The following is a 125,000-nucleotide window of genomic DNA, read 5'->3' as shown; positions in this document are numbered from 1 at the left end:
CACACACACACACACACACACACACACACACACACACACACACACACACACACACACACACACAAAACAGTCCATGAATCACCTGCTAAGCCTGACCATTATCACAAGGTCATCTCCTGAGTGACTCTGTGTTATTATGGGATGCAGACTGAGGCAGCAGCAGGTCTCTAAATGAAATGCTTCTTCCTGAATGTTCATGTTATTGATCCAAACAAAGAAATCTATCTTTACTCCTCCCCTCCGTCCCCACCTCCCCTCCTCCTCCTCTCCTCCATCATGATCCTTCACAGGGAGGTCAGAGGTCAGGCTGAGCTACACAATAACATCCTTTAGATATTAGTGTGTCAGCATTTTGCTCAACTGAATTAACTAAATGCATGTTGTTTTTATTGTGTGCATCAAATTTTCCACTTTTTATGTATTAAATTATTTATGGAGCTTAAAAAAAAATAACATTCTGACCTGAAACATCTGATTATTATCAATTAACTGTCATCAAACTTACAGCTTTTACATAGGATTTCATATTTTTATGAATTTAAGTTTTTTAAATATTTGTAATATTATTTTATTTATTTTGGAATAATTATTTGTATTTATTTGATATTTTATCTGCTCAGTGTTATTGATATTTTTAGTGCTTTTTTATTAATCTCCAATTTTTAACCTTTTTATTTTTATTTATTTATTTATTTGTCATTCAACTTGTTATTGCATGTTTTCAGTATTTCTTTGTTCAATGTTCACCACAAGTTAACAAATAATATATAAGTTATAACAAACCAACAAAGAAAAAATAAAATAAATACAAAAATACAAAAAACAATATTAAATAAAGACATAATAATATTAAACTGTACAAACAATAAGGAAGATAAACATAAGAAAACAAGGTAAATAAATAAAGAGTGTAAATAAACAACAGAAATAAGAGAGAGTATTCTTATTCCCCTTGGTGATGTTTAGAGGTTAACATGTACAGTATTTCATTATTTTATTTATTTTTAATATTAATATTCTTATCATTATTTTGATGCTTTATTACATTTTTTATTCAAATAAATGTAACTAATTGAATTTAATCAATTAAATGCATTACTTTCTACTTCAAAATCCATTTTTGTTTTTTTATGTAGTATATTTTGCAAATATTTTATTCCAGCATCCTTCTTGTTTTCAGTCACTGTAAGGAGCTTTGTATTGCATTTCATTTGCATGAGAGGTGCTACACAAATAAGCTTCAGTGATTGCACCACCGTTCCACTGAACACACATGCATGAGGGGAACCTCTTCAAATGTTGCTGCAGGCCTGAAATACACTAAAAGAAGCACCTGTGAAGTGAGACAGTGTTGAGAGAATCCAGTATATCTAGTGTTTGTGCCTCTAACTCTGCTCTGACTTTGTTCTGCCTGTCAGTATTTGATCCCACTTCCTGACAGCAGCTGATCCGCTGCTGCACCGGCTCCATCCTGCATCTACCAGGCAGCAGCATATTCAGCACACACTGCTGTATTGGTGTAACGAGGCAGATGCATGTGGAGTACACAGAGCAGCGTAGGCAGAGATCTGGAGATGAGCCTGCTCTCACTCTCCCTTTCTTGCTCCCTCCCTCCCTGCCTCTCTCTGTCTTTCTCTCTCTCTCTCTGGAGGGCTGTATTTTTGGAATCAGCCCATTTCTTTCAGGCCTGATTCAAAATACACAGAGGATCTGCAAGGAATCTCATGTTTGCTGGGCTATTACAACACACTGCAAGGTATAATCTGCGGTTTCAGAGGCAGGGTACCAGTTTCTCTGCTCTGTTTAGACTCACTGTAAGGCTGATGTGTTCATGCATATATGGAAATAAGAAGACAGTGTTGATGATTCAGGAAGAATAAAGATGTGAGATTGTCAGGAGTCTCCTTATTGTTTGTTCTGCTGTGTGGAGAAGATCTGGAGTCTAGCAGCTGTTTCAGTTCCACAAATAAATAAAGTGATGTTTTGTGTTTGTAGTTTTCTGTATTGCTTCCTTTAGAACTGCTTCATTGGAGAAATATCTAACCTTATCAGAACTGAGCATGTGCAGGATGCAGGACCCTTCAAAAGACTGTCTACTTTAGAGAAACATGTTACTCAAATGAACGATATTGATTCCAAAGATGCTTCTGAATCCAAAAAGATTCATGCACAGACTGTTTTGTCGCTTCCACTCTTGCACACTGACGCCACACTTTTCAGCCCCGGCCTCAGCTACAAAGAGATTTTCTAAAAACCTCAAGCTTTAGAGTAAAATCATTTCCCCCTCTAATGTCAGCAGACAGAGCGAGGCCTCATTCATAAATAGAACGCTCTGCTCTGCTCTGCTCTTCTCTCCTGTTCAGTGAATCCGCCTGATCCGTCCTGCAGGCTCTGTCACCTATCACAGCAAAACATAAATACCACGAGCAGCACGCATTAAGAAGCTGTCCTGTTACTGTACAAGAACCGCCTGCACCAGTTCCAACTTGAGCCTTTTTCCAAATGCTTAAGGGTGATGAATGAAGCTGTTAGCACGTGTCAGGCTGCAGAGTTTAGCACATCTCCACAGCCTTGCCTCCTCTCTATACACACTGTGACTGAAATAGGGCGTCATTAACATCCCAACAAGGCACACAGTTTAAGTGGTGAGCTGGAATAGATGACTGTAAATCAGTGTTGTTGTAATTCTGACTGATGGACAACAGAGGGTGATAATAATTTATACACCTTCAATTGATTGCATGAGTGAGCCTCTAAGCCACCATGTTATACCTCTCTTATATCAGTCTGTGCATCGTCCAGGCCTGAGAGTCAGACTCATCCCATCATTGTTTCAGCCATATTGAAAATGTGAGTGCCATTTAAAGCTATAAGACCAGGCTGTGTGCACATATTTCCTGCAGAATCATTCAGTGTCTCCTGCAAACACAAAAAGCTCTTGATACAGTTCATTGAAATGTTTTTGTTCTGCATCTAGAAAGTGATGTCAACAGAAGCAGGATGAATAAAGAAAGGGTTAAAGGAGGAAAGATATGCATCTGAAAGCTTAGAGCATCCTTGTTTGTGCTGTTAATGCAAAAATAAAGCAGCTGTTTCCAAATGCATGTAGGTGACATCATTTTGGGACTCCTGCATACCTTTGTGATGCTACACTGATCCTCCCTCTCCATGTAGGACAACAGTGACCACCAGGAGCATCCTCTTGAGGTTATATTCATTGTCTTTCCAATACAAGCAAATCATTTCAGATGAAACACAAGGACTAAAAGAACATGTAAGTGATTTTAAACCACACACTGGAATGGAAAATCACTGTGGTGGATCCACTGGGAGTAGCAGGAGAGAATATTGCCTCAGGTAATCAATAATGAGTCCATAGTGGATATCTATAGCCTGCAATGTCTCTTCAGTTGCAGGTTTTAAATGAGGTTTTATTTTTCACACATGCATTGCTTTGATTCCTGTAATAAACAACAGTTGCATGTTAAAGACAATATTCATGCAGCGTTCAGGTGCAGCTCCAGTAAGCTCCCTTACCTGTCCCATAAGCCTTGGCCATCAACCAGGTGAGGCTGCAGCAGATCTTGGCTCTGGAGAAGTCATAGTGCTCAAAGGATTTGATCACAGGAGCCACGAAGGTCTTCCTCGCATCCCTGATGTCCTGAACTTCCCCCATGGTTCTGCAGCTCAGATGTAGTCTTGAACCCTGACCAGCCTCTCAGTGTGAAAGCATCCCCCTCATGGAGTGAACAGATAATAATCACAGGGTTTCTCAGTCACTAAAGGATGAACTGACTGGTTATTCTCGTGCACTTCAGTCAGGTTTACACAATGAGTGGATGGTCCTGGTGTTTTTCATCCAGACTGCTGTGGACCGCTTGGAATTGGCTTCGTTGGGACCAGGTTGGGATGTTTCCTTGGACTCTGGAGGTCTTCAGTCGGAATAAAAGCAGGAACCATTCATTTGGTTCCTGGGGGTCTAAAGGCTTCTCCCTGAAGTCCTCCTGTTATCGTGGAGACACCCTGAGTCTGAAGCCTCCCCTCTTCTGTCTCAGGGAGCCGTGGTGCGGTTTTCCTGCCGCACTGAGGCACTCCAAGCCCTGCACCTTTGGAGCGCAATACGCATGCGCGAGGGTTACCTTCAAATGCTGTCCGGAAATTTTTCACTCATCGAGGGGTTGTTGTTTTCTGACCTGTTTACAGCTTTATGCTGCTCTTTATATTTTATTATCATAGACTGGTTTGAATCTCTGTGACATCTGTTCAGTATGAGAATACATTATTTAGAACACAACCCTTTTAAAATACAGATTAAAGCACACCTTATGTTTGAGTGTTGAGTTTCCGAGGGGCCTTTAAGGGCTTAGAAAGACAACAGTCTGCATGCTTTTAGACAAATGTATAAATATATCAGTGTTTTTAACTTAATAACGACTTCCTAATTAATCTATTATTATTTTAATAATTGCTTTAACATTTATTTATCTTATTTATTTCTTGTGTTCATCTGATCTTCTGTGTATGTCTTTTTAAATAACCTGGTGCAATTTTATCCATGCAATAACTTACCTATCTATTTATCAGATACAAGTGTACATAGTGTGTATACATATGTAATAGTCGCCATATTTTATTTTATTTTATTTTATTTTATTTTATTTTATTTTATTTTATCCTATTTTACCTTTATCATTGCTATTATTATTGTTATTATATTTTTTAACTATGTTATTACATTGTTGTATTCCCCTGTCCTGTGTTGTAAGCTGCTGTAACAAAAGAATTTCCTCCAATGGGGGACCAATAAAGTATATCTTATCTTATCTTGTTTACTCTAGCTTTCCATTCTTACTTATTTCATTAATTTAATTTAATTTAATGTATTGATTTGATTTTATTTTGAAGTATTTTATTTATTATCATACCTTTTGTAATTTTACCATTGCTGTTGTTTTCTGTCTCTCTGTTATTCTGTAAAGCACTTTGGGCTGCATGTTTCTATGTATGAAAGGTGCTGTATAAATAAAGTTGAGTTGAGTTGAGTTACTATGGAAGAGGATAAGGGCCACTAAAAAAAAAAAATTAAGGTCCAATATATTTTTTTAATGTTTTTGATCTGAGAAAAAAGTCAGAATTCTGACTTTAATCTTAGAATTTTGACTTTTTTCTCAAAATTCTGACTTGAATCCAATGTAATACATACAATTACAGTGGATTAAAGTCAGAATATTATTTTAGTCTGTACATATTAGTCATGCCTATTTGTTGTTTTTTTGTATTTATAGCTGATGTTATTGTTATTATATTTTTATTTGTATGTCTTATTCTTATGCCTTGTACAAAGAGAGTACAGTTTTTAATTATCTTTGCCATATTATATTATGTTATATTACATTATTATTGTAACTACAACTCATGGTCATATTACATACCCATATTTATTTTTATTTATTGTTTAATTTGTCATTACCAACCATAATCTCACCATGTCAACCTGTCACTACTGAATCATTTTTAATACTGCCTGTAATTACTGCTATTTAATCTAAATTCCATTGTAACATTGTATATATCTAAATTGTATTCTATCTTTATTTATCAATTTTATTTTTACTTCTTTTATTTTATTTTATTTTATTTTACTTATTGAAACTCTTTTTGATTGTTCTTATGTCCTTGTTGCTGTAACAACTGAATTAAAGCTGCTGTGAGGAACTTTTGTTTTGTATAGATTCTGGCGACCCCCTTGTGGACAAAGTGATACCTCTTATCTCTTGTCCTATACATGCAAAAGTAGTGTTTTCAACAAAAACCTCGTCCTGTTGTCTTTTAACAGTCAACTTTATCAGGCAATGTGATTATTTTTCATGAAACATTAAAATAAAGTCTGTTTCTGAAGCGAGATGTCCATCATCTGGTCTGACACCTACCCCCTCAGGGCGGTTTCAGGCATTAAAAATGACAACAGAGAAGGTGTCAGTGTTGTTGCTGATGGTCTTGTTTGCTATTGAAGGTCATAAAGAGGCATCGGTATCATTTTCAGACTGTTTCTCAGCCAGTTCAAAACTCCTCACAGGGCCTTTAAATAAATCAATAAAGTAATATCTTATCTTATCTTATCCTCACCAAGTCAAATTCCTTGTGTGTTCAAGCATACCTGGCCAATAAAAGCTGATTCTGATTATATTTTATTATTAGTCTAAGAAAAGAGTCAGAATTCTGACTTTAATCTCAGAATTCAGACAAAAACATAAAAAAATATATTTGACTTTAATTTATTTTTCTTTCAGTGGCCCTTATCCTCTCAACTTTATAGCTGTTGCGACTTTATCCCTGTAGTTTTTGTTGTCCTGGAGCCCAGTTCAGTTCTCTAGTGTCACCTTAACTCCACAATTTAAAATAATGACTTCTTATAATTTAGTTTTAGCTGTGAAACGTGTCAACGTTTAGCTGTTACAGATAAATTCAGCCAAAAACAAGTAAAGATAGTCTCCAATAAAGACGACAAAGCATTGTGAACGATGAACGACAGTCATCGAACTACATTTCCCAGCATTCAAAGCAACTAGAGTGACATGACGTCATCAGTCAGCGACGGTTTATGTTTTGAACGCTCGGAGTACGATGCGTGGAGGTAAAGTGGATCCTTTCTGTCACATATTCAGCTGAATGACACCCCTGCTCGGGTCAGTCAGTTATAGTAAAGTTATTTTGTGATTATTTATTTAAAATAACACGAAAATGTAAAATATTTAAAGGAGAAATGTCTCTAAACTGACTAAATCAGTTGTTGTTTTGACCTGTGGAGTTTGATTTCAGCCTTTATATTGAATGTTTTTGTGCATACTCGCATTAACTCTGTGTTTAAATATGTGTTTCTTGCATCTGCAGATTAATAATCCATAAAAGATGTTTGTGCCCAGATCTCTGAAAGTGAAGAGACCAGTCCAGACCTCAAGCCATGTTCTGACTAAGAAAAGCAAAGTAGAAGAGGAGAGGAAGGATGGAGGTAACCCAGCTGCACCTGCTCAGGTGGAGGAGGAAGAGGAGGAGGCATGGGAAGACCCTAAATCACAAGATGTGACAACACCAGACTCTGCAGGTTTGTCAAAGAGCTCAGTGGGTGAAGATAAGGATGAGTCTGCCTCAAGTGACACAGAGGATGATGAAGAAGAGGAGGAAGAAGAGGAACCTGTGAAGTCTTTCAAGAAGTATCAGAGATGGCCTGAGCCTGGAGAGCCGGTCTGTGTGATGTGTGGTCGCTACGGGGAGTACATCTGTGACAGCACAGACAATGACGTCTGCAGTCTCGAGTGCAAAGCCAAACATCTGGTCCAGATGGGGATGGGGACCGGGGCGGATGCGTTCACCCGAAAGGAGAACAGTGCACCTGATGTGACTCAAGGTGACCCTGGTGGAGCAGGTCTCACTGAAGCGAGCTACTCCTACAAGGAGAATGTGTTCATATCAGGTCTGACGGAGGAGCAGGTGCAGAGGATCAAACAGGAGCTGGGTATCGACACAGAGGGGAGAGACGTCAGGAGACCGATAGTGGAGTTTGAACACTGTGGCTTCCCCCTGAAGCTGAACGGCAACCTGAAGAAAGCCGGCTACCAGGCGCCCACGCCGGTCCAGATGCAGATGGTTCCCGTGGGTCTCACAGGCAGGGATGTGATCGCCAGTGCGGATACAGGCTCAGGGAAGACTGTGGCCTTCCTCCTGCCTGTGGTGTTGAGAGCGTTAGAGGTACAGTAGAATGAACTCCTGATATTTGAACAGGCTTTAACTGAGTCTGAGTCTTTCTGAGCGTCTTTTCTCTCTCTTTCAGAAACCAGCTCAGACTGAGAGCGGCCCCGTGGCTCTCATCCTCACCCCCACCAGAGAACTGGCCATTCAGATAGAGAGGCAGGCCAAAGAGCTGGTGATCGGTCTCCCTAACATGAGAACGGCTCTGCTGGTGGGAGGCATGCCGCTCCCTCCTCAGCTCCATCGCCTCAAAAGCAGCATCAAAGTACCAGTCTCTGTTTTTACAGGAATTATGTCTCCACTGCAATAAGCTTGATTTAAGCTCTAAAACTTTATTTTCTTCTTCTGTTTATCAAATCCAGATCATCATCGCCACGCCTGGTCGACTGATTGAGATCTTAAAGCAGAAGGCGGTGCAGCTGGATAATGTGAAGGTTGCGGTGGTTGATGAGGTACGAGAACACCTTAAATCTGATTCACTTAAAGGTGCAGCAACAACCGCTCTCTCTTCTTCTACAGCAACAACCGCTCTCTCTTCTTCTACATCAACAACCGCTCTCTCTTCTTCTACATCAACAACCGCTCTCTCTTCTTCTACAGCAACAACCGCTCTCTCTTCTTCTACATCAACAACCGCTCTCTCTTCTTCTACAGCAACAACCCCTCTCTCTTCTCCTTCAAAAACCGCTCTCTCTTCTTCTACATCAACAACCCCTCTCTCTTCTTCTTCTTCTTCTTCTTCAACACACACCTCTCTCTCTTCTTCTCATTCAACAACCGCTCTCTCTTCTTCTCCTTCAACAACAACCACTCTCTCTTCTTCTACATCAACAACCCCTCTCTCTTCTTCTTCTTCTTCTTCTCCTTCAACATCAACTGCTCTCTCTTCTTCTTCTTCAACAACAACCGCTCTCTTTTCTTCTCCTTCAACAACAACCGCTCTCTTTTCTTCTCCTTCAACAACAACCGCTCTCTCTTCTTCTCCTTCAACAACAACCGCTCTCTCTTCTTCTTCAACAACAACCACTCTCTCTTCTTCTCCTTCAACAACAACCACTCTCTCTTCTTCTCCTTCAACAACAACCACTCTCTCTTCTTCTCCTTCAACAACAACCGCTCTCTCTTCTCCTCCTTCAACAACAACCGCTCTCTCTTCTTCTCCTTCAACACAAACCGCTCTCTCTTCTTCTCTTTCAACAACAACCGCTCTCTCTTCTTCTTCAACAACAACCACTCTCTTTTCTTCTCCTTCAACAACAACCACTCTCTCTTCTTCTCCTTCAACAACAACCACTCTCTCTTCTTCTCCTTCAACAACAACCGCTCTCTCTTCTTCTCCTTCAACACAAACCGCTCTCTCTTCTTCTCCTTCAACAACAACCGCTCTCTCTTCTTCTCCTTCAACATCAACCGCTCTCTCTTCTTCTTCTTCAACATCAACCGCTCTCTCTTCTTCTTTAACAACAACCGCTCTCTCTTCTTCTTCTTCTTCAACAACAACTGCTCTCTCTTCTTCTCCTTCAACAACAACTGCTGTGAAAACCTTGTATTTTGTTCATGAAACAGGGTTGAAGTTTTTATTCCTGAGCTTCTTATGAGAATGATTAAATTCTGACGTGTCTGTGGTTCCTCCTGCAGGTGGACACGATGCTGAAGATGGGCTTCCAGCAGCAGGTCCTTGAGGTTTTGGGGCATGTCACCGAAGTACATCAGACTTTGCTTGTGTCCGCCACCATCCCAAAGGGGACAGAGGAGCTGGCGTCTCGATTGGTTCACGACCCGGTCCGGATTGTCATCGGGGAGAAGAACCAACCATGTGCCAACGTGAGGCAGATCCTGCTCTGGGTGGAGGAACCCTCCAAGAAGAAGAAGCTCTTTGAGATCGTCAATGTAAGCGATAGACTTTTTAAAATCTCAACAAACGTTCTCCTCAGACTCTTTCCCAACAGAGCAGGTCTAGACCATACTCTATGTTCTACTATTAACAAAGACCCAACATCAAGACAGGATCAGATCCAGTCCAATCTTCCAGACAGGACTCAGTCTGATCTCATCTTAATCCACCATGAGCAGAGCACTTTGCAGCATTCAGCAAGTTACAGTGGCAAGGACAAACTTCCTTTAACAGGCAGAAACCTCCAGCAGGACCAGACTCATGTTAGACACACATCTGCTGAGACCTACCGTGTTGGAGAGAGGGATAGAGGGAGATGAAGAGAGAGAGAGATGATAGTGGGGAGACGGATAGTAGTAGTTGTAGCAGCTGGAGTCTGGACCACGTCCACAGCAGCAGAGATCCAGAGGAACCTACGAGACAAGGGAGCTCAGGGACTCCAGAAAGGTCTATGGTTAGTAACTTTAATGGGACAGGAAGAGTTAAAGTGAGAGACAGGCAGAGAGAGGAGAGAGAGGGAAAGACAGGATCCCAGTGTGGCAGTCTAAGCCTATAGCAGCATAACTAAGACCTGGTCCAAGCCTGATCCAGCTCTAACTATAAGCTTTATCAAAAAGGAAAGTTTGAAGCCTACTCTTAAAAGTAGAGAGGGTGTCTGCCTCCCAGACCCTGACTGGTAGATGATTCCAAAGGAGAGGGGCCTGATAACTGAAGGCTCTACCTCCCATACTACTTTTAGAGACTTTAGTTATGATGAGCAGGCCTGCATATTGGGAGTGTAGTGTTCTGGAGGGATAATAGGGCAATATGAGCTTTATAGGTCAGAAGAAGGATCTTATGGGGAGTCAGTTTAGAGAAGCTAACACGGGAGAGATGTGCTCTTTCTTGGTGTTGTTTAAAAGCATTGTCTCCTTCTACTCAGAAAGTCTGGTTTCCACTTTAAGCGTCTAAAAACAAAGACTTTGGGTGGAGCACCACTTTTACAGACTTCTTCTTTAAGGAGTCAGCAGTTTTCTTTCTTCTGTAAGACCAGGTTTATTGTACACCAGAGACCCAGAAGGTGTTTCTGCGAGCCTGACAAAGAAAGTGGGTCATTATCTTAATTTCAGTTTATGGTAGCTTTTCACTGGATACGCTCTGGTACCAGCTTGGTATTTTATTCACTGGCTGTTTAAAGGAGGTAATTCCTCACACTGTGCAAGGACAAGTCTCCCTGCTACACCATATTTAGACTGCCACTGCTGCTGGCCTGGAGGAAATGGGTGGGCCCCGAGCCATGGCCCCATTCCAGAGATCCCAGCAATGAGTTTTCTAGAGGTCTACAGTTAGACCATTGTGATACTACAAGGAGGGTGGAGTGTGATGTTTTGATTAAGTCAACTTATATTCATGACTGCTATTATTTAACTATCTTATAAGGGGGAAGTGATGGCGTCTGCAGGAGCACAGTAGCACAGGAGGGATGTTAGACCGGCAATTTGACGGGACAGCCCAAGATAACCCAAAACAGGAGTCAGAACCGAGCTAGAACATCTGTTTCTGATGATACAGCTCTTAGGGCACGGTATATTAAACATTGCTCGGACTTAAGGACAAAAATGTGGATTATTCAGGGCAAGAAGGATCAAACTGGACCTGAAAGGAGCTCCATTTGAGAATAACATCCTGGTTTAGGGGGACATGTTTCATGACTAAAACCCAGTCCAGGTATGAATTGCAAATATTGAATTGTGATGAAGTAAAAGGGAAGTTAGGGAAAGTTGCAGCACATCCAAATAATTTCCAAACAGGTGATTCTGTTGTCTCCACTTAGACTTTATATTTCCCACGTTTGTGTGACCGTCTCTGCTGTCTCTACCGCCCCCTGCTGGAGGAAACTCACTGATGCTTCATGACATAAACATGCAGGATAAACACTACATTCATTTCATAGTTGAACTTAAAAATAAAGGATGTTAAATTAAGAAAAACAATCTCACTCTGTCCCTGTCTGTCGTGTTTTTTCAGGACAGTAAGCTGTACCATCCCCCCGTGGTCGTCTTTGTGGACTGTAAACTGGGCGCTGATTTGCTGTGCGAGGCGGTCGCCAAGGTGACAGGCCTCAATACTGTGGCAATCCACTCGGACAAGACGCAGTGGGAACGCAACCGCATCCTCAGGGTGAGGGCAGCCGTTACCAGAACAGCAGTACAGTCCAGTCCAGAAATAGAAGTCTGACCATGTGTGTTTTCAAACTGTAAGGTTAATTGTGTGAAGCTTAAAGACTGAAGATAAGAGTTTTTAAAGGTTATTAAATACAGAAGGGTTCAGTCAAGTCACTTACTACTGTAACAAAGTAAAGAGAGGCAAAACACAGAAATCTGTAATAAGACAAGGCCCCAAATGATCCATTTAGCAACATTACACACATTTATTTATTTATTAGTTTACTTATTTTTTTCATTTATTTATATTTTATTTATTTATTTATTTATTTACTTACTTGCACACACAACATTGCATAAGATCTGATTATACAAGAGGAAGAAGGGTGTGTCAGGTGAGCTCAATACAAAGGGACCTCACCTTTCTTAAGAAGCACAACTGCAATCAGAAAACTGGATCTGAGCCAATCAGTGAAATAACTGATGATATCTTCAAATTATAAAAACTTGGGGGAAATGAAATAACTTAAAGGTTTATAAATAAATGTAATAATAATTAGTAATTATAATAAATGTATATATATTTACAATACTAATAATTATTATTATAATAATAAAATAGTATATTATTATTAAATAATAATACAAAAAATAATTTGTAGAGCACTTTTAAAAAACAGCAAAATAAAACAAGCGAGGCCTAACATCATGCAAGGAAAGATCAAGGAATGAAACATTTTAAAATACATGAAATTCCTTTAAAAGAACTTTAAAGGAATACAATTGTTTTGAAATATATTTTTTTAATCTTAAACTCAAGTCAAATAAAATAAAGTTCAAAGCCGCTCACATTCTTACTCTCACCCATATTTCCTGATTTCATACAGCAGACGTTGAGGACAGTTTAGGACTTCCTGTTCAACATATCCCACCCACTTACAAGAGCCATAGTAAACAGATAATGAATAATACTCTCTCCACCTGTCAGAGCTCATAATGTAATGTTATTATCAGTCTGTGTGTCAGTGCAGTGATTGTTTTTCCCCCTCAGGGTCTTCTGGATGGAGACTTTGAGGTGGTGATCAGTACAGGTGTGCTGGGCAGAGGTTTGGACCTGGCCAATGTCAGACTGGTGGTTAACTTTGACATGCCAAACTCAATGGACGAGTATGTGCATCAGGTGAGTGATACCCAGAGTGTGAGTGATTGTGTTTGTTGTACAACGTAATATGTTTAGAGAAGGCTGACACTCCCTTTTGATTTTATGCCTACATTTCTTCCCGTCTAGGTGGGACGAGCAGGGCGTCTGGGACACAGAGGAACAGCCATCACCTTCCTCAACAACAACAACAAGCGTTTATTCCTGGAGGTGGTAAACAGGGTCAAACCCACAGGCTCCATTCTTCCCCCTCAGCTCTTGAACTCACCACACCTCCATGAACAGCAGAGGAGGGAGAAACAGAAAGCCAAGCAGGAGTCTGATGACGTGCTGGTCACCAAGAGCAATCTATTAGACATCATAAGGAAACACGACCGCCGCAAGAAGTAGCACATTTCTATAATTGTTCCTGCAATGGTGCTGTGTGTTTACTGAGTAAATACTGAATGTATTATTTGTATGATCTTTTCTCATTTGTATGTGTTCTAAATAAATAAATCTTGTATTCTTATGAGACAATCTTACTAATCCAACCAAGACAAGACTTCAACGCCAGGTTCTCTCACTGAGAGACCCAGAATGATCTCCAGTTGTGGATTATCTTCTGGGTTCATGGTCTACATAATCCCTCAGAGTCAAGAGAAACTCAGATTTAGTGTAATAGTTTTTAAAAAATGTGTTCATACTTTCTTTTCAGGTGCTTTTTTTTTTTTTTCATGTTTTTATTAGACTCAGCCAACACAACACAAACAACAATGCACAAGTATTCCATTCAAAAAGAAAGTGTTTTGAAAACAGCTAGTTCATAGTCTGAAATCGAAAATTAAATAAATGAATTAAAATTAGTAAAAAATTAAAAGAACATAAATAAAACATAAAAATAATGACAATAAAATACAATAAAAAAACCTAAAGATAATAAAAATAAAAAACAATAATAATTAAGATAAAAAAATAAAAATGCAACAGTTGGATTAGGGACATGCTCTCCATGCTGCAACCAGAAAAACTGACATTAAATGGGGCTTACCCCACTGAAAATAAAATGCCATTTTGTCACCTTTCATCGAATATGTAGAGTCCACCATAAAACTCTCTTTTTTTTGTTAGTGTAAATAATCGTTTTTATTGTCATGCCTATGAATGTAAAGGAGAATGTGTTATTCTATTTTATTATGTTTTTTTCACAATGTTTAATATGTAAGTATTTGCTTCTGTCTGTGCTTTTATTATAATTATTTTATTTTTATGTTATTTGTTTGTTTTTGTTGCTTCTTTTTTCATTCTTGTCACTCTGTAAGATTAGGGTGGGTGGATGATATGGGTTGTTTTTTAAAATGAAAACTAGAAATAAAGCAATACAAAATATTAATAATAAAATAAAGATAAAACTGAATAAATACATGCATACCCCCCCCATTTTTTTTTTTAATAAAGAAGAAGAAGAAAGGTACTTTATTAATCCCCAGGGGGGAAATTCAATTTTTCCACTCATGTTATTTTTTGGACATGCTACACATACAGTTTTTTTGGTACATACATTCAATGCACACACATGCAGTGTGAGATGTCAGAGTGAGGATGCTGCCATCAACCAGCGCACCCTGAGCAGTTGGGGGTTTGATGCCTTGCTCAAGGGCACCTCGGCAGTGCCCAGGCAAGTGAACCAGCGCCTCTCCAGCCACCAGTCCACTTGCCAAACTTCATCCATGCTGGGACTCGAGCTGGTGACCCTTTGGTTCCCAACTTTATACAGTCTATGGTTCCCAAGCCAGGTCCCTATGGACTGAGCTACTGCCGCCCCCAAAACTTAAAACTTAAAACTTCAAAATAAACTTAAATTTATAAATCAAAATGATTTAAATTATTCTCAGATTCATTTCCAAAGTTCACTTCTTCACCAGATGGAGATGAAATCATGAGTAATGGAGTTTCCTCTGTTTGGACAGAGCTGTGTGATGTTGCCACCTTGCGTCAGCACGCATGAACTGCCTGTTGCGTGACGTCAGGACGTGCGGAAATCCAGCCAATCAGCTTCTTCTGCATGTGACGGTTTGAAATTCAGGCGGGCGAAGGCGGAAGAGAAGAGGAAACGATAACAACAACAAAAGTGTCTCTGTTAGCCTGAACACAGCAGATATTCTGCTCCAATGGATATATATTAGCTTTTAGTTTCATCTAATCTTCAAAACTTCTGTTTAAAGTTGTGAGTAAAGCAGCTGAAGCTAGCTAGCTAGCTAACTCGTAGTTTCATTGTGTTGTTTTGTTTTTAAGCTAGCAGCAGACATGTCGTTATTCAGTGTCCAGGCGAGGAAACACACAGCTTATTATGATCATTTAATGTCAACATCAGCAGCCAGGACCCCGGGGAGGGAGAGGAAAGCCTCAGACAAAAGTGAGCTGACATCCGGAGACTCCACATGTGAAGACAGCAGGTCCTCAGATAAAACCAGGACCCAGGTGAACCGGACTTATGTCATATCTGCTCTGTCAAAGAGTGGGACCCCTTACAGAGGCAGGCTCACCCTGCAGAGGAGGTCCAGGAGGAAAACCGGGGCTGAACCAGCTGAAACGATGCCTGAGAGCAGCCAGGACACCACACCAGCCCCTGAGAAGAGACTGACCCTCCAGCGCAGGACCAGGACTCCCTCTATGGATAAAAGCTCGCTGAGGCAGAGGGGGGTCAGCGGTGCAGGTCTGCAGCAGACCCAGAAGATCCTCAGTGAACCAAACGGTAGGACACCTGCTGTGTTCAGGTCTATAAGTTTAAGGGAATCTGCCTTGAAGAGCAGAGGAGGGGATACTACTCCTCACGTGGAGGCTCAGGGGAGACTTGGGAGCAGGAGGACGCCCACCTTTGTGTCCTTAGACCAGGCCCAGACCTGTAAAACCCCCACCAAGAAGACCCCGTTTGAGAGAATCGCAGCTAAGAGGGATGTGTTTGAGAGACTGGCAGGTAAAGAAACACCTAAACCAGTCACAGTGAAGCATTCAACTCTAGAGAGGCCTAAACCCAGACCTCAGCAGGCAGAGGACCTGAAGCCAGTCCCTGCTCCTATTCCTGCTCCTCGCTTCAGCAAAGCATCTGCAGGTGTGCTCAAACCCAGCATAGCTCAACAGGAGAGGAAGACCTCCGCCTGGAGCCAGAAGGAAGTCATGACACAGGCAAGGACCTCTAATCCTGGACCCACAGAGCAGCCAGTGTCCCGTCCCAGTGAGGCCCTGAAGAGGCTGGATCTGTCTAAGATGGAGAACAGTGCAGTGACTGTGGCTGTGCGTGTGCGCCCATTCAGTGTCAGGTGGGTGATGCAGTGTTTGGAGTCATATTTGGGAGTCTAACTAAACACTAGTTCCTGCTTGTAATGAAGTTTTTATGTCATCATGAGGGAGAGTTTTTATTTTATCTTGCTGTAAGTTGGGCTACAAAGCTTTTTCTGGAAGTACAAAGACATTTATTTTCACTTCAAGATTCTTAACAGTTTTTATTTCCACTTTTTAGCCATTTTTGATATTTAACTTCAAGCCTTGAGGTTTTGTGGTGTTGAAAAAACTACTATCAGATATCATTACCTTTGCAAACCGGGCCTTTTTTGACCAAATACTTGTGCAAATCCAAATTATCTGATAGAAAATGATACAATTTTATCTTATGGAATAACTCCCATTTATGTATCTGAAGTAATGTTTGTGATTGTCTCCACTCTTTCAAAGGGAGAGGACAGAGAAGGCACTACAGGTCATCTTCATGAACGGTCAGGAGACGGTCGTCCAGCACCCGGACTCCAAACAGAGCTACTCCTTCAACTACGACTTCTCCTTCTGCTCCGTGGACGAGTGTGACCCCGCCTTCGCCAGCCAGCAGACGGTGTACGAGACCCTCGCCAAGCCTCTGCTCCTGAGGGCCTTCGAAGGGTTCAACACTTGTCTGTTTGCGTACGGCCAAACGGGCTCTGGGAAGTCATATACGTGAGTATTCTGGGGTGGATTTACAACAGTAAGACAGAAATCACTGAACGTCTTTCCCTTAAATGAACATCTGGTGTAATTTGAGTTTGAGGGATGAGTGAACTGTGTTTGTTTAGGATGATGGGCTTTGGAGAAGAGGCAGGAGTCATCCCGCGATTCTGCCAGGAGCTTTTTACAAGATTGACATCCATGGAGGATGAAGAGGTAAAACGACCCCTAAAGAGTTCACTTGTCTGAGTTCATTTCTTTTATTTTGGTTAAATAATTAAGAGAAAATAAGCCTATGTTTTTTTTCCACAGAAAATATTTTTATATGGACATGAAGAAAAAAAATCTAAATATATTCTGGTATAATTCATCAACTGACCCTGCTTTGTTATTATATTTCAGGTGAAGTGCCATGTGGAGATGAGCTACTTTGAAGTGTACAACGAGAAGATCCATGACCTGCTAGTGACCAGAGATGAGCCAAACCAGAGGAGGATGCCTGTAAGTATGAAATACAAAAAGTAACTGCCATGAAAACATGAAAAACGCATCTGAATTTAACTGTAGTAAATAAAAATGTTGTTCTTGTGTTTCCAGCTGAGGGTGAGGGAACATCCAGTCCACGGCCCGTACGTTGCAGACCTCTCTGCGTGAGTAATCTTTAAATTTATTTTGCTGCATTACTTCTGAATAAAAGTTAAAAGAGCATGCCTTGCAGATTGTTTATTTGTTTATTTCTTTGCAGGAACATCGTGAGCTCTTACAATGACATTCAGGTATGTTGAAGCTGAACCTTTTTGGACCTTTAACCTTTAGCTGTTGCATTTACCAATTTTAAATGAGCAAGCAACAAAAAAATAAATAGACAGGTGAATAAATCTGTTTCCGAAAAAAACCCACTAACAATAATTGTTATATTTATTTAAAATAGAAACTAAATAGCTATAGAAGAGAAAAAAAGAAAATGAAAATAATGAAAGTACAAAAAAATAGGTTAATATTTAAAAGTAAATAATAATAATAATTATACATTTTATTTAAAAGCGCCTTTCTCAACACTCATGGTCATTTCACAGGGAGATTAAAACACAATAAATAATTATGAAAGGTAAAAATAAATAATAAACTACAACTACACCCAGAACAACTTGACATGTTCTTCCCTGAGTTCAGATACTGTGCCACACAAAGGGGTTTAAAACCTTAAAGTATGAAGATGAAGAGAAAATAGTCTAAGGAAAAGAAAAGAAGAAGAAGAAACTCAAAATCCAGATGGAAGAAAGGCTCAAAAAATCAGTTTGTGGATCAGAAATCAACGTTTTTCTGAATATCAAAGTTGTGAAAGTGTCACTGAGTATATTTGAAATACTCAGTTTGTTGTCGAGAGCAACAATGGTGCTGATGAACTCTCCATGAGGAGTCTCTGGTGTTTAAGTCATCATGTTTGTGTCCTTCTTTAGGGATGGCTGAAGCTGGGCAACAAGCAGAGAGCCACTGCAGCCACAGGAATGAACGACAAGAGCTCCAGATCTCACTCTGTCTTCACTTTGGTGATGACCCAGACTCAGGTATGACACCTTAACTTTCTGCCCCAAACAATCAGGGATCATGACGTATCCCTAACACTCTGAAATATATGTAATATGTCCGATAATCTAATCAACTTTCCTGTGTGTGCTTGTTCTCAGACTGAGTTCGTGGAGGGAGAGGAACACGACCACAGCATCACCAGCAGGATCAACCTGGTGGACCTGGCAGGAAGTGAACGCTGTAACTCTGCTCAGACCAGTGGAGACAGACTCAGGGTACACACACACACACACACACACACACACACACACACACAAATCATTAATCTCATGTCAGAGAAATCAATCCATTACCTTTTAAGTGTTATAAAAAATAACTTTTGAATGTATGATGAAAACCAGATTTTATTTCGGTTTCTCTGACATTTTAAAGACTAATTGATGAATTTGAAACTTCAGCTGCAGAAAGTTACCAAAATCAATATATTATTAAGTCTATCATTATTCATAAACTTATCTTGAGGAGTTTAAACTGATTATGAAACTAACTGAAATAAACACAGAAGCCTCTGTATGATCTACGAGGGCAAATGATGCCATCAGTAATAAAACTGAAGAATCATACCTACTGCTTCAACAAGGTAAACCAGATCAGACCTACTCCTTTGTTCCAAAGTTTTAAGAACTAGAGTTGGCGTGCTCACTCAGAATTAATCAAAAACACTCAGTCAGACAATATGCAAAACATTTCTTGAGTCTTCCTGCTGTTAATATGTCACATTTATTTGATTATTGATCGTCTTTCACATTTATTTTTGTCAATTTCTGGCATTAAAACTTCTGAACTTTATCTCACGTGCTGACTTTTTCACTGATATTGTTCCCAACATCAACAACAACAAAGTTCCTCACTGTATCTTTAATCTTAGATGTGGAATCTGATGCATTCGCTCATATCCTGCACAGCAAACTTATTCATAACAAGAAATCACATTTTTACTGTGTCCTTATAGGAGGGCGCCAGCATCAACAAATCCCTGCTCACCCTGGGTAAGGTCATCTCTGCCCTGTCAGAACAGGCGCTGAGCAGGAAGAAGGTCTTCATCCCGTACAGAGAGTCTGTCCTTACATGGTGAGACTTCAAATTACATTTTGCACATTGATAGATTTGTATAAACAAGATTTTAAAAAAAGACCCTCCACATGTCACAGTTCTTGTTCAGGTAATTTAGGATGCGTCTGAACATCTCCTTTATTTTCTCTCTGCAGGCTGTTGAAAGAGAGCCTTGGTGGTAACTCCAAGACGGCCATGATCGCCACTCTGAGCCCAGCAGGCAGCAACGTGGAGGAAAGCCTCAGCACTCTGCGGTACGCCCAGCAGGCCCGCACCATCATCAACGTGGCGAAAATCAACGAGGACACCAACGCCAAGCTGATCAGAGGTCAGACACTTGACATAGTCACATCTGACTATTTATTTTGGCATTAATTAAGCTCTGGTCTACTTTATCTCTTAACTTTACCTCTTTGTTTCCTTGTGTTTCCACTGATTTTATCACTCTAACTTTTTGTGCACTTTCTGTGGAAGTTGCAAGTTATGAGGTAAGTCGTGGTGCAAGGTCATACGATCTGTTGCATGTAAAATCAAAAAGGAGAAAGCATAAGATGAGGATCAAAACAATTCAACATAGAGGTTTTGTGCTCATGCATGTGCGTCCTTTGTGAACATGAACATCTGCCATCCTGCACTGGAATGATCACACATCCTCGATATCAGGGGTTCCCAAACATCTCAGCCTGCAACCCCCAAAATAAAGGTGCCAAAGACTCTTGACCCCCCCACTGTCCCTCAGAGTGATTTAATGTGGCTTCATTTAGCTGGTCTGCAGAAAATGAGCTTACCTATATGAGCATGTGTCTGTGTTTCCTGTGCTGTTATGAATGAACCTGCTGCTGCTGATGCTTTAGATCATTAACTGTTCACTAACCCTAAACTTAGGAGTCATCTGGGAACAAAGAAAGGCAGAAAACTCATTACACTTTATATTTTCAAGGTTTTAATTCAAGTTTAGCTACTATTTTTGTTGATATATTTTACTGTAGTGGGTAAAATGTACTATTTTTAGATATCTTTTGTCATTCAACTTTTTTTATTGCATTTTTTCAGTATTTCTTTGTTCACCACAAGTTAACAAATTATATATAAGTAATACAAAACCTAGAAAAGAGAATACAAATAAATAAATAAAAATAAAATAATAATAATAATAATAATAATAATAAAGAAATAATAATAAACAGTACAAACAAAAAAAGGAGATAAAAATAAGAAAAGAAGGTAAATAAATAATAATAAATATTTCTAGATAACTTAAAAAATAAATAAAAACATTCTGGAAGACATCTCACAACCCCACACTTTATTCTTTATTCTTATTCTTTATTCAGATTCCCATTAGCTGCCACTAACACAGAAGCTACTCTTCCTGGGGTCCACATAAAACAAACATAACATACAAAATATACATGAAATACAAAACTGAAAATGCTACAAACATAACAAAGAATTAACACTTTGGGAACCCCTGCTGTATATGCCCAAAATCAAACAGCTGTCTCCTCATTAATCTAAGTGTTGTTGTCATAATAGTGCCGTCCTCTCAGATGTAAACAGTCACGGTGAACTGGAACAACCTCACGGTCTGAAATGTTCCTTTTCTTCAATTAAACGCACGCACAGATTTGATACGGCCCGCCATCACTCCGTCTTCATCTTACTCTTTTTTTCGTGTCCGTCTCTCTCCCTGTCTGCTCTTTTTTTTTTTCAGTGTCTGTCTTTTTATTCAAGTCTTGCTCTTGATCTCTTTTGCTCTCCCTCTCGCCCACATATCCTCCTGTCTGCCCATCTATCCATCACCAGAATATTCACCACCCAGTTCAATTAAGGCCGGGCCCTAACCTTGCCTCCAGGCCATATTTATGCACTGTCAGCTGCACATGGCGGCTAACTGTCATGCAAGTATTATTTTTCATGAGATGATTGTGCTGCTGTTTGATGTTTCCAGCAGTAAGGGGAGCTCTTGCAGTGGATTTCTCACACATCACCTGTCAGAGTTTGATGCTCAAAGTAAATATGACTGAAACATTAAAAGTCGGGTCAATGTTTTTATAAATTATCTCCAGTAAAGGACACACACAGGGCAGGTTTGTACAAAAACCAGCCTCTGTTTTCATCCCTCCTTGAAGTTTCATCTGTCCTATATTTCATTTAAGTGCATTATACTGTAACTGCTTATTCTTAAGCTCAAGAAGCCATATGGACAAACTTTATGTGTTTGCAGAGTTGAAGGCTGAGGTGGAGAAGCTGAGAGCAGCCCAGATGAGCTCCCAGGGCATCGAACCAGAGCGGGTCCGGCTGTTTGAGCAGGAGATCACCGGCCTGAGGAACAAGCTCTGTCAGCAGGAGAGAGAGATGGTCGAGGCCAACAAGTCAGTGTTACAGCAGTTTGATGTTTATATGATGCAACAGGCCAGCAGACACGCAGGGTTTAGAGAGATCTATTTAAAGTGTTTGACTCCATGGATATGTTTCATTTTTTTTAACATACAAATCCAATAGTTGTGATTTAACATCTTGAGAGGGTTAACATCTTCCTCCTTGAACAACTGTATTTATGGGACACAACTTCATGACTTGTGGCAGAACTTTATCTTGAGAGATCTCATCTTTTGGTAATAAACATTGTATTTTCTGGCAGGGCGTGGAGAGAGAAGTTCGAGCAAGCTGAAATCCGCAAACGTGAAGAAACAAAAGAGTTGCAAGTAGGTATATTTTTATATTTTTAAAGCCTAATTCAATGTCCATCCTGTTTTTTACATTTCTGCACTGAGTATTTCTGATTTTACTGTCAGAGCTAAGCTAATGTCCAGCAGAATAACAGCTGAGACAAAAAACAACAAAGAAGGGTAAAATAATAAAACACATAATCATAAAAAGTACTCAAAAATAAAATGTATACAATAAACTAAATTTACAAAATAAATACAGTAAAATCAATAAAATAATGAAGGAAAGAAAGCAAAATTAAAAATCTGTCAAAGTTAAAAAATATCAGATAAATAAAATAAATAAATGTTGTAAAAACTTGATTTTAATAATGCAGTCCAGGACTGAAAATTAAAATCCAGAATAAAAAGGTAACTCTTTAGTTTACTTTTAAAAACTTCACCAGAGCAATGAGGTATGCGCAGGTATGTGGGCGTTAACCTGCAAGGAGGACTGAAGGCTGCTGGTGCTAGCTCTGCTAACTTTAGCCACGCTCAGCAAACCAATTTACATCAATTACCCGCAGACTCTGTGATCCCGTGTTGAGCCGTGTTAAAGATATTGTGCTCAATGTTGACTGTTCTCTGCATGTGTTCTCACCTTTAGACTGGTCGCTTACTCCAAATTAAAATCTCTGTTTATGGAAAAGTCAATAATAAATGTTTAACACACTGAAAAAAAAAAAAAAAAGGTAACTCTTTTTTACACTTTAAGTCCACATTAAAAACCTTTTTAAACAATGTGTTTCTTATTTTGTGTTTTTTTTATTTATTACATGCTCAAAGCAAATGTGTGAAACAAACTTTCTCTGTACTTTCAGAAAGCAGGCGTGTCTTTCAAAGTGGACAACCGTCTTCCTAACCTGGTGAACCTGAACGAGGACCCTCAGCTCTCTGAGATGCTCCTCTACATGATCAAAGAGGGGCGGACCACCGTGGGCAAGCTCAAGTCTGAGTCCAGGCATGACATCCAGCTGACGGGAGCCCTCATCGCTGACCAGCACTGGTAAAATAATTACAGGAGGGAACTTTAAAAATAAGTACAGAGTACAGATCTTACTCCATTTTGAACCTTTAACAGTTACAGTTATTTATTTTAATGGCACAGATGGAATAAAATGTTGTTTTTTCAGCATTGAAAAAAAGTCTTACTTTGTGTTTTTTGTTTAGTATTATAAAGAGCATCCAGGGAACAGTCAGCATCACTCCAATGGAAAACGCCAAAACCTTTGTCAATGGAAACCTTGTGTCTGAATCTACTGTGCTCCACCATGTAAGTAGATCCCAAAGGTCCCTAACACATCTGAGGTTTATACTAAGGAGTATGTTTGTTTTAAGGTTTAAGTAAGGTTTATTTTCTACATCTCTGATCTCCTGCAAGGCTACAATATCTGTATTATAAACATGACCAGCTCAGCTTTTCCAGTTTGTTGATGAGTTAACTCAGTCCATGTCTGTGGTTGTGTTTTTAAAGGGTGACAGGGTCATCCTCGGCGGAGACCACTACTTCCGCTTCAACCACCCAGCACAGGTGCAGTCTGGGAAGAGGGTGTCCTGCTGGACAGGCGCAGGCGACGGCCACAAGGACTTTGAATTTGCTAAAAATGAAATGCTCGCCGCTCAGAGAGCTCAGTGAGTACCGGAAATAAATTACACGACTGATTTGACTGATAAAAAAAAATCAGACCTCCATTGAGCCGTCTTTGTGTCTCCTAGGCTGGAGGCGGAAATTGAAGAGGCGCATTTGAAGGCGAAAGAGGAGATGATGCAGGGAATCCAGATGGCGAAAGAAGTGGCCCAGAAGGAGCTTCATGACCAGAAGGCTTTGTATGAGGACAGAATCAGAGGCCTGGAGAGAGAGCTGGTACATCAAATTTCCATTTTCTATTTCTCTCCTAAATAAGTGATATAAAGTGTTTTTATTATTTTATCCTATCGACTCAGTTTTACTCAGTTTTTTGGTGTAAATTCATCAGGATGGGGAGACTGAGCGGAAGCGTCGGCAGGAGTTGGACCAGCAGAAGGTGGCCAGTCAGATGGCCGAGCTGAAGATGGCGAAGCTGGGACTGGAGCAGGAAGTGGACACCCAGAAGAAACGCCTTCGCCTGCACATGGAGGCTCAGGTCAGGACCTGGGCAACACTTTGAAATATTGAATTTGTAACCCTAGATTAATAAGATGTACTACATGCTCTGGATTTCTTTTGTGTATAAATGACATCCACACATTTTGCTTGTATTTTTGATCCCTGCTAAGATCACCCTGCTTTTTACAGCATACAGTAAGTCCACCTGGTCTACAGTCAGGATTACAGAGTAGTGGATGATTCAGTTACTGTAACATTTCGAGATGATCTACCTCATTCAGCCTTTGGCGTTTTCCAGTCTTGATCCTCCAAAGCGAGTCCCCTGGAAACCTGGATTATTCCTGTAACTTGAAATGACATCACCTCCTCCATTCGCTCACTCTCACAGTTTCTGATTATCTAAAAACGAGCTTCAGGAAGCTTCGGGAAATATGCTGATGCTGGTTTTTATGTTTAACTGATGGGCCATTTGAGATGTGCTGTGAGTCGTGGTGAAGCTTGACTTCAGCATAATATTTTGGCTTAGTGGGTTTTAATGCTGTGTACATTACCATGATTCACTCCAGGCCATGGAGGATCACCGCGTGCGTCAGGCGAGGATCGTAGAGGCCCTGGAGGCGGAGAAGAGGAAGATCAGCAAAGAGGTGGAGGAGATGCAGAAGAAAAGAGCTCTGAGGGAATACAACACTGCCAGACATGGTGAGAGTTTTTCAGATACAATGGAGAACATATTGAAGTCAGGAACTTCAGTGATTATTCACACTGTGGAAGTGGATTTCCAGATGGGTGTGGTTTACACTTTGCTGCCAGAAACAGTGGAGAGAGCGCGCCAGGACTTCATATAAACACTGAGCTAAAGGAGAAGGAGAGAGACCTCACATATCTGAGATTAGTCTCTGTTATGAATCTCTTTCAGATTATTTTAACAGCAATATCTTGAATGGCACCAGACCCTGACATGTACCTGCACACACACGTGTCTATGATACCTCACATGGGTCATAGCAATCAGAAGAGTCGAGGATATCTGGGACTTCCTTTGTTGCAGAGCTTGACTTAATCTTTTTTCTTTTTCTCAAGATTTGTTTTCATTGGCAAAATGCAAATTTTACAATACAGGTTCATTATTCAAACATCTTTCATGTTTTAAACATAGTCATATGTGTATATATATAAAAAAGAAAATAATAATTAAATTAAATAAAAAAATAAATAAAAAAACAAACAAATAAAAATAAAGAAATATAAAAAAAATACTAATAATAATAACTATAATAATAATACTAAATATATACATACATGCATAAATTAAAATAATGAATATATATGTATATATACTGTATATACATACATATATACACGCATACACATAAAAAAATTACATTAAAAGATAATAATAATAAATAAAATAATTTTGTTGATGTACTTTTAATAAGTAAACAGGTAAAAAGCTGAATAAAACAATAAATATCACCATTATATTTAAATTAAGAGTAGCATGACTAAAACATATCTCCCATTTCTGTTCTATTATTGTTGTCCTTCAGGGAGCTAGCCATCATGTTACCTGGTTAGCATCATGTTAGCTGTAATAAAGTCAAAGTTAGTAATGTGATATGATATGCTTGTTTGTGAATTTGCCTCCAGACTCTTGTAAAGTCTTTAATGAAGTATTTTAAAAATGGCAGGCATACTTAAAAGTAGGTTTAGTGTCTTCCTTGAATACTTATCAAATGAAGATGAAGTCATGCAAAGCTGTTGGAGACTCAGCTGAAGTTCCTGTGTTCCATTCTGTATTGCAGTCTCTCCTCACTGGGATACCATGAAGTTGTCTCTGATGATTGAAGAAGCCAACAAGATCAGTTCCAAACTGAAGAAAAAGACAGTCTTCAGCAGGTACGAAGAGACAGCAAAAGAGGCGCTGTTCTCATTTGATATTGAGAATTCACAAACATGAAATAAAAAAAGTCTAATTGAGGTGAATTTCTGTCGTAGACATGAAAGCTCTGACGATGGAAACCAGGAGAACGCTGGTCTGCTGCAGGTCCGGGTTCAAAACACAAAACTGGGGATCTCGACTTTCTGGAGTCTGGACAAGTTCCAAAACAACATGGCCGCCATGAGGGAGATCGAGCAGGTGAGCCTTCAACCAATTCTACTTACTCTTTGTTATCTATTCTATTCTATACGTTTATTCTATTTTAATATTATTTTTTCTCATTTATTTATTATCATTATTTTTTTATTTATGTATTTACTATTATTGTTTGTAGTTACTGAGAGGCCTTGTATTGGGTGGTGGGTGGGAATGGGAGTTGACATTCAGATGTGACAACTGATGTTTATTCTATATTTGTATACCTAATGTTGCCTATCACATTGTCTGTTTAAAATGTTGAAAATCTTCTATAAATAAAGTTGGAAAAAAGAAAAAAGATATATATATAAAGTCTGGGAAACGAGCACAGTGCCCCCTAGTGAGTTAAAAATAAAGTTATAGAAAATCACATAAAAAGAAAAGTGAATTTAAATGAAGCTGAGAGTTTAACAAGACCACAGATATGACATAAATCATGCTGTGAAACGCAATTTTAATAAAATCAGTGTGTGTTATTTTGCAAAGACAATCCTGAAATACAAGCTCAAAGAAAACAACACTAGTCTCTGCTCTTTGCAGTAGATGTCATTGTTTTAGGGAATCAAAACGACCTCATAATGTATTGAAAAATGTTAAATATCCCCTCTTAAGATTGTCACAGTTTCCCCCTCACATAAACTGCAGACAGTGCAGTCAGACTCTCAGTGCAGTGCTGCTCAGGGTGTTTCCAGGGCTGGTTGCCAGTTTTCTTAGATCATCTGGAGCCTCATCTGATCCTTATGTAAAACACACAGAAGATAAATGCCTGTTTATGGATTTTATTTGATGCTATTATTGGATATTGTGTGTAGAATGAAAATGAATGCATGAATAAAATCACAGACAATACATTTATGTCTCATACATGCTTATTTGATTTGATCAGTGCTCTGATGATTGTTGAGTGAAGCAAATTAAAGCAGGCAGCATGTCTGTTTCTCATCCTGCATACTCAGAGCCTGACATCACCTCATGAGCAATTGCCAATTTCCCATCCATCTGACCTTATTTACAATCCAGGATGGGTTGTTTAATGCCTGACAAAGGGGCGCTGCCTCACTTTGCTGTGCCTTTCTCATTAAGTTGAGTAAATAAGACCGGGCATGTCAGCAGTTGTTTACTCTCTGCAGGGGGATCCCACCTCTAAAGATGACGATGTGTTTTACGACCCCGATGATGAGTGGGAGCAAGATATATCGGCCTCCTCTGCTTCCAGCTCCTCCTTCTCCCGTCGAAGGTAATTATCCCGCTCCTCTCCTCCCGTCCATCAGTCCCGCTTTCAAGTACCTCAGGAGCTTAATTGGTATTCTTTTCAAATTACCTGAAACATTTAAGCAGGCGAGGGTTCAAAAACACCCACAGAGTTTGTTTTAAAGCAGCAGCAGCAGCAGCACTCGTTTCCCTCTCTGTTGATGTGAACAATGTGTCTGGCAGCAGGATGTACAGTGTATGGAAAGTTGAAAGGTATGTGCATGGAACATGGAAAGTCAACAGTTTGGAAGATTTTGGTTATTTTCACAAAGCTCTCTGAGTTTCCACCGATGGGCTTTACAACCTGGCGCATGTTTCTGACACTCAACACATCCTCCTCTCCTCTCTCACTCTGCCCACAGAATATTTCCCTTTCTTCCGAGGCGTTTGAGTTCAGGAAATGAAAGGGCACGAAGGGTGTCTGTGTTTTTCACTCTCACACACACACACACACACAAACACGGTGGCTGTGTCGCATGCAGAACCCCCCACATTTTCCCCTCGCATTATTACTATTCTTGTCGAGCATGTTTATGGTGCTTCTGGCTCCCTGAACCACGAACAGAGCGAGCCAAATGAAACATGGCACAGGCTGTGGTTCCTTCACCCCTCCTCTCCCTGACTCCATTAAAGCCTCGTCCAGGAGTTCCAGCCAAATCCAAAGGTCTTGACTGACCTCGCCTCCTCCAGGTTGTTCATGATAGAAATAATGAAACTGAATTCTACATAACTGAGATATGCATAGTAGGAGAATGATTAACAAAGACCCAACATCAAGACCAGGATCAGATCCAGTCCCCTCTTCAAGACAGGACTCAGTCTGATCTCATCTTAATCCACCATGAGCAGAGCACTTTGCAGCATTTAGCAAGTTACAGTGGCAAGGACAAACTTCCTTTAACAGGCAGAAACCTCCAGCAGGACCAGACTCATGTTAGACACACATCTGCTGAGACCGTGTTGGAGAGAGGGATAGAGGGAGATGAAGAGAGAGAGAGAGATGATAGTGGGGAGACGGATGGTAGTAGTTGTAGCAGCTGGAGTCTGGCACGTCCACAGCAGCAGAGATCCAGAGGAACCTACGAGACAAGGGAGCTCAGGGACTCCAGAAAGGTCTAAGAAAAGAGAGAAGAGAGGGAGACCAGAAGAAAGAAAAAGAGGAGAAGAAATGGGGAAGGAAAGGGGGGGATAAGAAAAGGAGACATAAAGGATGAAGAGACATTGAAGAACGAAGAGAGAAAGAAAGAAAGAAATGAAGGGAAAAGGAATGAACGAAATTAAAAAAGAATGAAAGAAAGGATGAATAACAGATCCAAAAAAGGAAAGAAAGAAGGAATGAAAGGAAAAAGAGGGAAAGGAAGAAAGAAAGAAGAACAATTGAAAGAAAGAATGAAGGAATGAAAGGAGGAAGGAAGGAAGGAAACGAAAAAGGCTTGAAAAAATAAGGAAGTAATGAATGAAAGAAAAATAATAAATGAAAGGAAAAGACTAATAGAAAGAAAGAAGGAAAGAATTAAAGGAAAGGGGAGGAAGTGAAGAAAGCAAGAAAGGAAAGTAAGAAGGACGGGAGAACAGGATAGAAAGAAAGAAAGAAAGAAAGGATGAATAACAGACCCCCAAAAAAGGAATCTACAGCAGAGATCCAGAGGAACCTACGAGACAAGGGAGCTCAGGGACTCCAGAAAGGTCTATGGTTAGTAACTTTAATGGGACAGGAAGAGTTAAAGTGAGAGACAGGCAGAGAGAGGAGAGAGAGGGAAAGACAGGATCCCAGTGTGTCAGTCTAAGCCTATAGCAGCATAACTAAGACCTGGTCCAAGCCTGATCCAGGACTAACTATAAGCCTTATCAAAAAGGAAAGTTTGAGGCCTACTCTTAAAAGTAGAGAGGGTGTCTGCCTCCCAGACCCTGACTGGTAGATGATTCCAAAGGAGAGGGCCCTGATAACTGAAGGCTCTACCTCCCATACTACTTTTAGAGACTTTAGGTACGATGAGCAGGCCTGCATGTTGGGAGTGTAGAGTTCTAGAGGGGGAATAGGGCGCTATGAGCTCTTTAGGATACGAAGGTGTCTGAGCATTAAGATCTTTGTAGGTCAGATGAAGGATTTTAGAGAAGCTAACATGGGACAAGGGAGCAAGAATTTTAACTTGGAGGATTTTAAAACTAGAATAAAGGAACATCAGCTTGTGCTCATGTTTTATTACTTAACACTGCTAATTTATAAATTATTAATAGTTGTTATATTAGTAATAGTTACTTGTCACTTTGTGTTTTGTCCTGTTCTATTTGTGAAACTGTTTATGCTGCTGTCTTGGTCAGGACTCCCTTGTAAAAGAGACTTTGTATCTCAATGGGAATATTCCTGGTAAAATAAAGGGAAAAAAAGGAAAGGAGAGAAGTGAGGGAGATGAGAAAAAAAGAAAAAGAGTAGAATAAATGGTGAAGGAATGACAGAAGGAAAGGACGGGATAAGAAAAGGAGACAGAAAGAAAGAAAGAAAGAAAGAAGGAATGAATGAAAGGAAAAAGGAATAAATGAGAGAAAGAAAGGAATGAAAGAAAGTAAGAAGGAATAATAAAGAAAAAAGAGAAAGAAGTAAAAAAAGAAAAGAAAGGACAGAAAGTAAGAAGGACGGAATGAAAGGAAATAAAGAAGGAAAGAAGAACAGAAAAGAAAAAAGGAATAAAAGAGAAAGAAAGAAAGAAAGAAAGAAGGAAGGATTGAAAGGAAAAAGGAATGAAAGAGAGAAAGAAAGAAAAGTAAGAAGGAAAGAGGAACAGAAAAGAAGGAAAGAATGAATAACAGACCCCAAAAAAGGAATCTACAGCAGAGATCCAGAGGAACCTACGAGACAAGGGAGCTCAGGGACTCCAGAAAGGTCTATGGTTAGTAACTTTAATGGGACAGGAAGAGTTAAAGTGAGAGACAGGCAGAGAGAGGAGAGAGAGGGAAAGACAGGATCCCAGTGTGTCAGTCTAAGCCTATAGCAAGCTCTAACTGATCCAAGCCTGATCCAGCTCTAACTATAAGCTTTATCAAAAAGGAAAGTTTGAAGCCTACTCTTAAAAGTGGAGAGGGTGTCTGCCTCCTGGACCCTGACTGGTAGATGATTCCAAAGGAGAGGGCCCTGATAACTGAAGGCTCGACCTCCCATACTACTTTTAGAGACTTTAGGTATGATGAGCAGGCCTGCATGTAAGGAGCGTAGTGTTCTAGAGGGGTAATAAGGCACTATTAATCCATCTCTAACTGTGCTAAACTTAAAAAGTCATGAGACCGTACCCAGAGATCCACAAAGGAATCCCCCCACACATGAAAGATTCAACAGGTGGTTCACAGAGTCACAGCTTCTGGCAGTGGTTCTTAAAATAAACAACAACAAAGAAACACAGAAAACAGAAACATGGAAAGAATCTTGTTTACAGCAGCATCAGTGGTTTCAATCCTTCGTACACTTCAGAATCAGCTTGTTCTGATTGAATCTCTTTAACATGCCGGGTGAATATTAATAAACAAGTCAAGCGTTTGATCGATCAGATAAAGACTCAAAGACGTTTATTTTGTTTGACATCAGGAGCCGAAGCTTGCTGAAGAGCAGGAGAATCTCCGGGCGCCTGTACGAGATCCGGGTCCATCCAATCCAGAGCCTCCACAGCAGCTCCTCACAGTCTGCTGGTAAGGGACCCAGAACTGTTTCCAGAGTATTTACAGCTTAATGATTGAAACCAGATTTGAAGCGGCCATTGTTGTTTTTGATTTAATGCTTTCTATTCTTGTAAAATTGATAAAAGAGCTTTTGTGGCAAAGAAAATGCATTTTTTTGTCTCTTTTTCTGTCATTTAATCACATTATTTCTATAGTTTTGATGAAAAACTTAAGAAATAAACATTTGAGTTATTACTGATGACTTCATGATGTCATCCTGACCTCTTCCTTGTCTCTGCCTCAGGTTTGATGGGCCCCATTAAACCACCATCCAGCCACTCCGGCAGCACAGACTCCTCCATGCCCGGCATCTGCAAGGAGCTGATTGGCCAGTCGTTGGCTCGTCTGCGTAGCTGCAGCGTGACAGAGGAGAGCATGGCAGACAGGTTGGCCTCTGATCTGCACTTGATCTACACGGCGATCCAGACCATGTCTGACTTATACAACAGCCTGGATGATGACAGCCAGGAGAACGGTGAGAGTCAAAGTTAATCCTTTATTTAAGAAAGGAGGAGCATCATCTGGAATTCAGAATTTTACAAACAACTTTTAAAGCTCTACATGATCAGCCTCCTCATTATATCATTGACATTATTACTCCTTAAGCCTGGTTTATACACTACCAGTGAACAGTTTGGACACACCTTCTCCCTCAGTGGTTTGTATGTAGTTTAATTATTTCCAACATTGTAGATTAATACTGAAGACATCAGGACTATGAAATAATCTGGTTTTGCCATAATCTGGATTACAACAGGAGTCAAATAGGACTATCCATTGTGTGCTAACCCTACCTCTGAACAACACAACTGATGGTCTCAAACACATTAAGAAGGCAAGTCATTCTACAAATGAACTCCTGACAAGGCTCATGTTCATTAGAAACCATTCCAGGAGACCACTTCATGAAGCAGACTTAGAGAAACCATTCCAGGAGACCACTTCATGAAGCAGACTGAGAGAAACCATTCCAGGAGACCACTTCATGAAGTGGACTGAGAGACACCATTCCAGGAGACCACTTCATGAAGCGGACTGAGAGAATACCAAGAGTGTGCAAAGCTGTCATGAAGGAAAAAGGGGGCTACTTTACAGAATCTAAAATATAAAACATATTTTTGTTAATTAAATAATTCCATATATGTTCTTTCATAGTTTTGTTGTCTTCAGTTTTAATCTACAGTGTTTACAATAATTAAAATAAATACAATCCCTTGAATGAGAAGGTGTTTCCAAACTTTTGACTGGTAGTGTACTTCTGTGTGGAATCGACGCCGTAGCCAATGCACATAGGTCTGAAGCCTAATTATGTAGAGCTCACATCCGCGTCAACCACTGCTGCGCGGGGTCAACACAGAAGTATAAACCAGGCGGGAATTCAGGCTTTTGCAGTCGGGCTTCCAAAACTCTGGAATGACCTACCTGCTGAAATCTGGCGTCTAACATCCGTTTCTAATTTAAATCTCTTCTTAAAACAGTCTTTTCTTTAAAAGGCTTTTATAACTGTGTAAATCTGTTGTTCTGGTCTTGATGTGTCGTCATGTCTTTTCTTTATTCCTTGTCTGTTTATTAAAGTTCTATATAATTAAAGATTATTATTAATATCAGTAGTTATGAAACACCTCTGAACATTTTGACTCTTTAAAAAGCTTTCAGTTACTTTCCTTCTTCTTGAGTTTACTTCACCGCTGACCTTAAACGTTATGACTCCCCTCCTGCAGTGTTTGTGTGTAACTTGGCGGCCCAGACTCATCTGGTCAAGGCCACCACGGCCGCAGAGACTGCTGTGTTTGTGACCACGCAGTGGCTGGCCAGCATTAAACCCTCATCCGGTCCACTCTACACCATCGCCGAGGAACTCAAGAGCCAAGTGAAGAGGATGGGAGGTTTCTTCCAGCTGCTCGTTCAGGTAAACACAGACCGGGGGACGTTAAAGCTAACTGTGACATGTTATTGAACTTTATTTCTTTATATGAATGAGCTGGAAGACTAAGGTGAGTGTGTGTCAGTGTGTTGTGGACAGGGGCGTCTCATCAGAATGCGCAGCATTAATTGACGTGTCTTGGCTCTGAGCTGTTTGAGCTCCGTCTATGGAAATGACCGAGCAGAGGGAATTCTCAGCCTTGAGCCCCAAACAGAACATGAATATATGGAAAATAAATCTAGATTCCTTACCAGCCCCAGCACCTAAACACACAATTTTCCTCTCCCTCTCCACTTCCCTCACCTTCCCAACGCATTTTAATTTATTTACTAACCCTTCAGCCTATCTGGACCGTTTTGTTGGCGTGCTCGCATTGATTCACTGTTAAATCCATTTTAATTCAGCCTGTTTGTTTGCGCCGACTTGGTGTTGACAGAAAATGAAAACTTTCTCCCCGTGCAGGGTTGTGAATCTGAGATCACATCCATGGTGACAGAGGCACAAAGGAAGAGCAGTCGGTGTTTGGACGCGGCGCTGCTCGCACTCGGCCACCTGGCGGCGATGACGGGGATGCCGCTGAATGCTATGGAGCGGGCTGCCCAAGCCACAGGCAAGGTAACAGCAGCATTAATTCAGCAGCAGGTCTCTGTCAGAGCTCAGGGGTCTGCTGGGATCAAGCCCCCGCTCTACAACGGTGGAGAATATAAGCTGTGTGGATCTCAGAGCAAGAAACATATCTTAGTGGGTTTAATTAGGATATAGCATGTTGATGAGATAGTGCCCGGGTATCTTGTATCGTGCTGAATACACCAGACACAGATGTAGTTAAATCAAAGCCAACTGGCACATTTTCTGAATTATCAATCTTCAACAAAGACCCAACATCAAGACCGGATCAGATCCAGTCCCATCTTCCAGACAGGACTCAGTCTGATTTCATCTTAATCCACCATGAGCAGAGCACTTTGCAGCATTTAGCAAGTTACAGTGGCAAGGACAAACTTCCTTTAACAGGCAGAAACCTCCAGCAGGACCAGACTCATGTTAGACACACATCTGCTGAGACCGTGTTGGAGAGAGGGATAGAGGGAGGTGAAGAGAGAGAGAGAGATGATAGTGGGGAGACGGATAGTAGTAGTTGTAGCAGCTGGAGTCTGGACCACGTCCACAGCAGCAGAGATCCAGAGGAACCTACGAGACAAGGGAGCTCAGGGACTCCAGAAAGGTCTAAGAAAAGAGAGAAGAGAGGGAGACCAGAAGAAAGAAAAAGAGGAGAATAAATGGTGAAGGAATGACAGAAGGAAAGGACGGGATGAGAAAAGGAGACATAAAGGATGAAGAAACATGGAAAGAAAGAAAGAAAGAAAGAAATGAAGGGAAAAGGAATGAACAAAATTAAGAAAGAATGAAAGTAAGATGGAAACAAAGAAAGAAAAAGAAAGAACAAAAGCAGAAAGGAAGGAATGAAAGGAAAAAGGAATGAAAGAAATTAAAAAAGAAAGGATGAATAACAGACCCCAAAAAAGGAATGAATTAAAGGAAAAAGGAATAAAAAAGAAAAAGAAAGGAAGGAAGGAAAGAGAGAAAGTAAGAAGGAATAATAAAGAAAAAAGAGAAAGAAGTAAAGAAAGAAAATAAAGGACAGAAAGTAAGGACGGAATGAAAGGAAAGAAGACCAGAAAAGAAAGAAGGAATAAAAGAGAGAAAGAAAGAAAGAAGGAAGGAAGGAATGAAAGGAAAAGGAAATAAAAGAGACAAAGAAAGAAAAGTAAGAAGGAAAGAAGAACCAAAAAGAAAGAAAGAAAGAAAGGATGAATAACAGACCCCAAAAAGGAATCTCCAACAGAGATCCAGAGGAACCTACGAGACAAGGGAGCTCAGGGACTCCAGAAAGGTCTATGGTTAGTAACTTTAATGGGACAGGAAGAGTTAAAGTGAGAGACAGGCAGAGAGAGGAGAGAGAGGGAAAGACAGGATCCCAATGTGTCAGTCTTAGCCTATAGCAGCAGAACTAAGACCTGGTCCAAGCCTGATCCAGCTCTAACTATAAGCTTTATCAAAAAGGAAAGTTTGAAGCCTACTCTTAAAAGTAGAGAGGGTGTCTGCCTCCCGGACCCTGACTGGTAGATGATTCCAAAGGAGAGGGGCCTGATAACTGAAGGCTCCACCTCCCATACTACTTTTAGAGACGTTGAAAGTCAAGTCTTGAAAAATTCAGGAGTTTATGTAAACAAAACATAAAGACCTGCACACCAGGAAGCTCCTGTTGAAGGGTGTATTCAGCACAGAGTGATGTTTCTAGTTTATGCATGAAAAGGTTAAAAGGGTTTTCTCTCAAGTTTACATGGAGGTTGTTCAGGTTGTCATCAATTTTTTAGCTTTTGATAAAAAGAGCAATATCATCAAATAAAAAATTCTAATATGTGTCTCCATTTCTGCAGCAATCCATCATCACATATCTGCTGAAAGGGACCAGTAAGGGCATCTACTCTCTCCTGGAGGAGAGCCTCATCATCACCAGAGAGATGCTGAGGGACGCTCAGCTGGCTTACCCCAGGAACCAGGTAAGAGTTCACAACCTGGCCATTTAAATTTTGAATTATTTTGAATTTACAGAAACATGCATTCTTAATTTAACATAATTAAATGTATGTAACCGTGTGATATATCTCCTCCTACAGGTCTTGCAGGGCTTAAAATCCAAGACACTTGATTTAGCCCGTGCTCTGCAGAACTACATGCACTGCCATGTTACGGTGAGTTTCGGTAGCACAAACACAAACAGTGATTAGTTTGAAATAAACAATTCACAATGCATAGATACTTGTGCATGCACTGTGAACTATATTGCCTCAGCTCTTTAGAAATGTTTGATAAAGGTGGTTAGACTGCAGAGAGAACAGATGAATCTGGGGGAAACACTTCCTCCAGGACACTTTTAAAGGCTTGCTCTGCATTTAACTGTAAAACAACACTCAAACACAACACATATATATCTTTATTTTGCATTTATTATCATAATTTTTTGTTTTTAATCCAGTCTTTTTATCTAGAGGTTTAAAAAACACCTTAAATTGGCATTAAAGGTGGTAGAAGGTGGAGAAGCTATCGGCCGTCTGCAGCTTAATTACAGATCTGCGTATATTTGTCTGGGTAAACTGCAGCTGAAAGACAGAAGACACGCTCATCAAAGCGTCCCTGCATATGTAAAGGTTAAAAACAATCTTCCATCTTTACACAGGCTTAAATGTTACAGATTAATATCCACACCCACAGCAGCCCCGTTAAAGATGCCACTCAGCCTTTATTGCTGGTGTAAAGCTCAATGCTGTGTAGGCTTATCTCCCTGCAGTCGTCCCTGGACGATCGTTCTGGTAATGAATGTGTTGAATGAAGTGGCATCAGTCACAGCTAACGGGCTTGTTTGCCGTTATCTTAGCCACACAAACTAGCAGTTTTTTGTTGAAGCCAATCATTGACACATATTGGCGCTCACACATTTCGCTGCCCTCAGTGTTATTGTAGTCAAATAAACCTGAGTTATAGCCCGAGGCAGCTACTTCCATGTAACCAAAGACTGCACATGTGTAGGATCCGGGATGTAAATGTGTGCTGGAGCAGACGCCGTCAGTTATGGAAGCAGAATCAGAAATACTTTATTTATCCTGGGAGGAAATTCAGTCATTACACCTGCTCTATACACAATAAGTAAGAATATGAAATAATATTAATAGAAGAAGTAATTAATAAGATATAAATACAAATACAATGAAAATAATGATGATAAAAGTATGCACAGAAGACAGAATAAGCTCTGTAGAGAATAAAGAAATGATTGAAGTCCCAGGAGATCAGGAAGAGGCGCTCTGCTGGTCTGTCTGGAGTCTGGATATGGCAACGTTGAGAACATTGGACGCCGGCCCTAACCGACTTGATGCCCTAGGCAAGATTTTAACTTGTGCCCCTTGTATTGTAACCAACTCCACCAACAATCACATCACATACACACTTAAAGAAAACTTACATCCAGCTTTATGTTTTACAGGTTTAAAGAAAATAAAAATGACCTCTAAAAGAACATTAATACTCTGATATTAAGCAGGAAAAAAAATACAATTTCAAAATACATAATGTAATAGAAGTAGAATTTATTCAGTCATTTTATAACACAATCATTTTCACAGTGCAGACTCTTTCAACAAAGCAACAGTCATGTATTAAGTGATGACTGAAAAGACAGAAGCAAAATGCTTATTAAAGCCCAGCCTACATTTTCTATCTAATTAAGCTAACAGCTTCCAAAGTGTGAAGAAAACAACAACAACAACAACAAAACAAAAACAAGTAAATCATGAAAACTTATAAACTTCAAAAACTGCTCTGGAAACCATTTTTAAAAACCAAAAGTGAATCACAAGATTTTAAATGTTTACTGGCATCAGTCTGCAATTTAACCCCAAATTTGATTAGATAAACAATATTATTTTTCCTGTTATCTTCCTCTCTCATTTAGGGTGCAAGTGGCGCCCCCTATGGGCAGCCGGCGTCCCTAGCATTTGCCTTTACTGCCTATGCCACGGGCCGGCCCTGGACGCCGTAGTCGGGTTGGCAGAGGGGGGATGTAAACAGCTACCAGTATGACATGTGAGATCTCTCTGTGCAGATAACAAAACAAGTGTTGGACTACTCCAGGTTAGCTCTTCAGAAATGAGGAATAAGTCTTTCTGTTAGTTTTTATGAGGAGGCAGCATAATCAAGGAGTTATGGAATTTCTATCACAGTTATTTTAATTTAATTGCTTGTGTTTCTGTATGGAGAAATCTGCTAAAACATGACAAACACCAGGATTAATATTTGCATTTGAAAAGGAAAACAGCTCCAGTCCAGGACTAAGTGGCACAAATCAACATTTCCTGCAACTCTGTAGTAAACTGGGAGGTAGGCCATAACGTTTATGTCATAGAAAAGGACACATCAACTTGGAAGCTGCATTCATGCACTGACATCATTTGCAACCGTGTGTTTGCATGTGTGTGACTTCTGAATCGGTCTGCCTAAGAGCTGGAACTGGAAACTAAAGATCTGGTTAACATATTAAGACCAGCTGGGGAAATGTAGCCGGGGAGTATTAGGATAACTCGTTGAGTAACAGTCAGCTGGTGTGCCATTATTTTCATATGTTCGATGGTCATCTCTCTCGTGTGTGTGTGTGCTTGTGTTGGTGATGTCATTGTTGGCTGTGTTGCATTCAGAGCTGTTTATTTGTTGCCTCTCTGTATTCATTTTTTGGGTGTGTACATATTTTCAATCAGGAGAGCCAGACTGACCCGGAGGGAGAGGAGGGAGAGGAGGGAGAGGAGGAGGAGGAGGCCTCAGCTTCCCGTCTGCAGAGACTGACGACCACAGCGGCAAAGCTGTTCCAGCTGATACAGGCCATCAGACATCTGCATTCCTCTGTGTCGACGGCACTGCAAGGTACCGCTCTGATAAACACAAATAATATCTGTACCAAGAAAAACTGACTTAGAACAGCTGAATTCAACCCTTTCAATTATTCCCCATTTACATGTATACAGCGCCAAATCACAACAAACGTTCTCCTCAGACTCTTTCCAAACAGAGCAGGTCTAGACCGTCCTCTATGTTCTATTATTAACAAAGACCCAACATCAAGACCGGATCAGATCCAGTCCCATCTTCCAGACAGGACTCAGTCTGATCTCCTCTTAATCCACCATGAGCAGAGCACTTTGCAGCATTTAGCAAGTTACAGTGGCAAGGACAAACTTCCTTTAACAGGCAGAAACCTCCAGCAGGACCAGACTCATGTTAGACACACATCTGCTGAGACCGTGTTGGAGAGAGGGATAGAGGGAGATGAAGAGAGAGAGAGAGAGATGATAGTGGGGAGACGGATAGTAGTAGTTGTAGCAGCTGGAGTCTGGCACGTCCACAGCAGCAGAGATCCAGAGGAACCCACGAGACAAGGGAGCTCAGGGACTCCAGAAAGGTCTAAGAAAAGAGAGAAGAGAGGGAGACCAGAAGAAGGAAAAAGAGGAGACATAAAGGATGAAGAAACATGGAAAGAACAAAGGAAGGAAGAAAGAAAGAAAGAAAGAAAGAAAGAAAGAAAGAAAGAAAGAAAGAAAGAGGGACATCAGGAAAGAAGGGATGAAATAAGGAAAGAATGAAAGAAATAAGGAATGAAAGTAAGAGAGAAAGAATGAATGAAAGAGAGAAAGAATGAATGAAAGAAAGAAAGGACAGCAGGAAAGAAGGAATGAAAGTAAAAAGGTATGAAAGATAGAATGAATGAAAGAAAGAACAAATAAAAGAAAGAAAGAAAGAAAGAAAGAAAGAAAGAAAGACCCTAAAAAGGAATCTACAGCAGAGATCCAGAGGAACCTACGAGACAAGGGAGCTCAGGGACTCCAGAAAGGTCTAAGGATTTTAATTTGGAGGATTATAAAACCAGGATAAAGGATCATCAGCTTGTGCTCATGTTTTAGAACTTAACACTGCTAATTTATAAATTGATGTAATAGTTACTAAATGTTTCGTCCTGTTCTATTTGTGAAACTGTTTATGCTGCTGTCTTTGGACTCCCTTGTAAAAGAGACTTTGTGTCTCAATGGGAATATTCCTGGTAAAATAAAGGTAAAAAAAAGAAAAGGGAGAAGTGAGGGAGATGAGAAAAAAAGAAAAAGAGGAGAATAAATGGTGAAGGAATGACAAAAGGAAAGGACAGGATAAGAAAAGGAGACATAAAGGATGAAAGAAAGTAAGAAAGTAAGAAGGAATAATAAAAAAAAAGAGAAAGAAGTAAAGAAAGCAAGAAAGGACAGAAAGTAAGAAGGAAGGAATGAAAGGAAATAAAGAAGGAAATAACAAAAGAAAGAAGGAATAAACGGAAAAATTAATAAAAGAGAGAAAGAAAGAAGGAAGGAATATAATGAAAATGGCTTGAAAGAAAGAAAGAAAGAAGGAAGGATTAAAAGGAATAAAAGAGAGAAGGAAAGAAAAGTAAGAAGGAAAGAAGAACAGACCAACAAAAGGAACCTACGAGACAAGGGAGCTCAGGGACTCCAGAAAGGTCTATGGTTAGTAACTTTAATGGGACAGGAAGAGTTAAAGTGAGAGACAGGCAGAGAGAGGAGAGAGAGGGAAAGACAGGATCCCAGTGTGTCAGTCTAAGCCTATAGCAGCATAACTAAGACCTGGTCCAAGCCTGATCCAGCTCTAACTATAAGCTTTTTTGTCTCAGTCCATATTCTCTCTGGGTTCTTTCTCTCTGAAAGATGGAGATTAAATATCTGGGTAAAAACCCCACCAGAACCAAACCAGATCATCGTCCCGTCTCTGACCGTCTGTTATCCTCTCTCCAGGAAACGAGCGAGCCTCTGATCTCAGCAGCAGCAGCAGAGAGTCTCTCTCTTCCTCTGCGAAGGCTGTGGATGAGCTGCTCACTGATATATCCGAGGAGGGAGCGTTGGCGCTGGCCGTGCGGCTCCCCTGCTCCGAGAGCGTCATGGCCGCACGAGACGACCTCCACTCGGCCCTGCTGTGTCTGTCCTCCTCCTGGAACCAACATGAGACAGGAGAGAACAGGAACTCTGCCTCCTCTGAAAAGAGCACAGAGGATGAAATGTTAACCCAAAGTAACACTAGCTCTCACAGTGCTGTTAGAAACCGAGTCGTGAGTAAGGTCGTGTACTCTCTTCCTGCAGGGGCGTCGTTCAAAGGCAGCCCTCACTGGGTGTGATGAGTCTTTCTGTATGTGCTGATATCACACACCTTTCACTCCTGCTGATTACACACAGACTCTCTGAGTGTCACCTTACAAGTTTATAAGGAATGAGCTGCTTTCACTCCAGCACTGCTTTCTGAATATAAAACTATAACACATGTGGGTAAATTAAAGCAATGTCTAGTAATGATTGGCTTAGAGTGAAAAGAGAACTCATCATGTAGCAGGTCTCTCTGTTGTATTTATTTCAGGGGCCGTGAAATGTTCTTTATAATTTCATATGTCTAAGGTTTGAAGCAGCTCTGGTACCGTTTTTTAAAAAGATAACAGAAAGATTTCTTTCTGTATTTAACTGATGTGATTTTTGTTTTTTGTTCTCATGTTTGCATAAAGTTTTGCTCTATGTTGTGTAACACCTCCTGCTACAATTTGCACTTTGGAGAAACGTGTGTGTGCTCTGTTTCTTCTTAATACAAATACTTAAACAAAGCAGCGTGTCATCACCTTGAGTCCTTTTGTTTCCTCTTAAAACATCAATATGATATCACAACACTTATTCCTGCAGGAATTCATGTGCTAAGTATTCAGTCAACAACACACTACTGGTGATGACTGCACCTGCATATTTTAAATCATGTGTGCACGAGATATCCAGAGGAACCTACGGGACAAGGGAGCTCAGGGACTCCAGAAAGGTCTATGGTTAGTAACTTTAATGGGACAGGAAGAGTTAAAGTGAGAGACAGGCAGAGAGAGGAGAGAGAGACTGTGTCTCAATGGGACTATTACTGCTAAAGTAAAGGGAAAAAAAAGAAAAGAGAGAAGTGAGGGAGATGAGAAAAAAGAAAAAGAGTAGAATATATTGTGAAGGAATGACTGAAGGAAAGGACGGGATAGGAAAAGGAGACATAAAGGACAAAGAAAGAAAGAAAGAAGGAATTAAAGGAATAAAAGAGAAAAAGAAAGGAAAGAAATAAAAGTAAGAAGGAATAATAAAGAAAAAAGAGAAAGAAGTAAAGAAAGGACAGAAAGTAAGAAGGATGGAATGAAAGGAAATAAAAACGAAAGAACAGAAAAGAAAGAAGGAATAAAAGAAAGAAAGAAGGAATGAAAGGAAAAAAGAATAAAACAGAGAAAGAAGGAAGGAAGGAATGAAAGGAAAAGGGAATAAAAGAGAGAAAGAAAGAAAAGTAAGAAGGAAAGAAGAACCGAAAAGAAAGAAAGGATGAATGAATTAAAGGAAAAAGGAATAAAAGGGAAAAAGAAAGGAAGGAAGGAAAGAGAGAAAGTAAGAAGGAATAATAAAGAAAAAAGAGAAAGAAGTAAAGAAAGAAAATAAAGGACAGAAAGTAAGAAGGACGGAATGAAAGGAAAGAAAAAAAGGAAAGAAGAAAAGAAAGAAAGAAAGAAAGAAGGAAGGAATGAAAGGAAAAGGAAATAAAAGAGACAAAGAAAGAAAAGTAAGAAGGAAAGAAGAACTGAAAAGAAAGAAAGGATGAATAACAGACCCCAAAAAAGGAATCTACAGCAGAGATCCAGAGGAACCTACGAGACAAGGGAGCTCAGGGACTCCAGAAAGGTCTATGGTTAGTAACTTTAATGGGACAGGAAGAGTTAAAGTGAGAGACAGACAGAGAGAGGAGAGAGAGGGAAAGACAGGATCCCAGTGTGTCAGTCTAAGCCTATAGCAGCAGAACTAAGACCTGGTCCAAGCCTGATCCAGCTCTAACTATAAGCTTTATCAAAAAGGAAAGTTTGAAGCCTACTCTTAAAAGTAGAGAGGGTGTCTGCCTCCCGGACCCTGACTGGTAGATGATTCCAAAGGAGAGGGGCCTGATAGCTAAAGGCTCTACCTCCCATACTATTTTTGAGATACTTTAGGTACGACCTTGAGCAGAACCAGACTCATGTTAGTGTCAGAATGCAGGGGAGTGGGACACAGGAACAACCATTAATATTGCAAGTTATTAAAAGGGAACGAGGAAAAAGACAATAATAATGAGCAGGAAACAAACTGGGGCAAGGAAAACTAAACCACCAATCAGAAAGCAAACTCTCAGGGGGGCTCTGGAAAAACTCCTTTAGGAAACACAAAGACAGTCCACGGAGCTTTAAAGGAGGAACACAAAATGCTTGGGTGAAAAATAAGCCCAGTGAAAACCAACTTCTGTATGAAACAAGAAACTGCTTTCAACCCTGCAGAAAAGGATCAACTGCGGTTTGTTCATACACACAGAGGGAAGCTCTCACTGCCTCTGAAGGTGAGACACTGAGTCAGCACAGAGCTCTGACACTCACAGGTATATATAAACTACACACACCTGGTCTCAATCAGGACCAATCAACCACACACACACCTGACTCTGCTCTGGGATGATTCCCCCTGAGTGAGCACCCTTCACAGTTAGACACACATCTGCTGAGACCTGCTGTGTTGGAGCGGGGGATGATAGATGGAGACGAAGAGAGAGAGAGATGATAGTGGGGAACGTGGTACGTCCACAGCAGCAGGCCGTCTACAGCAGAGATCCAATATTTCGGAGAGAGGGAAAGACAGGATCCCAGTGTGTCAGTCTAAGCCTATAGCAGCATAACTAAGACCTGGTCCAAGCCTGATCCAGCTCTAACTATAAGCTTTATCAAAAAGGAAAGTTTGAAGCCTACTCTTAAAAGTAGAGAGGGTGTCTGCCTTCCGGACCCTGACTGGTAGATGACTCCAAAGGAGAGGGGCCTGATAACTGAAGGCTCTACCTCCCATACTACTTTTTATTGTTTTGAGCGTCGTATTCTAGAGGGGCTCTTTTAGATACGAAGGTGTCTGATCATTTAGAGCTTCCTAGTTCAGAAGACAGATTTTAAATTCTGGTCTAGATTTTATGGGGAGTCGTGTAGAAAAGCTAATACGGGAGAGATGTGCTCTAGGCAGTACTCGAGCTGCAGCGTTTTGGAATACTTTATTTCTTCAGTCGTGTTTATCCATGAATTCACACCAGGTGAGATCCTATCTGTCTCTGTTTATACAAATCTATAGAGTTAAATTGATTTGATTAAACTTATTGTCATTCATGGTATTTAGTAAGTTTAACTGAAGATATACGATTATGATTGGTTTTAATGTTTAATTATTTTAACTTTATTTCAATATTCAACTCTCTTCCCTACCCTTCTTATTTATTCTTATTTTCACTATTTCTATTGTAAATGTTAATTTGAGGCTTTAAACTTATTTTAATTACATATTTTATTATTGTTGATGTATATTAGTCTCTATTTTAAAATGCTGCTTCTTTCTTCTTTTTCAATAATTAAAGAACTTAATAAAAAAAAATAAAGCTTGAGTCATTGATTGAGAAAGGTAGTTAGTTTTTTACTGCTCCATACATCATTTAATATGGAACAGGATTAGGGCCACTGAAAAAAAATTATAAATTAAGTTCCAATTTAAAAAAATATATATATTATTTTGACTTTAATCTCCAAATTCAGACTTTTTTTTCGCAGAATTCTGACTTAAATCTCCAAATTCTAACTTTAATCTCAGAATTCTGACTTTTTTCTCATAATAATAATAAATTAAAAAACATTGGAAACCTTCATATATATTTTTTTTCAGTGGCCCTAATCCTCTTCCTTGATTTAAAGATATTTAAATCAATCAGAAACTTATTTTAATCTGAATATTTTGAGTATTGCTTTATGATGTGACCCTCCAGCCTGACTTGGCCCCCTGGAATAAACCCAAGGGCCCCTGGAGGTCCTTGAACCCCCCTTTTGTTTGACCCGCTCCTCTGCAGGTTACACCCACTCCTCCCTTCTGCAGCCTCCTCTGCATCCTCCCTCCCTCCCTCCGTCCCTCACGCTGTCACAAGCCAGAGAGGATTCTTCTCCTCTGTCGTGAGGAAGTGAGAGAGCAGCTAGAAGAAGAAAACAGATTTAAAGAGAGGCAGTTTGAGGAGAACAGACTTTATAGGTCAGTCTGAGGATTACAGAGGAACAGCTCATGGTGTGTTCAGGGACACGGCGCGAGGGGAATGAGACAACACGTGAAAAAAGTTCTGAACGAGAAGAATAATTAAGGTAAATAAACTCTCTGTTTCACCTCAGAAATGTTAAAAAGCAGTAAAAATTAAATCACCTTTAATTTAATCTAATCATGATGTTTGTTTGTCCAAAGATGAGCTGGTTATTGATCCTCAATCTAAGTCTTCTTGTGAGTATTTCTTTGTTTTTAAACCTCTGTGTGAAACTTTATGAAACTAAAACTTAAATTTAATGTTAAATATTAAAACGCTCAAACCGGTTTAAACAGGTAAAGTCTGCGAGTTGAATTTAATGCGAGTTTAAATACTGATTTTTGATTGGTCTAAAAGTTAACGGTTACGGTGACGTCAACGTCCTTTGATGTGTTCTAAACGTTCTATATCAATGCGCTGAGGTGGAGGATCTACTTTTAATGGCACTATAATCCCATATCCTGGATATAATTCCTGTTTAAAGCTAACATTTGATAGGTAAATATAAAACTTGGTATCAAAGTGAGCGTTACCTTTTTTATATTAAAGGTAAAATCCTGAAAATATGTGCTGTAGTGTTTAAAAGCGTTATGGCGGGGGGTAAAGGCGTTATTCGCCCCCTAGTTTATGGCTGTTTTTAAAACCACCTGCTGCTAGTGTGCGGCGATACCACGGTTTTATGATTCGATGCGATACCCATTACTTTTCTGGCAATTTATTCGATACCTAATACCGATACTTTCAAAATAAAAATAAAAATGCAATGCTTGAAAGACAAGTCCCATAACAAATACTGTTCCTTAATAAACTTTAATATGCAGGCCTTTTTTAAACAATGAAATACATTTAGATAAACACATAAATAATAAATTGTTGGTACCAAACTTTAGAGTAAGTTACCCTCAGAGAATCAGAAAACCCATGTTTTATACAGTCTATGGTAGAAGCATGAAAACACATGCTGTAGTGTTTAAAAGCATCATGGCGGTGGGGGGAGGCGTTATTCGCCCCCTAGTTTATGGCTGTTTTCAAAACCACCTGCTGCGTACTACCTGTGAATGTAGTAGGCAGTATGTACTGCATACTGCGTTTGAAGGTAGTGTGTATTATGACTGTTCTGCTGGATCTGTCGCTGGATTTCCAGTTTCAGAAAGTGGAAGTAAACTATGGCAAAGTGAAAACTGCTTCTTTAGCATCACTTATAATTCAAAAAGATAAGAAGATATATGGAATTTAATAGTTTTCACAGCGACTCAAGAAGCCTAACATTAGCGCTGTGCATTGTGGGAAACATTCATGAGGCAGACTGGTCCACTGTGTTTTAGCATACTGTAGATTTAGCTCTTGTTCACTTACTGCTTACTGATTTGAACCAAATCAGTACGTACTGCTAGTGTAGTAGGGGATTTTTGCAGCCATCGTCTTTTGTTATTTGAGACACCTGCTGAATTTTGCTTCCAGATAAGGAATTTCTGACACCTTATACCCATAACATAAAAAACAATGAACTAAATTTATCACATTTTTGTTCCAGGTTTGTTTTTACGACTGTATATCAGGTAAGAGACATTTCTTCTTCTCTTTCTAGTTGAATAAAATGTCAGTTAGCACAGTTAGACTAAGTAGCTAACTGCTAAGCTAAAACTGCAGTTCATTGAGTGTCCACTAGAGGCTGGCTGCAGAAACATCAGAAACCACATACACACCCATTCAAAACAGACAGCAGAAATAAAAATGTTACAGCCTGGTTCAAAAAACTGTTCAGAAGATATGAAACTTACAAGTTTTGCCCAAATAAGGACATGACAGACGTGACTGACAGGTGGGCACACTGTAGCTGTTAGCGAGGAGGCTAAAGCCCCGCCTCTTTACCTCACACTAGCTCCACAGAAGTTAGGTTGAGTTCAACATTTCCAATATGGCACCCGCCGACGATCAGCTTCAAAACAGAGCTTCAGGAACAGACGGGTGACGTCACGGAGACTACGTCCATTATTTATACAGTCTGTGGTCTACACCAGAGGTTCCCAAGACACCAATTTGGGGTCGTGACATGTCTTCCAGATTTTTTATTTCTTTTAAGTAATCTAAATTTGCTTATTTGAACCATTATTGTAAAAATATAGACAAAAATAGTCGTTACATTTGAAATAAAACCCTGCAAATAAGTCCATTTCATTAGTTTTCTGCCTCTTTTTGTTGCCAGATGACTCCTAAAGTTAGGGTCAGGGGTAGCTAACAGTCAATTAACAAAAGGATCAGTAGCAGCAGGTTAATTCACAGCAGCACAGGAAACACAGATACATGTGCATGTAGGTAAACTCATTTTGAAGTATGAAGTAAATAAAGTATGAAGCAACGTTTAACAAAGTGGGGGCCACAAGTCTTTGGCACCTTTGTTTTGGGGGTCGCAGGCTGAAAAGTTTTGGAACCCCTGGTCTACACCATTTAAACAAACCAAACACGAGTACACCAACAGTTCAAGGTCTTTGGGATCTGATCTCAGAATAGAAAATTCATCAGCTGACTTCAAAGCAACAGTAGTGAGTAACTAGAGCACTGATAGAAATGTAGAGGAGTCAAAAGGATGATATTTGTCTTTCAAATGTCCATCACTGAGTGCAACGCAACCTGAGCATTTCCACTCAAAATCCACTGAAGAGATGAAACACTGCAGCTGACAAACATTAAAACATCTCCATGGACGTATTAGTCCTTTAACTTTTCCTTCAAGTGAAGAATAAAATAAACATAAAGACATAAATGTGTTAATATTTCCTGCTGTTTGAGGTTTGAGTAGTGCTGTTGTTATTTCCTCTTCACTTTCTGGAAGCTTAGTCATTTTTAATCGTATGTGCCAAAGTTCTTATACAGCTGTGGATAGAAAGGTACGTTAATTCACATTCATGGAAATACTATTAAAATGTGCAGAAAGGTTTGCTCCAGTTCTAACAGTACTTGAGTGTTTGAGACCCTGAAAAACGTAATTTCTCAAAATGACAATAATAATCTTATTTACATGGAAAACTTGTCACTTATATGATATTTTCTGGACCTTTTAAAATGTCCTCGTAGCACCGGAGTGGAAACAAAGTCGGCGTGTTGTTTTTTTATAACAGCTCTTTCCATTCCTTCTCTTTTTTTCTGCACAGCCTTTACGTTGGAAATAAAAACCCAGACGTATGATGAGTCCTACTACGAGTACGTCCCTGACCGCCTGCAGTGGGATAGAGCACGGGAGGTGTGTCATCAACGCTCCGGGACCTTAGCCACCGTCTCCGACACCAAAGACAACCAAGAGCTGACCAACTTTTTAAGTTCCTTGTACATCTCTGACGCCGTGTGGATTGACAGGAAAGTTACCAAACACCAGACTAGTAGGTTCAGTCAGCCGTCTGTGACACTTTGTACTAACACATTAGCACCCTTCTTAAACACTGTAGGGGAGAACGGGGTTGGTTGTCACACGGGTTGGTTGGCACACTCGTTATATCTCACCACCAGAGGGCGCTGTCTCTTAGATTGGGGTATGGACATTTCCAGAATTAGGATCAGAGCTCACCTACATAGTCCTCTCTGGAGTGGGACAGCTGAACTTGAGGGGAGAGGACTTTTTGTGTTTTTCATGTCAAATTGTAAATATTCAACTCCTCAGTATTTTTCTTCTAGGCTTTTAAACGATGGGTTTATAACAAAACAAGTGTTACCCTTACAAAGTGTGAGGGGAAAGCTATAGTTCAGATTTTTATTAGCTAGCTAAGTACTTGTTAGATAGTGTGACAATCATCCCCATAATGTGTGACAACCATCCCCATAGTGTGTGACAACTATCCCCATAGTGTGTGACAACTATCCCCATAGTGTGTGACAACCAACCCCATAGTGTGTGACAACCAACCCCATAGTGTGTGACAACCAACCAACCCCATAGTGTGTGACAACCAACCCCATAGTGTGTGACAACCAACCCCATAGTGTGTGACAACCAACCCCATAGTGTGTGACAACCATCCCCATAGTGTGTGACAACCATCCCCATAGGGTGTGACAACCAACCCCATACTGTGACAACCACCCCCATAGTGTGTGACAACCAACCCCATAGTGTGTGACAACCATCCCCATAGTGTGTGACAACCACCCCATAGTGTGTGACAACCATCCCATAGTGTGTGACAACCAACCCCATAGTGTGTGACAACCATCCCCATAGTGTGTGACAACCACCCCATAGTGTGTGACAACCAACCCCATAGTGTGTGACAACCAACCCCATAGTGTGTGACAACCACCCCATAGTGTGTGACAACCAACCACATAGTGTGTGACAACCACCCCATAGTGTGTGACAACCACCCCATAGTGTGTGACAACCAACCCCATAGTGTGTGACAACCAACCCCATAGTGTGTGACAACCACCCCATAGTGTGTGACAACCAACCACATAGTGTGTGACAACCACCCCATAGTGTGTGAAAACCATCCCCATAGTGTGACAACCACCCCATAGTGTGTGACAACCACCCCATAGTGTGTGAAAACCATCCCCATAGTGTGTGACAACCATCCCCATAGTGTGTGACAACCAACCCCATAGTGTGTGACAACCATCCCCATAGTGTGTGACAACCAACCCCATAGTGTGTGACAACCAACCCCATAATGTGTGACAACCATCCCCATAGTGTGTGACAACCAACCCCATAATGTGTGACAATCATCCCCATAGTGTGTGACAACCACCCCATAGTGTGTGACAACCACCCCATAGTGTGTGACAGCAAACCCCATAGTGTGTGACAACCAACCCCATAGTGTGTGACAACCAACCCCATAGTGTGACAACCAACCCCATAGTGTGTGACAGCAAACCCCATAGTGTGTGACAACCACCCCATAGTGTGTGACAACCAACCCCATAGTGTGTGACAACCAACCCCATAGTGTGTGACAACCAACCCCATAGTGTGTGACAACCATCCCCATAGTGTGTGACAACCATCCCCATAGTGTGTGACAACCAACCCCATAGTGTGTGACAACCATCCCCATAGTGTGTGACAACCAACCCCATAGTGTGTGACAACCAACCCCATAGTGTGTGACAACCACCCCCATAGTGTGTGACAACCAACCCCATAGTGTGTGACAACCATCCCCATAGTGTGTGACAACCAACCCCATAGTGTGTGACAACCACCCCCATAGTGTGACAACCACCCCCATAGTGTGTGACAACCAACCCCATAGTGTGACAACCAACCCCATAGTGTGACAACCAACCCCATAGTGTGACAACCAACCCCATAGTGTGACAACCAACCCCACAGTGTGTGACAACCATCCCCATAGTGTGTGACAACCAACCCCATAGTGTGTGACAACCAACCCCACAGTGTGTGACAACCATCCCCATAGTGTGTGACAACCAACCCCATAGTGTGACAACCAACCCCATAGTGTGTGACAACCATCCCCATAGTGTGTGAAAACCAACCCCATAGTGTGACAACCAACCCCATAGTGTGTGACAACCACCCCCTAGTGTGTGACAACCAACCCCATAGTGTGACAACCAACCCCACAGTGTGTGACAACCATCCCCATAGTGTGTGACAACCAACCCCATAGTGTGACAACCAACCCCATAGTGTGTGACAACCATCCCCATAGTGTGTGAAAACCAACCCCATAGTGTGACAACCAACCCCATAGTGTGTGACAACCAACCCCATAGTGTGACAACCAACCCCCTAGTGTGTGACAACCAACCCCCTTTAGTGTTACAACCATCCCCATAGTGTGTGACAACCATCCCCATAGTGTGTGACAACCATCCCCATAGTGTGTGACAACCATCCCCATAGTGTGTGACAACCAACCCCATAGTGTGTGACAACCACCCCCATAGTGTGTGACAACCATCCCCATAGTGTGTGACAACCATCCCCATAGTGTGTGACAACCACCCCCATAGTGTGTGACAACCAACCCCATAGTGTGTGACAACCATCCCCATAGTGTGTGACAACCATCCCCATAGTGTGTGACAACCAACCCCATAGTGTGTGACAACCACCCCCATAGTGTGTGACATCCAACCCCATAATGTGACAACCACCCCCATAGTGTGTGACAACCAACCCCATAGTGTGTGACAACCAACCCCATAGTGTGTGACAACCATCCCCATAGTGTGTGACAACCAACCCCATAGTGTGACAACCAACCCCATAGTGTGTGACAACCATCCCCATAGTGTGTGACAACCAACCCCATAGTGTGACAACCAACCCCATAGTGTGACACCCAACCCCATAGTGTGTGACAACCAACCCCATAGTGTGACAACCAACCCCATAGTGTGTGACAACCAACCCCATAGTGTTTGACAACCAACCCCATAGTGTGTGACAACCAACCCCCTAGTGTTTGACAACCATCCCCATAGTGTGTGACAACCAACCCCATAGTGTGTGACAACCAACCCCATAGTGTGTGACAACCAACCCCATAGTGTGACAACCATCCCCATAGTGTGTGACAACCAACCCCATAGTGTGTGACAACCAACCCCATAGTGTGACAACCATCCCCATAGTGTGTGACAACCATCCCCATAGTGTGACAACCATCCCCATAGTGTGTGACAACCATCCCCATAGTGTGTGACAACCAACCCCATAGTGTGACAACCATCCCCATAGTGTGACAACCAACCCCATAGTGTGTGACAACCATCCCCATAGTGTGTGACAACCATCCCCATAGTGTGTGACAACCAACCCCATAGTGTTTGACAACCAACCCCATAGTGTGTGACAGCCATCCCCATAGTGTGTGACAACCAACCCCATAGTGTGTGACAACCATCCCCATAGTGTGACAACCAACCCCATAGAGTGTGACAACCAACCCCATAGTGTGTGACAACCATCCCCATAGTGTGTGACAACCACCCCCATAGTGTGTGACAACCAACCCCATAGTGTGTGACAACCAACCCCATAGTGTGTGACAACCCACCCCATAGTGTGACAACCAACCCTATAGTGTGTGACAACCAACCCCATAGAGTGTGACAACCAACCCCATAGTGTGTGACAACCATCCCCATAGTGTGTGACAACCACCCCCATAGTGTGTGACAACCATCCCCATAGTGTGTGACAACCATCCCCATAGTGTGTGACAACCATCCCCATATTGTGACAACCATCCCCCTAATGTGTGACAACCAACCCCATAGTGTGTGACAACCATCACCATAGTGTGTGACAACCATCCCCATAGTGTGTGACAACCAACCCCATAGTGTGTGACAACCAACCCCATAGTGTGTGACAACCAACCCCATAGTGTGTGACAACCATCCCCATAGTGTGTGACAACCATCCCCATATTGTGACAACCATCCCCCTAATGTGTGACAACCATCCCCATAGTGTGTGACAACCATCCCCATATTGTGACAACCATCCCCCTAATGTGTGACAACCAACCCCATAGTGTGTGACAACCATCCCCATAGTGTGTGACAACCAACCCCATAGTGTGTGACAACCAACCCCATAGTGTTTGACAACCAACCCCATAGTGTTTGACAACCAACCCCATAGTGTTTGACAACCATCCCCATAGTGTTTGACAACCAACCCCATAGTGTGTGACAACCAACCCCATAGTGTTTGACAACCAACCCCATAGTGTTTGACAACCATCCCCATAGTGTTTGACAACCAACCCCATAGTGTTTGACAACCAACCCCATAGTGTTTGACAACCAACCCCATAGTGTTTGACAACCATCCCCATAGTGTTTGACAACCATCCCCATAGTGTTTGACAACCAACCCCATAGTGTTTGACAACCATCCCCATAGTGTTTGACAACCATCCCCATAGTGTTTGACAACCATCCCCATAGTGTGTGACAACCATCCCCATAGTGTTTGACAACCAACCCAATAGTGTGTGACAACCAACCCCATAGTGTGTGACAACCATCCCCATAGTGTTTGACAACCATCCCCATAGTGTGTGACAACCAACCCCATAGTGTGTGACAACCAACCCCATAGTGTGTGACAACCAACCCCATAGTGTGTGACAACCATCCCCATAGTGTTTGACAACCAACCCAATAGTGTGTGACAACCAACCCCATAGTGTGTGACAACCAACCCCATAGTGTGTGACAACCAACCCCATAGTGTGTGACAACCATCCCCATAGTGTGTGACAACCATCCCCATAGTGTTTGACAACCAACCCAATAGTGTGTGACAACCAACCCCATAGTGTGTGACAACCATCCCCATAGTGTTTGACAACCAACCCCATAGTGTGTGACAACCAACCCCATAGTGTGTGACAACCAACCCCATAGTGTGTGACAACCAACCCCATAGTGTGTGACAACCAACCCCATAGTGTTTGACAACCAACCCCATAGTGTTTGACAACCAACCCCATAGTGTGTGACAACCAACCCCATAGTGTGTGACAACCAACCCCATAGTGTTTGACAACCAACCCCATAGTGTGTGACAACCAACCCCATAATGTGTGACAACCAACCCCATAGTGTTTGACAACCAACCCCATAATGTGTGACAACCAACCCCATAGTGTGTGACAACCAACCCCATAGTGTTTGACAACCAACCCCATAATGTGTGACAACCAACCCCATAGTGTGTGACAACCAACCCCATAGTGTTTGACAACCAACCCCATAATGTGTGACAACCAACCCCATAGTGTGTGACAACCAACCCCATAATGTGTGACAACCAACCCCATAGTGTGTGACAACCAACCCCATAGTGTGTGACAACCAACCCCATAGTGTGTGACAACCAACCCCGTGATGGGGTTACAAAATGAGACTTGTGATATTGCTGTATTGGCACTTATTTAATGTTTCCTTGTGATTCAGTAGAAAAATGTTCATGAAGTGGAATCTTATAATGAAGTCCAATCTTTTCCAAAAGCTCTGCCAGTATTTTTCCGTCATAATAACACTTCTTTCTTTTCCCTATGTGGGGTGAATCAAAGGTTCCCCAGAGACCCTGATTCTGGAGTTCACCGGGCGCTCAGACACCAAGTATGCCCGCCTCCTACAAAGGTTACCTTCAATGGATTCTGTCACCGTTTGCACCCGTCTCCGCTTCGACCCGACCACCTTTGGAATATCCACCGTCTTCTCTTATTCCATTCAGTCTTACATTAACGAGTTCCAGCTCCGGGCAAACCTGATCCAGGGAAAGCCTGTTCAGCTGGCCCTGCTGGTCCACGGAGTTCACGGACGTTATCAAGACGCCTTCGAGCATGACGACTCCTGGCATTCTGTGTGCGTTACTTGGAGCCAGGGCGGCGGGCGCTGGGCGCTGTTCACTCACGGCCTCGTGGTCGCTCGGGGGGACGGACTGAACAGTTCTGACAGCATCGGCGGTGATGGACATTTTATCATCGGGCAGGAGCAGGACACCTTTGGGGGCTCGTTCAAGAAGGATGAGTCATTCTCAGGGAGCGTTACAGATCTGCACATATGGGATCGGGTACTGAACAGCAGTGAAATCTACACCGTGGAAAAGGAGTGTTCACCCGCTCCCTCTGGGCTGGTGTTCAAGTGGAGGGAAGATGCCATGGAAATAAACTCGACCCACACCAAGCAGGGGAGTCCATGTCAAGGTAGGATTGTTGGAGTGTGAGCACAAAGGGAGCAGCTGAGGGAGATGATAGTGAAGCTTATTTAAAACCCAGGTACGGGGGAGGGACGGATTAAAACCACCACAACACATCACAGTGACTCAAATATATATGCACAATGTTATTAATGTTTTAAAATGCTGTTTACAGTTGAGCTACTTTGGCTCCAAAGCTGGGTGGGGTTGCTATGCAGGGAAACAATCACATGGAGACCATTTGGAAAGTCATTTTGGACGACTCAATTTACAACAACACGCCAAGATCTGAGCTGGCCTGATGTCGTTAACTCCACCCAGCTGGCTGTCCTAGTAGGGTAAAACAAACGCTGTGAATAAAGTGCAGGTACAACTGGACCAAAAACTGCCCCCCTCTGTTTAACCCTCCTCTGAAACCAGCTTCTCTCTCTAAGATGAAGTAATACATTAGACTCACAACACATGTTGTGGTTTCTCTCCAAGACGTCATTACAACTCAATCAGAACATTTCACTTCACTGCCAACAAACACAAGAGATAGTACAGTAACAGAGCACAGACAGTGTTAGACATGCAAACACTTGAAAACACTGCAGACACTTTATGAGGATGTTCCTAAACATGCTTCAGGGAATACTTTAAGAAGATGAGACACACACTTTCACTGATCAAAGCTTTAATCCGATCGATTGAAGAGAGAGTCTCCCTCTCTCATCCTGAAGCGAACAGGGCAGATGATGACCATGTTGTTACTGGCAGGGAGTTCAGTTCTTCTAATGATTCTTGTAAATGTTTTGTGAGCAACGTCAGTCTGGATCCCACCCTTCATAACAGACTTCTCCTGTACTTACATCATGCTCCCCGATGAGCAATGAGAGCCCAAAACTCTGACTCCCCCTCCAACAGCTCCACATGCAGAGAGCATGCTGAGTGTTTGCTCCGGTGGATTTCAGTCACATGTGAGCTGTAGTGGTTTCCAGATTGATCAGTTATATTAACAGTTTCCTGTCCATGTCTCATCTAGTCCACTCGAGTCCACTCCAGTCTAGAGCTATGTAGACCTCTGCTACCGTAAAATCCCAGCCGCACCTGAAGGCCACACAAATAAGTAAACCTGCCCCGTTTGTTCAGTTTAATCTAGTTTTCTTTACTTTGGGTTCATGACATTTGGAGATACTCGTGTCTTTAAGCAACATCGATGGTGTTGTTATAAGTTTGTTATAACATTGCACAACACCCAATGGAGTAGAATTGTGTATGGAATCTCAAACGATGGCTGAAATGTCTCCCATCAATTTTAAGGTTGAAGAGAAAAAAAATGCGCTTCATGTGGCACACAAAGGGTTAAATCCTTTTCCCAAATACGTCTTTGAGACCAGTCTGTTTTTTGATTGGCTTAGCTCCCTATAGGCTGTTTCGCTTGCAGGTTTCGCCAGTGTTGATGGTGCACTCATGTCTGAGGATGTTAGCAGGCAAGAAAAAGAAACAGAGTTTAAGTCACCAGAGGAAAATGGTTCCTCCTCATAGGCAACCGCTAATGAATGCAAAACATCGTTTCTGTTGCAGCCGGATGCACAGGTCCCCACCAATGTCAAAATCAAACCTACACCCTTGGCAACACCTGAGGACTTTGCAGGTGTTAAGACCAAGTGGCAACCTCAGGTCTAAAAATATGATTCCAATGCTGAAGCACTAAAAACTGGATAGTGATTTTTTTTTGTTCTAACGCAGCAATTTCAAAGATATTGAGATTACAAGTCTTCCAATGAGAGGCACAGCTGACTTGATTGACAGGCGGGAACACTGTAGCTGTTGGCGAGGAGGCTCAAAGCCCGCCTCTTTACGTCACAATCACTCGACAGCAGCAATATGGCTGCCGCCGCCGATTGTCCTCAAAACAGCTCTTCAGAAACAAACGGGTTATGTCACGGAGACTACGTCCATATTTATACAGTCTATGGTTTAGACGTAAGGTCCGTTCTGATCTGCTGCACGCTGCAGCAATTCCTCCAGGATCATCTGAGCAGATATGGCTTCATGGAGATAAGGTGATGCATCTGAAATGCATTCAAGCTGGCTCCTTGGAGAACAAGAGACAATCAGACAATAATCATTTTTACATGACTTTATTTGTATGTCAGTCACACATTTCCAAACAAAGAAAAAAAAGGACATTGCTGGATTTCACCCCCAATCTAGACGTGACATTCAGTCTTGCTTTCATTTTGAATATTTTATGATAATATTCTTTCATTCCCCGTCTCGTTCATCAGGAAACATCACCATATTAGCGAGTCCGCTGTTGGAAACCTTCTTGGACAGCAACACCTCCCTGAATCAAGCCCTCTCCTTTGAGTTCCTCCACACCCCTCAGACTGATGAGGTATGTGGATACTTTGACCCCGTTGTTGGGAGCTTGGACCTTGCAAAGTGTGACTCACACAGAGGGGCCGTCTGCCAGTTCAAAAAAGGTACCGTTATTATTAATAAGGGACTAGATTATTTTCCATTTGCTGTTATGTAATGTGGTTATTTGGTGTTTTTTATCCAGCACATAGAGCAAATAGAGCCTGAATAATGTCTTGCAATCAAAGTTAATGTCCCTGTAACAAATGCTACATTTGCAGAATTAAGATGTAAATATGACAAAAACATTAAACCTAAAGAAATCTAATAGACCCTAACATATGCTGTTGCTGTTTTATTCTTAATATCATTGAATTAGAAGCTCAATTCCAAAATAGTTAATCAAAACAGAATAAGCATTTTATTTAAAGCCTTTATTTAATTGAAAGTAAAAAAAAAAAAAAAGCATCTTAAGTGTTGTACACAAAACATTTTATTGCTTTATAAAAAATATATGCTCATTTAAAATTCAAAGCCAGCAACAGGTTAAAAAAAAGCAGCAACCTCCAGCCGCGAAGATTTAGTCAATGAGGAAATGTTAAAAAATGCAGTTCCTCTAGTGACCACTTGGGGCTGGCTCCAAGTCACTAAAAATCACTGCATTAAACACAGACATGACTCTGTAGTGGAAGTCACTGCATTAAAAGCAGACATGACTCTGTAGTGGAAGTCACTGCATTAAACACAGACATGACTCTGTAGTGGAAGTCACTGCATTAAACACAGACATGACTCTGTAGTGGAAGTCACTGCATTAAACACAGACATGACTCTGTAGTGGAAGTCACTGCATTATAAACAGACATGACTCTGTAGTGGAAGTCACTGCATTAAAAACAGACATGACTCTGTAGTGGAAGTCACTGCATTAAAAACAGACATGACTCTGTAGTGGAAGTCACTGCATTAAAAACAGACATGACTCTGTAGTGGAAGTCACTGCATTAAACACAGACATGACTCTGTAGTGGAAGTCACTGCATTAAAAACAGACATGACTCTGTAGTGGAAGTCACTGCATTAAAAACAGACATGACTCTGTAGTGGAAGTCACTGCATTAAAAACAGACATGACTCTGTAGTGGAAGTCACTGCATTAAAAACAGACATGACTCTGTAGTGGAAGTCACTGCATTAAACACAGACATGACTCTGTAGTGGAAGTCACTGCATTAAAAACAGACATGACTCTGTAGTGGAAGTCACTGCATTAAAAACAGACGTGACTCTGTAGTGGAAGTCACTGCATTAAAAACAGACATGACTCTGTAGTGGAAGTCACTGCATTAAAAACAGACATGACTCTGTAGTGGAAGTCACTGCATTAAACACAGACATGACTCTGTAGTGGAAGTCACTGCATTAAAAACAGACATGACTCTGTAGTGGAAGTCACTGCATTAAAAACAGACATGACTCTGTAGTGGAAGTCACTGCATTAAAAACAGAAGTGACTCTGTAGTGGAAGTCACTGCATTAAAAACAGACATGACTCTGTAGTGGAAGTCACTGCATTAAAACAGACATGACTCTGTAGTGGAAGTCACTGCATTAAAACAGACATGACTCTGTAGTGGAAGTCACTGCATTATAAACAGACATGACTCTGTAGTGGAAGTCACTGCATTATAAACAGACATGACTCTGTAGTGGAAGTCACTGCATTAAAAACAGACATGACTCTGTAGTGGAAGTCACTGCATTAAAAACAGACATGACTCTGTAGTGGAAGTCACTGCATTAAAAACAGACATGACTCTGTAGTGGAAGTCACTGCATTAAACACAGACGTGACTCTGTAGTGGAAGTCACTGCATTGAAAACAGACATGACTCTGTAGTGGAAGTCACTGCATTGAGTGTCCCATTTTTTTCTGGAGTGTGGATCGTTTATGTGTCTTTGTTACGTCTGCAGACATCCTGGATGTGATCATGTTACCAAAGACACAATTCTTCAGCAGACTGAGTAAGAATCCGCTGACCAGACACGTGAGTGTGACATCAAGCCCAACATAACACACTTTATTGATCCTGTGAAGGAAGTTAACGTCTACTCAGCTGACAATACGGAGGAGAAGTGTACACTGATACATCTCTCCTTCCTCTCCTCAGGTGTTTGAAGAACTGAGCGCTAACACATCCAGTGAGAGACACCTGACCCTGCTCCAGCAGTCAACTCAGGCTGTTCTGCAGACATTAGAAGCTGATGGACCGAACCTCCTTCAATCCAGTGACGTCCTCTACATCACCCAGATGATGAAGATGGACCTGACCGCTCTGGAGAGCTCTCACTCTGCTGGAGGGGAAACAGCAGAGGTCATGATGTCCATCGCTACAAACTATGTGAAGGCAGCGAGCTTGATGCTGGAGCCTCACATGGCGACACAGTGGATGGGGATGGCGGAGGATGGGGTGAGGGAGTGAGCTGCGTTTATCTGTGATACCTCTTAACAATTATTATCCAGTAAAGTAATCTCTTCTCTTCTCTGATCCTCTATATGTTGTGTGATTTTCTTGGACAGGTCAACGTTGGGCCGTTCACTATCGTCAGGAGTATAGACAGTGTGACTGAAGCGCTCGCAGGCATGTTATCCACTGAGGGGAAAGACTTCACTCTCTCTACCAAGAACATAGGTACTGAAACATCTGTGAAGAGTCATCATTAAACTGTCCTGTGTTCAGAATACTGGAGGCAGAGTTTTTGTCCCAAATTGTCTGTCATATTTCACTTTCATATTAAAGGCTGGGTGCTTTTTCGACCAGAGGAACTTTACCCCGGAACTACGTGCTTTTCTCCCGGTGTTCCGGTTTTAAAAGTGACCCTGTAAACTGGAGACCTTCAGCTGAACGTGTCAGTGTTTGTGGAGTTTACACAGCTGTTGAAACACAGAGGGAGTTCCTGGGAATGCAAACTAGTTTAGTTTTTATTAAGATTTCAAAATATCCTCATCAGATATTTAATGATGGTCTAAAGACGTTTATGAGGGATGCATCCGGCTGAGAGTCTCCAGTTAACAGGGTCGCAGTTTAAACCAAAACACCGGCCGATCTCTGCGATCACGGCTTTTTGAGTTCAAAAGGATTTTAAAGCCGTGTTGAAACGTCTTTGCTACTCGCGCTTATCTCCTCCCACGTGTTGATTCATTTTGGAGCAAAATTTCAAATTTGAAGAAAATCTAAATTTTCGACAGGCTCTGGATCAACTTTTTTGTCATTTTTTTTTTTGTCAAAACATTTTTGTCAAATTTTTTTTGTCAAATTTTTTTTTGTCAAATTTTTTTTTGTCAAATTTTTTTTTGTCAATTTTTTTTTGTCAAAACTTTTTTTTTGTCAAAAAAAAAAAAATCAAAAAAATTTTTTTCAAAAAAATTTCTTTCAACAATTTTTTTTCAAAACATTTTTTTTCAAAACATTTTTTTTCAAAAAAATTCCTTTCAAAAAATTTTTTTTCAAAAATTTTTTTTTCAAATTTTTCCTAGTAAACTTTTTCTAAGTAAAATTATTTTTAGTAAAAAAAATGTTTGTCAATTTTTTTGGAAAAATTTTTGGGGGAATTTTTTTTTTTTATAAACCCGTCAATGTTTATGAGGGATGCATCCGGCTGAGAGTCTCCAGTTAAACCAAAACACCGGCCGATCTCTGCGATCACGGCTTTTTGAATTCAAAAGGATTTTAAAGCCGTGTTGAAACGTCTTTGCTACTCGCGCTTATCTCCTCTCACGTGTTGATTCAGTGAATCCATCTGTGATGAAATATAGCACCATCTAAAACAGACCAGCTGAGTCTCTTCATGCTAACAGGCTAACTGTTGTGTTGCTCAGAATGATACCTGCCTGTCCGTCTGCTTCTATGGTGTCATCTGTAATAAATGGCATTCGTCTTTGTTTTACTGCCCTCTACTGGTCTAGTGGAGTAGTGCATTTACTTTTTTCCCTCCATACGTCACTGGCCTGATTTACACAATCTACCCGGGACTTCAGCCCGCGGTCGAAACACAGACAACAATGGGGGCACAGGAACCTTTTAGTTCAGGGGAAAGTAGTTCTGGGGGCTATAGGACCACGGAACTCTTGGTCGAAATGCACCTTAGGATGCATTCCCAGGAACTCCTTCTGTGTTTCAACAGCTGTGTAAACTCCACAAACACTGACACGTTCAGCTGAAGGTCTCCAGTTTACAGGGTCACTCTTCAGACTGGAACACCGGGAACTGACAGAGACGCATTCACACTATCAGGCTCAGAGAAGACCAACGTTCAGGAGTTATCAAACCAAGTGAATCACAGGTGTTTGTGATGTTAGTGTGGACGGAGGGTGAATTAAAAACACTGAGGGTACTCTACCAATCAGAAACATTCAGCATCGCAGGCCCCGCCTCCAAAGTTCCTGGACCTTTGCAAAGTACTACCCCTGAGCAGGGACTTTTGGAGGAGATTAACTACCCAAGAACTAAATTTAGACCCTGGTTCCTGCAGTCTTAAAGCACCTTTTGCTAACTGTGTCATGTTTTTCAGTGTCCTCTGTTGTCTCTCTCGTCAGATGTGTTCATGAAGTGGAAGGAGCTTTCAGAGGACAGCTCCAGTCAGGTGTTTAAACCCTCTGCCATCGGCTCTCATGTCAGCAGTAGCAGCGGTCAGGACGAACTGCTGATCCCCGACACTGAGCTCCAGAGGATTCACACACTGGGTAGGAAATAAAAATAAGATTTGAATGTGTGTTAAAAACTCAAGAACTGTGACACTGCAAACCAAAAGGGATGATAAGAATAATCGTCCCTGTTGCTCATTGATGATAATAAATCTCTTTATTCTGTCCCTCTCAGGATATCATGAAGTGATGTTTATTCACACACACTACAGCCATCTGAGCCAGATCGTGTCTGAGGCACAGGAGTCTCCGCTGAGTCCCCATGAGACAGGAGAAAGGTTGGCTGTGATTTGTTTTAGATTTTCTTGAAATCAGGCTCTACAAGTCAGCTGGAAGTGACAATCTGTGCTTATATATTATATATCCTTTGTAAGCCTTAATAAAATATAATGCTAAAGGTCTAAAGAGTGACAAAAAGGGTCCCTGCTTTAACCTGATGTAAATATGTCGTACGTCAATGATGATGACCACTTCTTAAAGTGCCAGAAAGGGGACATGTATGGGGTTGAAAACTGGATTTATAATTTTTTGAATGAACACAGTGAGACACACGTTAATGACTTGAAAAAAACGATAAGTTTATGACTGTATAATTTGTATGCAATGTCAGAAATGGGCTCAGGCTTACAGAGGGTTAAAGGTCTTGCTGTATCAGATATGAATGGGAACCATCGTCTGCCCTCTCAGTGTTCTTCCAGGTCAACTGACTTCTGCCGTCATATCAGCGTCTGTCCGCGACGCCTCCAAAGGTCAGACCATCCCTGTGGCTGTGGAGTACACCCTGTCCTCCTCTCACGTGGTACGGTCCATCGTTAAACATTATGTGATGTCTGCGGTTCAAGAAAGATGTTTAACTCGTGTTAAAGAGGCCTGGAGTTTTTAGGGGGGTAGCAGTGGAGCTCTAATGATATTATTATATTAAATAAAGTCTGTGGGGCGTTTGCTTCAGTCTAAGGTGAAGAGAAATAAAAGAACATGTGTTTCTGTTTGTAGGTGGAGTATTCTCAGCGTGTTTCCCCCGTTTGTGCCTTTTGGAATTTCAGCCTCATGTAAGTTTGACCAAAACAAGTCTGATAACAACCTCTCTCTCTTCTTCTCCTTCAACAAGAACCGCTCTCTCTCTCTTCTTCAACTACAACAACAACCGCTCTCTTTTCTTCTCCTTCAACAAGAACAACTCCTCTCTCTTCTTCTCCTTCAACAAGAACAACTCCTCTCTCTTCTTCTCCTTCAACAAGAACAACTCCTCTCTCTTCTTCTCCTTCAACAAGAACAACTCCTCTCTCTTCTTCTCCTTCAACAAGAACAACTCCTCTCTCTTCTTCTCCTTCAACAAGAACAACTCCTCTCTCTTCTTCAACTACAACAACCACTCTCTCTTCTTCTTCTTCAACTACAACCGCTCTCTCTTCTTCTTCTTCAACTACAACCGCTCTCTCTTCTTCTCCTTCAACTACAACCTACAACCACTCTCTCTTCTTCTTCAACTACAACCACTCTCTCTTCTTCTTCTTCAACAACAACAACAACAACCGCTCTCTCTTCTTCTCCTTCAACAACAACCTACAACCACTCTCTCTTCTTCTTCTTCAACAACAACCGCTCTCTCTTCTTCTCCTTCAACAACAACCTACAACAACTCTCTCTTCTTCCTCTTCAACTACAACCCCTCTCTCTTCTTCCTCTTCTTCTTCAACTACAACAACAACCGCTCTCTCTTCTTCTCCTTCAACAACAACCTACAACAACTCTCTCTTCTTCCTCTTCAACTACAACCCCTCTCTCTTCTTCCTCTTCTTCTTCAACTACAACCGCTCTCTCTTCTTCTCCTTCAACTACAACCTACAACCACTCTCTCTTCTTCTTCAACTACAACCACTCTCTCTTCTTCTTCTTCAACAACAACAACAACCGCTCTCTCTTCTTCTCCTTCAACTACAACCTACAACCGCTCTCTCTTCTTCTTCAACTACAACAACAACCGCTCTCTCTTCTTCTCCTTCAACTACAACCTACAACCGCTCTCTCTTCTTCTTCAACTACAACAACAACAACCGCTCTCTCTTCTTCTCCTTCAACTACAACCTACAACCGCTTTCTCTTCTTCTTCAACTACAACAACAACAACCGCTCTCTCTTCTCCTCCAATAACAACCGCTCTCTCTAATAATAATTTGACAGATACATGCATTATTTATAATTCCACATGCTCAGTTCTAAATGTCTCAACATTTGTTCATCTATCGTGCTCTTCAGGCATAATTACACCAACAGCTGGTCCAGTGACGGCTGCAGGGTGACCTTCTCTGGCTCTGGTGTCACTTCCTGCTTCTGTAACCACACCACCAACTTTGCAGTGCTGATGAATTACCTGGAGTCAAAGGTAACGCAGGGATGTACAGATGAGCCACCTTTAATATGTGATGATGGTTAGAGCTGGTGTAATGAGCGTAGATCTTTAACTAAAGGAGGCTGATGTGAATCCAGACCCACATTCTGATTTAAAGGGCTTTATTGTGTGGGCATCAGATAGATGAAGCCAGTCTCTTCTTTATCTCTCTCTGTTTCATTGAATTTCTCCTCCTCTCTGTTTCATTGAAGTCCTCCTCCTCTCTGTTTCATTGAAGTCCTCCTCCTCTCTGTTTCATTGAAGTCCTCCTCCTCTCTGTTTCAGTGGAGTCCAGAGGAAGAACTCATCCTGACCAAGCTCACGTTTATTGGCTGTGGAGCGTCTCTGTGTGCGCTCGTGGTGACCTTGATGCTGTTCACCGTACTGGAGTGAGTATCTGAGTTTCTTTGTCCTGCCCACCCAGAATGCCAGCGAGGCCAACTTTCTCCACATTGAACCGACGCAAGCAACTCCCTGTTTCCTGTTTGTGGTTTCTAGAACATGAAGTGAGGATAGTTGGTTTAAAATCAGACGACTTCTGTGCAGAAAACTCAAAACATCACCGGTTTAAAGGACTGTAGTTCTAATGCACCTTCCTCCTGACGTCAAATGTTATGAAGTAAATACATTTGATGATAACAAAGTCAAAGATTTAGTTTCAGATACACAGAAACATGTTTGAGCGTTTCTCAGTGCTTTGAATATTGATTGGAGCTAATCCAGTCATTACTGCGGTCTCTCTGTGAGTCAACTCTGGAGGTTTATGGGCCGATCCTGCTGCTGTTAATTAACATAAGGGTCACTGAGGGATCACAATCAACCAGAGAGGAGCCGCCCACACTATTTATGGCTGTCCTGAAATCAGAGCGAGCAGCCATGCAGTTCACATGAGCCGCCGTATGATGAGCACGGGTCTGGGTAGTGAGGTGAACACACAGAGTAGAGGTGTAGGTGTAATCACACTATGAAATGATTCTGCTCAGGTATGGAGGGTAATATTAGATTAAGATGAAATGTGATAAACCTGTTAGAATCACATCATTAGTTTGGTTTTGATTAATTTTCACGACTCATCGACAGGAAATAGAAACATCTTTGGTCACGTTGCAGAGCTTTGAGGCACATCAAAAATACAACAGAAGATCTCACCTGTGCTTTATCAACTAGTCATACATGAGCAGCACAACATGGTCCCTTAAACGCCCATATAAGGGCATGACACTGCAGGGCCACACACAGAAATCACACAGGCTCCAGAGAGGAAGAGGAGAGACATCACACTTTTCATTCCCGGTGCTTTTGTACAGAAGTAATTCAACTATTCTGCACTTCTGTATATACTTTATTTTATTTTATTCATATTTATATCTTACTTACTTCCTTCTTCTATTCATATTTTGACTTTCTTACATCCTGTTTGTAAGAGCTCTGTAATGACTGAATTTCCCTCCCTGAGATAAATAAAGTATTTCTGATTCTGATTCTGAGAAGTGCAAAAAAGTTAGTTTAGTTGATCTGAAACGGAGGTAGAGCTGCTGGAAGTGAAACACTCGTTCAAAGATCGCCATCATCAGAAACGCCGCGCTGCAACCAGAAAAGGACGCACAAGAGATGAAGTGAAATAAAAAGTTTGATCTCAAATCTGAGGGAGAGTTTCCTGAGACAGCTACGAACAAATCCCAGATAATAAAACCTCCTCTTAATCTTTTAAAAACTTCATAAGAACAAATTTGTCCTTAAGAACAGTCGGTGAATGAGGTCCTGAGAGTCTTATATGAACGACACATAAAGGAGGCTCCACCTTGTGGCGGTAGTTGGTACTGCAGTCACATTACATCTAGACTTTGAGTTAATTGTGTATCCAAAAAATGAGTGGCACTAAATGGAATTTGCTCCAATATGTTAGCTAACACATGAACTTTGACAGCCTGGTTGTTACACAGCAACACAAACTCATCTCCTTTCTTAGCAATAAGTCAGTATGCAGGTAAATACACAAAATGACATGGCTACTAAGAGCATGTTGTTTGGAATAAGACTTGTCATGAAGCTTGACGTTATCCTCGTCTCTGTCCTCAGTATTCCAAAATCAGACCGGACCTCCATCCATAAGAACCTGTTCGTGGCTCTGATCTGTGCCCAGGTGATTCTGCTGTGCAGCGGCTCGGCCATCCACAACAAGGTGATCAATGATTTCATGTACCAGACACCTGAAGGTCAATGAAGGTCAGAAGAGCTGGAATAGTCAGCTTATCAATAAGAGACACACTGGGCTGTACATGTGTCTGTACTAGAGGTTTAAAATATAGAATGGATGCTCTTAAGATTCATGTTTGTGTGCTAACTTTGAATTTCTGCTTGAAATATTGTTTTAAACAAGTTTGGTACAAAACAAAAAATTTATGAAGGCGCATCTTTTTAAAGGATGTAAAAAATATAAGTTTTAAATTTGTGCAAAGAGGAAAATATATAGATATATAAGGTTTATTAAGAGTAATGTTTAAATATTTATATACTGGAGTTTCTGCTCATTTTCATTAACTTTTTTGTAACAAATAAACTAAAATTAGAAAAATAAATATACATAAAAATTAAAAATATACATTAAAAATAAAAAACAAGATTAAAAAATACTAATTTAAAATATTAATGCTCTTGTTGCAGATAATGAAGTTTGAAAAAGCTGCTCATCTATTCTCTATCTGTCCATACATCCTAATATTAACCCATGAGTCTCCTCGTTCTCTCCACACCGAGGTCATCAGTAAAACAAACGATTAGTCGTGACATAAATGACCACTAATGTCTGATCAATCATTCAGACCTCCTGGTCCAGTCCCTCAGTGGTCACCCTGTGGCCGGTCATTAGTTTGACCCTTGGTCCTTTGACCCCGGGTCACGTCATGCTGGTTTATCCCTCGGGGGGCAGGTGGCTGGAGATTCATTGAATGTTTTCTTATGTGTACATTCAGGCTGAAGGTATTTTATCACAGTGTAACACAGACTTTATCTCATGCTGTGGGGCGGCACAGAGCTGTTTGTAATTAATTAAAGGATGAAGGGCTCCTGTGTTTTACTAAGGTCGTTCCCATAGGATGAAACCAGTACAGTATTTGAGAGTTTCAGTCTTCTTCTCTACCATTTGTGGACAGAGTTGTTTCAAAGTCCTTTACTCATCCAGTATCTTGTACTAAATTTATTTTTATGCATGTAATGTTGACAAATAAGGATAAGATACACATTTTTAAAAGCAAACTCAAGACCTACCTTGTTAATCACGCTTTTTACTGAATCTTATTTTATATTAACTTATTCACTTTTTATCCAGATCAAATTTTAGTCTATTTTAAAGTCATATACTGTCTTATTTGAATTATTATAGAAACATAAACATTATTTATTCACTTTATTTATTATTTTTAAATCTGTATTTATTAATTAATTTATTGTGGATTATTTCATTATTTAATAATAAAAATATATATTATTATTAAATAGGTCTTATCATTTTTTTCAAGTAATTTTTATGGATCACCTCTCAGCAATTTAATATTTTATCCTGTTTTATTTTGTTGTATTTACTTGTAGTGTAGCTTTCAAGTTTCTTTAACTGGTTTTAACTTTTATTATTTTATTATCTTAATAATTTATTTTATTTTGTTGAGTTTCATTTCTTATCTTGAGTTTTAACATCTTAACTTATTTTTAATTTTATTATTATTTTATTTGTTTTAATGGGGGGGGGGTCTTAGCTCTATTTTTAATTAATTCTACTTTATTATTACTATTATTATTTTTATTTACAGCCTTTTATTTTACAATATTGTTGTATAAAAAGTGCTTTAGAAATAAAGTCTGAATCATCGATAAGATAATATATTTACAGAGAAGTCCTGACTTAATTCACAATTTGAAATATGTTAGGTTTTTCAAACATTTCTCTTCTTTTTTTTATTTTATAAATGTAGCTTCAAGGTGTTTATCAACAGTGATTAATATCAGTCACTAATGCCACCTAACTCACCATCCACCATTTAATCCCTTAAAACATCAACATCAATGTATAGTAATTCAACTACAGTTACACTCTAACATCTAACCTTTGAAAGTGACATGTTCACCAGTCTCTGTACTCATGTTTGTGTTTGTGTGTTTACAGGTTGCATGCACACTTGTAGCAGCTCTGCTTCATCTCTTCTTCATGGCTGCATTCAGCTGGATGCTGGTGGAGGGTCTGCTGCTCTGGAGCAAAGTGGTCGCAGTGAACCTGAGCGAGGACCGACACATGAAGTACTACTATCTCATCGGCTGGGGTATGAACGCTGAACCATGACTGTGTCACTTATTTTGCAGGGAAGCTAGTTGTTGTTTTTTGTGATCAAATTCATGAAATAAACCACAGAGAGTCAGATTTTTAAAAGTGTATTAAATCTATAATTTTACAGGCATGGATCTGATGAGGTGGATTTTGTTTTAACTTTCCTCTTGTGAATCCAGATTTGATGTTTGTATGATTTAAGGATCATTTTATCACAGTGGTCTCCAGATTTCTCCTCCCCTCTACTTATATGCTTTCATCCCTTTCTTCTCTTGATAATCTGTGTCTACCTCTCATTTATCCTCCTCCCTTCCTCCAGGTCTGCCCGTGTTGATCGTCACCATCACACTAGCTTCAGCCTCAGGCAAATACTCAGCTGATGGCTACTGTTGGCTCAGTGTCCAGAACGGCATCATTTGGGGCTTCGCCGGCCCCGTCATCTTCATCATCATGGTCAGACATTTAACTCTTTATCTTATCATGTAGTCCATAGACACTTTCAGTGGTTAGGATAAAAAATACAAAGCTCATCATGCTATTTTTCCCTTCTCAAAAAAAAGAAATTTAAGTATGCAAGTGTCTTTTTTTAACCCTTTTGTCCCCTTGCTCTCCTACTCTCATATTTTTGCATTGACCTCCTCTCATCCTGCACCCTCAGGTTAACCTCATGGTTCTGACCCGGGTGGTGGTCATCACCATCTCCACCGCCAAGAGAAGGTCCATCATGTTGGCCATGGGCACGAGTCCTGTGGAGCAAGCCTATGAACAGATGAGGTACAGACCACAAGGAGGTGCCATTTGTCCTCTTTTAAGACGGTTCACTCCAGAGCCAGAGGCCTTGGAGCAAACAGGCTGCAGACTCTGATCCTGATATAAGAATATTAATTTAAGATTTGATATCTGAAAACGAGAGCATCATTAATAATGATAATAAATTATAGAAATGCAATGTTGATAATTTGCATTGGGGCTTTTATTTTGAAAATCTGAGCTTTTTAAAGGAGGAAAAATGCAATAATAATTCAGAGATAACACGGCATAATCAATTATCTATGAGCCTTATCAATACATAGGCACATTCTGTTTGCAGAGGCTGTAACAGCAGCAGTCATAGGATTGTTTTTATTGTTAATATTCTTATTTATGATGTTATTATAAACAGTATGATTATATTTTAGAGGAACTCTGAGGTTTGGTTGAAAAATATCAGAGTAATATAAATATTATGTCCTTCCAAAAGCTGCAATCTGAAGTTAATAGCACTTAAAATGTCCTTTATAAAACATATTGATTAGATGTTAATTTTTAAGAAACCATCCCTTACTAATACACGAAACAGTCCTTTATTTGAGCTTGTTCTTTATGTGTTAAATAGCTAAGGTAAGTTTTAGCTGATTTCTTTCAAAGAAATGACCAATTAAAAAAATAACTATCTTATTTTGAAAGGCCAGATTTGAGCTACATCCTGTCATACATCTGTCCGATTCATCAGATCGACCTCCTTTTAATCACATCATGAAAACTTCTCCAGTTTTAATCAGACTTTTATCACTGCTGCTGAGTTTTTCTTGCTCTCGTGTTGTTTTAAGAATCATTGCTCCATAAAACCCTCACAGCTGCCCTCATCTCACTTGATTCTGGATCAGGTGTTGGCTCCTCAGAGTCCCACTCTGCTGGTTTTGATTGGGTAGATCCCCCTTTGCAGGTTTGCATACGATCCTATCAGTTAGCGATCATGTTGAAGTAGATCTCCCTCGCTCCTTCGGCCCACCAGGACTCACAGAAGATGCTTTATGAAGGTTTTCAAAGGAGGCCTTGAACCATTCGGCACCCCTGGGTGGCAGCCATTGCGGAAACTCAAACACATTCCTGCGCTGAATAAACTGGCGCTCGCTGCCTGCCATGTCACACACACACACACACACACACACACACACACACACACACAGACAGACGCACACACAGCTGGTGCGGTTTGGCAGCTACCTGAATAGGAAGATAATTCCACTCTAAACAGAATTAAGGCAGATTTAAGGTGGGAAGTTGTCACCCCGTGAGCCTTCCCAGCTGCACAGGGTTGTATATGGAAAAAGCTGACGGCCAAAGTCGGACAGTTTGGTCCAGAATGATCTGAGAGGTTGAGAACACGTGAAGAGAGAGAGAGAGAGAGAGAGAGCGAGAGAGAGAGAGAGAGAGAGAGAGAGAGAGAGAGAGAGAGAAGAGAGAGAGAGAGAGAGAGAGAGAGAGAGAGAGAGAGAGAGAGAGAGAGAAGAGAGAGAGTCTTTAAAGTTTAATACACTCTTGAAATAGTCGTCTGAGTTTGGTCTTTGTGGTGCTAGAGTGTTCTTCATCATTATAGCTTTGTTTGTATTTGTGGTGCGTTTGTGTAAATATTATTGTCTTTGTGTGTGTGTGTGTTTATTTGTGTATTTGTGTGTATTTGAACACAGAGCTGCAGTGAAAGCGATCTTGGTGTTGCTTCCGATCCTCGGTTTGACGTGGCTGTGCGGCGTCTTGGTGCCTTTCTCCATCGTGATGGCGTACATCTTCGTTCTCCTCAACTCCTTACAGGTACACACACACTCTACACACACTCTCTTCACACTCTCTCTTCACACACTTTCCTGCTTTAAATATCCTTACCGCCTGTATGATTAAAACTATTTATTCTTTTGGCTATTCAACATTTGTATATACTACTAAATTCTACTCTTTTTTTTTTTATCAGTAATGTTTTTTATCTATTTTTTTAAGTGTTATTTTATTTATTTTTAAATTACATTATTACTTTTAGATACTTGTTTTTTAATTATAATTATGATTATAATTTTTTTTCAAATTGTGTTATTATTTTTAAACATTATTTTTTAAATTATTTATTATTGTTTTATCTATTTTTAAATTGTGTTATTATTTTTTATATATTAATTTGTTAAGGTATTATAATTCTATTTTTTTTAAAATTATATTATTATTTTTGTATATTTAATTTTTAGTAATTATTATTGTTTAATTTATTTTTATATTTTATTATTATGTTTATATATTTCGTTTTTAGTAATTGTTATAATTATTATTTTATTTTTATTTATTATTATTATGTTTAGATATTTAATTTTTGGTTATTGTTAGAATTATTATTTTTATTCTTTATTTTCTAGGTATTAACATTTTATATTTTATTTTTTAAATGGTATTAATTTTTTATATTAATTAATTTTTTGTATTTCTTCAATTACATTTTTTAAAGTATTTCTTTTTGAATTATTTCTATTTAATTTTTTATTTTTATTTATGTTCGTATTTATTTTATTTTTTTCTTCATTTACATTTTCCTCTAATTGTGCTTCCTTCATTACTCTTGCTTCTTTGTCTGTGTTTCTGCAACAACCACATTTCTCTTCCTCCAACAAACAGATGCTTCCATCTTCTTGAAACACATTCACTTAAAAACCACAGAAGAAGAATATCATGCTCTAACATTGAGGACGCTGTGTGCCCTTTAAAAAAATGACAGCCTGTTGAAATACAGTCGAGGATGAAAAGTAGGATTCAGAGATTCAACAGCTGAAAACTTTGGAGCAACTTAAAAAAATCTTCCACAGTTTAAAGACTTGAAATGATTTTTTTCCTTCAATGAGAAACAGAAAGGTTTTCCATTATACATTTTAATTCTGCCTTTCTCTCCTGGTTAGGGGACACAGACTGTCAAGGTTTTTATCTGTCAGTGACAAGGCTGAGGCAGAGAGGGGAGAGAAAGGCCTTGGTCTGGCTCGTGTTAAACAGGTGCTTCATTCTAACACGCAGAGTCGATTTGTATTGTTTGTTTGATTATTCCTGCTGTTTGTATTTAGGGGTCAGTGTTATTTCTGTCTCTGTGTTGTTTTAGTCAGAAGTAGTGAACTCTGTGAATCCTGTGATGAAGAGTAGAAGCTCTAACGCTGCACTGCAGTAATAAAGGAGGAATAATGTAACTCCCTGACTGCAGCACTCGGTCCCACTTCCCCCAGCATGTCCAGATCTCCTCCTGCAATTTGTGTTTGTCTTTTAATCCGCTGTATCTTTAATTGAGCTGTATATTTAACCAGAGAATCAATAGAGGTTTGAGCTGCAGTCTAATCATTAAGCAAGGCCTCTCAGTTGCCATAAATAGTTCTGTTTCCCCCCCTCTCATATCTCATTATATCTCCTCCATGTCCACAGTAATTACTACAGCAGGTTTCTCTACACTCACTGTTTTACATGTAAACCCATATTTCTTTACAAGTTCACACATCAGTGTTTCTCTCTGTCTCTGCAGCTTCTCTGTGATCATATCTGTCCTCCTCTTTCACCCTAAATATCTGTCTCTCTGTTTCACTCTGTTTCACTCTGTTCACCTCATTACAACAAAGACACTGTTTAAACTAAGTCAGGATCATTTTGTGCTTATTAAGCTTTATGCAGGATAACTGACATCTCCCTGTAAGCAAACACAGAAGAGATGACGTGTCTTAGGTCCATCATATTAATTATGAATTATTTATTTATTATCTGTACCAGAGTTAGCTGTTAGCTCATTTACATCTGTAGTCCCTGAGCAGGAGACAGAGACAACGCCTCTGTTAGAAACAAACACTACATTACTAATTATGTCAGTGATACTCTTACAATATCATATAGTGCATTTATAATAAAAATGATCATAATAATGATAATAATAATAAAAAAAAAAAATAATAATAATAAAAATAACTGATTATAATATAATAAAAATATTAGTTGAAATAACTTATAATAATACTACAAATAATTAAAATAATATTAGTGATACAAATAATAATAATGATAGTAATAATAATTTAAATAATAGTATTAATAATAATATAAATAATAATATCAACAACCTCAAGTCACGCACAGCCCCCCTCTCTCATGGTGTCCCCCAGGGTTCGGTGCTTGGTCCCCTCCTCTTCATCATCTACATGCTCCCTCTTGGTCACATCATACGCCGCCACGGCCTCCATTTCCACTGTTATGCCGACGACATCCAGCTTTACATTTCAACCACATCCATCACCGCTGCTTCCCACACCACCCTCACAAACTGCCTCACTGAAATAAACTCCTGGATGCAAACAAACTTTCTCAAACTCAATTGTAATAAATCCGAAATTCTCATCACAGGCCCAAAATCCCTCACTTCCACCTGCCCAGACTTCTCACTCACTATTGATAAATCCACTGTTTCAGCATCCACCCACATCCGTAACCTTGGTATCATTTTTGATCAGTCACTTAACTTTCAACAACACATTAACAATATTTCAAAAACTGCTTTCTTCCACCTCAAAAACATCGCCCGTCTCCGCCCCTCCCTGAAACTCTCACCCACGCCTTCATCACCTCAAGACTCCATTACTGCAATAGCATCCTCTACGGTTCACCCAACACCCTCCTCAACAAATTACAATACATACAAAACTCAGCTGCACGCCTCCTCACTCATACCCGCTCCAGAGACCACATCACCCCAGTCCTCCAGAACCTCCATTGGCTTCCCATCCCCTTCAGAATACAGTACAAGATCCTACTCATCACCTATAAAGCCCTCCATAACCTAGCTCCCTCCTACCTCACCGACCTTCTGCAGCCATATAATCCCTCCCGCAACCTCCGCTCCACCAACGCCAACCTCCTCACCCCTCTCACCAAACCCAAGCACCGAACCTGGGGGGACAGGGCCTTCTCTGTCGCTGCCCCCACCCTCTGGAACTCTCTCCCCCAACACCTCAGATTCTCTCCCTCACTCACCAAATTCAAATCCGGACTCAAAACACACCTATTTACAAAGGCTTTTAAACTAGAATTGATTGATTTTTTTTCTTGTTTTGTTTTATTTTGCTGCCTTGCTTTTCTTTGCTTTCTTGCACTGTTCTCCTTTTGCTTCCTATTGTATAATTGTATTTTCATGTAAAGCGCTTGGAGAACCTTTTAAAGCGCTTTTATAAATAAAATGTATTATTATTATTATTATTATTATTAATATTAATACTACTAATAATAAAATAATATTACTGATACAAATAATAATAATAAAAAACAATGTCAGTGATAATAATAATAAAGATTATAATAATACAAAACAAAAATAAGAAAGATAATAATAAAAATTATAATAATTAAAATAATAAAAAAGTAATTTAAATAATAACTATGATAAAAATCATAATAATAATATAAAGGACTTATAAAGCACTTTTCTAAGTACTCAAAGTCGCTTTACATGAAGTGCAAAAAAATAAATAGAAATAAATGAATAAATAAAAAAAGAGGTGTGGAGGGAGGAGAGGTCACGTGTTGTAGTTTTTTGAAGAGGTAGATTTGGAGTTGATCTTTGAATAAGTGAAGAGAGTCAGAGGAGAGGATATGTGGTGCTCGGTCTTGGTGTTGGGGGACAGGAGGTCAGTATCTGATGATGGGGAGCGGCGTTGGAGGAGGTGGGTCAGGTATTAGGAGGCGAGGTTATTGAGGGTCTTGAAGTGGATTCAGTGGTATATGAAATGCATGCAACTATTGCATCTTTATAAGACCTGGTTCTTCAACATCTGTGCACCACACTCCATTACTGACCTCATTCAGAATACTCAGGCTGTGCTCTGTGTGCAAATCAAATATCCTCAGCAGATGTGTGTCTAACATGAGTCTGGTCCTGCTGGAGGTTTCTGCCTGTTAAAGGAAGTTTGTCCTTGCCACTGTAACTTGCTAAATGCTGCAAAGTGCTCTGCTCATGGTGGATTAAGATGAGATCAGAGTCCTGTCTGGAAGAGGGGACTGGATCTGATCCGGATTTTGCAAATAAAAGTGTAACCTTGCCCTTCTCATTGCATCTTCAAGTCATACAAATTCTGCACCGAGCAAGACTTTTCCAGTTTTCATAACTGAACCATGTGAAACATTGTGCTGGTTCAAACGTGTCACTGAGGTTCAGAGCAGCTGCTGTGGAATAATGGATCTATGTTGCGTCTCTTTAATAATCCTAAACAGGTCACAACACAAGAAGAACCCCGCCGGGCTCAAAGCTGCTCCAATGACACACCCTGTTAACCCCGCTGCTCTGCGGTCTGCGGGGCGTTTAGGGACACTTTGAGAGTGGGGGAATTTCTATACATGTGGTGTCGGGCTGTTGCAATATACCAGTGTTGACAATAACTGTCTTAAAAAACTGCCTGCCTTGATTTCTGTTAGACCTTTGGCACCTTGGTAAGATTGAAACTTGTTGATTTGATGGAAATATGTTGATTATCTTTGTTTCAAGTGACTGTTCTGAGCATGTTGACACCAGAAGTAAAAATGCATCTTACTAACTACACATCAGTTTGAAATATTTACACTGAGCATGTTTGCAAATAGACTAATTGGAGCGCATGGATAGAAGATACTCTGCAGTCACACTGAGCTGTTAGCATTAGAACCCTCATTACAGCAGGGCACCTTCCTCCTCCTCCTCCTCCTCCTCCTCCTCCTCCTCTTCAGTCCCATTGATCCCTTTGCATCACACACACTCGTACATACTCACACCACAACAGCTCCTCATAAACATGATGTAAAACTTCATATTGAATACCAAACCTGACCCAGTCGTCCAGAGATTAAAAAAAAAAAAGCCCAACAACATAAAAACTCTGAAGTTTTTTAGAAATCGTTTTTTATTTGCAGCTGTTGTATCGTCGATGGAGCCGGCAAAAGCAACATAAAGCTTAAGCGGCAAGCCTTTACTGTTAAATCAATAAAACAGATAATGTTGACAAGCCTTTTTCATCGCGCTCCCTCGTGCACTCGCTGCTGCTCCTCGTCTTTCTCCTGCATCCTGACAACACGGCCTGAAGAGTCTCTGCTGCTGCTGCTGCTGCTGCTGCTTTAAAGTCTCTCAGTAGAGACCTGAGGAGGACGATTGAAGCTTCTGCAGACTTTGAATGCATGCATGTGTAAATCACTCAGCTTCTGGCTTGTGTTTTATTTACTGATGCTCTGTTTGAGTGACGGTAGCATCCAGGGCTGTTCCACCACAAGACACATGAGCACAATATGTGTTTCTTTCTTAGTTATAGTGACGTCTTTAGGTGCAAGAGTTCCAGGGTCTTTTAGCCCCCAGAACTAAAAGGATCCTGTGCCCCCATTGTTGTCTGCGTTTGGACCATGGGCTGAAGTCCCGGGTAGATGCAAAATCAGGCCAGTGACGTATGGAGGGAAAAAAAGTAAATGCACTACACCACCAGACCAGTAGAGGGCAGTAACACAAAGAGGAATGCCATTCATCACAGATGACACCATAGAAGCAGACGGACAGGCAGGTATCATTATGAGCAACACAACAGTTAGCCTGTTAGCATGAAGAGACTCAGCTGGTCTGTTTTAGAAGGTGCTATATTTCATCACAGATGGATTCACTGAATCAACATGTGAGAGGAGATAAGCGCGAGTAGCAAAGACGTTTCAACACGGCTTTAAAATCCTTTGACACTACACCACCAGACCAGTAGAGGGCAGTAAAACAAAGACGTATTCCATTCATCACAGATGAAAAAAACAATGACAGTGAATGGTTTTTGTAAATTTGAAAAAAAAAATGTTGAAAAAAAATGTTGAAAAAAAAATGTTGAAAAAAGAAACGTTGAAAAAAAAACGTTGAAATTTTTTTTTGAAAAAAAAAATGTTTAAAAAAAAATGAGATTTTTTTTTTGAAAAATATTTTTTGAAAAAATAGAAATTTGAATACAAAAAAGAAATTTGAAAAAAAAAATTTTACCCAAAAAAATTTGACCAAAAAAAGTTGACCTGGAGCCTGTTGGAAAAAATTTAATTTCCTCAAATTTGAAATTGTGCTCCAAAAGCAGAAAAACATGAACAAAAGTGAAAATTTTGTGCCTGCGGTTAAAGACATGGGAAAAGCAAAGAATGAATCAACACGTGAGAGGAGATAAGCGCGAGTAGCAAAGACGTTTCAACACGGCTTTAAAATCCTTTGACACTACACCACCAGACCAGTAGAGGGCAGTAAAACAAAGATGAATGCCATTCATCACAGATGACACCATAGAAGCAGACGGACAGGCAGGTATCATTCTGAGCAACACAACAGTTAGCCTGTTAGCATGAAGAGACTCAGCTGGTCTGTTTTAGATGGTGCTATATTTCATCACAGATGGATTCACTGAATCAACACGTGAGAGGAGATAAGCGCGAGTAGCAAAGACGTTTCAACACAGCTTTAAAATCCTTTGACACTACACCACCAGACCAGTAGAGGGCAGTAAAACAAAGACGAATGCCATTCATCACAGATAAAAAAACAATGACTGTGAATGTTTTTTGTAAATTTGAAAAAAAAAATGTTGAAAAAAAATGTTGAAAAAAAAATGTCTAAAAAAAAACGTTGACATTTTTTTTTGAAAAAAAAAATGTTGAAAAAAAATTGAAAAAAAGATTTTGACTTTTTTTTTTTGAAAAATATTTTTTGAAAAAATAGAAATTTGAATACAAAAAAGAAATTTAAAAAAAAAAATTTTACCCCAAAAAAATTGACCAAAAAAAGTTGACCTGGAGCCTGTTGGAAAAAAATAAATTTCCTTAAATTTGAAATTGTGCTCCAAAAGCAGAAAAACATGAAAAAAAGTGAAAATTTTGCGCCTGCGGTTAAAGACATGGGAAAAGCAATGAATGAATCAACACGTGAGAGGAGATAAGCGCGAGTAGCAAAGACGTTTCAACACGGCTTTAAAATCCTTTGACACTACACCACCAGACCAGTAGAGGGCAGTAAAACAAAGACGAATGCCATTCATCACAAATGGAAAAAACAATGACTTTGAATGGCTTTTGGAATATTTAGAAAAAAAAAAAATAAATTCTAAAAAATGTTGGGAAAAAAAATGTTGAATTTTTTTTTTTTTAATTTTTAAATTTTTTTTTGAAAAATATGTTTTGAAAAAATAAAATTTTGAATTCAAAAAAGACATTTGAAAAACAGATTTGACAAAAAAAATTGACAAAAAAATTTGGACAAAAAAGTTGACCTGGAGCCTGTTGAAAAACAATAAATTTCCTCAAATTTGAAATTGTGCTCCAAAAGCAGAAAAACATGAAAAAAAGTGAAAATTTTGTGCCTGCGGTTAAAAACATGTAAAAAGCAATGAATGAATGAATCAACACGTGAGAGGAGATAAGCGCGAGTAGCAAAGACGTTTCAACACGGCTTTAAAATCCTTTTGAACTCAAAAAGCCGTGATCGCAGAGATCGGCCGGTGTTTTGGTTTAAACGGCGACCCTGTTAACTGGAGACTCTCAGCCGGGTGCATCCCTCATAAACGTCTTTAGACCATCATTAAATATCTGATGAGGATATTTTGAAATCTTAATAAAAACTAAACTAGTTTGCATTCCCAGGAACTCCCTCTGTGTTTCAACAGCTGTGTAAACTCCACAAACACTGACACGTTCAGCTGAAGGTCTCCAGTTTACAGGGTCACTTTTAAAAGCGGAACACCGGGAGGAGAGACGCATTCACGGTGGGCTGAGAGAAGACTACTGTTACAAGCTGCTAAATCAAGAGAATCACAGCTTCTTCTTTTGAAAAGTACACACACATACAAAAAAGATAGAACAAATAAAAACTAATGAAAGAAAGAGAAATCAAGAGAATCACAGATGTGCGGTTAATTGACCAATCAGACACGTTCAGCATTGCAGGCCCCGCTTCCTGAAAGTCTTGGGACCTTTGGAAAGTACTACCCTCCTAGCAGGGGCTTTTTAGGGGGGAGATTATCTACCCCTGAACTAAAGTTAGACCCTGGGTCCACCGGTTGAAACGCACCTTTTGTTAACAAGTTGCAGCGGAGTTCTAACTCTGAGTTGATTTTAACTTCCGTCTCTGAGTCGGTAGTTTTTATGAACATCTCGACCATAAATACAGGCATGCCTCATCTGCTTCCTTATCAAGCTAGAGATAAATAGCATGGAGTGTGTGTGTGCATGCATGTCTGTGTGTGTGTGTGTGTGTGTGTGTGTGTGTGTGTGTGAGAGAGAGAGAGGGAAGGGGGACGGGAGGCTCTTTGGGTAGCACATAAATCGCTCCACCCTTTGTCATCCAATCTCTGGGCAATGTCATTCAAAACCTCCTCACTATCCATTACCTGGGGATAATAGGCTCCTGGCCATGCAGTGTCCATCTTATTATGAGCCCATAACTTTAAACTATCAATAACTTTGAGCTGCTGCTGCAGGAGGCCGGGAGAGAGGAGGAGGAGGAGGAGGAGGAGGAGGAGGAGGAAGGTGAAGGGAGAAAGACAATGTTTGGGCTGTGATGGTGTTCCTCACGTTGTTTTTTTTGGTTTCACTTTACAAGCTTCAGACGTTCCCTCTGAGTCTCTGTCATGTCTGTTTCCCGCCTGTGGAGGGCAACCCTGTGCCTTGTCATTACAGCGTGGAAACACGGATAAATCAATGAGAGGATTTATCATTCATATCGCATTAAGGTCTTTCATATCACACAAACTGATGACAACAATGCTTTTGAATTTTCTTCTGAAATGAACAGACTGGCAGCTGGTAATGAGGTTTTTACAGTCGAATGAAATCTGTGGTTTTATTCAGGGTTTCAGTTCTGTGCATGTTTATGATGAATACAGGCTTTATATATTAGTTCATTAGTTTATCATTTCAAAAGCACAAACACTGCTCTGTTCTGACCTGACATCCTTCTCTGAGCTTGAAATGGTTTTTAATTGGCACATTGTGAAAACGTGAAAGCAGCTCTCTTTTGGAATCCGTTCAGATAAACAGGCTGGATCCGTCCCCGCGTCTCAAATCCACGAGCTGCTGAGCGTTTGTTAAGAACATTAGATTGATGCTGAATGTGAGCGTGAAATCACCTTCATATCAGGGTTCCCACGCGTCCTGGAAAAACTGGAAAACCTGGAAAACAGTTGACCAGTTTCCCAGTCCTGGAAAACACACCTGGAAAATGGGAGAAAATGTAAAAAGTCCTGGAAAATGATTCCAACATGACAAGGTTAAAAAAAACACATCCCCATTCAACATTTGTGGGCATTTTTGTCATTCAGATCTATTTAGGTCATTAATGCACTGATCCTCTGATCATTATTAGTATTATTTAATTAATTCAGTAAGGCAGCTTCCAGATTCCTTTGCAGGCTCTTTGTTTTTTTCTTAGCTCATTTCATATTTTTGGAGAAAAGAGAAAGCTGAGATGAGAGTTGCCCATCATTGTTACTTGGTTGCACTGATAAAGTGCTTTACATCTGTGGTTGCATTGTTCTATAATTAATTTGCCATCATTTTTAAGCATGTAAGAGATGATTTCATGGATAACCATAGACTGCACGTCTTTCAATGTAGACTTCCACTGAGAGGAACATATTAGACTATTTAGGAACTAAATTAGGAACTCAATTTAGACTGTCATACCAGCTTGATCATCACTGAAAATGTCCTGGAGAATGATCTCTGGAGAAGAGTGGGAACCCTGTCATATCCAGGAGGTTATCTGACGTCTTAACTCCAACGAGGCGACTTCATCCCATCTGAGAACAGAGGAGAGGATCATGATCTGATGATTATTTAAATTCAAGATTATTATTATTTTATTGGAATCAAAGCACCTTAATACGACTTCCCCACACACACACACATGCATGCATGCTTGGCTAGTGGAGCGTGACATCAGAGTGTATGTTAGATACAGATATGATCAATAGAGTGTTTCTTCTCTTATTGATTTTCGCCCTATGGGAGATTTGTTGTGTGAGTAAGCTTTTACAGCGTCTGAAGTGATCGTGTGAGAGCGGCTGTTTCTGTCTCTTCTGTTTCTCTTCCTGCACAAAGGAAGGCGTCGATGCTGCAGACCGAAGGAGTCTAACTTTGTTGTTTTGCAATTAAATAACACAAAGTATTGATGATATCTAATGTCACTGACAACAAGTAGAAGAAATGATCCATAGAATCTGAAACAGAAGCTTTCTTTTATTTGATTTGTGCAAACATTTCACCGTTTTGGATTCGGAGCTCATCGATGTGTATGTAGTTCCTCTGTTTTTAAGAACTTCAGATGCAGCCGTCATCCGTCTCTCTATCTCAGAGGCGTTCCTGCTCTTCTCTGTTTAGTTTGGCATGAAAGCAAAACTTCTCTGCAAACCAAAAACCAGATCTGAAGCCCACTTTGCAAAAAGTGCTTCAAGGTTAGAAAGCTTATCTCAAGGGCATTTTCCCTCCATGTGGAGTCCTCAAGTTCAGATGCACACATTTATTTTTGGAATTCTGCTTATTTTCAAAGTGAATTTAAATAATTATAATTGTGTTTGTTTTGTGTAGTCTATACGTTATAACTGCATTTGATTATTGCTTTTAAAAAGCACCTTTTATTTTCTTTTCTGCTCTGTTTAATATTGAGCACTTTTGTATCTTTGCACTTTTACATATAAAGATAATAATAATAATAATTCTAACAATGATCAGAATCAGCTTTTATCATTATGCATTGCTCTAATTTGTAGAATAAATAATAATATTAATTAAAAAATGTATTTAAAGGTGCCTTTCAAAGCACTCAAGGTCACCTTGCAAGAATTTAGAAAGGGAAATAGAAATAGATCATGCATAAATTAATTTTGAAGATGATCAGAATCAGCTTTTATCATTATGCATTGGTCTAATTTGTAATAATAATAGTAAGGGGTGCTGGTGGCCTAGTGGTCTAAGCGCCCCACATAGAGGCTACAGTCCTTGTCACAGAGGTCGCCGGTTCGATTCCCTGCTGGTTGACCATTTACTGCATGTCTTCCCCCCTCTCTCTACTCCCCATACATCCCACAGCTACAGCTGTCCTATCAATAAAGGCATAAAAAGCCCAAAAATATAAGTTTAAATATTAATATTAATTAAAAAATGTATTTAAAGGCGCCTTTCAAAGCCCTCAAGGTCAACTGACAAGAATTTTAAAAATGGGAAAAGAAATATCATGCATTTAAAGTTAATTTAAAATAAATACAATTTAAAGATCATCAGAATCAGCTTTTATCATTATGCATTGCTCTAATTTGTAAAAAAAATAGTAATATTAATAAAAAAATTAAAAGCACCTTACAAGGTCACCTGACAAGAATTAAAAAAAATGGAAAAAAGGAAAAGAAAAGCAAGAAGACATGTCAGAGTGTAAATAATAATAAATAAATAATAGATTAAATTAAGAGGATGAGATAAAGTGCAGTGAAGAGGTGTAATCAGAGTGAATTTTCATGTTTTGAGGCAGGATTTTAAAAAAAAGGAAAGAGAGTTAATGTCACTGATGTTTTAAAATTAAGAGTAAAAAAATGTGATAATTATATATTTAAAGATTCTTCTGTCCTGATTCTGAAATATCTTCACATATGTGGGATTTCTTTCTTCTTTTTTTTGTGACTTTGTTTTTGTAAACAACGCCACACCAACCAAACATCCCTGTATGAGGCCTGATGATTTTTATGGGCGCTCTTATTTAGGTATTTAAGCCTTAACAGGTGGTAGGCAAGAGTGAAAACTTTCCTATATACTGTAAGTGGGAGAAAGTGTGCCCTTAATATTACCTTGAGTCAACCTGCAGCTTTAAGGCCCTTGTAAAAGCCGGAGTGGAGCCCTCTCTCTGCAGTTGTTGTTGTTGAACTAGAAAACAGATTAAATCACATGTAAGTGGATCCGTATTGGGGTCCCTGCTTTGCCTAACACTGTCACTTATTAATCAGATGTGATTTGCTGTTGCAGCTCTCTTATGGCAGCCCTAAAAAGCTAGTGCCTCTGAAATATTGCCCCCCACAAATTACGATGCCAACCTTTACTTTCAATCTAACCCCCCGCGGCGTCCGAGGGAGAATTAGAGAGCATTCGCCGTCAAATTGGGGAAAAAAAGAAAAGAAATCAGAGCAAAAACAAAATAAATAAATCTGATTTTTTTGGGCTGACTTGTGCTAAACAAAATCCTCCAGGAGGGATTTGTACGCCGCTGTCTTTTAACTGCAGAGACCATGCAGTCTTTTTTTTTCTCTGAGTGTTTTAAACGTGTGTGCTTAGCGTGTAATTACTCGTCACCTTTCCCCACGACCGCCTGCAGACCAAAGACTTCAAGTATTTGAATTCCTCATTTGGCAGAAGAAGAAAAAACAGCAGGAGTTGGATTCAGTTTCTCCGTCAGTCATCTCCAGTCCATTCATCTGGACCCGCACAACCGGCCCATTCAGAGGCACATTTTCCCTCTCCTGCTTCCCCTGACTGTTCCTCTCTTTCCTCCCCTCTGTGGAGGTTTGAGGCTGAGATAGAGGCTCACTCAGGCTGTTTGAGGAGGAGACTTTTGTGGTCTAAATTCTGCTAGAATTAAACATATTTAAAGCAAATGAAACATCACTAATATTTTTTTAAATAAGAGAAATATCCTTTTGACAGTTTCTTTAAAAAAATCCTAATTCTATTAATTTTTAAATGTTGAAACATATTACTACAAACTTTAAAAGCAGATTTTTCTTCTTCTGTGAATTAAATAAAAATATTCTAAATATTTTGGAGACATGCAAAAGGAATTAAATCCTCTAAGATGTTCTCCAATCATGATTTGGATTTTTAATGTTGTGCGTTTCATCAAGTAAAGCGACAACACAGAGAGTAAAGGATGTTATTCCAATTCTGCAAAGCATTATATGAACACAACCTTGGTTGTAACCAAGTTACCTACTCACACAAACACACACACACATACAGGGACATATGTAGGAGCATACACACTCACACACTCACACACTCACACACACGTGCGGTAAGACTGTTCACGTTATAGAGGGAGAGGATTTTCAGATGGGAGTGTGAGGAAAGTATAGAGTACAGTTTAGTGTGAGAGGGAAGATATAATACATATCTTTTAATTTATAGTATATTATTTAATTTATAATATTTTGTAGCTTGTCTTTCAATTGTCTTTTTATTGAATTACAACACAAAAGCACATGATAATTGACATACAGAACAAACACTAAGGTAATGATCAGTTAGTCAAATAGACAAAAAAATGAATTAAATAAAATTAAAAACAAGGCAAAAACAAACAATCAGTTATACAGTTCAGTTCTTATAAAAAGAAAAAAAATATTTTGTATTTTTTTTAATACAATATAAATATGCAATCCAATCTTTTGCTGATAAATTGAATTTTATACAATTTAATTTCCGTCTTTTTCTCTTTCATTATATTAAAATACTTTTAAATTTTTTTAAATATTTTTTGTAAATTCACAACACTTAGAATTAATTAATTTACATTTAATCTTCCTCCATCTCAAAATACACAATTTAATAAGATTATTATAAACGACTTTAAATGAAAACAAACAGGAAGAAGTGTCGTCTGCAGAAACACACCAAACTGTACCAGTGTGATGAAACTTTAGAGCTAATGTAGTCATAGGTGAAATCATGGAGATTTATTTATAAATCCATATTTTAATTAGTGTCTGGGATAATTACGAGGTGGGGTTGAAGAACAAACAAATAAATGCACGCCTGATAATAAATTGTTTGCCTTCCTATCGCCTGAGAAAATAACTTTCCCTTTGAAAAGGAGTCCGGTGTTTGCGTTGCATCCTCAATTATCAGCGGCTGCATTAAAACAGTATTCAAACGGGATCCCAAGGTCAGCGCCGACTCCCTCCACGCCTCCCTGAGATGGCACTTCTAATGAGGATGTAGCACAGCTTTTTAAAGTCGTGTATTTATAGTGCGCTTTGTCTCAACTTGGACTTATTCCTCCCTTTCTTTCTTTTCATCTCCCTCCCTGTAATAATTGTTTTACACTTCAGTGGAAACAGCATTAACATCCCAGATCTGTTGCACATTTCATAATACTGTATATTCACCCACTTCAAGCGAGGGTTCCTTACAGACGGAGGCTTAATTCAAGATATTAGCATCAAGGTTTCTGCATGGAAACGTGCTTGTAAAAATGGTCAGCTAAGTACCCTTGAAATTAACTGAAAGGAAACGGTGAAAGAAAAAAAAACATCAGCCTATATTCTCCTCTACAGTAAATATTAAGTCTGGGAGAAGAAGAACCCAAAATGAGCACTGAGCAGTCGTAATTCAGACGAGTAAAGACTGGGGAGGAAGAGGAGGGGTGGACGCGCTATCGGAGGGATCAGTTCTGTTAAACTGGCCTGGGAAAATAAAGCAGGGAGGATAATAGGCTTCCTGTCAAAGGAGGCGAGAGAATTTCTGTCATTGCTCACAGCGGCACCCCCAAGACCTTCCCTTGTGTTAAACCTGCTGGCATTTATTTGCCTAAGAATTACCTGCCAGCTCAATTTAGTAATGGCCTGTGTCATAAGAAAGCAAACCATTCCCTTTGCCCTGTCCATACCTGCACGTCTGTCTGAGGGAGAGAGAGAGGGAGAGAGAGAGACAGAGAGTATTCTCGTTTCCTCCTGATTGCACTCTTTTATATTTCTCTCTGCGTTCAATAGCGGAAACATTTGTGTGCATGCAAGAACATTTTTCATCATCATCTGATTAAAACTTGACTCCTGTGCTTACCCTCAACATCCAACCTAGACAGCCGACAATGACTGTCCTATTTATAAGCTCACCGCCTTGCCTTTTTACTCACTGACACTCACAGAAACTTAAAGGCCCTGGAAACGTAAATGGAATATTTAAAATTCACATAGAATATCAAAATGTAATGTGTAATCAAGCTTCAACAAAGATCTGAGTGAAAATAAACATCCACAACTCTGAAAAAACTCTGTTCAAAAACAGATCATTTTACAGGTCAGAGCATTTCTCTGTGTGGGTGTGGCCTAACTCAGGACTGTGTGGGCGTGGCCTAACTCTTTGATTGACAGGTCAAGAGAGAGTTCACAGCCTGCATGTTTGAGCCGTCTGACTCTGAATCTAAAGACATCAAAACTATCTGAAAATTATTCATTTACAACGGTCTCTGAGTGCTGAGTCACAAAATACTTCAGGATCAGGACTTCTATCATTTATTAGTTTTATCACTCCGTAGTCTCCGGGGCAACAGGACCATGGGACGCCCGGAGCAGTGGAGGCTGTAGGGGAGTATGTGCACGCAGAGGAGCTTGGCTCCGGGTGTCAGACGGAGCTGTTTGGGGAAAGTTAGTGACCCGGTCCTGGGGATAGTTAGTGGACCGGTCCTGGGGATAGTTAGTGGACCGGTCCTGGGGATAGTTAGTGGACCAGTCCTGGGGATAGTTAGGGAACCGGTCCTGGGGATAGTTAGTGGACCGGTCCTGGGGAAAGTTAGTGAACCGGTCCTGGGGAAAGTTAGTGAACCGGTCCTGGGGAAAGTTAGTGAACCGGTCCTGGGGATAGTTAGGGAACCGGTCCTGGGGATAGTTAGTGGACCGGTCCTGAGGAAAGTTAGTGAACCGGTCCTGGGGAAAGTTAGTGAACCGGTCCTGGGGAAAGTTAGTGAACCGGTCCTGGGGAAAGTTAGTGAACCGGTCCTGGGGAAAGTTAGTGAACCGGTCCTGAAGAAAGTTAGTGAACCGGTCCTGAAGAAAGTTAATGAACTGGTCCTGGGGAAAGTTAATGAACCGGTCCTGGTGAAAGTTAGTGAACCGGTCCTGAGGAAAGTTAATGAACCGGTCCTGGGGAAAGTTAGTGAACCGGTCCTGAAGAAAGTTAGTGAACCGGTCCTGGTGAAAGTTAGTGAACTGGTGGATTTGGGGGAAAGTTTGGGACGCGGTTGAGTTGAGCCGCGGCCGAGTGGATAAAGCAGTCCAGCATATGGTCTTCTTATTTCACCAGGACCGGTCTGAGCAGGAGCGGAGTGTGTTCACGTGACTCAGTGTCTCATTTCTGATTGGTTGGATATTTATGATTTAATTAATATCAGGTTAAACCCGCCCCCTTAAAACCCAGTGTGAAAATACTGAAATATCATAGGGAGAATGTTTTGGTTGATTTGGGTTCCCAGGGCCTTTAAAGGCGTGTCAGTGATGTCTGATGGTGACCGTGTTTGGGATAGTCCTGGTTCCTCAGATCCAGCTTTGATGTGTACTTTAAGGTAATTAGGGTGAACTGGGTCAGCACGGGGCAAGAAAGCAGAACCCTGTTGTTCTTCTCGTGGGTGGGTGTCAGGGAGAGAGGGAGGGAGAGACGGGTGAGGGTGTTGGGAGGTTAAAAGGCTGTCAAATATCAGTCCTGGTTTACACGTGAGACATGAGAGGTTGGATAAATAAAGCTCACTCTCTGTTTTCTTTCTCATCTCTCTCAGCGTTTGGAGGAAAGTGTTTCTCCTCCTCTCTGCGTTAAAAAGGAACGACAGGCGCCTCTTTAAGAGTTTGATTTACAGCTGGAGTGTTGGAGCATAATCAGGACGACTACCTGTAAACATGAGCAGGTCATTAGCAGAGCGTTTAACACAATGTAAATACCATGCGTGTGTGATTTATGCGCAGCGTGTGGAGGTGTCTGGGGAGCAGGGCGGCTACCTGTGTACTTTACTACCGTTACAGCATTGTGTGAAAGTAAACAGAGCCGTGGAGATGGGAGCCGGGGAACAACAGCTCTGGCAGCGAGACACTGATTGGGATGTTGATTGTCTCCACTGGCCTTTTGCCCTTCCTGCCGCGGCCCCCAGCTCGTCCCCGGCAGGTACCCCGGGGTCATTTCCTATGCGTGTCAGCGCTCGCAGATACACTCTCCTCCCTGTGAGTGTTTACAGCCACATGCTGATTTCTATTAATCTGCTTTTTGTCGGGACGGGGTGGAGAGAGGGTCCGGGTGGGTTTGTGTTGAATTAGGAGGCCACTGAAGGAGGGCGAAACATTCACACACACAACCTGAAAGCTCTGCCTGACAGATTGCACCAGGCCTGGGCTTCTCTTTACACTGAGCAGATGTGGTCTCCCACTTGTTTTCCTTAGTAATTATCCCTCATTAAGTGAAAGCATGTGCCAATCAAACAGCTTGAGAGCAAGAGCAGGGCCTGAGCCAGGGCAGAGAGAGAGAGAGAGAGAGGGAGAGAGAGAGAGACCTATAGCTTCATCTCCTCTGTTATTCCTTGCTCTGTGTCATTTCAGAGTCATTACTAGATTAAAGGCGAGCTCAGCCGTGCAGCGAGAGCGCCGCAGCAGCTGCAGCGGCGGCTCATTTGACTTTCTAGTGGTTACAAATTTGATGATTATCACATTTAACACTTGCCATGTTAAATCAGAGCTTAACGCCGTGAAGACCTTTCAATCTTAGAGGAGCATTTCTGTCAGATAAGTCACAAATTACTCTTTAAATTTAAAATTTGACTGTTTTCTTTTTCATGGGCGTTTAATGAAAGAACTTCCTGTCATGTACATTTATATTCATTTTTTATTTATTTATTTTTGTATGTGAAAGTGATGTCAAATCCACTAAGCCACATTTTTTATTTTATTTTATTTATTTATTTATTGCATTTTTAAATAATGTCTTCAAATCCAAAAATACATTTTTTTAATATCTATTTAATTTATGTTACCAGAAATATTCCCATTGAGTTGCAAAGTCTCTTTTCAGTGAGTCCTCGCCAAGACAGCAACATAAAATAATTCACATGGACAAAATAAAGCAACAAACAATAACATGTTACTACTTTTATTTCTTTTTTAGAAATGTTTATTGACATTTTGTTAAATGCAAAGAACACTAAACCAAGACAGCAAACAGACAGAGTGACACACAACAACAACAATAATAATAGTACAGATTATTTTAGAATTTAAATGATAAAAAGAAGGAAGATAAGACAAGAGAGTCCTTTACTCGTCCCACAACGGGGAAATTCAAGTGTCACAGCAGCAAATATAAAGCAAACAAGAGCCTATAAAATATCAATTATTAAAAAGTTATTAGCAATTAGAATTAAAGAGGTAAAAAATAAGCATATCTTACAACATATGTATATGTATTATTGGTTATATAGTCTGTGTATACAAAAAATAACATATGTATATATAAATAAATAAATAATAAAATAAAGAAGTATAAATAAATAAATAAATACAAAAATGATATTAAATAAATAAAATAAAAATGAAAATAATTAAAAATAAATAAATAAACTGTTACTGTTCAGTCTGCCGCCCTCAAACATCACTTTTAAAAATTGCCAAAATAGGTAATCACCTAATCCAGGATCTCAGAGAGGTCCAGCTCCTTCAGATACTTAAAGAATGAGTCCCACATCCTGTGAAATATAACAAGTAACTATTGATTAGATGATCCTTTACCTGAGTTTTAAATCCTCTAATCTTATAAAATAATCCAGATTTAGGTGACCTCCTAGCTCAGACCAGGATGAAGGAGCAAAAACATTAAGAGCACTTTTACCAAAAACAGAGCGAGTCAGAGGAACGACAAACAGAGTCAATAAAGATCATAAATAAGGTCAGATCATGTACTGAGGCCTTATAAAGAAAGGTGTAACAATGCTCCATTCTTCTGATGTGTAAGGAAACCTCAGAGTTTCAATGAGTCAGCTCAAGATTTGACAGTTTTAATAAATAGAAAAGTCCCAGGATGCTCTTGTTGATGTTTCTCTTGATTTGTTGGAGGATCATTTCATTAAAAACTAAAAAGATGAAAAAGAATTCTTCCTCTTTGTTGAGCTTACTGAGTCTTTGTGCCCCCATGTGGTCAAACAAAGCCCTAATGCAGCTTTAAGTCCCCTCATATAAGTCTGCACAGGTTCACATGTGTTAAAGAACATACATGTGGTCTCATCAGTTTATTTTAAATTCTCTAACCCCCCCAAAAAGAGATGGATTGAACAGCTTCATTTTTCTTAGTCTCCTCTTTCCCCATAATGCATTTCAGACAGGGACAAAAAAAAAAACCCAGAAGTGTTTCTAATAAGAAGAGGTGGCCGGAACAAAAGAGACAAGTCTCCTCCTCAAAATAAAAGAGAGAGAGAAAACAAAAAAACGAAGATATATGAAGTCTTCATGTCGATGAACTACCATTCATTTTCACTTTGAAGTCCTGCGAACCGTAGTGAAGTGTGATTGCATGTGACAGTTGCCGAGTCTGCCGGTTTATCATGATGGATACACCCTGCCGCCGCCTCGGTGCTGCTGCTGCTGCTGCTGCTGCACACATATACCTGCACACACACACACACACACACACACACACAGACTCATGGAGACACAGGAGTGGGTTCATGCAGGTATGAGTAGTGGAACACAGAAACAGATATTATCCTCACACACTCGAAGGTTAATTCAGATCCTTTATTTGGAGCAGCTTTCAGGGCTGTTGGGCTTTTATACTTTACTTTTACTTTCTCTCTGTCTTAGATTATTATTTTTATTTTATGTAGCGTTTAGTTTTACCTGAAGCTTATTTTAAAAACCTGAGAGTGTGGAAGAGCAGATTTTTTTTCAGAAGAGGTTTTGAAGATAAATTTAGTATTTTAAGGTGTTATTTTATATTTCAAATGTATAAATACAAGCCGTTTAGAAAGGATGCTAGAGATTTTTTGAGCTGCTTTCAAACCTTACAGAAATACATGAATAAAAGGAATATATATATATTTTTAATTTCAATAAAATAACTAAATAACATAGTTCATTATTATTATTATTATTATTATTATTATTATTATTATTATTATTATTATTATTATTTTTATTATTGTATTTATTTGAAATATTTTTTGAATCATCATTATTAATTATTTCTATTATAACTATTATTTTATTTATTTAAAATATATATTTTTAATTCGTATTATCATCATTATTATTATATATTTTTTATTATTATATTTATTTGAAATATTATATATTATTATTATTATTAATAATTATTTTTATCATCACTATTATTTTATTTATTTAAAATATATATTTCTGATTCTTCTTCCTTCAGCTGCCTGTGTCCCTGTCCTCTTGTATTACTGCCCAGTGCACACTGCCATTCAGGCTGGTAGGGTGGTTTAATGATATGCCTGAATTATAATTTGTGCCATGTTTTGCAATATCAAAGCCAAACAATTGATCACAGAAACCAACTCTTTGTTTAGTTCATGCATTAAATAAAACATATGTTTTAGCACCTATAATCAGATCCAGTTGACTCTGTGTAAGTCTGTGCATTTTTAAAAACAAGAGCAAAGCTGCAGCACAGTAATGTATCTCTGGACTCCTCTGTTGTCAGCTCACGCTGCTAAACGAGTGAAAGATACTCCCTTCTCTCTTTCTCTCACGCCTTCGTGGACACACGTCTCACACACTCTCCTACACACTCCTCGATTCTGACACATGCCATTAACCTCAGCTCGGCTCACCTCAGCTGGGAAACAGGAGAGCAAAGGCGTCACATAATGGTACCTGAAGCAATCTTTTCCTTGTTTTGTACCCAAAAGGAACTTGTTCAGACTTTGCATATTGCTTCCATTTGTCATTGTTAGTCAAGGGCACCGCAGCACAGTCCTGTCAGCGCCGCACTTTTACGTATTCTGTTCAACAGTGTTTGCATAAGATGTGGTGTGTGTGTGTGTGTATGTACGTATGTATGTGTTTGTCAGGTGATATTAAATTTGGTCTCATGCCTACAAATGTAAACAATAAATAAGTAGACAGAAAATCCAGAACATGTGCACTCTCCTTTAGAGATATTTTGAAGGATACTTTTCTGCATAAAGAAACATGCAGAGAAGAAACGGCTGTGTTGTTGTATAGGAAGGACAAGTGCAGACTTCTTCCCTCAGACCACAGAAACCTGAGTTTAGTTCTTCAGAACGATGTCTTTGGCTCGGTTGCAAACTGCGATGAACAAAATTAAAGTTTGCAAAAAAGGGAAGCCAGTGAGGCGGTCTGCTTTTGGACTGGTGTCTCAAGGAATGAGTGGGTTGTGTTGCAGAGCTCCTCCGCCTGCAGGCAGGCAGCAGCAGGCAGCAGCACCGTGTATCACTGATAGGGTTACAAAGTTGGAAACTTTCCATGGGAATAAACCAGGAATTTACTAACTGAAGGATGGCTCTTAATAGAGAACTTAAATATAGTTGGTGAAAATATATTTGAGCATGATCCTGACTAAAAAAACCAGATTTCATCAAGTACAGTTGAATATCTCTGCTGTTTCTCAATCACATGCACATACAGTAGCACACTGCTTCCTGCAGGGCTATAGAGACCACGCCCCCTACATGCACTGAGCATTCCTCCATCATATGAAGCACAGATGACTTCTAGAATCCTGCAGAGGCTTCAGAAGCTTGAGGGAAGATACTTTTTTATTTAACATGTTGAATGGGACTTTGTTGGGATTGCATTGTTGTTAATTGTTGAATGGGTTGGGTTGGGGGGATGAGTAATATTTAACTCCACATTCATGTTCTTGTTCTTGAAAGAATTGATTGTTCAATAAAATATTTAATACTTGATAAAGTTCTACTTACAGATATATCTGTTTGAATTATTTTGGATGGATGTCTGCTTAGAACAAAACAAATATTTATGCTTGGATATGATACCTTTACATTAAATTACCCTCAATTCCCAGTTAACTCCTGTATATTCCCATTATTTCCATTATTCCCATAAATTCCCATTATTCCAATAAATTCCCATAAATTCCCAGTATTCCAATAAATTCCCATTATTTCCATTATTCCCATAAATTCCCAGTATTCCAATAAATTCCCAGTTTTCCAATAAATTCCCATAAATTCCCAGTATTCCAATAAATTCCCAGTATTCCAATAAATTCCCAGCATTCCAATAAATTCCCATAAATTCCCAGTATTCCAATAAATTCCCAGCATTCCAATAAATTCCCATAAATTCCCATTATTCCAATAAATTCCCAGTATTCTAATAAATTCCCATAAATTCCCAGTATTCCCATAAATTCCCAGTATTCCAATAAATTCCAATAAATTCCCAGTATTCCAATAAATTCCCATAAATTCCCATTTATTCCCATAAATTCCCAGTATTCCAATAAATTCCCATTTCTTCCCATTTCTTCCCATTATTCCCATAAATTCCCATTATTCCCAGTTAATTCCAATAAATTCCCATTATTCCCATACATTCCCAGTTAATTCCCATAAATTCCCATGTAAAGTTTCCAATTTGGAATATTTCCAAAATTCCTCAGCTTAACTGCCCATTGAAATTTACCAGAAGTTTTCCACCCCTTTGCAACCCCTTGTCACAGATGTATCACATGTCTGTCTTTATACTCCTGCAAGCGGCCATCTTTTCTCTTTGATTCCAAATGATCCTCCCTGCAGAAGAAGCATCATCAGTTCATGCTAGCTTCTCTTCCTCATATAATCACTGCTGCATCACTGTCACTTCCTCTACTTTAACCTGTTTTACCTGGAAGTGTGAGGCAGATGTTTGACTGCATGCATGCAACATTTACAGAGTTTCTGTAAGCGTGTGTGCAAATTTGAGCGACTGTGATATCTTTACTTCTTTAATATGTGTGTGTTGGACTCCATCAGTTTCTGCTTGTATTTGAAGAGTTAGACGTTAATGTGCGATGACTGAAAGTGTGAGCTGATGGATTATAATCATATCAGAATTACATTTTGACATATTTTAGTGTGCATGTAAACTCTGCCAGCGTCATGCATGGTGTAACAGAACATGCATGTGCACACGTGTCCACGCATACTTCTTATAAACCAAACCGAGTCCCCAGCTGCTGCTTCTCATGAACTTTCTCTCCTCCATTTCTCTCTCTCTCTCTTTGTCAGTGGAAAAGTATGCAATTAGAAAACACCCCCGTGAGATTGACAGCGAGATCATATACAGTTTGACAAGGGGGCGCCACAGAAAGGGTCCGTTGGATACCTAAGTATTTTTAATTAAACAGCTCTCTGCTCGGGCGGCGCGTTTCCCCTCGCCAGTTCAAAGCCGCCCGCTCTGACCCATGTGTTAAAAGTTTGTATCAGTTTTCCAGCGCCGTGTTTTGCTTGGCGTCTAAGACACGCAACCCTAAATTGTCTTGTTTAAAAGCTAGTTTGTTTACAGTTCACTCTACTTCTCTCTCCCCCCCCCTCCTCCTCACACACATGTGTGGAGTGTGATCAGGTTCAGGGTGTAGCTCCTCGCTCCCTGCAGGCCCACATTCTGTGAACGCCTAGACTGAAGATTGAGTTAATTTTATAGAAGAAGAAGAAATGAATGGAAAGATCCTCCATCACCCCTCGCCCCCTGCTGCCAGTCTGGTTTATTTAAACGTTAAAACAAGTAAAATAGAGCGCTCATCTGTTACTCGGGCGCCTCATCAATAACATTTGTCCGTCTGATGGAAAATCGATACGACACACACTGACACAATGCCAGAGCAATGGCAAATGTGTCGTCATTTGTCATCGACTGGCAATAAAGATATGTCAGAATTGATTTTAGCCCATTTTCCCCCCTCTGTCTCTCTCTCTCTCCCCCTCTCTCTCTCTCTCTCTCTCTCTCTCTCTCTCTCCCTCTCTCTCTCTCTCCCTCTGTCTCTCTCTCCCTCTGTCTCTCTCTCTCTCTGTCTCTCTCTCTCTCTCTGTCTCTCTCTCTCTCTGTCTCTCTCTCTCTCCCTCTGTCTCTCTCTCTCTCTGTCTCTCTCTCTCTCTCCCTCTCTCTCTCTCTCTCTCTCTCTCTCCCTCTCTCTCTCCGTCTCCCTGCGTCTCTTCTTTGCTCTTTTTGCAGCAGCTGTAATAAAAGAAATGAATGTTATTTTGACTGAGGCATGGTCAGCCTTGCCAAACCAATTAATATTGAAGGTCTTTAATGATTCGAGCGCTCACATGTTGTGATTTCACTCAGATTCCATGCCAGAGATGTTTGAGAGTAAAGAAGTGTGATGGATGGATGGATGGATGGATGGATGGATGGATGGATGGATGGATGGATGGATGGATGGATGGATGGATGGATGGGTGGATGGTCGGGTGGGTGGGTGGATGGATGGATGGATGGATGGATGGATGGATGGATGGGTGGATGATCGGGTGGGTGGGTGGGTGGATGGATGGATGGATGGATGGATGGATGGATGGATGGATGGATGGATGGATGGATGGGTGGATGATCGGGTGGGTGGGTGGGTGGATGGATGGATGGATGGATGGATGGATGGATGGATGGATGGATGGATGGATGGGTGGATGGTCGGGTGGGTGGGTGGGTGGATGGATGGATGGATGGATGGATGATCGGGTGGGTGGGTGGGTGGATGGATGGATGGATGGATGGATGGATGGATGGGTGGATGGTCGGGTGGGTGGGTGGGTGGATGGATGGATGGATGGATGGATGGATGGATGGATGGATGGGTGGATGGTCGGGTGGGTGGGTGGGTGGATGGATGGATGGATGGATGGATGGATGGATGGATGGATGGATGGATGGGTGGATGGTCGGGTGGGTGGGTGGGTGGATGGATGGATGGATGGATGGATGGATGGATGGATGGATGGATGGATGGGTGGATGGTCGGGTGGGTGGGTGGGTGGATGGATGGATGGATGGATGGATGGATGGATGGATGGATGGATGGATGGATGGATGGGTGGATGATCGGGTGGGTGGGTGGGTGGATGGATGGATGGATGGATGGATGGATGGATGGGTGGATGGTCGGGTGGGTCTATTCTCTGGTGGGGTATGTTTTGTTTTGGCCTTCAATCATTAGAGATGTTTTTAACAGACTTACAAACTCTTTGATTTATTTCTTTTTCTTTCACTTCTCCTCCTGATTCAGTCTCTGGGTCGGCTGTCGGAGGGTTTTGTGCACTTTAACCATGAAGTTAAGAAAGCCTCTCTAACCTTGAGTTAATACGTTTTATAGATCTTTAAATCATGTGGAACTGTCTCTCATATCTGAGGCTGGACTGTCATCTTTAACATGTATGGTGATATTTCATCCAATTAAAACTGTGTGCACATATGTACCATAAATCCTTAAACAAAGACAGTCCCATTATTGTCTGATTTAGTATTTAGAAATAAAGGCCTGCCTCTAATAGAGACCTCCTTCATTTAAAGGCCTGGTACCTTCTGCAGTAAGAGCAAATAAATACCCAGTTTATACTTGAGGGTGGAGGAATGTTTGAGGAACAAGGAGACCAGTTTCTGTAGTTTTAAAAGTTAGATGTTGTCCCATTCTTGCCTGATATGGCTTTGAAATAAAGGCCTGCCTCCTATAGAGACCTCTTTCATTTAACAGCCTTGTGCCTTCTGCAGAAAAGGCTAATGATACTCTGGTTTATACTTGAGGATGGAGGAACGTTTGGGGACTAAGGAGTCCAGTTTCTGGAGTTTTAAAAGTTATATGTTGTCCCATTCTTGCCTGATGTAAGATTTAGAAATAAAGGCCTGCCTCTAATAAAGACCTCCGTCAATTAGAGGCCTGGTGCCTTCAGCAGAAAAGGCAGATAAATATCCCCGGGTTAATACTTGAGGATGGAGGAAGGAGGAATGTTTGGGAACCTAGAAGACCAGTTGCAGTTTTAAAAGTTAGATGTTATCCAACTCTCGCCTGATATATGATTTTGAAATAAAGGCCTGCCTCTAATAGAGACCTCCTTCATTTAACATCCTAGTGCCTTCTGCAGAAAAGGCAAAGAAGTACCCTGTTTTTTTTCTTGGTGACGGAGGAATTGTTTGGGAATGGAGCAAACCAGTTTCTAGAGTTTTAAAAGTTAGATGTTGTCCAACTCTTGTCTGATGTAGGATGTAGAAATAAAGGCCTGCCTCTAATAGAGACCTCCTTCATTTAGAGGCCTGGTGCCTTCTGCAGTAAAAGCAAATAAAAACCTTGTTTTAAACTCAAGGATGGAGGAATGTTTGGGAACCAGAGGAGACCAGTTTCTAGAGTTTTAAAAGTTAGATGATGTCCCATTCATGCCTGATGTAGGATTTAGAAATAAAGGCCTGCCTCTAATAGAGACCTCCCTCATTTAGAGGCCTGGTCCCTTCTGCAGGAAAGGCAAATAGGGAACAGAGGAATGTTTGGGAACAGAGGAGACCAGTTTCTAGAGTTTTAAAGTTAGATGTTGTCCCACTCTTGCCTGATGTAGGATTTGCTCAACAGATCAGGGTCTCCTTCATCGTATTTTTGTGTCATGATACTCCAAATTTGAGTTTTGGTTGTTATCAATAAATTTGATAATATTATAATTTTTAGATTTTTTTAAATGAGGTGGAATTTGGATTTTAAACACGAGCTGTACAAAAGTCAGGATTCCATATTTTATTAAATGAAGTAGGAAGGAGGGCGAGCTGAAAAGAATGCATTTAATGGTCTAATGTGTTGAGCGATATTTCACATGACGCTTTGATCCCTTTTACATGTAGTCCCTGTACACATGTGTGTGTGTGTGTGTGTGTGTGCTCCCCTCTGTGTCTGCTGTGTATGTTTGTGTGTCAGATTTGCCACCGCGGTTTGTTGCCGCCGGGTTGTGTGTACCCAAGTTGCGCCGCTGGTAGCGAGCAACATCTGTTTCGGGGTTGTTGTTCCTCTTGGCTGCTTTTCAATTGGATTTCCTCAAGCAGGGCCAAAAGCTGTCACCTCTGCCAGGCTCTGTTAGCAATCACCGCCGGCCCCTATATTAAGTAGGTGGTTCAGGGCTAAGCTAATAACTCTCTCTCCTCTCCTGAGCCATCACACACCAGGACTAGTGTTGCTGCCGTCCTCCGTGTGTGTGTGCCTGTTTGTATATGTGTGTGTGTGTACGCTCTCAGTTTCTCGCCCTGTAGAGGCGGGCTGGCTAGGGGGTCCCCTCCTCAATATGACAGCCCGACTGACTTGATGTGTGTGTGGGGAAATACGCGGGGAGAGTCCTAATAGCTCGTCTCAGAGAGTGACTGATCATGCTTCCCTATTAATGTACAGCAGGATGGAAACAGGAAGGGAACTTTGACCCCTCAGCCTCCCTCTCACACAGATTATATACTGTAATGCGTCATTGTGAAGAGTCCTGCAGACAAACTTCAATGAGAGCGGACAGAAACTATGACCTGTGCATTGTTTAAGATGCTGTAAAGGAGCCGGACCTCGTGATGAATCCGCTGACGTGAACGAGACACAGATCTGTCGCCCTGGATGAAAAGTCACACAGACTTCTTCTTCTGGTGTTTTCCCAGCCCTTGTCTTGTGCTTGGGTGTCACAGAGGTTTTATTGGGAGGTGTTTACCTTATCAAGCTGACAGGTTGGCTGGCAGCCCGTCTACCTGCCTGTCTCTCCGCCTCCACGTCTCACTGCCAGCTCCTCCGGCCAGCTGGAGCAGTTACGCCGCTCTGAATGTGAAGCGAGGACCTGCAGAGTATCAACTCCCCGTTTCACAGCTTTAACAGACACTTTGATTTGACATGCCATGAGCAGTTAAAGTGAAAGTTATGTATACATGTTAATTAAACTGTTTATGCGTGGAGGGGTCAGAGACATTAGCAAGCCCCAGAGTCGAAGTGTGAATTTCTTTTCTTTTCCCCCCATCACGGCGTTTTAACCTCTTCTGTCTCTCATTTCTGTAATGATTACCAGGTGGAGGGCAGAATTTTTCCTCCCTGGTTTGGCCAAGTGGAGATGCAGATAGCTCTATTTGTGAAAAGTGTCTCTGTGTGTTTGATTTTGGGCCGGGGTATTTGACGTCTGGTCCGACTTGTTCAAATAGCTCTCATGTCTGCCGTGGGCTGATACGAACGCCTGGAATGCTGTAAGTGGATGTGGAGGTTTCTGGTCTTCAGAGAACGCGTCAGTCTGATTGAAAGATGTCACATGTGAAAGACTGTTTGGGTTCTGATGTTAGAAAAGAGAGTAAAGCATTTTGATTTTAAAAAGTAGAGCTGATTGAAGTTCTCCCCAAAACTGTGTTGAAGTTATTTGTTTGTTTTTTATTCATTATTTGTGCAGCGCTGAAGGAGACTGAGACTATCTCATTCATGATTTTACTTCAAGTGTTTGATCCAGAGCAGGGATACTCAATTCAATATTGGGTCCGGACGGATTTTCAGACTAAGGACACGAGCTGGGCCCGACATTTTAGCAGACAGTGAGCAAAGTTAACCATTTAAAAGAAAACAAACAGATAAGATGACAAACACACTGGATGTGTATTAACGAATTGCCACATCCAAAAAGTATGGTGTCCCTGAGAGCTCACAGCACTGCAACTTAAAGCTGGGGTTGGTGTTCAGATTTAGATCCACTTTTTGTTCTCCTGGTTAAAATGATCTTTATGTCCTGATGGTAATTAATACATAATGTGTTCTTAAAGAAGAGTGAAGAAAAGCTGCTATCTACAGCCGGAGTAAACCTGGGAAAACACCAACCAATCACTGTTTTTTGGGTGCCAAAATTTTAAACCATTCAAATCCCGTCCTGCCGTTCTGCCCGCCTCCTGCAGAGAGTACATTTCCCCAGCGTTCACTCTGAGTCTCCGTCTCCTGCCTGACTCTACTGGCTGCCCCTCTCGCTCCACCTCGGGCCTGTCCCCTCTGACCCGATGAGGGTCTTTGCTCAGGACTGAGTCTAAAAAGTCTAAAAAGCTCTCACCACGGGGGCTCTGACAAGCAGAAGGATTAATGACATTCAGTAAGTCCTACAGAAATGTAGATGTACTGTAGCGTCCGTCCGGACGCTGTAGTGATGACGAGCCGATTGGTGAACACGTTGATCTTTAATAACCGGTCACTGTCGGCCGTTACCACGACAACCAACAAAGCAACAATCAATGTTTGAATGAATGAAGAACTTCTCCTCTTGTCTCTCCTCTCTCCCGCTCACACACTCTACACCTCTCCTGATGCCTTCACTGACTGTCAACACTGTAGGAATTAAGAACATCTACACTGAACATGTTTAACAAACAGTAGAGCTGTTACAGTGTTATATATGTGTTATAACTTTTCTCCTGATATCGTGTCACCAGTACAACTGGATAATGCTAGCATGACAGTTGTGAGTGCTAACAGCAGCCATGTTTGTTTGTGTTTTTAACTTTCACTATGAGAATGTTTTGGTGAGGACCGGTTTTGAATCAGTCACCATCATATGGTCGCAAGTCAGCGGCGCTCGTTCATGTGAGCGGGGGGGGGGGGGGGGTGTAGTTTTGGAGGAGCTCTGAGGGAGGAGGGGAGGGGTTAGACGGAGTCATGAGGAAATGCTACATTCAAATTCATGCTAGTTTTCCGAGACTGCCAACCCTAGCTTTAAGAAAACACATGCAAAAAGACAAAACACAAACAAATTAAGAAAACATCTTCATCACTTTGACAACACATGCACAGCATTTAGAAAACACTCTGCAAAGACCACAACACAACGGAAGTGTTTCCAGAGGACACTTAAAAGTGATGCACACATACGGACACACTTGTAGTTTAAAAGCAGATCACTGCAATAGGCTGAATTATGCGATCACAAATAAATCAAAAACTCAAAAACTAGTGTGGATAAGGACTGTCACGATATCAGCATTTCCCCTCATGGGGCGCTGTTGGCCTAGCGGTCTAAGTGCGCCCCATTCACAGAGGCTTAAGTCCTCATCACAGAGGTCCCAGGTTTGACTTCAGGCCTGGACCATTCTGCTGCATGTCTTCCCCAGCTCTCTACTCCCCACATTTCCTGTCTCTCTTCAGCTGTCCTGTCAATAAAGGCTGAAAACAGTATAACAAAAAAGAATAAATAAGCTAACAATGAATTTATAAAATATAGATCAGTGATAAGCAACCTCGTAACAAAACACCCACAAAGCCACTCATCCAACGACAACATGCTAACTAAATCAGAATCACGAGCTAACCGCTCTGATGTCTTTGTCTGAATATCGACCGATCATGTCTTTAGCTCTTTATACGTCCATATTTCATTCTCTCTCTGTGTCTCACCTGCAGTTTACTCTAATCTCTGTTTACAAAATGAGCTAAAAGACAAAGTCACAAATCTGTAGCATAAGAATCCCAGAGTGAAACAATCAAATTTGTGCTTCAGGCAACTTGCAGAACAATCAGCCAAACTTAACAAAAGTAAAAGTTAATAATTGCGTGCCACATTTAAAGCATGTAAAGTCTTCATCATGCAGGAAAACCTTCTGAAATGAGCCATCCTGATATTTCCTTTTGTTTTTTAACTCCAGTTAGAGACAAACGATCAACATGTTGGACATGAAGAAGATAGTTTCCTGGCATTCTTGAACAGCTTGTGCAACTAAACCCAACCCCAACTAAGTCATACAAAACTGAATCTATTATATTTATATCTTTATGTTTCAAAAGGAATCCTGAACAGGCTTTAGTCGTTTCCTCCAGCAGGACAAAGGAAGTGTCCCCGTCCTCCCTTAGACGCCGTCCTCCCTCAGACGCCGCCCTCCCTCAGACCCCGTCCTCCCTCAGACCCCGTCCTCCCTCAGACGCCGCCCTCCCCTCTTTCGTCACAGTTTTCATATCTTTACATTGAAAATGTGTTTCCCAAGGACGTTGTCATCAACTCTCAGTTTCTGGGATTTTTTTAGCTGTCGGTGCTGTGCTCACAAACTTTCCTCATTTGGGAGGTTGATGGAGATGAAATATGGGAGCTGAAGGGGAGGGGAGGAGGGGGATGCAGAGGCTGTGTTATCTGAGGATTTGTTATAATTTGTAACACAGAGAGAAGTGGAGAGACTTACACCGTGCATGCTCCTGTGTTGGTGTCGCAGTGTTGGAGAGTGTTGAATATAGCATGTATGAAGCAGGGAGTGTAAACTCATCATAACAAGTGAGTTCTTCCTCTGCTAGAGTTTAATTCATTTATTGGATGAAACAAAACATGGCTGGACAAGTTTCTCTGATGCAGTTCTGCAAAGGAATACCTCTGATCCGTCACAGCACCAGATCTGATCGGTTTCTACTCTAGTCAATGTGTTAACTTCCACTGGAGCAGGCCTGCTCATCGTACCTAAAGTCTCTAAAAGTAGTATGGGAGGTAGAGCCTTCAGTTATCAGGCCCCTCTCCTTTGGAATCATCTACCAGTCAGGGTCCGGGAGGCAGACACCCTCTCTACTTTTAAGAGTAGGCTTCAAACTTTCCTTTTTGATAAAGCTTATAGTTAGAGCTGGATCAGGCTTGGACCAGGTCTTAGTTATGCTGCTATAGGCTTAGACTGACACACTGGGATCCTGTCTTTCCCTCTCTCTCCTCTCTCTGCCTGTCTCTCACTTTAACTCTTCCTGTCCCATTAAAGTTACTAACCATAGACCTTTCTGGAGTCCCTGAGCTCCCTTGTCTCGTAGGTTCCTCTGGATCTCTGCTGTAGATTCCTTTTTTGGGGTCTGTTATTCATCCTTTCTTTCTTTCTTTCTTTCTTTCTTTCTTTCATTCTTTCTTTCTTTCATTCATTCTTTCTTTCTTTCTTTCATTCCATTGTTTTACTTTCTTTCTTCTTTTTCTCCTTTCTTTCATTCCTTCTTTATTTATTCTGTCTGTCTTTCTTTCTTTCCTTTTTCCTTTCATTCCATTCTTCTTACTTCCTGTCTTTTCTTTACTTCTTTATCTTTCTTTCTTTTTTTAATTCCTTTTTCATTCCTTTCCTCACTTCTCTCTTTCTTCTTTCCATGTTTCTTCATCCTTTATGTCTCCTTTTCTCATCCCGTCCTTTCCTTCTGTCATTCCTTCACCATTTCTTCTCCTCTTTTTCTTTCTTCTGGTCTCCCTCTCTTCTCTCTTGTCTTAGACCTTTCTGGAGTCCCTGAGCTCCCTTGTCTCGTAGGTTCCTCTGGATCTCTGCTGCTGTGGACGTGGTCCAGACTCCAGCTGCTACAACTACTACTATCCGTCTCCCCACTATCATCTCTCTCTCTCTTCATCTCCCTCTATCCCTCTCTCCAACACAGTCTCAGCAGATGTGTGTCTAACATGAGTCTGGTCCTGCTGGAGGTTTCTGCCTGTTAAAGGAAGTTTGTCCTTGCCACTGTAACTTGCTAAATGCTGCAAAGTGCTCTGCTCATGGTGGATTAAGATGAGATCAGACTGAGTCCTGTCTGGAAGATGGGACTGGATCTGATCCTGGTCTTGATGTTGGGTCTTTGTTAATGATAGAACATAGAGTACGGTCTAGACCGGCTCTGTTTGGAGTCTGAGGAGAACATTTGTTGTGTTTGTATCTCTCTGAATCCACTTCTTTGTTCTGCTTCCTGTGAACTGATCCTTAATGGACCGGGTTTATGGAAGACCTTAAAGTGAGGATAACTAAGACCTGCAATGAGTTTAATGTTTTCACTCACAAAGGATCTATTCAGTTGACACACTTACACAAACACTGGAGTAAAGCTTTCATGACGAGTGTTTCAGTCGATGCTTTTATGTAGTATTAGTCACAAGGACAGGTGAGGGAGACGAGGTACATTTCCAAACAGGAGGAGTTTTAAACATTACAGTAAAGCTAAAACCAAAGCATCCTGTTTTAAATCAATCACCTCAAAGTTTTAAAGTGAATCCTGCTTTTCTTTAGTCCTCTCCTCTCTCACAGCTCCACGCCTGTTAACACAAACAAATGCTATTTTCTGAATCTCAGCTTCTCTCTGGAGTGATCGTGTTTTTGGTCAAACACACTGTTTGTTGGCTTTAACTTTTTAAACATACAATTGTTCCCTAATTAGCTGGATGCTAATTAATTTATGCTCCCCTGTTTGATGTACAGTACGGCAATACTTTGAAAGCAACTGCATTTATTCCCCCCCGCATAAATTAACTGAATCTGCCGCCGAGTTCAAAAGAAACAGGACTGGATTTAGAAAAGCACACATGCATTTAAATAATGCGCCCCATTTCTTGTCTCTGTTTGTTTTTTAGCGGTAATATTAATGAATTAACATTTTAAACAATCTATCATTATTGTTGCACTGCCGCTTATTTTTAACTCAATTATATTTTAATAGATCATTTTTCTTAATGTGCACAGTATGTCTGCCCCACTTTGTTCCCTACACAACAAAAGATTAATTACAAATAAGAGGAATGATCAAAAACATGATAATCAAATTGCAACAGTAAGTAGGAAATTGCAATTCTAATGTAATACAATGGGGTGTGTGTTGCAATCACCCACTGTCTCATTGTGTGAGTGGGTTCATGCTCGTTTGTGTGTGTGTGTGTGTGTGTGGAAACAACACACTTTATCTCACACAGAACTCCAAACTTAAGACACAAACACTTTGTTTCAAACATTGATTAAAGATGATTTAAAGGGATTCATGTTCAGATTCAGATTCAAATAACTTTAAGGGCAATTCATTTATAGCTTACCATACAACATTTAACATTTACAACACATCCATCATATATATACATGCTACAAGTCAGGCACTGGATCTGTACATGAGACCAGAGGGTCTGTGAAGGACAGCAATAAGTTATTGTAATAAATAAGATAAGATAAGATCCTCCTTTATTCATCCCACAACGGGGAAATTCATGGAGTTCCAGCAGCAAACAAGAAGGTGTACAGAACAAGAATTTAACAAGAATATATATATTAAAAAAATGTTCATCAGAGACGACAGCTTGGCCATAATCCTCCTGTCAGCCACCACCTCCATAGGGTCCAGGACTGAGCTGGTCTTCTTCCCCAGTTAGTTCAGTCTGGCTCTCCTGTATCCTGTCCGCCCACAGCAGGTGAAATCCTTCCAATGTGGCGTTGGTGTCCGGTGTTAGCTCTGTTAGCATGCTGCTACTCTGGTGCTGGGTTAGCGGGTCCACCTTATCGTAGATAGATCTTACAGTCCCCATAACGGTGGGTGGAAGGACAGGTCCATGTGGTCTTTTCTTAGCTTGCACCTCAGTACCAGCACGTCGTCCTCGCCTCCTTCTCCTCAGCTCGCAGGGAACATCGGGCCTAGCATCGTTTAGCATCGACATGCTACGGGCTGCTAACAGCTGATCTCGTATGTAAACAATGCGACTACACGCAAGATCTCTGGACACACACAGGAACAAAAATAACTTTGAACCCTGCTGCTATCATCACCACCGCTCAGGGTTTAGCTTTCTTTGGAGAGATCACTAACCTAAAGTTTCTCTCACCTGCTCCTTCATCAGATTGATGGACAGGATCCAAGATGGAAACGTCCGTAGCCTTCTGATTTAGCATGCTAACAGACATTGTTTACCAATGTGATGCTAATGGATGCTAAATGTGTCTGAACTCTTTTCTGTGGATTGATTTGACATGACGTGTGATCAGTTTGTCTCTGGTGTTCCTCATGTTAGTGAAAGTTAATAACCGTAGTCAAGGGGTTTAGACCAATCAGAATGAAGCACCTTAACTCTCAAAGACCTAGATGGCCGGCGGCGGCTACTTGTTCTTAAATGTTTGATAACTTTTGAACCGCTGATCCTATCAACAAGCTTTAAAAACTCAGTTACAGCAGACATTCTCAGCTTTGATACCCATTGATACCACATTTGTCTCATTCAGCATATTCAAAATAAATTCAGGAGAGTCTGGCACCCCTAAAGATCGTCTCTGTCTTTGGAAATGAATTGTTTGTGTTTATTTCTTAATTTAAAAAAAATGCTTGTTTGTCTTTCCTTTCTTTATGTTGTTCTTATTTGTTAATCAGCCTTGTAACCTTATTGTTTTATCTACCCTGTCACTTAGTCACCTCCCTTCTTGAAAAGCACAGTTCTTGCACACATAATAAAAACAGAATCAAGCTCTTACACGGCAAGAAGATCATTAAAAAGCCGGTTAATAATCATATATAACTTATTCTAATGTTTATTCCAAAGAGAGGAGCTGCAGGTTATATTTCTTTATGATTTTGTGCTGGTTAATCTCTGTCACATTTTTCCACATCTGTTAAAAAGATCCACTTTCACTAACCGTGCACAGAAAGCAGTGAAATAATAAAAGTGCTGTTGTCAGCCTGACACTCCTTGTTATGCCCGTTGTCTCCAGCCTGTCAGCCTGCAGCAGGATTGTCATTTTAAACGTGATGGATGTCCGAAGGTGTCACCTGACAGCCAGACGGGGCAATCCAGTCCCTGGAGGACAGTAGAGCGGCTAGCAGGAGGTGAATTGGCAGCAGTCCGGGGTAGAGGTCGCCGTTGTCGGCGTGTCACTCCGAATGGGTCCCCAAATCATGTTGTCAATGGTGATGCATGGAGATCTGGCCGCGGACAGAATTGGATGCTCCAAAACTCGGCGTGATTGATGCATTGACCGCTTTGTGTCTGCCATCCTCGATATGTGTCCTTACCGCCTTTAAGATGAAAACATAAACACACACTGAGCGCTGAAAGGGAAGTACTTTCAAAAGTTTCCCTGTGTGTGTGTGTGTGTGTGTGTGTGTGTGTGTGTGTGTGTGTCAGTCAGACCCGCCTCGCCGCCGTCGTCGACACACTGTTGACTTATCAAAGAATCTAGCGTATCTAACAACCTTGGGGGATATAGGATTTTACCTGCCATTTAATTTTTCTCGGTACATCTCTTTTTGTGGAGCGGTTCAATTGGTGCTCAGAGAATGTTTCTCACTGTTTCCTTTGAGGCGACAGTATTCGTTATGGCCTGAAGGCGAATGCACAGCTTGTACATTCAATGGATACACAATGGATGGGAATGAAAAATATCTGTTTTTCTGTGACCAAAAGTGCAGCCTTTATGCTTCCAAGGGCACGGCATTCTTGCGCCCTGGGTACTAGCCGTGGAGTTTTGTGAACATGAAATATCTTCTTTTATGTGTCATTTTTTTCATTATGCTCCCTCTGTCTCTCTCTTTCTCCGCTTTCCTCGAATGGTTTTCCTTGATAGCCTCGTCTGGCCTGAGTTGCTCTCTTTATGTGCGTGTGTGTGTCTTTTAATGCATTTCTCTGCTCGTATTGTCTTTGCTCCCACGCCGCCTGTGTCTGCTGCTGCTGCTGCTGCTGCTGCATATAGGTTTGAATGAAGTTGTGTGTCTGCGGGCCTGAACTTGTGTTACGTGTGTGTGTTTGTTGCTGCTCGGTCATATATGTATGTGTGTGTGTTTCTGTGTGGAACAACACGGCCTGAACACAGACACTTGAGATTTTCTATTTCAACAAAGCTGTGTGGAACCTTGGGTTTGAGCCTTTGATGGCTTGGTGGGGGCTGGAATGAAGAGTTTGAGTATTGTAGGAGAAACAAATGCAAGCAGAGCCTTGGTGAGGTGGCCCAGTTTTTGAGAAGTTGTGCTCTTCAAGTCCTTCTCCGTGTCTCTGCGTTCTTCTTTAAGTCTGTGAATGGATTAAAAATCACTCACAACATGTCATCCTCTCATTACTGTGATGTTTTTTTTTATTTCTAACAGTAGATAAAAGAGAAAACAACTGTAACAACTTCGTCCTCCTCTTCCTCTTACCCGTTCTTCCTTTTTTTGTCTGTGTTTGCAGGGCCTGTTCATCTTCCTGATATATGGGGTGTACAACACAGAGGTAAGTCTGCATTGTGTCTCAAGGCTGTCGGGGTGAATGAGAGAAATGACAAGTTTCTGATGGGCTCCCTGCTTAAAAGCTGTGTGTGTGTGTGTGTGTGTGTGGAGGGGTGGAGGGATGAGCGCGAGGGGAGGGGACATCGTTTCCATGCGAGCGTCCCACTGCCCTTCATGCTTGGACTAACTTATATGCATCCGAGTCCGACCATTAAACACTGACACGCCGCCGTTCTCAGCCACTCATTCCTCACCCACATTGGCTAATATTTCACTGCCTCTTTAAGTTTTTAAACTCACGGCCCTCCATTTAGCATCCTGACAAAGCCGCCGGCCAGGGCTTCAAGGGGCCCCGGCGGGCGGGAACCGTAGCAGGGTGTGAAAAGAAAAACAGAACGTAACCAACACTATGCAATGAAGGAGTGAGGGGATCGTATTGAGATGCTGCTTTATTACCATTTAGATGCACTGGAGTTGTGTGGGGACAGAGACAGAGGGATACCATTTAATGCATGGGACTCAAGTCAGGAAAATCACTCTTGGTCAAATGTGGCTCCTGGTTTATGGAAATCAGTTCACTCTAGTTTTGAATAAGTAATATTAGCTTTTTTCCAAGCTTTTGGTCTTCCTCTCATGTTTTACTTTTTATTTAAAAATATATATATCTTAGTTTTTGATTATTTTAATTAATTTTTAGTTTTTTTTTTCCACACCTTTTATTAGAGATAAAAAACAATTTAAATTATGAATTATGTTTTTATTCTATTTTCAACGTACATCTGTCTTATTTATTTGTGCGTACATTATATTTATTATTATTATTATTTTGTAATTATTAATTATAATTTGCATTGAATTAATTTTTATTATTATAACTAATTATTTAATTATATTTTAAACATACATCTGTCTTATTTATTTGTGCGTTCATTAGATTTATATTATTATAATTTTTTAATTAATTAATTATTATTTGCATTGAATTTTTTTATATATTCTTTTATTATAACTAATTATTTCAATCTATTTTAATTGACATTTGTCTTTTTTATTTGTGCCTTCATTTTATTTTATTTATTATTTATTCTTTGCATTTAATTACTTGTTTTAATTTTATTTTTTAATTGTAACTAAATATTTTATTCTACAAACATTTAGCTTATTTATTTTCTGCTTTTATTTATTTATTTATTTAATTTTTGATTTATTATGATTTATTTATTTTTTAATTATAACAAATTCTTTCACTCTATTTAAACATAAATTTGTCTTATTTATTTGTGCCTTCATTTTATTTTTAATTATATTTATATTCATATTTATTATTTATTCTTTGCATTTAATTACTTTTTTCAAAATCTATTTTTGAATTATAACTTATTCTTTAATTCTATTTTAAACATACATTTGGCTTATTTATTTGTGACTTTATTTATTTATTAATTCATTTATTTTTTGCATTTAATTAAAAGAAAAAGTGAACTTAAAAAAGACAAATAAAGGGATCTTGATCTTTGTCTTTATGTTACTTTAAATCATTTAATTCCAGTAACAATGAGACCACTAACACATTTCAGGCTCATGTCCCCTCTGAGCCACACTGAGCTCTGATATGTCTTTCAGCTAAACATACATTTTCTTTTTTAATGATGCATTAAATAAATACATAAATAAAATTAGTATAAAAGCAAATAACAGAAGAGTTAACCCTTTAAATACCGAGTGGTGAAGTTACTCTCTGCCTCTGTGGAAAGATGGTGTGTGACTTCAGCTCTGATAAACACAAACACACCTCACTCCCACCTTTTCATCTGCCTCTGCTTTGACTCGCTCTCCAAGGCCGTCCTCGGTCTCTGCGAGCAGCTTCATCTGCAGAGCTCAACTGTTAATTGTTACAAACTTAACGGTCAGCACGACGTCTTATTATTTCTCCAGACTCCCTTTTCTTCCTGGCGTGAACATCAGGACATCTCTCGTGGAAACATTTGCATTTTCTGTCCATCTTCATCCCCACCTCTCTCTCTCTCCCCTTTTCTTCATGCACCTCTACTCCAGAACATGAAGAGCCGTCCCTGAGTCAGAGGCGAAGCACCAACAATTCAGAGCCAGAGATGGCTGACCCTTCACTCCGTATAATAAATCAACACTGCGTTCTTGCTTAAGTGGCTTTTTTTAGTGCTTGGGAATTCATTTTCTTACACTCAAGATGTCCTTGACCCTGGGGTCGTCACCATTTTTTGAGCACCTCATGTACATGTTCAGGTTTTCAAAAGCGCCTCAGTTCTTTGTTAACATCAGAAAAAAAAATCAGTTACCTTGCTATTATTCACATCTCCACGTTTCTCTTTCTTCATCGTCACCCCGCCGGCTCTGGGTGGGGGTCCTTTTGTCCTCCGTCACCCTGCTTGTCTTGAATTGTCTTGAACTTCTGTTCTGTGACACAGACCGACACTGGATTCAGGTTTCACCCTGAAAGGAACTCTTGGATTAAACTGACTCACAGCTGATGTAGTTTGTTGTTTCTGCAGGATTATCTGTTTTTATATGTTTAAGTTAATCAGGTTGGATGGCTCGGGACTGTAACTCCTCCTGTGACGAAGTTATCAGACATCATTGTATTTATTTATGTAACCTTTATTTAACCAGATATAAAAGACCCAGTGAGATCAAGACCTCTTTCACAAGGGTGACCTGGCCAAGAGAGGCAGCAACACACGTCATAGTAAACAAAGCAGACAACAAACATTCAAATATAAAATACAAGAAATGTGATAAAATAACGTGCAGAACAACAATTTAAAGGTGACATATCACGCTTTTTTCATCAACATATATTGGTCTAAGAGGTCCCCAAAACATGTCTTTAAAGTTTATGCTCAAAAAAACACTTTGAAATCAGATTCTGGTCTGCCTGAAAAACCCTCTTCTTCAGCCCTGTTCAGAACAGTCTGTTTTCTCTCTGACCACGCCCCCTCAGGAAGTGGGTGTGGCTTCCTCGGCTCTCCAGCACGTTGATCTAATGTTTACATGTTGGCTGAATATACACGGCTGCTCACAGACCCGCGTTACTTCAACCCTCTGAATCTGATCCAGAATCTGATCCTGACGGAGAGGCGCCTGCAGCAGGACCTTTCTGAACCATTGGTCACAGATTTAGTGTTTCTTGTTGTTTTATTTGTCAGCATGTCAACGTGTGTCTTGGTACACAGCTACCAACATGTAGCTATGTGGCTATGCTAACTAGCGCTAGCACTTTTCCATGATAAATAAAAATCATCCACTAGATCTTCAAATCTGCAGACGTGGGGAGTCAAAGCGACCTTTGTGTTTATTAAGACAGCCTACAACTAGCATGCCTCCCTCCTAAGCTCCTTGTTAGCACACATGTGTGCAGGGAATGAAAAACGGAGGAGGGGTTGAGTTGTATTTTATACAGTCTATGGGCTGAACAAGCTCCGAGCTCTGACTTCCTGTTACAGACCGGATGGCGTTGTGACGTATGAAAAACACTGAAGTCTGAAACGGCTGGTTTCAGCACACATTTACAGAAAGGTGGAGAAATCAGAACAGGGGCAGAATGGAGTCTTTTACTTTTCAGGGGGTTTGTAGACAGGGACACAGATTTCAGGTAGAGAACCATTAAAAAGTCCATTTTGCATGATATGTCACCTTTAAGAACACAGGCACTGCTCAAACTTCCAATGAAACAAATACTGACAGTTTCACTTCAGATGGAGGGCGTTCCCAGCAGAGGGGGGGCAGAGAAACTGAATGCTTTGCTTCCTGTTTCACTTTGAAAACACAAGAAGTAGAAAGATGCAAAATGTCATTTGATCGTACGGCATAACTGCTTCCAGTTCTCTGAAGAAAAGTGCATAAATAAGTAGGAGCCAAGCCAAGAAGAGCCTTATCATCCAGTGTGTACACCTCCTTATATTTAAGGAAGGCATGCCAGCTTTAGAGTACAGTTCCCAGTGGTGGGTTAGGCGGCTACAACTAGTGATGAACCTCAGAGCACAGTGGTAGACCGGAACCAAGGTCTTGTCCATGCATTTATCTTCAGTAGACTCGACTACTGTAACGGTGTCTTTACAGGTCTCCCTAAGAAACACATCAGACAGCTGCAGCTGCTGCTCGAGTCCTAACAAGGACCAAGAAAGTGGACCACATCACTCCAGTTCAGAGGTCTTTACACTGGCTGTATTGTCTGTCAGAGAATTGATTTCCAAATCTTACTGTTGGTTTATAAAGCATTAAATGGTTTCGGGCTAAAATACATTAGTGACCTTCTGACACATTATGAACCATCCAGACCTCTGAGGTCATCTGGGACAGGTCTGCTTATTGTCCCAAGAGTCAGGACTAAACGTGGAGAGGCATCCTTTAGTCTTTATGCATCAAATATCTGGAACAAACTACCAGAGAGCTGCAGGTCCGCTGCAACTCTCAGCTCCTTTAAGTCAAAGCTGAAGACTTTTCTGTTTGCTGCTGCTTTTAATTAAATCAAATAATTAATTATTTCTTAAACTGTCACTTTTTATTCTTGACAATCTAACATATTTTTAATGACTATTTTTAATTTCATTTACATGTCTTTTAATGTTCAACTGATTTTTAACTGTATTGATCATTTTATGTAAAGCACTTTGAATAAATTGATAAATTTGCCTTGCCTTGTAGGCAGCTAGATGAAGCACACATATACACAACATCGCCATAATCAAGTCCAGGAGAGAAAGTATCTGACATCAGGAGCCCCTGAGCTCTAAGGGAGAAACATGAGCTTCCCCCTTCATTTAGAGATCAGGTTTTTGTCATGCACTTTGAATGAAAGGTCCCCATCAATAATTAGTCCCAGGTACTTGTAACTGGTGACCAGCTCTAAAGTTTTACCCTGCACAGTTCTAATTGAGGGGATACCCTCCGAGGGGACAGATGCATTTTCAATGTTTCTGCACTTCATCAAAGGCAGATTGCAAGAATTTAAAAGCCCGTGCAATGGAGTGTGAACAGCAGTAAATTACAGAGTCATCTCAGGGTTCCCACGCATCTTTTGGAAAACCTGGAAAACAGTTGAGCAGTTTTCCAGTCCTGGAAAACACCTGGAAAATAGGAGAAAAAGTAAAATGTCCTGGAAAATTATTCCAACATGACTGTGTGTGACCTGACAAAGATAAAAAAAAACACATCCCCATTCAACATTTGTGGGCATTTTTGTCATTCAGATCTATATAGGTCAATTAAAGCACTGATCCTCTGATTATTATTATTATTATTTATTTCAGTAAGGCAGCTTCCTGATTCCTTTGCAGGCTCTTTTGTTTTTTTCTTAGCTCATTATATATTTTTTTAGAAAAGAGAAAGCTGAGATGAGAGTTGCCCATCATTGTTACTTGGTTGCACTGATAAAGTGCTTTACATCTGTGGTTGCATTGTTCTATAATTAATTTGCCATCATTTTTAAGCATGTAAGAGATGATTTCATGGATAGCCACAGACTTTCAATGTAGACTTCCACTGAGAGGAACATGTTAGACTATTTAGGAACTAAATTAGGAACTAAATTTAGACCGTCACACCAGCTTTATCATCACTGAACATGTCCTGGAGAATGATCTCTGGAGAAGAGTGGGAACCCTGCATCTGCATAAAGACAGTATGAGGCATAAGAAGACTTAAAGCTGTTTTAAAACACAAACACAGAGAGGAACAAGAAGTTGTTCTCAAAGTTGTGGTAAGTTGTTAACCTGGTATGGTAAACGAGTGTTCAACCATCTGAAGAAGACGTTCCTCTTTGATATGCTAAAGAAAGGTTGAGTTATTCTCCTCCTCAAAGTAACCCAGGCTCAGAGATAACAGATCTGGAACAGCAGACACTCCGTCTGCAGCTATTACACTAAAACGCTGCGTTTTAATTGCTAATTACCTGACAATAGCTCTCCATTATTCATCGCAATTAGCTTTTCCTTGGTGGTCACCTTGTAATCCCAGGCTTTGATGACCTTTTATTTCCATCAGTTCCAAGGATGTCGGCAGGTGTTGTTCGCTTGCTTTTATATGGTAATCGTTTAGTGCCCATTTACATGGGAAACCACGCTTTGCATCATCGCGAAACCTTGAGTGTGCACAAAAGCCCTTAAACACATAACGATCATCTGAAACAATGCCCTTCCCCTCATTGTCAAATGATTAATTAAGTTGTGTCATGTAATTGCCTCAGCACGCCGGCAGCTTTTGATATCAGTGAAATCCCCAGGACTTACTTCCCCCCATTAAACGGCGTGAAGACGGCGTCTCACCGCGTCTCACCGTGTCTCAGCGCGGCGTGCTGAAGGCCTTCTGTGGGGCTCGTCAGAAACAATACGACTGTTTGGGAAACAGAACGCCGGGCTGTTGATTCTGTCACGAGGCTCGGTCCCTCTTCATTATGTGGCTCCTCAATGTTGGGATGTATGCAAAGCATGGTGTGTGTGTTTACACAGCCTGTCTCTGAGACCGTGTGTGTGTGTGTGTGTGTGTGTGTGTGTGTGTGTGTGTGTGTGTGTGTGTGTGTTCAGCACGGTGTCATAATTTATAACACGCTGAGACTTAATGAAGCCATAAGCCATAATGCATATTCACTAACGTGGTGGGCTGGGCTGGGACGGGCTGCCGTGATGAGTGCCCAGACGCTACAAATTTACAGAGAGGACTGACACTGTGCACACATGCATGCACACACACACACACACACTAAAACACACACACACACACGCACACACACACACACACACACAGGCTTGCCATGGAAGACTTCAGCCCACTTAACTGAAGCACAAACACACAGAGGATCCTCTGCTGCTCTGTTTGTTTCTCTATTTGAATTTCTGACAGGTAAAAATAATATTCTGTTTAATACTAAATATAAAATGTGATGTATTAAATATTAAATTAAGACGATCCAGTGTCAGATAATTGATATTAGTTTTTCTGTAATTGAGTAATTCAACAAACCACTTACACTTCAAGTTCTGAGGGATTTAAATTGGTAATTATGTTTTAATTAAAGAATAAATAAAAAAAAAAAGTGAGAATTCAATTAATGAATAAAAGAATTATATAAATATTTAAGATAAAAAATATATATAAATATAATAAAATTAAAAAAAAAAAAAAAAGTTGAGTTTTGAGTAATTTTGAATTGGTAATCATCTTAAAGCCAATTACTAGAAAAGATAAATAACAACAATGAAGAAAGACATGAATACATTTAAAAAGTGAAATAAGTATTTAGGAAAAAAATATTTGAATAAAATAAAAAATTATTTAGAAAAAAAAGTCAAGTTTTGAGTAATTTAAAATTGGTAATCATTGGATAAAAGAATGAAATGAATAAAAAGTAGATATACATTTAAATTTAGACAAAAAGATTATAAATGAAAAAAAACAAAAAAATATATTAACTTTAAATTTATTTTCTTATATTTAGTTTTCTTGTAACAACCTACAGTTGATTTCTCAGCTCTATATGAATGTGTTTTATCCAAATTGAAATTAATTAAAGGAATTAATAAATTGCTGAAAACTATCTTCACTCTTATAATTTAATTTGCACAATATTTACACTGAATATTAGATGCATTATCAATCTGTCAACAATACCTGTAACGACTTAAATAAAATGATACTAATAATGATTAAAAAATCACAAAAAGTTCACAATTTAAATAAAAGATTCAAGATTCAAAGGTTTTTATTGTCAGTTTCACTGAATATGCGAGGACATAAAGGAAAATTGAGATGCTGTTTCTCTCTTCCAACTCTTAAATAGCAAATTAAATATTAAATACAATAAAATACAGTAAAAGAAGCAGCCTATGTACACAGTGCAGGTAGTGCAGTGTCAGTAAAACGCTTGGTTCTTTCTTTTCAGGTATTTTCATTTTCTTTCACAGAATTACAAAATCAGTTTGAAGTTGTTATTTTATTATATGCATACAAGACATCATGAGTTCATGCAGGTCAGGGTCAGAGAGCACAGCATGTTCATTCAGTGTCAACAAACAGGAATTCAATTAAAACAAAATTATTATCTTCTTTTCCAGTGAGTTTAAACACGTCATAAATAAAACAATCATTACAGTTTTTGTGATTTCATGAAACAATAACTCTCAGAGGTCGTCACAGTTTGAACAGTATTAAATAAAATCACACACAGTCTGTTTTCTTCTGTGATATTTCTGCATCAACCCACCTCAACACCAGATCTTAACCATGCAAACAAGGATCTCTGGCTTCTACATAAACAAGATGCTACATTTAATTCAGGATGTAACTGTAGAAGTATTATCTTTAATACACAAGCGTTGTAAGATTGTCTGTTCTGTCTTAAACTCTGGTGTGTGTGTGTGTGTGTGTGTGTGTGTGTTAAATGACAGCGTGTAGTACACTGTTTCATCCAGAGTGTAAAAATGTAATCTGTTCTGCTAGGGCGGTCCCTTCTCCTCCAATAGCTCCATTTGTTGGTCCCGGCGCTCTGTGCTGACAGATGATAGCTTGAAGTGGTCTCCTTAGTTTGCCAGCTTCATGTGTCACTTTCAAGTCCCATTAGCCACTGGGACATACAGGAACACACACACACACACACACACACACACACACACATCCTGTATGCCTCCAGTGGCTTCAAACTGCTCAGAATGTGTCTCTTCTTCCTCCTTCGTTTTACACTTTTGGAGTTTCAGCTGCAGATTTTATTTTGTCCTCCTTTCTTTCTTTGTTTTTTTTTCTTCCTCTTTTCATGCATTGATTTATTCTGAGGTCTGTGTCAGACACATTTATCACTTTCCTTCTTTCTCTTTCAGGTTCGGAGCACGGTCAACAGGATCAAGGAGAGGAGAAAAGCGCTTAATTTTTCAGTATGTAATCCTTTCTTCCTTTTCTCTGGGACTAAGTGTGCATTCCTTAAACACACTGCTATCACACACTCCATTTTCCTCACAGGCTTTTTGCTTCTCAGATAAAAAAAAACAACCAGGAACTACTTCAGGGATGAAAAACTGTCCACAAAGCAACGCTGTACATCTGCTCGCCTCCCACTTGTCGACAGTCCATGTTAGATGCCCTTATACATCAAACATAGACCCCCTGTAATAGCCCCCCTCCCACCCTCACACTGCCCATTGCAGCACCTTCATCCCAGCAATGTCAAGCTTCGTGGAGGGTTACAAGTTTCTAATCCAGGACAAGCAGTCCCCTGACATTAAAGTGTCAGCTCAGTATTTATACCTTGTTGGACGCTGCTGTTCTGCTGAGGTGGAGGGATGCTGCATGTGTGTGCGTGGACGTGTTTGTGCGTGTGCGAGCGAGTCAATGCAAAGCACTTTAAAAGTACTTAATAGTCTCCAGCACACACACACACACACACACACAGACAATTATAGACTCCAGCACCTTGTCAAACACCCAGTCTCATCATTCCACATCGCTTTGCTGCATCTCATGACTGATCACATAAACTTCATACCTCTCTGCCCAGTAACTCTCTCCGTCCTGCACCCTGACCCGCACATAAACACCCGGTCCTCCTCACACACTCGGCTCATTGAAGGAGGGATGAAACCGTTCCTGACAGCAGATTGGTTTTTAAAACATCAGGAGTGGTTCTACTTCCTTTTGACCCCCCACCCCCACCCCCGCCCGCCTCAGAGACGGACGCCGCTCGGACGGGACGAAATGAAATAAATAAATATAAAACATTTAATGTGTCTGTGTGTTCGCCACTCGGGTTAAAGGGGGGCCCTGGGGCCCCCGCTGCCACCAGGTGCAGTCTGATATATTGGCTGCTCATGTTATCAGTGAGGCCCCCCCATCCTGCGTCATTTTTACTGCTTCCTCTCCCCTCTGTTGGTGGCAATTTTCCAATCTTGCCGGGTTCCGCTACCAGAATGCGTTTTTTTCGCCATCACTGCCGCCTGACGGTTTTTAGCTAATGCTATTTTGTGCCATAAATCCTGCTTGAAATACTGTATCTACCTGTCCTTTGGCTAGATAGGAGACATTTGGCTCTAGATGACCGCACATGGCCCTATATATCCCCGTGTTATAAAACATAGGATTGGGTGGCGTTCCTCGCCGGCTGAGGGGTAAAGAGGCTGTGGCTGTGTTACTGCATATGGGGTCATTTGAAGACGAATGGCACTTGTCGGAGATAGAGGGGTTTATGTGTTGTGTTATTTGCAGCCATTGAAGGGTTAACCCTGTTGGATAATTCCCCTGCAGCAGCTTTGATTGCACCATTTACACTGATAATAAAATCTGGATTTCAAACTTTTACTCCTTGTGAACGATGTAAGGAGACACTCAACCCACTCATGATTCTCTGACGTTTTTCAAGAAAACTGGATTGAACTCAAAATTTAAATAACTGTTATTTTATTTCAATTCTCAGATATGGACAGGTGCCATTTTATATTTCTCTCTTAGATTTATTTGGAAACAAAGTAAGCCTTTTTCATTTTTTTTTAAAGGTATATATTTTTGGCTTTTGCACCTTTATTGAAGGAGGAGAGGACAGTGGATAGTTTAGGAAACTGGAAGAGAGTGGGGGAATGAGATGCTGGAGAGAGGCTGCAGGCTGGAAGGGCGTGCAACTTAACCAGTAGGCTAAGTCTGCACCCCCTTATTCATTTTTAAGGTGTGTTGGAACTCAAATAAATAATAATAAAACCACTGCACAAAAATACCTTGTTGGAAAATTTGAGACGATTATAAAGAAATGGAAAGTGAACGATTCCCAAATTAAAGTATTAAATATTACAGCTAATAAGGTCAATCTCTTTAAATTAGGGATGTAAATTTCAAGTATTTTCCATGATGAATTATCATTTAATCATTAAAAAAACGTGAGGGGTGCTGGTGGCGTAGCGGTCTAAGCGTCCCACATATAGAGGCTTTACACTCGTCGCAGAGGTCGCCGGTTCGACTCCCCGCCGGTCGACCATTCGCTGCATGTCTTCCCCCTCTCTCTACTCCCCACATCTCCTGTCTCTCTTCAGCTGTCCTGTCCAATAAAGGTGAAAAAAGCCCCAAAAATATATCTTTAAAAAAAGAAAGTGAATGTTTTTCTTCAAGAATAATACTAAATGCGTTTTTCCCCCTGAATCAAATATTCCTTCCTGACACAGTGTGTATCACTGACAGTGTTAAACAGATACAGATCATATTGAGGTGTTTAAAATGTTAACACACTGAATATCAACGTGAGGAGCAGGCTTATAAATAATCTCTGTGGACGCGTGGTCATAGAGTGAAGACTCAGACTACAACATGTGGATTTACTGCAACAAGGGGACTGAACAGGATCATGTTTCAGACCCACAGAGTCCAGTTTTCTGTCTACTGGTTCTTATTGAGAAAAATAAGCATGTGAACGTGGTCAGGTGTCAGCCTGGAGCTCAACCGGGTCAGAATCAGTCCGGTGGTGGAGAAACAAAGCGCTCATGGAGACCTGTCACTCAGCTGAGTGACTCAACACCTTCAGTCAGCTGAGCAGCAAAAGAGACTTCATGATGTTGAACAAGTGGAGTATAATGCAGAGAGCGCCTTCTACTGATTTTAATCCACCCTTATGTGTATTCATATTTCACCAATACTGAGTCCTGCTGAGGTGGAAGGATCCAAACACGTCTGCAGGCTGAAACAGAAACAATCATTTAAATACCATGGGAGGATTTGGATGTTATCGCTTTAAGAACAGTGACATGACGCTCCTCTGACCTTGACAACCTCTCACATCAGATCCACCAAATCTAATCACACTCTCCCCTTTTATACTCTCCTCCTCTGTCGACCTTTGAAGCCCTTTTCCTCGTAGTCGCCCTGAACGCCGGTGTCAGCCGCACACAGTCTGTCTCGCCCCCGGGGGGTGTGGCTTTGTGTACTCACACACACACACACACACACACGCTTTGACCAGTGTAGCCTGCCTGCTTGATACCGCGTACTGCCTGACCCACCCTGACCTCCCTCTTGTAGACACACAGCCAGATTGCTTTGTGAAATAAAGCTGTCACTTGCAGGACCCAAATAAAAAACCGCCCCCCCCTCCCGGCTCCGCGCCCCTGACACCACTGAAATATATCGACATAAATTGGAAGCAGATTAGTTTTCTTGATCTTAATTCAAGTTTTGACAACGAATAGGAAAAGAGGATTTCTGCAGGATCAGATTTGAAGCCAAAGAGAAACAAGGATTGATTTTATTCTCATTCTTTGTTTTGTTTTAGTGTCACTGAACTCGTTTCTTTGTTGAATCAGGAACTTAGAATAAAAAGCGTTTTGATCTGTTTACGGGACACATGTTGAGCCTGATTTACAGAGCATTGTTCTCCTTCCACTTCTGTGCGAGTGTGTGCCATATGCACTGAAGCTTGACATCAACAATACACACATGCAGCCAGAAGAGCTCAGAGCAGTGTTTGCCATGTGAAGCCTTCCTGCCTGTGAGATGTACACTGAGGAATATAAGTGGCCCTGGAGCCTGTTTAAGCCCCAGCAGTCTATTTGAGAACCGTGCAAACAAATAGGTTTTCAGTGATTACCGTTTATTCTGGGCTGGCTGGAAGACACATGAGCATGTTTGGAACCAGGAGGTCTCTGAAGGAGAGTCATCAAAGTCCTTTTTAAAACCTTTAACTCCTTCATGAGATGTTTGTGTTGTTTATCAGAGAAACATTAGAGAGAGAGTTTAAAAAGCAACAAGTGATCCTTCTCCCTTCTTTAAATATTGACTTTAAATCATGTAGGGATTAATATCTTCTTTTAAATCACGTCTGAAAACATATTTTTATTAAAAGACCATCTTGTTATAATATTTTGTTTTATCCATGATGCTTTATTTATTTTTAAATTATTTGTATTAATGTTTTTCTTTTATTCAATCCTTATTGTTCTTTGTTTGACTGCTTTAAGTTGTTCTTCTTTAAATAAATATGTCTTTCTACAAAATGTCAATATGTTAAAACAATAATAAAAAATTTATTATTTCTATTTTTATAATAATAATTATTATTTATATCATCATTTTTATTTTTATTATTTATATTTATATTATTAGTATATTTTTATTTTATTAAACTTATAATTATTTGCATTATTTCAGTTATTATTATGATTTCTTTCTATAATTTTTATTATTATTATTTACATTATTAGTATTATTTGTATTGTATTATAATTATAATAACTTCCATTATTAGTATTTTTATTATTATTAATATTATCATCAATATTGTTATTAATTTAAAACATATTATTATATATATTATTATTTGTATTATTATTATTATTATCTTTATTATTAATTGATTGATTTATTAATTTAGAGTTGGCTTGTGTTAGTTAACATTTTCATTTGGAGTAATTTTAGGTAAATTAATTAACAACTGATCTTTTAATCTATTAATAAAATAATCATATAATCTCTGAATGAATGTAAAGGTGTTTCAAACTTACATCATCAACAACCTAATGTGTAAACATGGATATGCATGACATCGTTCTCCTCATGAGTAGGAAAGTTAATCTTTGTGTTCTTTTGAACGGTGTCAGATCTTAAGTTTGATACCCAGACTTCTCTTTCCTCACAGAACTGTGCGAGCTCCAGACCATCCAGCTCGGTCACCAGCTCTCGGCCGGGCAGCTTCCCTCTGGGAACCAGCCCGAGTCAGGAGGAGGAGACCACCAGGACTGACACCAGCAGCTCCAACCAAGGCTCAGGGAAGGAGGAGGAGAAGACCAGAGGTGAGTTTACAGACTGATACTGTACGACCAAAACACATTTAAGCTCTTGATACATACGGAGAAAACACAGACAGACCAGTAGAGGGCAGTAAGACAAGACGAAGGGCATTCAGCAAAGATGACACCATAGAAGAAGACAGACAGGCAGGCATGGAGGAGATTCCCCTTGTGCTGTTTCTGATCACACTTACTTCAGATGGATTCACTGAATCAACTCTTGGATGGAGACGAGCGCGAGTAGCAAAGACGTTTCAACACGCCATGTCAGAGATGGACCGGTGTTTTAGTTTAAACAGCGACCCTGTTAACTGGAGACTCTCAGCCGGATGCATCCCTCATAAACGTCTTTAGACCATCATTAAATATCTGATGAGGATATTTTGAAATCTTAATAAAAACTAAACTAGTTTGCATTCCCAGGAACTCCCTCTGTGTTTCAACAGCTGTGTAAACTCCACAAACACTGACACGTTCAGCTGAAGGTCTCCAGTTTACAGGGTCACTTTGAAAAAAAATTGAAAAAAAATTGAGAAAAAAAATTGAAAAAAAATTGAAAAAAAATTGAAAAAAAGTTGAAAAAAAATTGAAAAAAAAATGAAAAAAAAAATGACAAAAAAAATCTTGACAAAGAAAATTTGACAAAAAGACTTGAAAAAAAAATTTTTTGAAAGAAATTTGACAAAACATTTTTTTTGAAAGAAATTTGACAAAAACATTTTTTACAAAAAAATAGACAAAAAAATTGACCAAAAAAATTTGACCAAAAAATTTTGACAAAACAATTTTGACAAAAAAAAATTGACAAAAAATTGACCTGTGGAAAAAATAATTTTCCTCAAATTTGTAATTGTGCTCCAAAAGCAGAAAAACGTGAAATCCTTTTGAACTCAAAAAGCCGTGATCGCAGAGATCGGCCGGTGTTTTGGTTTAAACAGCGACCCTGTTAACTGGAGACTCTCAGCCGGATGCATCCCTCATAAACGTCTTTAGACCATCATTAAATATCTGATGAGGATATTTTGAAATCTTAATAAAAACTAAACTAGTTTGCATTCCCAGGAACTCCCTCTGTGTTTCAACAGCTGTGTAAACTCCACAAACACTGACACGTTCAGCTGAAGGTCTCCAGTTTACAGGGTCACTTTTAAAACCGGAACACCGGGAGCTGACAGAGACGCATTCACACTATCAGGCTCAGAGAAGACCGGCGTTCAGGAGGTATTAAACCAAGTGAATCACAGGTGTGTGTGATCTTATTGTGGATGGAGGGTGCAGGCCCTGCCCCCTAAAGTTCCTGGATCTTTAGAAAGTACTACCCCCGAGCAGGAACTTTTCAGGTGGAGGTTAACTACCCAGGAACTAAATTAAGACCCTGGTTCCTGCGGTCGAAAAGCATCCAAAGGTCTTTGTCCCATTTTTCAGGACTTCTTCATTTTGTTGAAACTATTTTTAAAGAGTGTAAAACCAGCAGGACAGTAATCTTGGAGTCTGCAGGTACTTTGTGGTGCTGTGAGTTGTCTTATGTTACACTGAGAGCTTGGTCTACCCTCACTTTTAAAGGTGGGTGGTCACATTAGTTGAGATACTGAAAAGTGAAAATGCTCATGAAGTTAGATCCAGTCTAAGCTACGTTGCGTATCTGTAAGGCATTACTGCGAGGCTCCCTGAAAACCGAGCGTGGGCTGGCTCACTGAGTGAAATCAGACTTCAGAAAATCTCCTGTTAAACTTCAACACTAACCAGACACCCTGGCTTCAATCTCGCTGCCTGACCCGTGCTGCACTCGGCAGAGTTAAGAGTCAGCCGGTTGTGGAAAAGATTTGAGACACCAATTTCAAAGCAGGGGAAGAGAGACGGAGAGGTCGCTCTCAGGTTCGGTTCTGTAATTTAAAACCGGTACTCCTGCCACCCGCTCTGTTCTCATGGTTGATGCAGCGTTTCCCTGGAAGTGTTCCTGAAGCTATAATAAGAAGTTTAACATGTTACGATCTCCACTTGTTTCTGTGTTTTCAACTTTATTTGTTGCTGATGAGATGGAACGACTCGCTCTGGTCTTCATCTGTGTGAGTTATACTTTATGACTCGTGCAATAATGATGTTCATATTCAAACAGTGCATCTGCCTTGTTGCTGCAGACTGGGATTTACAGCATTACACTATTAATAATGCTGGTTCATACTTCTGTGTAGCTCTGCAGTACTCCTCCCAAACACTAGAGGGCAGTGTGGTCAGGCCCTGCTATGTGTTCTGCTTTCTTATTCACCGTGACTCTGAGCGTGTTATGTTGATTTAGAGCTGATACATGTTGATGTTTCTCATACAGACATGATTACAGGGAAGAATAGAGAGGCGTTGAATGCACGGCTGATGTGAAGCGATTTCAGAAGTGCTGTAAATGTAGGAAATACTATCGCTCAGTCCATAGGGACTTGGCTTGGGAATCAGAGGGTCGTCAGTTTAAGTCCCAGAGTGGACAAAGTTTGGCTTGTGGACTGGTGGCTGGAGAGGTGTTGGTCAATATGCCTGGGCACTGCCGAGGAGCCCTTGAGGAAGGCACCGAACCCCCAACTGCTCAGTTGGCGCTGGTTGATGGCAGCCTCCACACTCTGACATCTCTCCATAGCATGTTTCTGCATGATTATATGTATAACAAACTATGTGTGTATGTAGCATGATCAAAAAAGAACACAAGTGAAAATTTGAATTTCCCCCACGAGGATTAATAAAGTACCTTTACCTTTAAATGGCATTGGAGTGGACCAATCACAGGGCTCGAGATCCCTGTCATTACAATTTGGAGGAGGTGCATGGCGGCTATGTGCACAGGCCTCTGCGTAGGTCCAGGACTGTCTGTGTCATTCACTCAGTTAGCTCACAGCCTCTGCATCACATTTAACAAATACAGCTTCATATCATCAATCAATCTTTATTTGTATCACGCCAAATCACAACAAACATTATCTCAAGATGCTTTTACAAACAGAGCAGGTCTAGACCACTCTAAGTCAAATTATAAATCATATGTTTTGTCTTTTTTTGTTGGTCATTCTCACTCCTCCACCCTTCTCAAAAACAAACTTGGTCCCCTGAACAATAACATCACAGTGAAGGACACTCATGTAGAAAATACTGCTCCTTTTCTCTCTGGTACGTCCAACCTAACGTCTGTGGAGCTAGTGTGAGGTAAAGAGGCGGGCCTTTAGCCTCCTCGC

General features: G+C 40.4%; 4 protein-coding genes across 12 annotated transcripts in view; 3 read left to right on the top strand and 1 right to left on the bottom strand.

The window, feature by feature from the left end:
- LOC117828339 (calmodulin-regulated spectrin-associated protein 2-like) overlaps positions 1-4,158 on the bottom strand; it is a 37,766-nt gene extending 33,608 nt beyond the window's left edge. Inside the window, exon 1 of the mRNA XM_034705384.1 lies at positions 3,538-4,158. Within this exon, the coding sequence (XP_034561275.1) occupies positions 3,538-3,676 (139 nt within the window). The 5' untranslated portion in view covers positions 3,677-4,158. The remainder of the gene's footprint in view (positions 1-3,537) is intronic.
- Positions 4,159-6,519: 2,361 nt separating this feature from the next.
- Positions 6,520-13,457, top strand: ddx59 (DEAD (Asp-Glu-Ala-Asp) box polypeptide 59). Of its 2 annotated transcripts, none has more exons than XM_034674815.1 (8): positions 6,520-6,634; positions 6,892-7,746; positions 7,829-8,011; positions 8,109-8,198; positions 9,385-9,636; positions 11,648-11,800; positions 12,836-12,964; positions 13,073-13,457. In XM_034674815.1, exons 2-8 carry the CDS (start codon positions 6,910-6,912, stop codon positions 13,331-13,333), a joined length of 1,905 nt encoding a protein of 634 aa, XP_034530706.1. In that variant the 5' UTR covers positions 6,520-6,634; positions 6,892-6,909; the 3' UTR covers positions 13,334-13,457. The 2 variants fall into 2 exon arrangements, with proteins under 2 accessions (XP_034530706.1, XP_034530713.1); XM_034674822.1 differs by having other exon boundaries at positions 6,619-6,686.
- Positions 13,458-14,990: 1,533 nt separating this feature from the next.
- On the top strand, positions 14,991-41,593 carry kif14 (kinesin family member 14). 3 transcript variants are annotated; one of them, XM_034704280.1, is made up of 30 exons: positions 14,991-16,242; positions 16,655-16,909; positions 17,026-17,113; positions 17,300-17,398; positions 17,495-17,547; positions 17,643-17,673; positions 18,358-18,465; positions 18,586-18,702; positions 19,440-19,558; positions 19,696-19,868; positions 21,768-21,915; positions 22,185-22,248; positions 23,073-23,257; positions 23,422-23,524; positions 23,726-23,883; positions 23,968-24,115; positions 24,228-24,374; positions 24,904-25,036; positions 26,140-26,233; positions 26,333-26,474; positions 27,605-27,711; positions 27,912-27,938; positions 31,303-31,403; positions 31,678-31,908; positions 33,155-33,342; positions 33,820-33,972; positions 35,799-35,921; positions 36,039-36,113; positions 38,670-38,832; positions 40,743-41,593. In XM_034704280.1, the coding sequence occupies exons 1-30, from the start codon at positions 15,230-15,232 to the stop codon at positions 41,117-41,119; spliced, it is 4,923 nt and encodes a 1,640-aa protein (XP_034560171.1). In that variant the 5' UTR covers positions 14,991-15,229; the 3' UTR covers positions 41,120-41,593. The 3 variants fall into 3 exon arrangements, with proteins under 3 accessions (XP_034560171.1, XP_034560162.1, XP_034560178.1); XM_034704271.1 differs by having other exon boundaries at positions 27,909-27,938; XM_034704287.1 differs by lacking the exon at positions 27,912-27,938 and having other exon boundaries at positions 15,007-16,242; positions 40,743-41,511.
- A 3,295-nt stretch (positions 41,594-44,888) lies between these two features.
- Positions 44,889-122,034, top strand: LOC117827658 (adhesion G-protein coupled receptor D2). Of its 6 annotated transcripts, none has more exons than XR_004634261.1 (23): positions 44,889-45,181; positions 45,278-45,314; positions 46,652-46,676; positions 48,270-48,494; positions 54,180-54,815; positions 57,082-57,279; positions 59,129-59,202; positions 59,326-59,625; positions 59,736-59,847; positions 61,752-61,898; positions 62,035-62,137; positions 62,547-62,658; positions 62,853-62,908; positions 64,116-64,242; positions 64,534-64,637; positions 66,328-66,430; positions 68,408-68,561; positions 68,886-69,019; positions 69,225-69,340; positions 71,017-71,137; positions 72,262-72,352; positions 107,970-108,011; positions 116,851-116,904. XR_004634261.1 is itself a non-coding variant. In XM_034704300.1 (23 exons), the coding sequence occupies exons 2-23, from the start codon at positions 45,279-45,281 to the stop codon at positions 121,803-121,805; spliced, it is 3,150 nt and encodes a 1,049-aa protein (XP_034560191.1). In that variant the 5' UTR covers positions 44,889-45,181; position 45,278; the 3' UTR covers positions 121,806-122,034. The 6 variants fall into 6 exon arrangements, 3 of the variants coding, with proteins under 3 accessions (XP_034560191.1, XP_034560198.1, XP_034560218.1); XM_034704300.1 differs by lacking the exon at positions 72,262-72,352 and adding an exon at positions 121,635-122,034; XR_004634262.1 differs by lacking the exons at positions 107,970-108,011; positions 116,851-116,904 and adding an exon at positions 72,456-72,839.
- Positions 122,035-125,000: the final 2,966 nt, after the last annotated feature.

This window comes from Notolabrus celidotus, chromosome 2 (assembly GCF_009762535.1).
Source record: "Notolabrus celidotus isolate fNotCel1 chromosome 2, fNotCel1.pri, whole genome shotgun sequence".
Lineage (NCBI taxonomy): Eukaryota > Metazoa > Chordata > Actinopteri > Labriformes > Labridae > Notolabrus > Notolabrus celidotus.
The sequence above is the reverse complement of the archived record's forward strand: the minus strand, read 5'-3'. Positions and strand labels throughout refer to the sequence as shown.

Excerpts from the sequence above, each read along its gene's own strand:
- kif14 (XM_034704271.1), top strand. The coding sequence starts at position 15,230 with ATGTCGTTATTCAGTGTCCAGGCGAGGAAACACACAGCTTATTATGAT. Across the intron at positions 21,916-22,184 it reads GAGATGGTCGAGGCCAACAA|GGCGTGGAGAGAGAAGTTCG; the intron begins GTCAGTGTTACA and ends ATTTTCTGGCAG. Across the intron at positions 26,234-26,332 it reads AAAAAGACAGTCTTCAGCAG|ACATGAAAGCTCTGACGATG; the intron begins GTACGAAGAGAC and ends TTTCTGTCGTAG.
- LOC117827658 (XM_034704300.1), top strand. The coding sequence starts at position 45,279 with ATGAGCTGGTTATTGATCCTCAATCTAAGTCTTCTT. Across the intron at positions 61,899-62,034 it reads CCAGAGGATTCACACACTGG|GATATCATGAAGTGATGTTT; the intron begins GTAGGAAATAAA and ends TGTCCCTCTCAG. Across the intron at positions 68,562-68,885 it reads CTACTATCTCATCGGCTGGG|GTCTGCCCGTGTTGATCGTC; the intron begins GTATGAACGCTG and ends CCCTTCCTCCAG.
- ddx59 (XM_034674815.1), top strand. The coding sequence starts at position 6,910 with ATGTTTGTGCCCAGATCTCTGAAAGTGAAGAGACCAGTCCAGACCTCA. Across the intron at positions 7,747-7,828 it reads TGGTGTTGAGAGCGTTAGAG|AAACCAGCTCAGACTGAGAG; the intron begins GTACAGTAGAAT and ends TCTCTCTTTCAG. Across the intron at positions 9,637-11,647 it reads AGCTCTTTGAGATCGTCAAT|GACAGTAAGCTGTACCATCC; the intron begins GTAAGCGATAGA and ends GTGTTTTTTCAG.